Source organism: Rhinopithecus roxellana, chromosome 3 (genome assembly GCF_007565055.1).
Source record: "Rhinopithecus roxellana isolate Shanxi Qingling chromosome 3, ASM756505v1, whole genome shotgun sequence".
Lineage (NCBI taxonomy): Eukaryota > Metazoa > Chordata > Mammalia > Primates > Cercopithecidae > Rhinopithecus > Rhinopithecus roxellana.
The window spans coordinates 42,365,611-42,509,789 of NC_044551.1; the positions used below are offsets into that span (position 1 = coordinate 42,365,611).

The 144,179-nt window shown below is 42.0% G+C and overlaps 1 protein-coding gene, 1 long non-coding RNA gene and 1 other non-coding gene across 3 annotated transcripts; 2 read left to right on the plus strand and 1 right to left on the minus strand.

Annotated features, from left to right (window-relative positions):
* Positions 1-2,532: 2,532 nt before the first annotated feature.
* Positions 2,533-46,188, minus strand: LOC104680762. The gene is made up of 3 exons (XR_750498.1): positions 45,829-46,188; positions 45,148-45,261; positions 2,533-2,859 (listed from the first exon to the last, which is right to left on the minus strand). It is a non-coding gene; the product is annotated as an uncharacterized LOC104680762 (long non-coding RNA).
* Positions 46,189-46,380: 192 nt separating this feature from the next.
* SH3TC2 (SH3 domain and tetratricopeptide repeats 2) lies at positions 46,381-108,562 on the plus strand. The gene is made up of 17 exons (XM_010386842.2): positions 46,381-46,534; positions 57,284-57,382; positions 61,549-61,676; positions 64,917-65,022; positions 66,721-66,864; positions 67,931-68,132; positions 68,868-68,941; positions 71,087-71,282; positions 77,962-78,095; positions 80,919-80,960; positions 81,080-82,774; positions 82,882-83,062; positions 96,723-96,873; positions 99,068-99,190; positions 100,761-100,911; positions 102,830-103,026; positions 105,001-108,562. Exons 1-17 carry the CDS (start codon positions 46,483-46,485, stop codon positions 105,190-105,192), a joined length of 3,867 nt encoding a protein of 1,288 aa, XP_010385144.1. The 5' UTR covers positions 46,381-46,482; the 3' UTR covers positions 105,193-108,562.
* LOC115896601 lies at positions 51,899-52,005 on the plus strand. Its single transcript, XR_004056520.1, has one exon. It is a non-coding gene; the product is annotated as a U6 spliceosomal RNA (small nuclear RNA).
* Positions 108,563-144,179: the final 35,617 nt, after the last annotated feature.

Sequence of the window (144,179 nt, forward strand, 5' to 3'; positions counted from 1 at the left end):
TCTGAATGGGGTTCCTGGACAATGCACAGTACTTTCTCAAGGTGCAGGCCTGGGTGTTCAATTTTTCCTTAAAAGTCCTCTAATAGAGGCAAAGCTTCTTCAGGGTCTTCTCAGACTATCAAAGGAAGTTTTCCAATTCTTTTTTGACAGAACATCAACCCTTCCAGCCTGCAGGCTTTCTGCAGGGAGCAAATTTCCCACTCTCTGGCTTCACACAGGCTCAAGGTCATTGTTAACAGGTGGGGGCAACAGAAGGCCAGCCCCTAGCTCTGTGGAGCAGTGTAGGCTGACAAACTCCAGAATCTCCATGGCATCTATTTTCACCTTTCGACTGGGCTTTGATCACTGATTTCTGCTTCTGTTTCTGGTTCCCACGTCTTTCTCTCTCTCTTTCTCTTTCCTTCCTTCCTTCCTTCCTTCCTTCCTTCCTTCCTTCCTTCCTTCCTTCCTTCCTTCCTTCCTTCCTTCCTTCCTTCCTTCCTTCCTTCCTTCCTTCCTTCCTTCCTTCCTTCCTTCCTTCCTTCCTTCCTTCCTTTCTTTCTTTCTTTCTTTCTTTCTTTCTTTCTTTCTTTCTTTCTTTCTTTCTTTTCTTTCATCTCTCTCTCTCTCTTTCTCTTCTCTCTCTCTCCTTTTTCTCTTTTTTTTTCCCCTCAGAATCTTGCAGTGGCATGGTCACGGCTCACTGCAGCCTTCACTTCCTGGGCTCAAGTGATTCTCCCACCTCAGCTTCCCAAGCACCTGGGACTACAGGTGCACATTATCATGCCCAGCTAAGTTTTTGATTTTTTGTAGAGATGGGGTCTCCCTATGTTGCCTCGGCTGGTCTCAGACTCTTGGGGTCAAGCAATCCTCCCTGCCTCAGCCTCCCAAAGTGCTGGGATTACAGGCATGAGCCACTGTGCCCAGCCAACCTTTTTTTTCTTAAAGCTAAATACACATGAAAATATTCATGTTTGTCACACTTTATCCTGGCGTGACCTTAAGTAATTCTATTTCTTTTCTGTTTTTCTTATTAGTGGTTTTCAAACAGGGTCATCTGTACCGTGGGAAGGATCAGTGGCAGGACTGCAGACCCCTGCCCTCTCCTCTGCTTTAAACAGGGCAATTCTTCCTGTGTCCTGCTCTATGACAGACCAGCTGTGTGATCCTAGAAAACACTTCATCTCTTTATGCCTGTTTCTCCATCTGTAAAAAGGGGACGATGGTAGTGCCTGCCTCACAGGAATGTTATGAGGATTAAATGAGTAACACATAGAAAGCACTCAGATTAGTGCCTGGTTCAAAGTAATCACTCAGTAGGCGATCCTTGTGGTTATTGAGCTCCAAGTTGTATTATTTTTAAATAATTATTCTGAACGAAAAAACAATGTGTTTTTAGATCTAGAAATGGCTTTAAAAGCACTACACTTTCTACACTGGCTATTGTACTTTTAAAGGACATTCTGGTTTGAAAATTCTTCATTTCTATGTCAACTGTATAGTAGGAAAGTTAGTTTTAGCCAAGTCTGAAGCCTACCAGAGTGGGTATACATATCTCTATTGTTTATAATTATTTTTTTCCAGCCCCCTGACATTCTTTTGACCCCACTTTCCATCCTTTAGCAATTATACATTTTCTTAATGATTCACAGTGAATTTGTCCTAAGTCATGGAATCAAGTCTTAATGGTTATGCAAGCTTCTATCTGACCGAAGCCAGCCTTGCTTCTTTGTTCTTCAACTTTGTGTCCCCTGTGTTTACATGTTATGCTGAAATCACTTAACCATAAAGGAATCTTATTTAATGGTCCCTCTCTAACTTTTACATTTATGGCAACCTCTTCTACATTTCCCATGCAAGTGGGGTCTATGTTGTCTCACTGAAAGGGTAATAGTTGAGGGAAGGGCTTCGCTTTGTTCCATGAGAGAAGATGCTATTGGGAGAGGTATTTTTATTCCCATGCAGCAATAATTCAGCACAATTTTCCATTGATGAGCTGGTGGTAGCTCTTCTTATTTGAAAGTGCGACTGCAGTATGAGCTAGTGAGAGCATGAGTCGGGGTTTGGCGGTGAGCAGTGAACATTGAGGATCTCCCCAGGATTTTCACCACATCACAGTGTGATGTGCAGATGATGGAAGGTCTCAGGGCTTGTACCTTTATTTTTCCCCTTGGCCTTAATTCAGGTGCAGAAACTCTACATTTTCAGTGACTAAGTGAGATGCTCTCTTTGGATCATAGAAGTGACAAGAAGTCAGAGTGTGCCACCTACCTGGCATGATGCTCATGGACTGATACAACATCTGCCTACCAGCTGACGCTATATTCCTAATATCTTCTGGAGATCCAACCAAGCTCATCAAGATTAATCAAGTTTTCTAACTGGGAATAGGGTGGTTCAGTCTGGATTAGAGTTCAGGGCATCCATGAATTTGGGGTTATGGTCACTATTCAGCTTGATGACGTTCATAGTATTTGATTGGTATAAAAAATCCAGGATTATGTAAAGCATGTCTTATGTCCGGTGGAAGTAAGGAGAATAATAGGCCAGGCCTGCCCAATCTCTTAACTCTATTCAGGATTTGAGGATATAAGGTGCCTGAGAGTAGGACAGGGGTCACTAATAAAAAGAAGCCTGTGATTATTTTAGCTCAGGGAGACTGGTGATCACCTCGGCTTACTATAATGTTTTTCCACTTGCAGCATAATCCCTGCAGTCATCTTGACATTCCGTTACTTGGGAGAGGATGGTCAGGGCCAATCCTGGGATGTTATAAATATGTCAAGGGCAGGGCAACAGGGAAAATGTGTGCTCTTTTTTCCCAGTCCTTGTAAGGGACAAATGCTTGACACTTTCTTCGGAAAGCTGACATCTGTCTTCCTGTCAAAATAAATCGGGGCCTCATTAGTCAAACACAATGCTATGCTTCCATCACTGTGCACAAGGTGGCATGGGCGCTGGGTTGTCCATGATGAGATGATAACCACATTAGATAAGGTCCTCCTGTTGGTGCATAGGATCAACTCATGACTATCCAGGGTACCCATTAGACTGCTGCATTATTCCATGCAGCATGGTGCTCAAACTTTGGCTTGTATGAGTTTTATTAAGGTTGCTTCTTAGAAAGTCAGAATTCTGGGTTGCAATTGTAATAATTTGGATTCAGTCAGTCTCAGACAGGGCTAGGGTTTCTGATGTAATACTGATGCAGATGGGCGATGGTCACAGCAGTGTTCTGGAGCCAGCATGTACCCGCCCTTGAGATCTGATTAGTAAACACACAGGAATTTTGTGAGCTGGTTATTTAAACATTAGTAGCATGAAATTAACCATAGTGGTAGTATTTATACCATGGAAATTGGCAAATAGTACAAATCAGAGTCTTTTTTTTTTCTGGATTGCTGGTTTACTAGCACACCATTAATCATGACAACTATTTTAGGGCTGTGAGAACAGATCTGGACCGTGACTTTGGAGAAGAAAATGTTTGCTTTGGAAAGTCTTCTAATGTCCTTCGCCATCTTATGCAAGTCCATTTTCATCTCTGGGCTCAAGGTTTCCTTTATAAAATAAGAGCATTAGACTAGATCAGTTTTCAAACCTGGTTGCGCAATAGTCATTTGGAGCTCTCTGACCAAGACTGAAATCTGGGCCTCGCTCCCAGAGAGTCTGGAGCCTCAGACTAGCAAGGGATTTCAGCCGACTGCACATGTATGTATAACATAGCTTTGGGAGAGTATACCTGGCACCACGGTTGAGAACTATTAATCTAGATGATGTCCACTGTTCCTTGAAATTCTAGATTCTCAGCCTGTGCAATACTATGTTGCCTTATATTTCACTTTTGCATTAATCCCTGTCATGAAAGAAGAGTTCTTCTGCATAAGAGCATTTTACAGACAAGTAAAGAATACACTAATAAATATCAGTCTTTTTTTTTTTTTTTTTTGAGATGGAGTTTTACTCTTATTGCCCAGCCTGGAGTGTAGTAGCATGATCTCAACTCACAGTAACCTCCGCCTCCTGGGTTCAAGCAGTTCTCCTGCCTCAGCCTCCTGAGTAGCTGAAATTACAGGTATCCACCACCACGCCCGGCTAATTTTTTGTATTTTTAGTAGAGATGGGTTCTTTTTATTATTATTATTATACTTTAAGTTCTAGGTACATGTGCACAAAGTGCAGGTTTGTTACATATGTAGACATGTGCCATGTTGGTGTGCCGCACCCATTAGCTCATCATTTACATTAGGTTTATCTCCTAATGCTATCCCTCCCCGCTCCCCCTAACCCCATGACAGGCCCTGGTGTGTGGTGTTCCCCAACCTGTGTCCAAGTGTTCTCATTGTTCAATTCCCACCTATGAGTGAAAACGTGTGGTGTCTGGTTTTCTGTCCTTGAGATAGTTTGCTCAGAATGATGGTTTCCAGCTTCATCCATGTCTCTACAAAGGACATGAACTCATCCTTTTTTATGGCTGCATAGTATTCCATGGTGTATATATGCCACACTTTCTTAATCCAGTCTATCATTGATGGACATTTGGGTTGGTTCCAAGTCTTTGCTATTGTGAATAGCGCCACAATAAACCTAAGTGTACATGTGTCTTTATAGCAGCATGATTTATAATCCTTTGGGTGTATACCTAGTAGTGGGATCACTGGGTCAAATGGTATTTCTAGTTCTAGAACCTTGAGGAATTGCCACACTGTCTTTCACAATTGTTGAACTAGTTTACAGTCCCACCAACAGTGTAAAAGTATTCCTATTTCTCCACATCCTCTCCAGCACTGTTGTTTCCTGACTTTTTAATGATTGCCATTCTAACTGGTGTGAGACGGTATCTCATTGTAGTTTTGATTTGCATTTAGAGACAGGGTTTCACCTGTTGGCCAGGCTGGGCTTGAATTCCTGACCTCAGGTGATCCACCTGCCTCGGCCTCCCAAAGTGCTGGGATTACAGGTATGAGCTACCACGCCCAACCTAAATGCCGTTCTTTTAAAGCATTTGCTCTATTTATTTATTTTTTCTTGAGCAAAAGAATCAGAAGAAAATTTTGTTTTTTATGTTTTAGAGTCACCATTATGGATGAGCATTGTTCATTTATGTAACAAATATTTATTTGGCATCTATTGTATGCTAGGTGTCTACTATAGAAGTGACATAGAGAAGTAGAAAGATTGCTGGACTAGAGTTCAGGGCAAAATAATACTAATAATGGCTAATATTTATTAATATTATATTACATACAATTTACTGTCCTAAACATTGTAGTTTTACCACCTCATTTAATCCTCACTACAATCTTCTGAGGCAGGTAAAATTATATCCCTATTTTACAGATGAGGAAACCAATGCACAAAAAAGATCTTCACTTTCTCAAGGTCACACAAATGGTTGGGGCAGAGATAAGATTCAAACCAGGTCCTGATCTTTCTGTGTGATCTGCGACAAGATTGTTCCCTCCAAATCCTTGGTTTCCTGTTATGGTAGGTGATCTCTGAGGCTTCCTCAAGCCTCACAATTCTCAAGTCCACGTCCTCCCTCACCTGCATCGTGGAAAGCCTGTGTATCTTCATTGGCCCGGGGGAGAAAAACAAGGCTGCTGATGCCTGACTCAGGGATGAATTATGCAATTTAGTCACTAAAACTAGATTACAAAATTTATGCCCTGACGCACATGTTGACTAACATATTTCTTTTTTCAGTAAATAATGAGATACGTGGTATGGTTAAGCACTAAAGATTCACTGTTAAAAAGAGACCAGCTTACCATTCATTAAGTAAATGAATAAATAGATAATTGCAAAGTAAGACAGTGGAATGAAGGAAATGTACAAGAGGTGGGGACAAGTAATCTGAAGATAAAATATTTCAGTTATAAGACTGGAAGGATGAGTGAGACCCAGCTATGGAAAACCAGAAGTAAGAGCCAATCCAGATGTAGAAATAGCACATTCAAGGGTCCTGAGGCTGGAAAGCACATGGTGAGTTCAGGGAGGCCGGTGCAGCTGGAACATCAGGGCCAAGGAAAGGCTTGCACAAAATAAGTTGGAGAGGAGACTTTTGAACTGTAAAGCGTTTAATAATAAAATAACAGGTGCTGTTTTATTTGATACCAATCTGTTGACATAAATAGATTGGATGGAGCCATTGAACAGCAGAAAGTGTTCTAATACATAGAGTACACAGATCTCAAATGTATATCTCCATATTTCAACAACACAATCAAGATAGAGGACAGCTTTTATCACTGGAGAGTCCCCTTATGCCCTTTCCCAATGAATATCATCTCTTGTGTGCATCCCCACTCCAGAGGCAACCAAATATTAGTTCAGTCTGTTGGACTTCATACAAATGGACTCACATAGTATGTATTCTTTTGTGACTGGCTACTTCCCCTTTGCATAATATTTTTGAGATTTATCCATGTTGTTGGTTGTATTAGTAATTGATTTCTTTTTATCCATAGGCTACATGACATGTGATATCACAAATATTTGATTTCTACTCTTAACAGTTTTGGAAGGTATCTCGATGATCCAACCACAGAGCCTTGTGATTAACCCTCCTGCAGTATCCCACCTAGTATTCATGAATGGAAACACTTCCCTTGATGGAGGTGTTAGGGTCTCCCAAAGCCATTCATCCTGCTCTCTTTGCTTAACCCTTAAAATGAGGTCAACGCATAATCCATTGCCTCTAGGACACAAAATAGTTGGCCCTCCATATCTGGGGGTTCCACATCCACAGATTCAACCAACAGCAGATTGAGAATATTCAGGAAAAAAAGGGTGGTCAAGTCTATGCTGAATATGAATACAGACTTTCTTCTTGTCATTATTCCCTAAACAATACAGTGTAACAACTATTTACATGGCATTTACACTTATTAGGTATTATAGGTAACCTAGAGATGATTTAAAGCATACAGAAAGATGTGCATAGGTTTTATGTAAACACTACACCATTTTCTATCAGGGACTTGAGCATCTGTGGATTTTGGTATCTGTAGGGGTCCTGGAACCAACTCCCTACAGATACTGAGGTACAAGTGTACTTATACCCTCTGCTTATTTGAAAAAAAGATGTGAGCCTAGAATGGCTTACTATTCATGTTTTTAGTATTCAACATTATAGGCCATATTTACCTTAAAAAAATTTGAAAGTATTTTTCCTTGTTTCAGGAATACTCAGTGTTATGGTATTAACAAGCCTCGAGTTCCTCAGGATTCCAGAGAGATGAAGCCCAGAGCTGGTCACTTGTCCTCTTATTTCTTACTATTTGGGAAAATAGTTGACCACTGCTCATTTCTGTTCTCTCTGAGAGAGACAGGGGCTCCCAAGGTAGTGTTTTTCTGGCAAAATCGAGAAGCAACAGGCAAAGTACAGCCTACATGTGTCTGAATGCGTGCAGATAAAAACATGTGACGTGATCATTGACTAAAGAAAACCACAAGCAAGCTTTTAAAGAATTAAAATTTGTTTTATTTAGAAATCTTACCGAGGTCTATAGACTGAGGCACATATGCTGGGAGGAGGCTTTCAGAGAGGTTCTGTCAGACACCTCTAAGGCAGTGTTTAGTCCATTGCTTATACAGGTGTTGGGGATTTGGCACATGCAAAATCACATCAGATGAGTACAAGAGAACATCTGATTATAGTTTGCAGGGGCCTAATCCCTAACCTTGGCAGATGTTATCTTACGTGTAAGTAAAGACAAGGGCCAGAGTCATTTCTTTTTTAAGAAATACAGTGACTCAGGCAAGAGATGTGGAGGCAGTGTGTGTTCTATCCTGTTTTGTCTTCAAAGCATCTTCCGGAGAGCTGCATTTCATCACAGATAGGGGTTTAAGCAAAAATGAGCGAATATTACCTCTTATGTTTGCTGCTTTGCGTCAACACAGCATGATACGGTCTAAAGAATTTTGCTCTTTTCAAAGTTCTTTGGCTGCATGAGGCTGTCGCATTATGAAATACATATTTTGTATTGGTCCCCAAGTCCAGACATACTATTCCTAAACCCGTTGGGATCTCCAGAGTGATAAAAGTGTCTTAAGTCCCTAGATATTTTCAGGTGGGGGCTGGTTGGCAAAAGGACATGAAGGCATGACTAGAGGGTTGGGACTTTCAGCTCCAGCTCCCCACTTTTAGGGAGAAGTGAGGGGCAAAGGACTGAGAGTTGAGTTGATCACCAATGGCGATTTAATCAATTATGCTTATGTAATGAAGCTTTCATAAAAACCTAAAAGGACTAGGCTCAGGAGCTTCTGGATAGCTGAGCATGTGGAGGTTTCTAGAGGGTGGTATGCCTGGAGAGGACATGAAGGCTCCATGCCCCTTCCCACGTGCCTTGCCCTGTCTTTCATCTGTCCATTTATCTGTATCATTTATTATATGCTTTATTAATAAACTAGTAGACATAAGCAAAGGGTTTCCCTGAGTGCTGTGAGCCACTCTAGAAAATTAATGAAACCCAAGCAGGAGGTCCTAGGAAATGTGACTTGTGTCTGAAGTGGACAGTCTTGTGAAACTGAGCCTTTACCTTATGGGATCTGATACAATCTATGAGTAGATAGTGTCAGAATTAGATTGAATAAGAGGACACCTAGCTGAATAATCTGCTGGAAAATTGACTGGTTGCTGGTGGGAAGAAATCCCCACGCATATACCTGTTGGCCCTTTGTATGTCTTCTTTTGTGAAATGTCTATTCATGCCTTTTACCCACTTTCTAATGGGATTATTATTATAATTTTTAACTATTGAGTTGTTTGAATTCTTTGTGTATACTGGATAGCAGTCCCTAGTTAGATGAATAGTTTGCAAATATTTTCTCCCATTAACAGGTTGTCTCTTCACTCTGTTGATTGTTTTCTTTGCTGTGCAGAAACTTTTTAGTTTAATATAGTCCCATTTGATACATTTTGAGACAGTGACTCAAATGTCCTGCTCTGTCCCTTGTATAAGGGATTGAGTTATTTATTTGATTCTCAGCTTGGTTGCTGTTGGTGTATAGCAGTGCTACTGATTTGTGTACATTGATTTTATATCCCGATACTTTACTGAATTCATTTACCAGATCTAGAAGCTTTTTGGATGAGTACTTAGGGTTTTCTAGGTATACAATCATATAATTGGTGAACAGCGACAGTTTGGCTTCCTCTTTACCATGGTGTTATCATAGCTCACTGCAGCTTCCTCAGAGTTCCATGGTGCTATCATAGCTCACTGCAGCCTTGATCTCCTAGGCTCAAGCAATACTCCCACCTTAGCCTTTTGAGTAGCTAGAACTGCAAGTTCATGACACCAGCATGCCTGGCTAAATTAAATTTTTTTTTTTTTTTTTTTTTTTTTTTTTTTTGTAGAGATGGCACCTCTCTATGTTGGCCAGGTTGTTCTTGAACTTCTGCCCACAAGCAATCCTTTTTGGCTTCCCAAAGTGCGGAATTACAAGTGTGAACCACCATGCCTTGGTTTTATTTTACTTTTTGTGTAGCCATTGTAAGTGGAATTGCCTTCTTGATTTTATTCTCAAGTATTTCATTATTGGTGTGTAGAAAATGCTACTGATTTTTGTATGCTAATTTTGTATTCTGTAACTTCACAAAATTTATTTATATCTAAGAGTTTTTTGGTGGAGTCTTTAGGATATTTCTAGACATAAGATTGTATTATCTGCAAAGAGGAACAATTTGATTTCCTCTTTTGCAATTTGGATGTTTTTTCTTTCCCTTGTCTGATCGTTCTGAGCAGGACTTGTAGTACTATGTTGAATAGGAGTGGAAAAGTGGGCATTCTTGTTTTGTTCCAGTTCTTAGAAGAAAGGCTTTCAGCTTTTTCGCTCTTAGTATAATGTTAGCTGTGTGTTTGTTATATGTGGCCTTTATTATGTTGAGGAATGTTCCTTTAATGCCTGGTTTACTGAGAGTTTTTATAAGAAAGTTATGTTGAATTTTGTCAAATGCTTTTTCTGCATCTATGAAGACGACCGTATGAGTTTTGTTCTTCATTCTGTTAATGTGATGTATCACGTTTTTTGATTTATATATATTGAACCATCCTTGTATCCCTGGGACAAATCCCACTTGATTGTGGTGTTTATCTTTTTGATGTGTTGTTGGATTCAATTTGCTAGTATTTTGCTGAGGATTTTGCATCTATGATCATCAAGGGTATTGGCCTGTAGTTTTTGTTGTTGTTGTTGCATCCTTATCTGTTTTTGATATCAGGGTAATGCTGATCTCATAGAATGAGTTAGAAGGAGTCCCCTCCTCTTCAAGTTTTTGGAATAGTTTGAGGAGAATTGGTGTGAGTTCTCCTTTGAAAGTTTGGTAGTATTCAGCAGTGAAGCCATCATTCCTGAACTTTTCTTTGTTGGAAGATTTTTATTACTGATTCAATCTCATTACTTGTTATGGGTCTGTTCAAGTTTTTAATTTCTTTCTAATTTAATATTGGCAGGTTGTATGTGTCCAGAATTCATCCATTTCTTGTAGGTTTTCCAGTTTGTCAGCATATAGTTGTTCCTAACAGTCTCTGATGATCTTTTGTATCTCTTTGGTATCAGTTGTAATGTTTCCTTTCCATTCTGATTTTGTTTATTTGGGACTTCTGCTTTTTTTTTCTTGGTTAGTCTAGCTAGTGGTTTATTGAGTTTGTTTATCCTTCCAAAAAATAACTTTTGATATCATTAACTGTAGCTTTTTCACCTCTATTTCATTTAGTTCTGTTCTGTTCTGATTTTTATTTTTATTTTTTTACTTCTACTAATTTTTGGTTGGTTTATTCTTGCTTTTCTAATTCCTTGAGGTGCATCCGTTAGATTGCTTGTTTGGAATCTTTCTACTTTTTGATGTAGGCATTTATTGCTAGAAACTTCCCTCTTTGCACTACTTTTGCTGTGTTTCATAGGTTTTGGTATGTCGATTTTTGCTTTTCATTTGTTTCAAGGAATTTTCTTACTTCCTCGTTAACTTCATCCTTGACCCAGTGGTCATTCGGGAGCATGTTTTTAATTTTTACTTATTAATAGTTTCCCTAGTTCATTTTATTATTGATTTCTAGTTTTATTCCACTGTGGTCTTAGCAGCTGGTTGATATAATTTTAATTTAAAAAATTTTGGGGGACTTGTTTTGTGTCCTAATATATGGTCTCTCCTAGAGGATGTTCTGTGTGCTAATGAGAAGAATGTGTGTTTTGTAGCTGTGGGTGAAATATTCTGTAAATATCTGTGAGGAAAATTTGGTCAAATGTGCAGTTTAAATCCGATTTTTTTTGTTGTTAATTTTCTATCTGGATGATCTGTCTTATGATCTCTCATCTAGATGATGACAGTGGGGTGTTGAAGTCCTCAACTCTTGTTGTATTGGAGCTTATCTCTCCCTTTAGGTCTAATAGTATTTACCTGATATATGCTGGTGCTCTGGTGTTGGGTGAATATATGTTTAGAACTGTCATATCCTCTTGCTGGATTGATTCCTTTATCATTACATAATGACCTTCTTTGTCTCTTTCTACTGTTTTTGATTTAAACTCTGTTTTATCTAAGTATAGCTATTCCTGCTCATTTTTGGTTTCCATTTGCATGGAATATCATTTTCTGTCCCTTCACTTTCAGTCTATATGTCTTTACAGGTGAGATGATTTTGTTGTAGGAGCCAGTAGTTGGGTCATGTTTGTTAAAATCCATTCAGCCAGGCTATCTATTTTAAGTGGAAAGTTTAATCTGGATGTCTAATCTCTTGCTAGACTTGGACTGTTTTCAGCTACTGGTTTGTTAAATAGGTTTTCTAACCTTTCACTTTCTCTTTCCTCCAGGATACTGAAAATTTGAGTATTTAGTCATGTGACAGTGTTCTATATGTCACATAAGCTTTGTTCATTATTTTAAATTCTTTTTTTTCTGTATTTTTTTCGGCCCTGAAATTTTTTCTTCTGCCTGGTTACATCTAATGTTGAAGCTTTCAAATGTGTTTCATATTGCATTTAATGAATTCTTCAGTTCCAGAATTTACATTTGACTCTTTTTTATGCTATTTGGAAATTTCTCATTCATATCCTGAATTTATTTTGATTTTTTGTATTATTGTTCTGTATTCTCTTGTATCTCAATGAGCTTTTTAAACATCATTATTTTGTTGTTTAAATTAAAAAATAATTTTTTATTATTTCAATAGTTTTTTTGGGAATAGGTGATTTTTGGTTACACGGATAAGCTTGTTAGTAGTGATTTCTGTGATTTTGGTGCACCCATCACCCAAGCAGTGTACACCGTACCTGATGTGCAATCTTTTATCCTTCAACCACCCCCGGTCTTCCCCCTGTGTCCCCAGAGTCCATTGTATCATTGTTACGCCTTTGCATCCTTATAGCTTAGCTCCCACTTGTAAGTGAGAACATACAATGTTTGGTTTTCCATTCATAAGTTACTTCACTTAGAATAATGGTCTCTAATTCCATCCAGGTTGTGACAGATGCCATTATTTTATTCCTTTTTATGACTGAGTAGTATTTCACAGTCTATCTATCTATCTATCTATCTATCACATTTTCTTTATCCATTCATTGATTGATGGGCATTTGGGCTGATTCCATGTTTTCTGATTGCAAATTGTGCTGCTATAAACATGCATGTACAAGTATCATTTTCGTATAATGACTTCTTTCCCTCTGGGTAGATACCCAGTAGTGGGATTGCTGGATCCCACTTTTAGGATTGTTTTTCTAGTTTTTTGAAGAATGATGATAGTATTTTGATGACAATTGCATTGAATTTGTCAGTTGCTTTTGGCAGTATGTTTGTTTTCACAATATTGATTATATTATACTGATTATACCCATTCATGAGCATGGATGTGTTTCCATTTGTGTGTGTCACCTATGATTTCTTTCAGTAGTGTTTTGTAGTTTTCCTTGTAGAGGTCTTTCACCTCCTTGGTTAGGCGTATTCCGAAGTATTTCATTTATTTTTTGCAGCTCTTGTATAAGGGATTGAGTTATTTATTTGATTCTCAGCTTGGTTGCTGTTGGTGTATAGCAGTGCTACTGATTTGTGTACATTGATTTTATATCCCGATACTTTACTGAATTCATTTACCAGATCTAGAAGCTTTTTGGATGAGTACTTAGGGTTTTCTAGGTATACAATCATATAATTGGTGAACAGTGACAGTTTGACTTCCTCTTTACCAATTTGTATGCTCTTTATTTCTTTCTCTTGTCTGATTGCTTTGGCTAGGACTTCCAGTACTATGTTGAATAGAAGTGGTGAGAAGTGGGTATCCTTGACTTGTTCCTGTTCTTGGAAGGCTTTTAACTTTTCCCCAGTGAGTATAATGTTGGCTGTGGATTTGTCATAGATGGATTTTGTTACCTTAAGGTATGGCCCTTCCATGCCAATTTTGCTGAGGGGTTTAATCATAAAGGAATGCGGGATTTTGTCAAATGCTTTTTCTGCATCTATTGATATGATCATATGATTTCGTTTTTGATTCTTTTTATGTGACATATTGCATTTGTTGACTTGTGTATGCTAAATCATCCCTGCATCCCTGGTATGAAACCCACTTAATGATGGTGGATTATCTTTTTGATACGCTGTTGGATTCAGTTAGCTAGTATTTTGTAGAGAATTTTTGCATCTATATTTATCAGGCATATGGTCTGTAGTTTTCTTTTTTTTGTTAAGTCCTTTCCTGTTTTGGGAATTAAGGTGACACTGGCTTCATAGAATACTTTAGGGAGGAGTCTGTCTTTCTCTATCTTTTGGAATAGTTTCAGTAGGATTGGTAGTCATTTTTCTTTGAATGTCTTTTAGAATTCAGCTATGAATTATCTGGGACTGGACTTTTTTGTTGTTGTCCATTTAAAAATTTACCATTTCAATCTCACTGTTTGTTATTTGTCTGTTCAGAATTTCTATATTTTCCTGGTTTAATCTAGGAGGGTTCTATATTTCCAGGAATTTATCCATCTCCTCTAGAGTTTCTAGTTTTTATGCATAAAGGTGTTCATAGCAGCCTTGAGTGATCTTTGTATTTCTGTTGTATTGGTTGTAATATCTCACATTTCATTTGTAATTGAGCTTATTTGAATCTTTTCTGTTCTTTTTTTGTTAATCTTGCTAATGGTCTATCAATTTTGTTTATCTTTTCAAAGAACTGGCTTTTTATTTCATTTATCTTTTGTATTTTTTGTTTCAATTTTGTTTAGTCTGCTCTGATCTTTATTTCTTTTTTTCTGCTCGGTTTGGGTTTGGTTTGTTCTTGCTTCTCTCGTTCCTTCAGGTGTACTCTGAGATTGTCTACTTGTGCTCTTTCAGACTTTTCAATGTAGGCATTTAATGCTATGAGCTTTCCTCTTAGCACCACTTTTCCTGTATCCCAGAGGTTTTGATATGTTGTGTCACTGTTATCATTCAGTTCAAATAATTTTTAAATTTCTATCTTGATTTCATTGCTGACCAAACAATCATGCAAGAGCAGGTTATTACATTTCTATGTATTTGTATGGTTTTGAGAGTTTATTCTGGAGTTGATTTCCAGTTTTATTTCACTGTGGTCTGAGAGAGTATTTGATATAATTCCAATTTTTAAAAATTTATTGAGACTTGTTTTGTGGCCTATCATGTGGTCTATATTGGAGAATGTTCCATGCACTGATGAATAAAATGTATATTCTGCAGTAGTTGGATAGAATGCTCTGTAAATATCTGCTATGTCCATTTGTTCTAGGGTACAGTTTAAGTCCATTGTTTCTTTGTTGGCTGTCTGTCTTGATGACCTGTCTAGTGCTGTCAGTGGAGTATTGAAGTCCTCCATTATTATTTTATTGTCATCTATCTCATTTCTTAGGTCTAGTAGTAATTTTTTATAAATTTGGGAGTTCCAGTGTTAGGTGCATATATATTTAGGATTGTGATATTTTCCTGTTGAACTAGTCCTTTTATCATTACATAATGTTTCTCTTTAGTTTTCTTTCTTTTTTTTTAACTGTTGTTGCTTTAAAGTCTCTTTTGTCTGATATAAAAATAGTGACTCCTGCTAGCTTTTGGGTCCATTTGCATGGAGTATCTTTTTCTACCCCTTTACCTTAAGTTTATGTGAGTCCTTAGTGTTAGATGAGTCTCTTGAAGACAGCAGATACGTGGTTGGTGAATTCTTATCCATTCCACCATTTTGTATCTTTTAAGTGGAGCATTTAGGCCATTTATATTTAGCGTTAGTATTGAGATGTGAGGTACTATACTATTCATAGTGCTAACTATTGCCTGAATACATTTTTTCCCCATTGTGTTATTGTTTTATAGGCCCTGCAATGTTTATGCTTTAAGAAGGTTCTATTTTGGTGTGTTTTGAAGTTTTGTTTCACAATTTAGGACTCTGTTTAGCAGTTCTTGTAGTGCTGGCTTGGTAGTGGTGAATTATCTCAGGATTTGTTTGTCTGAAAAAGACTTTATCTTTCCTTCATTTATAAAGCTGAGTTTCACTGGATACAAAATTCTTGGTTGATAATTATTTTGTTTAAAGAGGCTAAAGATAGGACCCCAATCCCTTCTAGCTTGTAGGGTTTTTGCTGATAAATCTGTTGGTTATCTGATAGATTTTCCTTAATAGGTTACCTAATACTTTTGCCTCCTAGTTCTTAAGATTTGTTTTTTTTTTCTTGACTTCAGATAACCTGATGACTATGTGTTTAGGTGATAACCTTTATTATTATTATTATTATTGTTATTATTATTATTATTATTTTTGAAGACAGAATCTTACTTTGCCACCCAGGCTGGAGTGCAGTGGCATCATCTTGGCTCACTGCAACTTCTGCCTCCCAGGTTCAAGTGATTCTCATGCCTCAGTCTCCCTAGTAGCTAGGATTACAGATGTGCACCACCATGCCTGGCTGATTTTTGTATTTTTAATAGGGATGAGTTTTCACCATATTAGCCAGCCTAGTCTTGAACTCCTGAGCTCAGGTGATCCACCCGCCTGGGTCTCCCAAAGTGCTGGGATTACAGGTGTGAGCCACTGCCCCTGGCCTAGGTGATAATCCTTTTGTGATGAATTTTTTGAGTGTTCTTTGAGCTTCTTTTATTTAAATGTGTAGGTCTCCAACAAGGCCAGGGAAGTTTTCTTCAATTATTCCCTAAAATAAGTTTTCCAAACTTTTAGATTTCTCTTCTTCCTCAGGGAAACTAGTTATTCTTAAGTTTGGTCATTTCACATAATCCCCAACTTCTTGGAGGCTTTGTTCGTTTTTACTTATTCTTTTTTTCTTCGTCTTTGTTGGATTGGGTTAATTTGAAAGCCTTGTCTTTGAGCTGTGAAATTTTTTCTTCTACTTTTTCTAGTCTATTGTTGAAACTTTCCAATGTATTTTGTATTTCTCTAAGTGTGTCTTTCATTTCCAGAAGTTGTGATTGCTTTTTGTTTATGATGTCTATTTCTCTGAAGACATCGTGGTTCATATCCTGTATTATTTTAAAAATTTGCTTAAGTTGGTTTTCACTTTTTCTCTGGTGCCTACTTGAGTAACTTAATAATCAACCTTCTGAATTCTTTTTCTAGCAATTCAAAGATTTCTTCTTTGTTTGGATCCATTGCTGGTGAGCTAGTGTGATCTTTTGGGGGGTGTTAAAGAAACTGGTTTTGTCATGTTAACAGAATTGTTTTTCTGGTTCCTTTTCATTGGGGTGGACTGTGTCAGAGGAAAGATCTGGGGCTCAAGGTCTACTGTTCAGATTCTTTTGTCCCAGGGGGTGATGCCTTGATTTGGTGCTCTCCCACTTCCCTTAGGGATGGGGCTTCCTGAGAGCTGGACTGCAGTGACTGCTATTGCTTTTCTGGGTCTAGTCCAGGTCTCCCAGTCATGGAGACCAGCACCTGCTCTGGTGGTGGTAGTAGGGGAGTGAAGTGGATTCTGTGAGAGTCCTTGGTTGTACTTTTGTTTAGTGCACCGGTTTTTTTGGATGCTGGCTATGCTAGCAGTAAAGTTGTACTATGGACAGACTCAGGACCTCTGGTTAGCCAGGATGTTTTAGGTGGTGGAATTGGCTGTTGTCTTCTCCTTCCTTGGAGTATGGTTGTTCCGTTACGGGTTGCTTTAATGGTTTGAGTTGATTGGCTTCCGGTCAGGAGGTGGCACTTTCAACAGAGCACCAGCTGTGCTAGTAGAAGGAGGATACAAACTTGTCCTAAGGTCACTTGGATAAGTATTGGGTTTCTCTGGTGATGGTTGGGGCCATAGAGCTCCCATGACCTTATGTCTTTTGTCTTTGACTACCAGGGTGGGTAGAGAAGGACCATAAGGTTGGGGCAGGGTTAGGTGTGTCTGAGCTGAGACTGTCTTTGGGCAGGGCTTGCCATGGCCACTGAGGGGGATGGGAATGTGGTTTTCAGGCCAACGGAGTTATGTTCTAAGGAGGATTATGGCTGCCTCTGTTGCTTTATACAGTTGGCCAAGAAAGTGGGGGAAAGCTGGCAGTGACAGGTCTCACCCAGCTCCTGTACAGCCAGCAAAGCCAGTCTCACTCCTGCCGTACTCTCCATAAAGCTGAATTTATATCCAGGCCTCCAGTGTGCAAGGTTGAGATCTTGCCTCAGGCTACAAGCTTCCTTGCTGAGAAAGCAAGCAGTGCTTTCAAGCCTTGACCCTCCCTGCCTTCCATGACTTCTGTGCTCATCTCTACACTTTCCGTTCACCCTGGTAGCCCACAGATTCTGCCCACGAAAATTCGCACTTGGTTGGAATTATTACATAGTTCAGCTGGAAGCCTCCTGTAGCCTGTGGCCCTTCCCTAATTCCACTGGCTACCTTCCCCCAAGGACCCCTGTGAGATAAAGTCAGAAATGGCTTCCCTGGGGACTTAGAATGCCTACAGGTTCTTCCTGCTGCTTCTTCTACTTTTATATTTCACTTGGCTTGCTAAATTTGCTTCAGCTCTAGGTAAGGTTAAATCCTTCTTCAATTATCTGGGTTTTCACGTTCCCCAGTAAGGATGTGTGTTTGGAGGCAGATTTTCCCCACTCATAGTTTGCAGCAGCAAGCTGCTTCTTTCAAAGGGTCTGTGAATTCTTTTGGTTTCCCTCATATGTTCTTGTGGTGGTTCTTGGAGCAAACATTCACGGTGTGAGTCTCCACACACTGCTCTGTCCATCCAAGTGGAGCTGCAAGTTAGTCCTGCCTCCTAGGTGCCATTTTTCCTCCTACTCTAGCATCATTATTTTGAGTATTTTATGTGAGATTTCATGGATTTCCTTTTGACTGAACTCTTGCTGGAGAATTACTGTGTTCTCTTGGAGGTGTCATATTTTCTTGCTTTTTCATGTTTCATATGTTTTTACACTGATGTCTGTGCATCTGGTGTAACAGTTGTTTCTTTCAATTTTTGGAATTTGCTTTCATGGGGAGGATACTTTTTTGAAGATGTATCTATAGTGTTGGTTGGGTCGGGCACTTTGCCATTGATTTTGGATGTATGCAGTAGTGTGGTCTCCATATGATTTCTTCAGCTGTAAACATTGTCAGTGGTGTCTGTGACTTCCTGAGTGGCTTAGGGTGCAGTTGTTAGTGGAGTGGAGACTGTGGCAAAGTTTTATTGGATATAGCAATGCCAGGTGGTCCTATCTTCAGGCCTCTATGGTGGCAGTAGTGGGCTGAGCATGCCTGTCCTTGGGCTCCAGGGTGGGATATATTGGCACTGATTTTAGTGGTTCCAGGGAGTCCAATTCTTGGATCCCCAGGTGGCTTTCTCAGGTGCTGGTAGTGGCAGAGTTAGGCCAGGCAAATGGGTGGGTTTTCAGGCCTCTGGGCAATGGTCATGGCATGGGTGATTGTAGTAGTAGTAGATGGAGTAATCTCTGGATCCTACATGGTCTGTACTTGTGTTGACAGTGGCTGTAATGGGCTGGGTGGGCCAGTCCCTGGGCCTATAGGTGTGTGCCCACTGTGGTGGTAATGGCAGGTTGGGTGGGCTTGAACTCAAGCTTCCACGAGGAGTGCTCAGGTGCCAACAATGGTGGACTGGGCTGGGAGGCCCTGGGTCTCTGGACCACATGTTCTGGTGCTGGTGGTGGGGAAGCAGAGCAAGGCTGGGCAAATTGGTCCTTAGTCCTCCCAGGGGTACTTGCAGGTACTAGCTGTGGTAGGCAGAGGCAGGGTGAGCCTTAGACCCACTGGTAGCATGGGTGGGCGAGTGTCAACTGCAGTGGCAGTGGCAGGCCGAATGAGCCTCACCTCAGGCCCCTGGGAGAAGTGCTTAAGTGCCAATGGTGACGGACTGGACTAGGCAGTCTCCAGGTCCCTGCACTGTGTGCTCTGGCACCAGGAGGTTTGGGTGGTGGAGTGAGCCACGCAGTTCTGTCCTTCAGATCTGCTGGTGGGGCTTGCAGATGCTGGCTGTGGTCGGCAGCGGTGGGGTAATCTCCAGGCCAAGGCAGAATGTTCAGGTGGGGACTGCAGTGGCTGCACTGTAGGCCTGCTCAGGGGTTGTGGGAGTGGCAGGGTTGCTTTTAGTGGCAGGAGCCATATGCAGGTGGCTGGGGAGTATGCATTTTGCTCATGCTTGAATCCTGGCAGCGGCAGCCATAAGCAGTTGTTGAGGGTAGGGGGGTTTGTCATTGCGATGCATGAAAATGTGCAGTGGCTTCATTGTGGGGGGCAGTGGGGTTTTGCTAATGGCTTACTCTTCAGCCCTGGAGTCTGTGGTCTGTTGGAAGCTGGGCTCTCAATATGGCATTTTGCTGTCGCTGCTTAGGGTTTGGGGTGTGTGGGGCCCAGCATAAGCTCCCTTTCTGGAACAATGCCTTTGTGTGATCTTCAGGCAGCTTTTGATATTAGTCTTGAAGACTGCAAGGGTCTAGGGCTTTCCCATGCAGAGGATGCAGGAGTCTGTAGTGGAAATGTTGACCTCTGAGAGTCACTCACTTATCCTTTTCCTGCATTGTGGAGCCTCCCCAGGCTCCCAGCCAATCCTGGCCAAGCAGATTGCCTGACTTCCTTCTCCTTCCTTACTTTGGGTGCTTCCTGTCATTTCTCAGTTGAATGCCAGTGTTGTTTCTTAGACGATATATTCAAAGTGTTCTACTCTATTTTCGTTCTTCTTTGTGGAGGAGGCAAGCACCAGATGCCTTTAGTCAGCCATCTTGAAGCCTCTCAATTCACCTATTTAAATTGTATAGCTCAGTGATTTTTAGTATAATCGCATAGTTGCACAACCATCATCACAATCAATTTTAGAACATTTGTGACATGTCATAAAGAAACCCTGTGCCCTTTAGCTATTACTCTTCAATTCCCTCATACCCCCCAGCCCCAAGCAACTACTTTCTGTGTGTATAGATCTGCCTATTCTGGACATTTCAAAGAAATAGAATCATACATGCAGCATGTGGTCTTTTGTAATTGACTTCTTTCATTTAGCATAATGTTTTTAAGGTTTATCCGTGTTGTACCACGTATGGGTATTTGATTTATTTTTGTTGGGGAATAATATATTGTATGCATATACCACATTTGTATTCGTTCATCCATTACCAGGCATTTGGGTTGTTTCTACCTTTTGGTTATTATGAATAATGTTACCATAAACATTCATGTGCAAGTTTCTGTGTGAACATAAGTTTTCATTTTTCTTAGGGATACAAAACTAGCAGTAGAGTTGCTGGATCAAACAGTAAGTCTATGTTTAACATGATTGTATTAGTCCATTTTCATGCTGCTGACTGATAAAGGCATACTCGAGACAGGGAAGAAAAAGATATTTAATTGGACTTGCAGTTAAATATGGCTGGGAGGCTCAGAATCATGGTGGGAAGTGAAAGGTGGTTTTTACATGGTGGTGACAAGAGAAAATGAGGAAGATGTAAAAGTGGAAACCCCTGATAAACCCATCAGATCTTGTGAGACTGATTCACTACCATGAGAACAGTATGGGGGACTCCACCACTCTGATTCAAATTATCTCCCACCGGGTCCCTCCCACAACACATGGGAATTGTGGGAGTACAACTCAAGATGAGATTTGGGTGGGGACCACAGAGCCAAACCATATCATTCCACCCCTGGCCCTTCCAAATCTCATGTCTTCACATTTTAAAACTAATCATGCCTTCCCAACTGTCCCCCAAAGTCTTAACTCGTTTCAGCATTAACTCAAACGTCCACAGTTCAAAGTCCCATCTGAGACAAGGCAATCCCTTCTGCCAATGAGCCTGTAAAATCAAAACCAAGCTAGTTACTTCCTAGATACAACGTGGGTACAGGTATTAGGTAAATACAGCCATTCCAAATGAGATAAATGGGGCAAAACAAAGGAGTTACAGGGCCCAAGAAAGTCTGAAATCCAGCGAGGCAGTCAAATTTTAAAGCTCCAAAATGATCTCCTTTGAATTCAGGTCTCACATCCAGGTCACGCTGATATAAGAGGTGGGTTCCCATGGTCTTGAGCAGCTCCGCCCTTGTGGCTTTGCAGGGTACAGCCTCCCTCCCAGCTGCTTTCACGGGCTGGTGTTGAGTGTCTGTGGCTTTTCCAGGCACACGGTACAAGTTGTAGGTTGATCTACCATTCTAGGGTCGGGAGGATGGGGAGCCTTTTCTCACAGCTCCACTGGGCAGTACCCCAGTAGGGACTCTGTGTAGGGGGATCCAACCCCACATTTTGCTTCTGCACTGCCCTAACAAAGGTTCTTCATGAGAGCCCCATTTATGCAGCAAACTTCTGCCTAGGCATCCAGGCTTTCCATACATCTTCTGAAATCCAGGCAGAGGTTCCCAAACCACAGTTCTTGACTTCCGTGCACCCGCAGCCTCAACACCACGTGGCAGCTGCCAAGGCTTGGGGCTTGCACCCTCTGAATCCATGGCCTGAGCTCTATGTTTGCTCCTTTCAGTGGCTGGAACACAGAGCATAAAGTCCCTAGGCTGTACACAGCATGGGGACCCTGGGCCTGGCCCACAAAACCATTTTTTCTTCCTAGACCTGCAGATCTGTGATGGGAGAGGCTGTCACAAAGGTCTCTGACATGCCCTGGAGACATTTTCCCCATTGTCTTGAGGATTAACATTCAACTCCCTGTTACTTATGCAAATATCTGCAGCCAGCTTGAATTTCTCCTCAGAAAATGGGATTTTCTTTTCTATCACATTACTAGGCTGCAAATTTTCCAACTTTTTATGCTCTGCTTCCCTTTTAAAATTGAATGCTTTTAACAGCACCCAAGTCACCTCTTGAATGCTTTGCTGCTTAGAAATGTCTTCCACTAGATACCCTAAGACATCTCTCTCAAGTTCAAAGTTCCACAAATCTCTAGGGCAGGGACAAAATGCTACCAGTCTCTTTGCTAAAACATAACAGGAGTCACTTTTGCTCCAGTTCCTAACAAGTTCCTCATCTCCATCTGAGACCGCCTCAGCCTGGATTTCATTGTCCATATCATTATCAGTATTTTTGTCGAAGCCATTCAACAAGTTTCTAGGAAGTTCCAAACTGTCCCACATTTTCCTGTTTTCTTCTGAGCCCTCCAAACTGTTCCAACCTCTGCCTATTACCCAGTTCCAAAGTTGCTTCCACATTTTCAGGTATTTTTTCAGCAATGTCTCACTCTACTGTTACTAATTTACTGTATTACTCTGTTTCATGCTGCTGATAAAGACATACCAGAGACTGGGAAGATAAAGAGGTTTAATTGGACTTACAGCTCCGCATGGCTGGGGAGGCCTCAGAATTATGGCAGGAGATGAAAGGCATTTTTAATGTGGTGGTAGCAAGAGAAAATGAAGCAGATGCAAAAGCAGAAACCCCTGATAAAATTGTCAGATCTCGTGAGACTTATTCACTACCACAAGAACAGTATGGGAGAATCCACCACAATGATTCAAATTATCTCCCAGTGGGTCCCTCCCACAACACATGGGAATTATGGGAGCACAATTCAAGATGAGATTTGGGTGGGGACACAGAGTCAAACCATATCAATGATGAAGAACTAACAGACTGGTTTTTAAAAGTGGCTTCACCATTATACATCCCCATCACCATTGTATTAAGGTTCTGATTGCTCCACATTCTGGCCAGTGCTTGTTATTATCTGGCCTTTTGATTGTAGCCATCTTAGTGGGTATAAAGTGGTATCTCATTGTGGTTTTCCCTGAGGACTAATGGTGTCAATCATCTTTCCATGAGCTTATTGGCCATTTATATATCTTCTTTGGAGAAACATTCAGATCTTTTATTTATTTTTAAATTGGTCATTTTTACTTTGATTTTTAAGTTGTAAGAATTCTTTATATATTATAGATATGTGTGTTTATATATATTTATATATTCTATATTGTATCAGATATAAGATTTGCAAATATTGTCTTCCTGGGTGGTCTTTTCAATTTCTTTATGGTGCTCTTTGAAGCACAAAAGTTTTTCATTTTGATGATGTCCCCAGCATCTCAAAATTAACAAAATGCTTCCAAAAATACTTCTGAATTTCCTCTCACATCCACTCTGTAAAGCACACAGGGCAGAGGTTATGTTTCAATTTCATAATTGATGAATGCACCCTTGGATCAGCTGCTCAGCCTCTCAGCCTCGTTATGAGGCAGAGGGGCAGAATCAGGACTTAAATGTGGGCCTCTCACTGTCCTTTCTCTAGGATTCATTTTATCTCATCCAGCTGAATGGTGATCAATTCCAGTCTTAGGCAAGACCATTCAGTGAACCTCGGGTCATCGAAAGTCCCCAAATAACTTTTATCAGGAAAACAATCTTCTTTTCCCTGCATAATTATGAGAGCATAAATAAAGGGTGTAAAATGCTACACGCATAAGGATGTTCATAACAATTGGTGGCCACTGGCAAGGTGCAAGAGGAAGGCCTGGGGTGGGATTGTCTGTGGGGCTCGCCTGGAAAAGTAATCAGAAGAGTAGAATCTCGGCTCCTGCCTCTCAAGGGAATGGAGTTGAGAACCATGGAGCAGAGAGTCCCTTTGTTTAGGAGTTTGTTTTGAACTTGTTTAGATTACAGGAAAGGAGATACAACTCCCACCGGAAAGAGGAAAATACTCCTAGATGTTGGAAAACCATGTGCCAAAAACACTGAGACACAACTTTACTGCCTCTAGCAGGAGGAAAGAGAAAATCTTTCTGGGCCAGCTTTACCCATGGACCTCACCCTTCACAGGCTGCCATCTGGGCTGCCCTCAGTAAAGTTCTCTTTTCCATGAAGAGCTCCCATCTTTCTCACTTGAAAGACCCCGTGACAAGTCAAGTTAAACAGGCAAAGCCAGAGTTGCCATTTTCACAGCATGGGGCAATTCCAGTGAAATCAAGCATGAAGGGTGTGCAAATTAATATACATTATATAATATAATATATTATACTATAATGTAATTATATATTTGTAATTATATAATATGATATATAGTATGAATATATGGATATGTTTATTATGTGATTAATATTATCTTAAGGGTATGTGTATATATGTTATATAGCATATACATCATATATGTTATATATGATATATTTGATATATATGACATATATAACACACACATATATAATATATTTAATATTTCTTCCAGAAATGGGATCACATATGCATGTGTCTAGAATATAGAGCCAAAGATTTGGAAGGTCACTCCAAAATACCAGTGGTTGCCTTTAGATAGGGGGCTGAGCTTGGGATAGGGCTGAAGTTGTTTGAAAGGGGACTAGCTTTTTAATTCACTATGCACTATATATATATATAGTGTACATATATATTCACTATATATATATTGTGTGTGTGTATATATATATATAGTTTAAACTCTTTAATGCACATGCACCTACAGTAATAACATCATTTTAAGCAGAATACATTGGGTGGTTTTGGGACCTGACTCCTCTGCAGGATGGCACTTCCCTCATCACCCTCAGCAGGCACTAGGACCCCTTCTTACTCTCCAGCATTACAAACATGATCTCTGACGTTCCTCTCCGCACCATCCACTTTGTCTGCTCTCCTACTCTGTGTTAGGCTGTTCTTGAATTGCTGTAAAAATAATACCTGAGACTGGGTACTTTATAAAGAAAAGAAGTTTAATTGGCTCACAGTTCTGCAGGCTGTACAAGCATAGTGCTGGCATCTGCTCAGGTTCTGGGAGGGCCTCAGGAAGTTTTTACTTTTAGAAGAAGGTGAAGCACAAGCAGGCACATCACATGGTAAAAGCAGGAGCAAAAGAGAGAGAAAGGGGAGGTGCCACACTGTTTTTTTTTCTTTTTAGACAGAGTCTCGCTCTGTTGCCCAGGCTGGAGTACAGTAGCACAATCTCAGGTCACTGCCAACCTCCGCTGCCCGGGTTCAAGTGATTCTTGTGCCACAACCTCTTGAGTAGCTGGGACTACAGTCATGCACCACTATGTCTGGCTAATTGTTTTTTGTATTTTTTTTTTTTTTTTTTTTAGTAGAGACGGGGTTTCTCCATGTTAGCCAGACTAGTCTTGAACTTCTGACCTCAGGTGATCTGCCTGCCTCGGCCTCCCAAAGTGCTGGGATTACAAGTGTGAGCCACTGCGCCCGGCCCGTCACACACTTTTAAATGACCAGATCTCATGAGAATTCACTCACTACAACAAGGACAGCACCAAGGGGGTGACACTAAATAATTCATGAGAAATCCGTCCCCACGATCCAATCACTTCCCACTAGGCTCCACCTTCAACATTGGGGATTAAATTTCAATATGAGATTTGGATGGGGAGAATATACAAACTGACTCCTGAATCTGCTGGACAGTCTTCTGATGACTTTATGTCATGGACCATTCTTGCTCTCATTTCCCTTGCCACCCACCTTGACCTCCCCATCCAGCCTGACTCCAAGGTCACCTATTTCAGTGACTCTCTCACCAGCTCCCTGGATTCTGTCACCCCATTGTCCCCTGGCCACCTCAGAACCATCTGTTGTCCCTGCTGTGTTTCAAGACTGCTGGAGGGGAGCCATAAATTCCCATGACTGGGTCCCCTGAAAACTCCTGAGAGCCAGCCTGGCTTGCCCCCTCACTGCCCCAAGCAATCATCTTATTCCTTTCTGTTGATTTCTTATTACACTGCTCTCCCATGTAGACCTTTCCTCTCTGGTTTATATTGAGAACACTGAGACTTCCACCCATGAACTGCCCCAAATGCTCCCTTCCTTCCCTCAAACTCTTAACATTTTTGTGTATCACATTCTCCTTGTGGCCCATCTCAGAAGAACTCTGTCTCCGAGACAGGCTATTTGTATATACCCTCAAGTCCATCCTAGTTTCTTTTGGTGCTGTCCTCGTTATAGTGAGTGAATTCTTATGAGATCTGGTCATTTAAAAGTGTGTGTACAAGAACCTGCCTCCAGAAAAAACAAATAACAGTGTTTTTCTTCTCCTTTGCATCATTAGTCTATTTCTCTTTTGTTCATATCAGTGTGCCACACATCTCTATTCTGGACTTATTTAGTAGTTTCCTGCCACAAAATGGCTGAAAAAACAGGCATGCATACAGAATATTGTGGAGGCTGCCTACATTCCCACCACATCAGGATGGACCCCATTATCCCCTAGTTGCTGGAAGCTTTCAAGGTTGACAGCTCTCAGCTGAGTTCCTCTCTAGGGCTTGCCTAGAACTGAAGAGAACAATCTCCTGGGCATGGTCCCTTCTGAAGCAGCCTGACTCCAATGATAGATTGTTATAGGTGTGAACAGGTCGGACCCCTTGACCTCAATTCAGGAACTCTGAAGGGCCCACCCATTCTAGAGCACTCTGTAGGAACCAGCTGAGGCCTCTGTTGGATCTGTATTGCTGCCCAGCAACTCCTCCTGTCTGATCTTGTTTCTCTCGCTCTACCCACTGGTGTGGATCCCAAAAGCACATCCCCATAAATTTCCTGCCTGTCATTCTTCTTCTCAGAGTCTGCTTCTAGGAAACGAACCTACTACAGCAGGCTTTTTAAATCTGGGAAGAAATCTTGAACATGGATGGGAAGAATCAATACTCAAATTGATTTCATCTGCCAGAGCCCAGTCTGAGAAGATAAAGCTCCTTGGATTGATGTAAACTTTTGAATTATGTAGCTTAAAGAAAAATCCAGTTGTACAAATATAAGATGTAGGCTGGGTGTGGTGGCTCATGCCTGTAATCCCAGCACTTTGGGAGGCTGATGGAGGAGGATCACTTGAGTTCAGGAGTTTGAGACCAGACTGGGCAACACTGAGAGACCCCCATCTCTACAAAGAATGTAAAAAGTGTGGTGGTGTGCACCTGTGATTCTAGCTACTCTGGAGACTGAGGCAGGAGGATCGCTGGAGCCTGGGAGGCCGAGGCTGCAATGAACTGTGATCATGCCACTGTACTCCAACCTGGGCAACAGAGCAAGACCTTGTCTCAAAATAAAAACAAAACAAAAAACCAAATATAGGTTGTGAGAGATTTTGGCACACGTGTATTCGAAAAAAACCTAAGGGAACCCTTCAACCTTTCATCCACGTATTTATTTATTTATTTATTTATTTATTTATTTATTTATTTACATAGAAGTACATATTCTGTGCTAGGCACTTGCTGCACAGAGTGGGTGGGGGCAGAAATATGAGGAGGGGGAAAATAAATGAGCGAAAACCCAGATTTATGATTATCCTCCTTGAAGTAAATAAACAGAGGGCAACAAAAGGGAATAAAAGGGGTATCTCTTACGCGAGGTGACATTGAAAGCCTGGTAAAAGATCCATGCCAGTTTCAATGGGACAGATGGTCAGGCAGTCAAAGGAAAGGAACTATGGGCTCTGCAGGGTCCCTGATCCCATGCCATGCTAACTGGAGGTTCCAGTCATTGAAGAAAGGGCTGCAGGTGGAGTTGCCTGTGGTCTTGCTGCTCACAGTATGGTCTGCAGACCGGCGGAACAGGTACCACAGGCAAGCTCCCATTAGAAATGCAGATCTTCCAGCCCCTTCCCACCCGTCAGGATCAAAATCTGCACCTGACTGGTTCCCAGGTATATTAATTTCCCATGGCTGCTGTAATGAATTACCACAAACTTAGTGCTTAAAACAACACAAATTGTATTTTCTTAGAGTTACAGATGTTAGGAATCTGAAAGGAATCTTTCTGATTATCTTTGAGGACAGGTGGATGCAGTTTTGCTCAGTGGTATTTCTGGATATGCCTTCGGATTGAAACTGAGATTTTGTTTCTGTCATGACTGCTTGGCACATTCTGATCACCTGGATCCCCTTCCTCCCCATAGACCTATGTGTTCCAGATGCTTGAAGAACACACCTAAGACAAGTGGAACAGTGTTTGCATGTGTACGCCCATGCACACGAGCCTTGCACAAGTAAAAAATAAACCTGTTCAAATTCTCACCATTATTTAGTGAGGTATTACCTTTTTGCTATCTTTCTTTAATTAGTATTGTTATTGTTATTTACAAAGGGGGAAATATGCCAAAGAGCATACAACTCAAAACCGGTAGAGCCAGGATTTAATTCAAGTCTTCTGACCACAAATCTAATGCCCAAATTGACCACTGAGAGGTACAAACACATCCAAGTATTGGTAAGATTTCTGTTACCCTCTTGGATAGTAGCTTGTCTGGCTGATTTCTCCACCCGGGGGAAGACAAGCCCAAGGACCGGAAAGTGCTGTGGGGGAAGGGTGTGTTATTCCATGTAATCCATGTAACTCTTCAGTCTGCTCTCAGCTAGACTGGATGAAAAGAAGTGTGTCATCTTCAAGAAGAGAAGAGGCTTCCTCTGCTATTATGCAAGGCTCCCAGCAAGAATGGGGTCCCCTGAACAGATTGCTGGGTGAATGGAGGCACTTCATCAGGCAGGGGAGAGTGCAGAGGTCATACTTGGAGGATGGTCACATTCATGCAGATGGTGCAACTCCTGCATGACAGTCTGTTCTAGAAGAAGATACTGGTAGTATAAAGTTACTTTCCCCAGGGTGCTGTAATCAGCTACAGGCAGTGCTCTACGAAGGCCATCAAGAAACTGGGTTGTTGAGAGACCTTCAGTTACTGGAATATGCCTGTTACAGAAAATGCTTCTTGATTTTTCTTCTTCCTTCCGAGTTGCTATGGAGATTATGTTTGGCACTGAGATCTGGTATCTGCTGTGATGCTCAGTATGAGGGACCATCTCTCAAGTCAGGTCAAGAGTATAACAGCCTAGGAGGCACCTTGGACCTCTCTTCCAAGAGCACCCCGATACACCCTACTTACATTAGAATTTCTGCTCTTCTTTTTCTTTTGCCTTCTTCATCTCCTCTTTTTTCATATTTTTTAAAAAAATACATTTTATTGCATATATTTGAGGTTTACAGCATGATTTTATGGGATATATACAGATAGTAAAATGGTTACTATAGGCAGCTTAACATATCTATCATTTCATATAGTTATTCTTTGTGTATGTGTGATAAGAGCAGCTAAAATCTATTTAACAAAAAACCCAAATACAATATTACTTTTATTTTATTACTACAGTCATGTTGTACATGAGCTCTCTAGACTTGTTCATTCTGTACATCTGCTACTTTGTATCCTTTGACATCTCCCCATACCCCTCCCCATCATAACCACTGAGACCAAGGACAATGTTGATTCTTCAGGTCTGTATAGTTGGCCTTTTTTTTTTTTAGTTTCCACATATAAGTAATTCCACACAATTTTTTTCTTTATGTGTCTGGTTTATTTCACTTATCAAAATGTCCTCCTGATCCATCTATGTTGTGGCAAATAGCAGAATAATCCCTTCTTTCCCCAGACTGAATAATATTCATATACATATATATTTACATTTTCTATATCCATTTGTCATTGATGGACACTTAGGTTGTTTATCTGAGGTGCTGTGAATAAGGCTGCAATGAACATGTGGGTGTGAATATTTTTATGAGGTGGCTACTTCTTTTTTGTGTTTTCAGACAGCGTCTTGCTCTTTTGCCTAGGCTGGTGTGATCATAGCTCACTGCAGACTCAAACTCCTGGATTCAAGTTGATCCTTCTGCCTCAGCCTCCAGAATAGTTGGGACTACAAGAAGGCACCACCACACCTTATTTTTTATAGAGAAAGGGTCTTGTTATGTTGCCCAGGCTGGTTTTGAACTTCTGGGCTCAAGTGATCCTCCTGCCTTAGCCTCCCAAAATGTTAGGATTACAGACATGAGCTAACACACTCAGCAGTGGAAGTGGTAATTTCATTTTCTTTGCATATATACCCAGAAGAAGGGTGACTGAGTTATATGGAAATTTTATTTTTAATTTCTTTAGAAACCTCTATAGTGGGTTCCATAATGGCTCTACTAATCTACGTTCCCAACAATAGTATACTAGGCTTACCTTTTCTTGACACTCTTACCAACATTTATTATCTCTTATCTTTTTGGTAATAGCCATTCTAACAGGTGTGAGGCGGTATCTCATAGTGGTTTTAATTTGCATTTCCCTTATGGTTAGTGATGTTGAGTACCTCTTAATATACATTTTGGCCATTTTTATGTCTTCTTTAGAGAAATGTCTGTTCATACCCTTTGTCTATTTTTTAATCAAGTTATTTGTTTTTTGCTGTTTAGTTATAAGAGTTCTTCATAAATTTTGGATATTAACCCCTTATCAGGCATACAGTTTGCAAATATTTTTTCCCAGTCCATAGGTTGCCTTTTCATTTTGTTGATTGTTTCCTTCACTATAACGAAGCTTTTCAGTTTGATGTATTACAATTTATTTAGTTTTGCTTTTGTAGCCTGAGCTTTTGGTGTGATATCCAAAAATTCATTGCTAAGACCAATGTCAAGGGGCTTTTTCCGTGTGTTCTCTTCTAAGATTTTATGGTTTCAGATCTTACTTTTTGGTCTCTTACTCATTTTGAGTTGATTTTTATGTATGGTGTAAAATAAGGGTCCAATTCCATTTTTTTGCATGTTAAAGTTTGTTTTCCCATCACCATTTGTTGAAGAGACCATCCTTACCTCCTCGTGTCCTCTTGGTGCCCTTGTTAAAAATTAGTTGAAAGAGTTTAAGAGGTATCGACATTAATTCTTATCTGACTGTTAGGTAGAATTCAGCTGTGAAGCAATTTTGGTCCTAGGCTTTTCTTTGTTGAAAGGCTTTTAATGGCTTCTTCAATCAATTTATTTGTTATTAGTATGTTCAATCTCTCTATTTCTTCCTAATTCAATCTTGGTAGTTTATTTATTTCTAGGAATTTATTGATTTATTTTAAGTTAACCAATTTGTTGGCATATAACTGTTCATAATAGTTTCTGTGATCCTTTGAATTTCTGAGGCATTTGCTGTAATGTTTTTACTTTTCTTTTTCTAAGTCTTTTTTTTTTCTTAGTCTACTTAGGGGTTTATCAATTTTATCTATTTTTTTTAAAGAACCAACTCTTATGTTTTTTTTTCTATAATTTTTCTGTTCTTTATTTGACTTATTTCTATTCTGAACTTTATTATTAATTTTCCTTCAGCTAACTTTGATTTTAGTTTGTTTTTCTTTTCCTGGATAATTGAGGTATAATGTTAGGCTATTTATTTGAAATCTTTCTTCTTTTTTAATACAAGCATTTATTGCTAAACTTCCCTCTTAGAACTTCATCTGCTGCATTCCATAAGTTTTGATATGTTGTGTTCCCATTGTCATTTGTTAAAGACATTTTTGAATTTTCCTTTTGATTTTTTTCTTTGAACCTATGGTTGTTCAGGAGCATGTTGATTAGTTTCACATATTCGTGAATTTTCAAGACCCTTCCTGTTATTGATTTCTAGTTTCACACCATTTTGATCAGAAGCAGTACTAGATATAATTTTAATCATCCTAAATTTGTTAAGACTTATTCTGTGGCCTAGCATGTGGTCTATCCTGGAGAATGTTTCATGTGCACTAGAGAAGAATGTATATTCTCCTGTTGTTAGGATGGAAAGTTTTATATATGTCTATTAGGTCCATTTTGGTCTCATGTGCAGTTCAAGTGTAGTATTTTCTGGTTAATTTTCTGTCTGGTTGACTATCCATTATTGAAAGTGAGGTATTAAAGTTTCCTACTTTTATTGTATTGCTATCTATTTCTTTCTTCATGTCTATTAATATTTGCTTTATATATTTAGGTGTACCAATGGTAGGTGAATATATATTTATAATTGTTATGCCCTCTTGATGAATTGACTCCTTTCTCATTTAATAATGATCTTTGGTTTTTTGTAACAGTTTTTGACTTACAGTCTACTTTATCTGATATAAGCATAGCAAGCTCTCTCTCTTTTGGTTGCTATTTCCATGGAATATCTTCTGTCATTCCTTTACTTTCAGCCTATGCATGTCTCTACAGTTAAAATAGGTCTCTTGCAGACAGCATATAGTTGGATCTTTTTTTTTTTACCCACTCTATGTCGGCCACTCAATGTCTTATTTTTTTCTTGAGATGGGGGTCTTACTATGTTGTCCAGGCTGGTCTCAAGCTTCTGTGCTCAAGGAATCTTCTCACCTCACTCTCCTGAGTAGTTGGAATTAGGGATTTGTGCCACCACATCCAGCTTGTCTCTTTTGATTGCAATGTTTAATTTGTTTACATTCAAAGTTATTATTGATAAATAAGGACTTACTCCTGCCATTTTGTTAATTGTTTTCTGGTTGTTTTGTAGATCCTTTGTTTCTTTTTTCCTTTCTTATTGTCTGTCTTAGTGATTTGGTGATTTTCTGTAGTGTCAAGTTTTGATTTCTTTCTCTTTCTCATTTGTGTATCTATTGTGCCTTTTTGTTTTGTGGTTACCATGGATCTTACCTAAAACATCTTATAGTTGTGATAGACTATGTTAAACAGATAACAACTTAACTTTAGTTGCATATGAATACCCAAGACTTTTATAATTTTGCTGTCACAGTTTACATCTTTTTATATTGTATCTTCCTTTGTAATTTATTATAGCTATAGTTATTTTGACCATTTTAACTTTTAATCTTCATACTAGCAATTTGAAAGATTTACATAACATCATTACAGTAATGAAGTGGGGGAATATTGTATTTCTTTTTTTATTTCTGAGGGATAACTTTCTGGGTATAGTATTCCAGGCTGGCATTTTTTTCTTTCAGTACTTTGAATATATTATCCCATTTTTCTCCTGATTTTCAAAGTTTCTGCTAAGATATTCACTGATAGTCCAACGGGGATTCGCTTTATGTCACTTGCTGCTTTTCTCTTGTTGCTTTTAAGATTCTGCCTTTTATTTTGGCATTTTAATAAAAATGTGCCTTTGGAATAAATTTGTTTGGTGACTTTTGAGCTTCATGGATCTGAATGTCCATATCTCTCCCAAGACTTAAGAAGCTTTCAGCAGTTATTTCATTAAATAAACTCTGTGTATGTGTTTCTCTTTTCTTCCTTTGAAATTCATAATGTGAGCATTTGCTCATTTAATGGTGTCCCATAAATCCTGTAGGCTTTCTTCACTCTTTACAATTTTTTCCTTTTTTTCTTCTAACTAGGTTATTTCAAGAGACGTCTTCAAGTTCAGAGATGTTTTCTTCTGTTTGATCTATTCTGTTGAAGCCCTCACCTGTATTTTTTTAATTTCAAATCTTGGAGGTGAAGAATTCTGCACCTCCAAGATTTCTGTTTGATTCTTTTTACATGATATCTATCTTTTGGTTGAATTTATCAGTCAGATCATGAGTTGTTCTCCTGGTTTCATGAATTTTCTATCTGTATTCTATTGTATCTCACTGAGTTTCCCTAAGATCATTATTTTGATTATTTTTCAGGAAATTTGTGAAGTTTAATTTCTTTAGGGTCAGTTACTGGAGAATTATGTTGCTTTGGTGGTGTCATATTTTCTTATTTTCCATGCTGCTTGTGTCCCTGTGTTGATGTCTGTGCCTCTGATGAAATAGTCATCTCCAATTTTAGAGTAGCTTTCATAGGGAAAGATTTTCACTGGCATATGAGTCCTAGGTTGGTCAGAGTGTGTTGGCTCTGGTTCCAGGTGGGTGCAGTAGAGCAGTCTCCATGCAGTTTTTTCAGTTGTGATTGACATCATTGATAGCTGCAGCTGATTCAGTGGCTAAGGCTACAGGAGTTTCTAGCAGCAGTGGTGGCAGGGTAGGTTGTTAGAGCTCTCAGTGGAAAAGTCTTTAGGGGGGTCCTCTTGATTTTTTTTTCCCCACAGTGGGAAGAAGTAGCTGAGGGGATCCCTCTTGGTGTTGGGTCTGACACAGGCCACAGGCAGCCACAGTGGTGCTGTGTTTCAGAGTACAGCTGCTTGGAGTAGCTGTGGAGTTTGGGTTCTGGCTTCAATGTCTTGTTGTACTACTGTAGAACCAGTAATGTGGGTGCAGGTTCACTCTCTGTGACAAGTGAATGAAGCTCTCCCACTAAACAGAGGACTGTTACTCTGAAGCACTTCCCAATAGCTTGGGCCCAGGGGTCAGGTGTGTAGCTGTGACTCTGATGCTGGGAGCCAGGGCACAGCTCTGGTATGGCTCTGGGGAGGAAGGAGTGTTCCAGAAACTTGGGCCTAGAACCAACAGAGTACAGTGGCAACTCAGGCATCAGGAGAGGAAGTAGCACATCATGGTGACTCTAGACTCGGGAGAGGTGGAACACAACAGTGGCCTAGGGTATGTGAGTCCAGGTGCAGTGGCGGAGAATTCCTAGGAATGGAGGGGCACAGCTGTGGCTTGGGCTCTAGGAGGTGAGGTGCAGTGCAATGATAGCTCAACACCTTGGGGAGGTGCAGCACCTCAGCAGCTCAGACTCCAGAGGGCTGGTTCACATCCAAGAAGATGGAGCTCTGCAGTTGCTCAGCCCAAAGGGTAGGGTGAAATAACACAGCCAAGACTGTTTCCCTAGGGGATAGAGCACCATATCTGCTCAGGCACCAGGAGTGCAGCTGCTCTGGTGAAACAGTCTCCGGATCCACAAGGGGCTTGGTGATACATAGACTTGAATGCTGGAGTTGTGGCTACTCTCCTGGGCTGACACTCTGATTCTGAAGGGTGAGGTATGGGGTTGCTTAAGGCTCTGGGGGGTCAGGCATACTCTGCTGGCTCAGACATGATTTATCCCTCCCTTATCCAGCTACTGGAGGGCAATGATGTTAACTACCCTGCTCCCTGCTAGATGATTTCCTTATGGAGCACAAGGCCAGCACAAAGAGGGCACTCAATGCACAATTGTGGAATTATTAAATCCATTGAAATCATCAGGCAAGAGGATCTTCTTTCTACATACACACACAGACACACACATATGGTTGGGATGTTATTTCTTTTTCACAAATGGGATCATATTGTATACATTGTATTGCCAACGTTTTTTCTTCTCCTTCTTTGTGTGTAATATCTTAGGGATCTTTCTTTGACTCTATGAAGACCCACTTCATTCATTTTAACTGCTGGATAATCACTCCTGTATTGATGGGCATTTGAGTTCCTTCCACTCCTCACTATTTCTTGTGATGCTGCTGTAGCCTTCCTTGCATAGGCCTCTTGCTACACAGGTGTGTGTGTTTCTCCAGGAAAGACACCTGAGCAGGACTCACTGGATGGTGAGGGCTTCTCCTTCCTATCCCATTTACCGGGTCAGATGCCTAAAATCTAAATTTTCCTGAAAGACAAGCTGAGCTGAGAAGAAATTCCTTTCCCTGGGAGTGGTAGGGAGTGTCAGTCCTGGGCTTGTATTATGAACTTGGCACACACACACACACACACATGCATGCACACACACACATGATTCTATTCCAGCCTGCTCACCAGGAAACCTAATTTTAAAACAGGAGCTAATTCGTGTGTTTTTCAGCTCCATCAGGTCATTTATGTTCTTCTCTAAACTGGTTATTCTAGTTAGCGATTTGTCTAACCTTTTTTCAAAGTTCTTAGCTTCTTTGCATTGGGTTAGAACATGCTCCTTTACCTCAGAGGAGTTTGTTATTACCCACCTTCTGAAGCCTACTTCTGTCAATTCATCAAACTCATTCTCCATTCAGTTTTGTTCCCTTGCTGGTGAGGAGTTGTGATCATTTGGAGGAGAAGAGATGTTCTGGTTTTTGGAATTTTCAGCCTTTTTGCACTGACTTCTCCCTATCTTTGTGAATTTATCTACCTTTGGTCTTTGATGTTGGTGGCCTTCGGATGGGGCCTCTGAGTGGACGTCCTTTCTGTTGTTGATACTATTCCTTTCAAAACAGGAACTAATTCATGTTAGCATCTTTTGTGGAAGCACAGTGAACATGAAAGTCCTCATATTTGAGTTCTAGTATAGGATTTGTCACAAAACTTCCAAGAAAATGTAGGGCAAGGGACATAGCCTCTATGGTCCTAAATAGGTTTGAAGGAGGTAAGGAGTAGAGGAATAGACACGTTACTATTCAAGGGCACTTTCAGTGCTAACCTTCCAGGGTGATGCTTTGGTTTTCTGTCCTTGACCCCAGGTTTGCCTGTAGGAGACACAAAATGGGGAGTGGATGCTTTAAATGCCAGTCAGCTTTCCCAGGTGAGTCAGAGTCAGCAGCTTGGTAACCTAAACCCTGGTCAGCAGCCCTACCTTCTTTCCTGGAGCTACCACTCTAGCTCCTCAGCTGACCCCTGGAGAGGGCATGTTTCACATCTCATACAGAAGAAAGTCGGGAGAACGCCTTGCCCAAGACTTAGTAGTCTATATTTCCTTTTTTTTTTTTTTTTTTTGAGACAGAGTCTCGCTCTGTTGCCCAGGCTGGAATGCAGTGGCCGGATCTCAGCTCACTGCAAGCTCTGCCTCCTGGGTTCACGCCATTCTCCTGCCTCAGCCTCTGGAGTAGCTGGGACTACAGGTGCCCGCCACCTTGCCCGGCTAGTTTTTTTGTATTTTTTAGTAGAGACAGGGTTTCACCATGTTAGCCAGGATGGTCTTGATCTCCTGACCTTGTGATCCGCCCGTCTCGGCCTCCCAAAGTGCTGGGATTACAGGTTTGAGCCACCGCGCCCGGCCTAGTAGTGTATATTTCTGACAGCTGCCGGGCTCCACCACCACAGATATCTGGTTTGGTGTTTCTGACGAAGAAGTAGAGCTGAGTGGTAAGGCAAAGGTCCTGGGGTCACGCTGCCTTGGTTCCAATCCTGCCAGCAGACAGAGCTGGAGCAAATCACTCAGACTCTTACTTTCTTTAGTTTTAGTTGGGGGTGAATATTAAGTGAGGAATTTTCACATGAGCACATGATAAGGGCTCAGTACACGTTTATGACTGTTGTTGTTAATATCCACAACATACACAATTTTTAAGGTGACCAGTGGTGTCTGATGAATTCATAGATAGATGCATGAGTGTACAGGAAGTTATAAGGCTGATATTCTGCTCATATTTCTGCCACTGGCTCCCTCCAAAATCAGTCCTCTGCTCATTCAGACTGAAAAAGTGTTCCCTAAACTAGCCTCAATGAGAATCCTAGCATTGATAATGGCTCTTTCTTAATCTGGGATTGTCTTGCCACCTATTTCTATGAAAATCCCATCCTTCAAGGTCCCCAATCACATGCCACCTCCTCTAGAAAACTTTGCTTTTCCCATTGAGAAGTGCTAACTTCATTTTCATACCAAATATATATCTATTTACTGGTGATTCCCAAGTTTGTATTTTCCATAGAGATCTTTCCCCTAAACACCAGACTTGTGAACAGTTCCGCCTCACCTGCCCACTCAGCCAAGCCTGCTCTCCTGGCAGGCCTCCTCCTGACCCCCATATGAAATAGATCCAGTGCCAATTGTAACAATAGGAAAAACAAGCTGTTATTCCTACTGTCACACACGATACAACACTCAACACAGCGTATAGAATATTTTATTGCTTCTCACCAAAATGTATCTTTTTTTCCCCTCACATACCAAGCAATTCTCCAGCAGACACCAACTGGGTGTCCTATAATACAGTTCAGTTATGACACTATCTACCTAAAGATAGTGTCAGATCTCACAGTTTAGGAGCCCAGTCCCACAAAATTGCGCTCCACTTCAGGTGTCAGTCACAAGTCCCTGGTTGTGATCTGTACTTCTGACCAGTTAGCTGTAAATTAAGGGTTGCCATGATCCCTTCTTTGTGTTTGATTAATTTGTTAGAGCATCCCACCGAACTCAGACTAATACCTGACTTACATTTATCCATTTATTATAAAAGACATTACAAAGGATGTGGATGAATCCCAGATGGAAGAGAGGCATAATGTAAGGTATGTGGGAAGGGGCATAGAGTGCCACGCCCTCTGCAGGTGCGCCACCCTCCCAGCAGCTCTACTGATTCACCAGCCAGGAAGCTCTCTGAACCCTGTCCTTTTGGGGTTTTATAGAGACTTCATTATGTAGCATGACTGATGAAATCATTGACCATTGGTGATGAGCTCATCTTTAGCACCCCCTCTCTTCCCCAGAGGTCAGGGCAGGGGGGCTTGAAAGTTCTAATGTAATCACATGGTGAATTCCCCCGGCTACCAGCCCCCATCATGAGGCTATTAAGGAATCCACCAAGAGTGACCTTTAGAACAAAAGATGCTCCTGTCCTCCAGGAAATTCCAAAGGATTTAGGAGCTCTGCCTCAGGTGATCTTGTCACTTAGGAAATCATAAAAGTTTCAGGAGCTCTGTCTCAACAACCAGGGGCAGAGACCAAATATGTATTTCCTCTTCTTCTTCTTCTTTTTTTTTTTTTTGAGATGAGGTCTCACTATATTGACCAGGTTGGTCTCGAACTCCTGAGCTCAAGCAATGGTCCCGCATTGGTGGCCAAGGTGCTGAGATTACAGGCATGAGCCACCATGCCCACCATGTATTTCTTCTTATATCACACTATTACACAACCTCTGTCAGTTCATGGCACCCCCAATCCTTCTAGGTGCTCAGGCCTTCTCTCATACTCCACATCTCATGCAACAGTTAATTCTGCCTCAACCTACAAAATAAACCAGACTCTCACCACTTCTCATCACCTCCACTGCTTCTACTGTTAAAAGAAAAAACCTTTAGAAAAATTAAACTTAACAGCATTTAATTGAGCAAGGAATGATTCACAAATTGGGCACCCCCACCCTTGCCCACCCCCAGCAGAACAGGAACAGTTTCAGAGAGCTCCAGGCTGCAACTTGAGCAGGCAGCATTTACGGACAAAAAACAGAAGTGAGGTACAGGGGCTGCTTGATTGGTTACAGCTCAGTATTTGCCTTATTTGATCATGGTTTGATCAGTTGGCCACCTTTAATTGACTGAAGCTCTGCTGCTGTGATTGGCTGAGACTCAGCTTTTTGTTAGAAAAGTATACACCCAAGTTAGTTTCAGTTAGTTTATGTACTAAATTAAGTTATAATTTGTAACATAAGAAATCAAATATGGAGGCATCCTTAGGCCAAATTTAGTTTAACACTATTTTTAAGAAAAGAAAAATAGCTCAGGACAATCTGAGCTGTGAGAGATATGCAAAATTTATCAGGCTCAGAGACATGAGTGTGGGACTTCAGTAATGTCTCCTGCACCCACGCCCTGGGTCCATTATTAAAGGCATTTTATTCCTGACTAGCTGCCTCACCCATAATCTTCATTTTCCTGGAATTTAATAACAATGTATAGCCAATCAATAGCTTATGTTATTTTAATGTAAATTTTTGGTAAATAACTTAGGAACTGCTGCTTCTTTTCATTTAAAAACCCACCTGTAATTGTTGCTAATCCCAGCTCATATTCAGGGCAACTTGAATCTACAATTCTGGGTTGCAGTCCTCAAACTTGGCTCAAATAAACTCTCTACTTATATTAAGTTTGCCTCAGTTTTGTTTTCCTTTAGGCTGACTCCCTGGTCCAGACACACTTTTGCTTGCATTACTGCAATAGCCTCCTGCCAGTCTCCTTGCTTCACTCTAGTCCTTTTCCACGCAGTCTATTCTCAACACAGCAGCTGGAGTGATTCTTTCAAATCATAAGTCATATCACTCTTCCACCGAAAATTCTCCAGTGGTTGCCATTTCACTCAGATGAAAGCCACCATCCTTAAAATGATCTAGCAAGCTCTGCATACCCAGGCCCCTGTTACCTCTCTGACTTCATCTCCTGCAAATCTCCCTGTGCTGGCCAATCTTCAGTCATCCTTTGGAACCCACTCTGTATTCTTCTCTACCCTGTGCTGTGCCCCCAAAGCTCTCTTACTCTTTGGCTTCCAGTTATATTCAGTCATGGGAAGATGGAAGGTGAGAGAATGGAGTATTTATTCTGCTGGCCCCTTTCCATTCATGACCTTGGCTAGGCCATGGCTATGTTCCTCTATCAAAGACACAGCCACTGGCCTCGGGCCCTGGCTGCAGCAAGCTCTTGCTAGATTCCACTAGCTACCCCTCCTCTTGTGCTTTCAGGCCTAAGGTTGTTATGGTGGCCAAGGATTGGTGGCCTTTTTATTTCTAGCCCTGGAGTGCCTCATCATACTTGCTGATTTGCCTTAAGCCTGCCTTAAGATGGAATCTTGCTCTGTTACCCAGGCTGGAGTGCAGTGGTGCGATCTCAGCTCACTGCAAGCTCCGCCTCCCAGGTTCACGCCATTCTCCTGCCTCAGCCTCCTGAGCAACTGGGACTGCAGGTCCCTGCCACCATGCCCAGCTAACTTTTTTTGTATTTTTAGTAGAGACGGGGTTTTGCCGTGTTAGCCAGGATGGTCTTGATCCCCTGACCTCGTAATCCGCCTGCCTCGGCCTCCCAAAGTGCTGGGATTAGAGACGTGAGCCACTGTGCCTGGCCCACAGGTTTTTTTTTTATAAGTACGTTTTTTATAAGATCATATTGGATTAGGGACCCGCCCTACTCTAGTATAACCTCATCTTAAATAACTATATCTACCACAAGTCTATTTCTGAATAAAGTCAGATTCAGAGGGGGAGGACTTCAATCTATCTTTTTCAGGGGGACACAGTTCAACTGATAATGGGATATGTTCAGTTTTTCCCTGGAATTATAGTACCTAACTTATGATTGCTCCAAGTAGATTACACATTTTCTAAGGAAACAGTTCAATTTTATGTCTGAAATGGCAAATTGGTGGGTGGCCCTTGGGTTGGATTTTGTCTGCAGGCAAGTTTGTCTGCCCTGAGGTATTGGCCCATGTAGTGCTTTGAAAGATATTTGGAAATAATTTATAAACATTTATTTATTTATTTATTTATTTACTTTTAACATTTTCTTAGAGATAGGGTATTTATATGTTGCCCAGGCTGGTCTTGGACTCCTGGTTTCAAGTAATTCTCCTGCCTTAGCCTCCTATAACTTATAAACATTTAAATATTAGGAAGCCTCACTTACAAATCTGGATTTTTGGTTTCCATGACAAATGAGAATGTCTGGTTACACAGACCTGTCTTGCACCATGTTCCTCATTGCCCAAAGCCTAGCAGGGGTTTCTTCTTAGACAGAGCAGTGCCCTCCATGCCCCACAGGTACACCTCTCCCTGTTGTTGCCCCAACCTTGACGCCAGTGAAACTGCTTTTGCGAAGATTATGACAGTGAGAGAAGTTGAATGTGACTGATTTCGTCTTGCTTCTAGCCTCACAGGCTGGCTGTCTTTGCTCATCCCTAGGTGTAGGCCAAGCTAACCATATGAGGAATTTAGTTTATAGTTTAGCTTTGAAGCAAGGATGATAACAGTCCCTCCCTAAAACGAATTCCCTTGTTGTTTGGGGGCTGAAACTGCCTTTGTAAGACTAATGAAAAGCCCTAAGATTAAGATTATGGGAGGGACGTGAATTCTGCTAAAATGTAGGTATAGTTTCTATAATTCCTTATTGCTCAGGAGTCATGTGGTCAGAGGTCACAAGATTTGTGACTTCCCCAATTGCTTCTGTAGGTAACACCACTATTGTAGAACCTAAAATTGGTCTTTTGAGATGTCTTTCGGACTTTTACATTCTTGCAACTGACTGACACCACCCAGACTCATAACTTCACCTGTCCTGTGTTTTCCATCTAGAAACAAACTCAGTGCATGAGGACTATTTTCTACATTCCTGTGATTGCATCCACAAACAATCAGCAGCACCCACCCCTTCCCACCCTGCCCACCAAACTATCCTTGAAAAACCCTAAACTCTGAGTCTTCGGGGAGATTGACTGGAGCGATAACCCTGGTTGTTCTGCATGGCTGGCCTCACATTAATGAAAGGTTTTCTTTGCTGCAATACCAGTCTCAGTGAACTGGCTTTGTCTGTGCAGCAGGCAGAAAGAATCCATCAGGCAATTACAGTGGGATCAGCTGCCACTTGTTTCCTGGCCAGCTCACTCATTTCCATCAGTTGCCTGGCTCTTGTAGACATATGAGCTTGTAACCCCTGAACACCAAGCAAATATTAAGGAAACAAGAGGTATTCCATAATGATGGCAATGATGGTGATGGTGGTGAGTTGAAGGTGGGTTGGAGCTCCACTGTTTTTTTTTTTTTTTACTATATACTCTTGAAGCTTTCCCAATCTAGCTTTTATCTCCACTGCTCTACCAAGATGTCCAGTGGTAAATTCTCTGTGCACATCTCACTTCCTAGCAGCATTTGACATAGTTAATCACTTTCTGCTCTTGCAGGTGCTCTTCCTATACTTTCTTCATTTGAATTCTGTACCATCTTATGCTCTTGGTGCATATCCTCTCACTGGCCACTCTTTCTCTATCGCTTTTGCTGGTTTCTACTCCTTTCTTATTCATATAAAAATTAACGTGTTTGTAGGGCTGTTTCTTGATTTATCCTCTGTATTCTATCCTCCACTTTCTCCCTTAAGAGATCTTATTTGGTCTTCTAACTTTACATACCCTCTGCACAGTGACAACTCCCAAATACTTACCTTCAGCTTTTAACTTCTGCATGAACTCCAGATTACATTGTCTACATTTGCTTGGATGTACTAAAGGACTATTAAATATCACATATACAAAACCAAACTCCTGTTTTCAATTCACAAAGCTTCTTTTCTCCTAGCATTTAACATTTCAATAAGTATTAAATTATTTCAGTTGTTCAGGTAAAAAAAAAATCAGAACACCTCTAGAGTATATATTTTTTCCCTCTCATCCATTCTATATATCCATACATCCTCATGGCTCTCTGTGATTGTTAATTTCATGTGTTCACTTGCCTAGGTCATGGTGCCCAGTTGTTTGACCAAAGAACAAAATAGATGTTGAAGGTATTTTTTTAAAAAATATGTGATTAACATTGACATCAGTAGACAGTGAACAAAGCAGATTACCCTCTATAATGTGTGTGGGTCTTCCCACCAACTGATTGGGGGCCTTCCAATCAGTTGAAGGCCTTAAGACCAAAGACCGAAGTTTCCTGAAAAAGAAGAAATTCTTCTCAAGAATTCTTGACTGCAACATGGAAAACTTGTGTGAGCTTCTATCCTAGTCTGCTGCTCTGTGGAATTTGGTCTAAAGACTGCAATAGCAACTCTTACTTGAGTCTCCAGCCTGTTGGCCTGCCCTGTGGATTTCAGATTTGCCAACCCTCACAGGAGCTAATTAGTTAATTTTTTTTCCTCTTTCTTTATCTTTATCAACTTTTATTGGTTCTGTTTCTCTGGAGTACCTTGACTAATGCACCCTTATTTCAAAATATGTCTAATACCTAAACTCTTTTCATCACCTCTACCAGTAGCACTTTGGTCCAATCCATTATCATCTCTCTGCTGGATGTTACAATTGCTGCATATCTGGAGTTCCATCTATAGCCTGTAAGCCAGGCTGAGCCTTTAAAACCAGAAGTCATGCATGTTACTCTTCTTTTTAGTGTCCTCCATTGGCTCTTACCTCATTCAGAGTAAAAGCTGAAGTCCTTAGATGACCTCTAAGATGGCCAGGGATCCTTTCAGTAGTTGGTTTTGATCATTTATAGTCTGATTGTTGTTGTACCTGTGTAGGAGTGGTGTGCAGACCAGTGAAGGAGCAATGATAAGTCTGCACATCTGTCAGCATGTGTAAGTTAGAACATGGGACTTCTCGTCACTGTCTGATTTTCATGCGCATCCCAGTTTTAAGTGGTTGTTTTCTTTTCTTTTCTTTTTTTTTTTTTTGAGACGGAGTCTTGCTCTGTCGTCCAGGCTGGAGTGCAGTGGCCGGATCTCAGCTCACTGCAAGCTCTGCCTCCCGGGTTCCCGCCATTCTCCTGCCTCAGCCTCCCGAGTAGCGGGGACTACAGGCGCCCGCCACCTCGCCCGGCTAGATTTTTGTATTTTTTGGTAGAGATGGGGTTTCACCGTGTTAGCCAGGATGGTCTCGATCTCCTGACCTCGTGATCCGCCCGTCTCGGCCTCCCAAAGTGCTGGGATTACAGGCTTGAGCCACCGCGCCCGGCCTAAGTGGTTGTTTTCTAAAGAAACTCTTGTCCTTTCATTGTGGGCCCAAGAAAACATTCTAATTCATACTCAAAAACACTGTGCTTCGGTAAGGAAAACACATGAGAAACTGGGAAGTAGATACTTTAAATAGACCTGCACAGAGAAAACATCCTGCCCGGTGGCAATGTGATCAGAGACCCCATCCCTCCTGCACTCTACTCCCCGCCCCAGCTCTCATCTCTCTGCTGGATGTTACAATTGCTGCATATCTGCCTACCTGTTTATATCAAAGCCCAGGGGCTTTGCGTGAATGGTTAGCTGGCTGCAGAGATTTCACTCCTTCCTGGGCCTTTCTCATCGTGTGTCCTAGCAGTCATGGGAGAACCCACAATGTATCCCATGTATCAGAAACGTGATCCTTCTGGGCTGTGGAATCAACTAGACCTGGCTCAGTCTTGACTCTGACATTCATAAATGGTGGGAGAAGGGAGGGAGGTGGACAAGTTATACACTCCTCTTTATCTGTTTCCTTACTTACAAAGTAGAAATGATGCCTACATTATGGGCCTGTTACAGGATTTGAATAGAATAACATACAGTGAGAGCCTGGCCCACAGTAAACATTTGGAAACTGTGTCTCAGGATGAGTAAGCATGAAGATGACAGCGGTGCTTCAGAGACAGGCTCAAGACCCTGTCCTCTGGGGCTGGGCTGGTGTGTGAGGTGGATACTCCTGACCTCCGGTGGGACTGACCCATAGGCCATTCTTCACCTGGTTACCCAACTGCTCCTCTCAGAATATAAACTTGATTGGGATGCTGCCCTCCTTAAAATGTTGGTGATACTGACCTCAAGTTCAGCCTCCAAATAGCCTGCAACACAGGCCCGGCAGGACTCCACCTTCTCTTGGCTCACACCTCCTGTTCTTTGGGCCTTTCACTAGGGTCCTCTCACCACTTTGCTCTAGGCATGAAGGAAACATTGGGTAAGCAGTGCTCTTTGAGCTTGGTTGTTAGAGTAGTCATGCTTCCGTCCAGCCTTGCTGGCATTCAGCCATATTTTCTCCATCTCCTTTGCAAGATCTCATGGGAGGTTTTCTGAAATTTAGCCACAGTATCAACTGGATTCCCCTGCTCCACTGCCTATCTGAAACAGGAAAGAGGTTAGTCTGGTGGGACCAGTTTTGCATGCATACCTGTAGTCTTGCTGTGTTTTTTTTAATTTTATTTTTAATTGACATATAATAATTCTACACATTTATGGGCTAGAATATGATGTTTCAATGTATCTATATATTGTGTAATGATCAAATCAAGGTAATTAGCATATCCAGCATCTCAAACATCATTTTTTTTTGTGGTGAGAGCATTCAAAATCCTCTCTTCTATGTTGAAATATATGATACATTATTATAGTCCCCCTACTGTGCAATAGAACACTAGAACTTACTCCTCCTATGTAACTCTTACCTTTTACCTATTGACCAACCTCTCCCCATCCTTTAATGTATTTGGTTCTCCATCCCCTCACCTGTAAAATGCTGGGCTTCATCAGGTGATCTCCTGGATTCTTTTCCTGCACACCAGCAGCTGGGGGTTTGCGTGTTCACCAGTGAGGAGCTGGCTCATTGATGCTGCTAGGTCGAAGTGAAATGCTGCACCCACAGCTCCAACTTTATCAGAGAGCCAAGGGAGGCCTTTGCAGAGAGATACTGGGTGGAGATCACTGTAAAGGGGTGGCAGGCCAGTCAGTGTGGGTCAAGTCAGTCAGGGAGGGAGAAAGCCAACAGCAGTCTTGATCTCTGGGATGTTCTCTGCCCTCCTCCCCCGCCCTGGCTGCCCCCACAAGAACCAAACTGTGTATCTCAATCCTAGAATGCGAGGAATGTGCTGCAGGCTGATAGGCATGAGGCGATCTGCTGAGAGGCAGGGAGGAGCCCTGTTCTCCAGGCCTGACAGTGCAAGAGCTGTGGGCCTGCAGGCTGGGCTAGGCTGCCCCTCCCACCCTCCCTGGGCCTCCTGCTGTAGCCGGGATATCAAAGGCTGCATTGTGCATTGAGCAGGCCTCGGTCCCTCGTGTGCCAGGGAGGAGGCGGGAGGAGGGACACCGTTGGGAGGCTGTCCCTTGCAGCACTCTTCTGGCCGGTGTTCTCAAGGGCCTCGGCCAGGGTAGGATGGTATACACATGGGTGGCTGCTTCTGCATCCCCAGGGAGCGGAGTCTGACCCGGGGCCCAGGTGAGTTTCCCAGGGGGCCCTTGGCCTGTGGCTTGGCCAAAGTGGATGGTCCAGTGGAGGCTCAGGGACCTGCTGGGTTGGGGACACTTTTCTCTCAAAGATGGTGAGATGGTTGTGCTTTCTGGCTGCCTCTCCTTCCTCCCTGGGTATTTGTCATGCTGGCTCTGTAAAAAGGGAGTAAAGCCTGGAAGCATCTATTTTTTTCCTGAAGAAAGAGGCTTTGAGTTCGCTCTGTCAGAAGCTGAGCAGCACTGCTCCTGGCTGCCACTCCCAGGGTGTAACTAAGCCCTTCCTTCCTTTCTTCCCGAGATCCCCCAGGACAGGAAGAAAGTTCAGGCAGTGAGTTCCTCTGTGGCCTATAGGTGGTCATAAACTTGGCCTTAGTCATTCAAGCCTATTTTTGTCAGGGTTGCTGTTACTGGAGAAAAACAGGCAGTTTCCTGCCTCCACCTATTACAGTGTGATTTGTGTGTGAGTGTGGGCATCAAGTTGAGGAAATGGAGAGTTGTTGCTCTAAGAAATTGTCAAGTCGTGGGAGAGTGACTTAGGGTGACCAGCCATTATGGTTTGCCTGGGACTGAGGAATTTGCTGGGATATGTCAGTTCCAGGCCAACCAGGCTGGTTGGTTTCCCTGAAGCAACCTTCTTCTTTTTTTCAGAGGAGAATCAAGGTAGGGCACTGTGTTCTCTTGTGTGGTGTTTATCAGGATGAGTGGTGGGTTTGGGGAAATGTGGGGGTTGATTGGTGGGGGGAGGCTTGCTTGGGAGATAGGGGAACCTTGCTCCAAGCAATCATTCCTAGCCCTTGTTAGAACTGTGTGTCTTCCTGGGGCTCCACCATGGCTCCTGAGAGAAGGAGCTAAGGAGCATCCCCTAGCTGAGGGCTTTCTACTTTCTGACAGACAACTTTCTTCTGTAGTCTTATGACCTGGGCTTGTAGAAGGCACTCGAGGTCATTGAAGTGAACCCAGAACAACCATATTCTGCTTCCTCTGCTTGAAGTCTTCATCTAGGCACCTTGGCACCTACAGCAGGGAGTGTCTCCCAGAAAAAGGCAACCTGTGGACCTAAAACTATAAGCAAACAAACCCCAAATGATGCCCTTGGCACAAAAGGCACAACTTAATCTATGCACAATTTAGCTTCTCCAGATTTCTCAGATGTAAACACTTTTCAGTCCCTCCCACTAAGTCCTATTGTCATTGTGGCCCATGAGAGCAGAAACAGCATGGAGGGAGACATGCAGGACCGCTGGTCTGGAAGTCGGAGATTGGGGTCTAGATCTGACTTCCTCTAGCTCTAGTTAGGCAGGTGTCATCTTGGCTACTCACTTGGTCTTTGAGGCCAAAGTGTCTGGATTTGATCTTGGTTCTTTTACTTGCCTTGACAACTTATTTAATTTCTCTGTGTTTCAGTTTTCCTTATCTGTAGCTTTTATGACATGATAATGCCTTCTTCATAGAGCTGTGGTGGAGATTAAGTCTACATGTGAAATGGTGAAACAGCCTGGTGCAAAGTTAGTTGAACAAAATAAAATTAACCATTATTAATTGCATTTTGATGACTAGTATATCTCGTTCTCTCTCTGGGCCTCCATTTGGTCATCTATACAATTTTAGGGTTGTAAACTGCTGTGTAGAGGTGTCTCAGAGAGCTCTGCTCATGTTCCCTCATCCTTACCTAGAGCGGCTCTGCTTCTAGTTGACATCTGTCCTTCAGCCAAAGATTTCCTGTAGAACAGTTACACAGCTCAAAACAAATAAACAAACAAAACACAATATTGAAAAAGGTCAAAATCATAATAACACTATCATTCAACTACTTTATTCTTTCACCTTCTTTTTGCCATTGATTACTGACTGGCACCTCGGATTCACCTTTTCACCAAGAGTCAGCCTGCTATGTATCTCCCTCGAGACTTTTCATGCCATTCCCCCATATTATTCCCTGTTTGTGTCAGGGCCTTTCCCTAGCGAGGTTGATGTGGGTGTTGTAGGTCCAAGTCCAGTTGATCTGGATATTCCCATTCCAGATTCCCCTATTTATCCTAGAGAAAAGGGACAAAGTATGAGACCCATCCTGGAGCAACTTAATTGTTGTGTGACCTTGGACAAGTCCCTCATGTTTTTTGAACCTCAGTTTTCCTGGCTGTAAACTGTATCTAATGGTGGTACTTATCCCACGGAACTTTTGTGAGGATTAAATTGAATAATTACTCTCATGGACTTAGTACAGGGTCTGGCTTTTGATAACCCTTCGGTAACTACAGGCTGTTTTATCGTTAGCTAATATGGACCATTCTTACACCAGTTTCTGCTAATTCCATCCTGGCCTGGAGAAGTCTGTGCTCATGTTTCCTGGGGTGCTTCTGCCTCATGTCTGTTTAAGTGGGAGCTAGAGCAGACACCAAAACAGTGAGTCCTCAGGGCTAATGGACACAGGAAAGGAGAAGGCTCTTGATAGCACTGAGCACTGGACAGCTGCCAGACTGGTTTGCGTGGAGTGACGCAATAATGAACATTGACTCTGACTACTCCAGGCACCTGCATTCTTACGTGTGGACGCTGCCTACAGCATCTGTTCCCTGGGATGGCTCTCAATTGCTCACAGAAGTCCCCTAATCTGGAGGAATGCACATGGTGAGAGGATAGGTTCTGATCCGTTGCTATCATCTCTGACTTCCCCACCCTATCTATGAGTTGTTTCTTGCCATTGTTTCATAAGCTACAATTGCTCACTTTGCATCACAGAGAAAGCCATGTCAAAGTTTGTTGATCGAAAAGCTTCTAGCACTTCTCCCTTATTTTCAATGCCTGTTTGAAAAAATTTGGCAGATTTATGCCCTTAAACAGAAGATGTGGAAGAGATACATTCACCTCTGTTGATCACTGGTGCTTGTGACTTTCCTTTTAACCTTTTTGATAGATGCGAATCATCAGTATAATAACAAGAGATCAAGGGTGAATGCTGACAATAGTAAATGATGCTTCACTTTTGAATTTTAAAAGCCTTGTAAAGCATGTAAAACATATTGATAACAGAGGATATTAGAATAGTTAGCCCACCATCTAGCTATAACAAATTTTTGCATTATGTCATGTTATCTTCAGAACTTTACCTTTTTCTTTCTCTTACTTTTTGAAGAAATAAAACATCACAAACATACTTAGCAGCCCCTGGATATCTCTTTCCAATCTCATTCCCCTTCTCTCTCCACATAGTTAATAACTTTCATGAATTCAATGGTTATGTGCTTTCACTACATATTCATGAGCTCACAATCATTCCGAAGAATTGTTTTATAGACTTTAAAAGTTAAACAAAATGATATCATGATGCAACTTTTTTTTTTTTTTTTTTTTTTTTTTTTTTTTTTTTTTTTTTTGCTAAACATTGTAATCTAAGATATATTCATGTGGGTAGATGTAGCTGTACTTCTAACATGCTACTCATCCCAACAAGGAGAAAGTGGTTTCATCATAAAAACTGCTGATGGTAAGTTTGTTAAGTCAAAAAAGAAAAAAAAAAATGTGGGTACAGGAAAAAATAAAACATGCAGAGAAATGTTTGCTGTTTAGTCTTCTTTTTAACGTTGAGCATGATGGTGGGTGGGTAGGAGCACAGAGAGGCTGAGAGAGGAGAAATGAAGTTGAATTCTCATTTTCAGCAAGTTGTTGTGAGATGTTTCCGTGATCAGAGGCCCGAGACTTTAGAATTCTGAGGTCAGGTTAATGTAGTGAGAACGCAAGGTCCCTACCCATTGATTTAGATGGCCTCTGGCTCTCTTGCTAACTTGCTGTGCGATCTCAGTAAAATCACGACTCCTCTCTGGGCCTTTTGTTTCTCAACAGTAAAATTGAGAGTGGAACTAGGTGATCTTTTAAATCCCCTCCTTCATTCAGTTTCTGCAATTCTTGCCTCTTCCCCATCTTTACCCCTCATATTCAATATGTCAAGATGCCTTCTCTTTTCTTGTTTTAAATAGCCTCATTCACTCTATGCCCTCACTTCTCATTGCCAGGGCCACAGCCCACATTCTCACACTCACGTCCCTGGATTTTCACAGCACCTCTTCAGCTGGCTCCCTGCCTATTGTGCTTTTCTCTCCTTATCCTTCGCATGTTACCCAAGTAGAATTTTCACTTTTGTTATACCATTGCCATGTTCAAGAACATTTCACATCTCTCCATTGCTTACTGTATCCATTCTAAACACCCCTGCCTGCCTTAAAGTGCTCCCCATCTTGACCCTACCATACTTATCCATTTTAGTCCCACAACTACCCACCTCCCCAGCATGCGCCGGATGGCTTCTACCATCCCATGTGTGTACAAAGCTCATTCCCACGCTATCTTGCTTTCCTTCCACTTATGTACATCTGCCAAGAACATAAAAAGCAAGCTGTCAACTGGGGAGTAATATCAGAACAAGAATATTAAAAAAAAAAAAAAGGCTCTTACAACTCAGTAGCGATAAGATAAATAACCCAGTAACAATTGCAAAATGTTGGAATGGACACTTCAATATAAAAAATATGTGGATGACTAACAAGCATGTGAAAAAGTGATTAACATCATAAGTCATTAGCGAAATGCACATTGAAACAATCAGATAAAATGGCCTACCTACTTAGAATGGCCCAAATTAAAAAGACTGATAACATCAATTGTTAGTGAGGATGTGGAGCAACTAGAACTCTCACACACTGTTAGTGGAAATACAAAATATTACAGCCTCTTTGGATACCAGTTTGGCAGTTTACAAATAAATCTCAATGTTTTTCTGAACTGAGGTTTAGTAACTTTTTCTGATCAATAGTAATAAAAATAAAACTAGCTTATTCAAAAGCAATTTATTGATTAATAATTCAAAGTCTAGATTTTTTTTTCTTCAGATATTGCTAAATCAAGGTGTTCAGATGATGTTATCAGAAAACTCTCTTTCCTAAGCTCTGTTTTTATGGGTTGGACTCAATGTCAGGCAGGCTTTCTCCTTGTGGTGGGCACCACAGCTCCAGGCTGTCATATTCATAGCTTCCAGTGCAGTGAAAAGAAATGTCTTTGCTAAGTGTGCTGATGAGGGTCCTAGAACTAATTCTCACTGGCTTAACTTTGACCATGTGGCCATGGCACTGCATAACCCAGTTGGATTATGCCTGAATTATGTGCTCACTTTTGGAGCTAGGGAGAGAGTCAGCTCCACACAGACTACATAGACTGGGTTCACATGGGTCACATGATTAATGAAGAAGCCAGGGTTTGAGTCCAGGACTGTCTGATTGCCACTTGCTCTTAGCCACTTCTCTACCTGCCTTCAGTGTTAGAAAACAAATGCATGCCGATTACAGAATATTTGAAAAACAGAGAGCTTTCTTTGGCAGCACGTATGCTAAAATCAGAAAGATACAGAGAAGATTAGCATGGCCTCTGTGCAAGGATGACATGCAAATTTGTAAAGTGTTCCATATTTTTGAATAGATAATGAATGGATGCTGAGCTGAATATCTAGGTGATGGGATGATCTGTGCAGCAAATCACCATGGCACATGTTTATCTATATAACAAACCTGCACATGTACCCCTGAACTTAAAATAAAAGCTGAAGAAAAACTAAAAGAAGGGTGGAGGAGGGACTTTATCATTCAAAAATGTCAATGTCATTAGAGAAAAAAAAGTCATAAAAAATCATATGGAAATGTTCCCAATGAAAGGAGGCTAAAGACATTTGACAACTAAATGTAATACTTGACCCTAGACTGCGTTCTATACTGAAGAAGAAAAGATGATAAAAAGGATATTACTGACATTACCGGGTCAATTGACAAAGCTGGAATTGAAATAGTAGATTAAAGTATTAATATTAAAACAATATTAATCAGCAGCTTGTATTGTTAGCAGATTGTGTTGTTTATCATCTTTAATATACAAAACTTTTATTTTTCAAAAAATTAATATTTCAGTTAAATAATATTTTAATGTGCCTATAAAAAAGAAAAATTAGAATATTTGGAAAGTAGATGAAAGTATCAAAAAGATTGTTAAGATGACTCAGCGATAACTACTATAGACCTTCTGGTTTATTTTCTTTCAGTTATAAAAGTCATACTTTTTTTCCTAAGGTAATTTATTCTATATGACAGTTTTTTGTTGCCTTGAATCATCTCTGGTTCTTTTTCAAGGCCCAGATCAAGTTTTCAAACTTCTTCATGTTGAAATATAACACCATGTGTAAAAGAATTCTGTAAACAGACAATCCATGTGTAACTATTAGCTGTTTTTCCTATTATAGAATGCATTCTAATTTTCCAGCTTCCTCATTGTTTCTCAGAGAGGTGCCCTTCTGGCTCATGGGTTCCGAGGCCTCTGGTGAATTGGTTTGAGTATTCTCACGCTCTAGAAGACATCAGAAATACCCAAAGTGCTAATTAAAAACGCACACTTCAGGACTCTACTCCTAGATATTTCAAGGTAGAGTAGGTAGAGAGGGGCTCCAGGAATATTTTAAAATTCAACTTTTCATAAAAATGTACCATTAACATGTATATATCATAGAATACCATGCAGCCATAAGAAAGAATGAGAGCATGTCTTTTGTGAGATATAGATGGATCGGAGGCCATTATTCTTAGCAAACTAATGCAGGAACAGAAAACCAAATGCCACGTGTTCGCTCTTATAAGTGGAAGCTAAATGATAAGAATTTATAAACACAAAGAGGAAAACAACAGACACTGGGATCTACTTGAAGGTGGAGGTTGGGAAGAGGGAGAGAAGCAGAAAAGATAACTATTGGGTACTGAGCTTCATACCTGGTTGATGAAATAATCTGTATAACAAACCTCCATGATATAAGTTTACCTAAGAACCAAACCTTCACATGTACCCCAAAACCTAAAATAAAAGTTAAAAAAGAAAAAGAATGTTGAGGTCAGTAAAGGCTTTAAGAGGATTAAAAAAAATTTACCATTTATACAGAATTGTGCATGAAATCATGTGTACAGCGTGGTAACTTTTCACAAGTGAATATACTCATCGATATTGTTTTATACAGTTGTAATTCATTCATTCTTATTGTTGTATTGGATTTATTTATTTATTTAATTTTTGGGGGATGGGGCTTGCTATGTTGTCGAGGCTGGGCTTGAACTCCTGGGCTGAAACGATCCTCTAGCCTCAGCCTCCCAAATAGCTGAGATTGTAGGCATGTGCCACCGTGCCCGATTTGCTGGATTAAGGTTTAATTATATATTATATATACATCATTTACTTGTTCATTCTAGTGTAAATTGACATTTGAATTGTGGCCAAATTTGGGTTCTTATAAATAGTGCTGTTCTGAATATTTTAGTGGTTGTCTTTGGTCTTAGTGCATGCGTATTTTCAGCTTGAACTGACACTGTCAGTTTTCCAAAGATAGAACTTCTGTTTATTCTCACACTTGCAGTATATTCTAGTTGCAGTATATTCTAGGTATTCTAGTTGCTCTATATCCTCACAAACATTTGGCTTTATCTGTCTTTTTCATTTTAGCCAGTCTGTGTAGTTGTGTTCCCCTGTGGTTTTACTTTTCATTTCCCTGATGAGGTGAAACAAATTTTCATGTATTTATTAGCTGTTTGAACATTGCCTTTGGTGAAAAGTTTATTCAAGCCTTTTGCCCATTTTCCTGGTGGGCTGGCTACCTATTTCTCAAAGATTTTTGGCATTCCTTATATATTCTATGTTTGAATTATTTGATGACTATACATATGTATGATCAATATTTCTTGTACTCTGTCACTTGCTTTTCAGTCTCTTAATTGCATCTTTTGATTAATAGAAGTTTCTAATTTTAATGTATTACTATTTATCCTTTGTTCCTTTTGAGGGTAGCATTCTTTCCATCCTGTTTAGGAAATCACTGGCAACATCAAGTCATGCAGATATTCTTCTATATTTTCTGTAAGTTTTTTTGCATAGACATCTTCTTAAAAACAATTATCTAAAAAATTCTGATACAGACAGTTCACATATCACATTTTGCAAAACCTTGCAATTTTCTGCTCTAAGCCTCACAAATCCCTAAAAAGCTATGTACCCTTTCCCCAAGCCAGGTCCCCATCCTTGACTTCCCTTCTTCAAGGTGGGCTCACCTCACAAGCCCTCATTGTCAGGCTATTGTATTTTCTCGGAGAACTCTACAGCAGGGATACACTCGCAAACTTGCCAGGGCCGGGTGTAAATGAGTGACGGAATAGGGTGGGGACTATGGTGGCTGGAGAACAAATGTCCTGTAGAACGACAGCAACCACTCAGCCCCAGCTGACCTGGGCTACAGATCTTCCACGTTTCAAAACAAACCCAAGCATCTGGGTTATGTGGAACATTTCAATTTCTAAATGATGTCAAGCAGTTCAAATTAAAAATTCACTGTGTGGGCCAGAAAAAAATAAAGAAGATGTTTGTGGGTTTGCTGTAGTCTACAGTCAAACTCTGTCCCAGGAAAGCAGGCTGCCACTCCAAGTGTGGTCCTGGGAGCAGCAGGAGGAGTATCACCTGTGAAAACATCAGAAATGCAGAACCTCAGCTTTCAAATACTGAAGCAGAATCAGCATTTTATCAATATCCATAGGTGATTCATAGGTACAATAAGGTTTCAGAAGCGCCAATCTAGACATATGGTTCTCAACACTGGTTCAAATTAGAATCATTTGAAGAGGTTATCATTAAAAGAAAGATCTATGGCTGTACTATGGATCACAAAAATCTGAATCTCTAGGGATGAAGCAATATTTTTTATTTTTATTCTTTTATTCTTTTTAATTTTTGTGGGTACATATTAGGTGTATATATTTATGGAATACATGAGATATATTGATATAGGTGTATACAATGGGTAATAATCACATCAGGGTAAATCACATCGCCTCAAACATTTTTCCTTTCTTTTTGTTACAAACAATCCAATTATACTCTTTTAGTTATTTTTAAATGTACAATAAATTATTGTTAACTGTAGTCACCCTATTGTGTTATCAAACAACTAGATCTTATTTATTCTATCTAACTGCATTTTTGTACCCACTAACATCCCTACTTTCCCCCAACACACACACCCTTCCCTGCCTCTGGTAACCATCATTCTACTCTTTTTCTTCATGAGTCCAATTGTTTTAATTTTTTTTTAGCTGGGATGAAGCAATATTTTTAAAAGGCAACCTAGATGATTCAAATAGGCAGCTGGGGTTCAAAAGCACTAATTTAGATCAATCCTTCATTTGTAAGTGGGGAAAGTGAAAACTCACAAAGTGGACAGGTGAAGTGTCTTACCCAAGGTCATTGAACTCATGTATGGGAAGATTTGATTTGTGCTCATTCTCATTTCTCATTATTCCCAAGCCAGTGCCTTTTTGCTGCAGTTGCTTTTGCTTCCTTGGGGCAGAACTGAAAAATGATCCTGTTCGACTACAGCTCATTGCCGCCAGGTTTCCAGCTAAGCTGCTTAGCTTTCAGCACTGAACAGCTAACAAGATTTACTGGATGAAGAGCTGACAGGCCCCTGCTTCTGCCTATTCCAGCTGAAATCCACTTCATTCTTCATGTACATCACCCAAAACCGTGCTAACTGCTCCCACTGTGAAGAAATGGAAGGTCCTCAACTTGGGTGTCAAAATCCCCCTCCATAGACACAGAATGGAGACACAGGCTATTAGCAGCAATATGAGAATTTAGGTTCAACATTAACCAGAAGTGAGTGTGACTGCTCCACCCCTGTTGCATTCTTGAGCTGTATCATTAGAAGCACAGATCCAGTATGCAAAACTTGGTAGGCCTCTTTGGCTCTGATGCACAATTTTACAAGCAAATTCAACGAGTGACTCACAAATAGTGGTTGAGCCAAGGTTCTCTAACTCTGCTTTTCAGGACCAGGTAATACTTCTCACATTCCGACTCCATAGTACAGTTCTTGAACAGTTTTATGGAAAAAAGGACAGAATCCATCAACTAAAATTAATGTGTGAAGGACTTGAGTTTCCTTGTTGTATTTTGGGATGCCATAAAGGAGACCTATGTTCTACAGCAATGTTTTTGACATTTCCATCTGTATCTGCTTCACTATGCTTTATAGGTGCACCATCTTCTTTCTTTTCAACTCTCTGCCATCAAAGTTTCCTCCTCCCCAGCCCTAGCCTGTGTCTTGATCTTCTTTCTTCTTTTCACTCCACTTCTACTGTTGTGAAGACAGTAACTTTTCAGAGAGTTGGGAAGAAAGAGAGTCCTGACAGGACCCTATTTAATGGTCAGACAGAAGGACAGTTGGGGACAATTATACATTTCAGGGTCGTTACAACCACACCCCAATTGTCTCCCTAATGATGCCAATGTCTGTCTCCACTCCAGCCCTTCCATTATCTGCCCCTATTGAACCTTAAGCCTTGCTGTAGTCAGATCTGTGATGACTTGTGTAGGCTCAATGTATATTGAGCACCTTCAGTGTTCTAAGCCATGAGACTTAGTTTGATATGTGAATAGGGATCTGCTTTCTAATAACATGGGCACACCCAGGCTGATGCTGGATTGAGATGGCATGTATGACAGTTCTTTGATAATAGCTTAGATTATTACAAGGCAATGGTGATAACAATTAGAATTCTTCTATGACACTAATCCTGGAAAAAAGTTGTCACTTGACAAAAACTACAGCCTTGCTTATAACTTGCTTCCAACTTCCTTACACTCTTAAGATGACCTTTTATTTCATCTTCTCCAGGTAAAGAAACTCCTTCCAAGGATCCAACTATATCGAGTGAGTGTATAGCCTCATCTGAATACAAGGAAAAATGTTTTCTGCCGCAGAACATGAATCCAGGTATCCAAATCCCAAAGACAAGCCCTATTCTTCCATGCTGAATATTGCAGTAATCTCTTTATCTCTCCCATCTAAAGAGCCCCTCCCTCTTTCCCTCTTAATGAAAAGATTTTGACTATGCTATTTGCTTGCTCACAAATCTTCTGTTGCACTCCATTGCCTACAAAATTAATTTTAACTTTCTCAAGCTGTCACTCAAAGCTCTTCACAATCTGGCACTTATTAGGAGCTCCATACTTATTTGCTTTGTTAAAGAAAGTATATCATAACTTAAGATTTGAAGGTGTTGAGAGATAGGGATAATTAAAAATATTTATATTCAACATGGTACCTCAAACAGTTGTTCATACATTGTTGCTGCTCAGAAAATGTTTGATGAATAAATACATGGGCAGCATGTGGTGGCTCTTGCCTATAATCCCAGCACTTTGGTAGGCTGAGATGGGAGGATCACTTGAGCCCAGGAGTTGGGGCCTAGCCTGGGCAACAGAGTGAGTCCTCATCTCTAAAAAAAAAAAAAATCAGAAAATTAGCCAGACATAGTGGCATATGCTTGCAGTCCCAGCTACCTTGAAAGGCTGAGATGGGAGGACTGCCTGAGCCTGGGAGGTCGAGGCTGCAGTAAGCTGTAATTGCACCATTGTACTTCAGCCTGGGTAACAGAGTGAGACCCTTCCTCAAAATAAATAAGTAGATGAATACATGAATGGCTGAATGAATATGTGGAGGCCACTTTTACATTCTGTATGATACCCAACATAGTACTTTATATGTAGTAGGTTCTGAGTGAATATTTGTTAAATAAGTGAATAACTAAATGAATATATGAATTGAGATTGGCTTGAGCAGAAGGGCATCTGTATGAATCTTTCGGAAGCAGAAAAGTTTTGAAATTAACGTGAAAAAAATCTTATTCTTAATACACATCTCTCACAAAATCCCCTTTAAAAGACATTGATGAAGCCCGCAAAGAGAAAATTGTCACCGGAAGAAAGGTGCGTCTCAGCTGAACTCTGCACCAGAAACTCTGAGGACAAACCTGTAGAAGACTTGATTTCTGTTGTACAGTAGATGGGACCATTTTAGAGGGCAATTCGCATGCCAAGTGATCCTCACATGTTTTTCTCATTTTTGCTTGCCCATTGCTAGGTGGAAGCGCCCAAATCTCCATTTAGCTGATGGGAAACAGAGTGTCAGAGAGGGAAATAACTTCACCACGGCACACTTAACACATGATGAGGAAGGGCCTTGTTCAAAACCACGACGCTCCTTCACCCTCCAAAAATGTAACTCCCCCTCTAACACAAAATATAGGCTTGTGAAAAAGATTATAAATATTTAAAGGATCTAGACCATGTAAATACATATTATATACATGTCATACCAGGTTCTTTCTTTTCCCAAATTCAGACAAGATTGGGCGTATTCAGGGTGGTATAGCCATAGGCCCGATTTCAAATTCTGTCAAACTTCTTGGTTGACAATGAGAAAAACTTTGCCCTTTGTTTCTTGATATTGTGTCAGCCTGCTTATCTGTCTGTCAGCTTGGACCACCCCTGAAAAAACCTGAATTACCATCTGTTGTTTCACGAACTCTGTAGAGTCAGCATTTTGCCTTATCAATGCATGAAGGCTAGTGAACAAAGGGTATCTGTAGGTGAAACTGAACTGACCTCGGGCTGAACTTGTTCATCTTTCAGCATTTTCCACCCTGATGCTGTTTCCAGGAAGGTCACAGAGTAAGAAGGGGAGATGGCTGTAGCTGCCAACCTCTCCTTAATGCAGTGCAGTTGCAGACAGAATCAGTCAGACATATTATCACAATTACAGAACTGACTTTGAGAAGGATTAATCTGTGGCACCATCCACTTCATGAAAACAATATTGAGCTTGACTTCCTCCCTGCTCTAGTGATGCAGAGGGCACTGTAGGATCCCACTGTGGGCCCAGACGCTCTAGCCTAAGTATCGATTCTCACGGTCGAGATCTCAAGAGCCGTCTGCTTATTTAAGTCCAGGTCTTTTGAGTTCCATATACATGGATTCATGTGCATGGCAAGGAGATTCACACCAAAGGCCCTGACTGTCAGTCAGCAGGGGCTACTCTAAGAGATTTGAATGGGTATTTTGGATCAGATGTTGGAAGGATGGATGAGATGGGTTTAGTAGAAAGGAATCATAGAATCAGTTATTGCCAAGGTTAATAGTCATGATCATCTAAGGGCAGCCAGCCATGAGCAGTACTTGCTGGTGATGGGGAGGTGAGGAGGGCAACAGCTAATGCTTAATGTGTTTATTGAATATTTAATATGTACCAGGCACTGAGTAAAAAGATTTATATGCACAATGTTACTTAGGAAGAATTTTTTTTTCTCTTGAGACAGGGTCTTGTTCCGTTGCCCAGACTGGAGTGCAGTGGTGTGATGTTGACTCACTGTGACCTCAGCCTCCTGTGCTCAAGCCATCCTCCTATCTCAGCATCTGAGTAACTGGGCTACAGGCATGCACCACCATGCCCAGGCCACCATGTCTGGCTAATTTTTTTTTCCTTTTTTGTCAGAAGACAGGGTTTTGACATGTTGCCCAGGCTGGTCTTGAATTCCAGAGCTTAAGCTCTCCTCCTCTCTTGACCTCCCAAACTGCTGGGACTACAGGCATGAGTCACTGCGCCCAGTCTAGTAAACATCTTAAAACCCCTGTGGGATACGTACAATAAAAGCCATTTTGCTAAAGGGAAAAGCCATGCATAGAGAGGCAATTAATTGTTCAAGGTGGCACAGTTATTGAGGGGCAGAGCCAAGTCTTGAGCTGGAGCCTGCGTGACCCCTCCCTGGGCTTCATCTTTGCGCTGTACCTCCTCCTAAAGTTCAGCATGCCATGAGGCTACCAGATGGAGGCCTGGATGGATGGGGGGTGCTGAAGAAAAAGGGGTTGCATGAGATTGGAGGACAAGCCTAGGAGGAACTGAGTGGAACAAACACCCACGTGAAGTTTACATCAAAGTCAGGTCATTGGGAATGTCGTAGAAGAGCTCATTTGCAGCCACAGCATTTTCACGACTTCTAGGTTAAAGACAGGCCTTTTAAAGGTAGAAGTCCACGGCTGCCTTGTGGACTCGGGCCAGCATGATAGGGGTCATCTCTAATGTACTCAAGAATTTGAAACGGTCCTGGTAAGTTGAGGCTGAAAGTGAGACCTCTGTGATGATCTATTCCAATGCCTTCTCGGTGTATTGCGTTGAATAATTATTAACAGGATTGCTACTTACTGTCTAAAGAAGACACATTGCAAAGTGCAATTATACGATAAACCTTCTCAGTGTGGCTTTTCTCGACAACACTATCCAAAGGATTTCAAGCACTCCATCTCTCTGTCTCTTGACCCCATTAATTTTTTTTCGTAGCACTCTTCTCCATCTGAAAATATTGTTTTTGTGGAATTTCTTGCGTACTCACTTACCAAGAAGAATACAAGCTCCATCAGAACAGGGACTGCCTGTTTTGTTCTCTGCTGAGGAGCCCGTAAAGCAGCTTCTGGCTCATAGAAAGCTCTCAATGAGTATCTGTTAAATGAATTTGCATTTTGGAGAAATTAAAGGTAGACTTTAATACATTAACTAATTACCCTGACAAACATTAATAATTGCGGTATCAGAAAAAACAAGTTAGAGAAAATGCGTTTATGTGTAATGTGTTTATGTTTATGTGTATGTATTTATGTGTAATGCACAAAGTATATGTCTATTACATAAGATAATTTGACATATAAGTACATTTCCTTAAATATGGATAAAGTCCTATTGATTCTAAACTTTCACAAGTTATTCACAGGGAGTGATGTGTGTCCTAGCTGGTCCTGTGTCAGCACCATTTCATCAGTGCCAGGCAGTGTAGGAATAAACCCTGTACAAAGCAGAAATAACCAACGTGAGTGTATCAACTCCTGCGATTCCAGAGCCCTCCTGGGTTCAGTATGTGTTTTTCCTCTAGGGAGGACCATTTAAAGGGGTGCTCCGAGGAGTGTTAAGACCACTCTAATCTGTAACTAATGAGGACACCAGTTGAGGGTTCAGGTATACATGTAGGGGAAACACTGTGGATTTATCTAACTCTTTCTTCCTTTTTATTCTATTTCCAGCCTGATCCTTCTCTCTCTGTTCTCTTTAAGACCTGACACTCTCCTTCTGTGTAAAGAGCCGCTCCAGGAGGTGTGTAAACGGACCCCTGCAGGAAGCTGCTCGGAGGCGGCTCTGGGCGCTGGAGAATGAGGACCAGGAGGTGCGCATGCTGTTTAAGGTGAGCATGAAGGAAACAGGTGAATGCTGAGTGCTGACTGTGTCAGTCTGCTACAGGATCCCCAGCACCTAAGACAGCATCTGGAACAAAGTAGGCCCTCGGAAAAAACATCTAATAGGTAGACTGAATGAATGAAAGATTCCATGCACATTCTCTGCACAGGAGTGGAGAGGAATGGGCAGGAGCTCTGAATGGGGTAACTTGGAGTTGGTGAGTCAGAGAAAATTTGGTTTCAAATCTTCTGTTAGTTGTGTGATCTTTGACAAGTTACTTAACCTATATAGAATGGTAATTGTTATAATACCCACCTCATTAAGCATACTTTTTTTTTCTAATGTGGTAATTTCAAATTCTTTTTTTTACTGTGATACAATATACATAACATAAAATGTTCCATTTTAATCATTTTTCAAGTATGTAATTCACTATGGCACTAAGTACATTCACAACCTATCCACCTCCAGAACTTTTTCATCATCTCAAACTGAAACTCCACATCGATTAAACAATAACTCCCACTATCCCCATGTCTTAGCTCCTGGTAACCACTAAGTATATATTTTTAAAGTACCAAGATTGCCAGTTAAAAAGCAACACCTTATAAATACTTGGGTGAGAGGAAAAAAACAATAAAGTAAATAAACCAGTTTCTCATCTTTCATAGTAGGTAGGTAATATCTTCATTTGTTAAAACCAAGAAAGAAGGGTATGATCAAATTATTTACAGTTTAGGATGTACTAAGGAGGAGAACTAAAGTCAGAAATGGGAAAAAATGGTTTTGACTAGAGGTAGGGAAAGGATAATATTACTTTACATAATAAACTAATATGTTCTAGTTACTTTTTACAGTTTCTGCAGGAATCTGTTACAAACTGAAAGAGAAAAGTGGTCTAAATGTCACGCAGTAGAAAAAGATAGTGTTTGGTTTTTGAGGGGCAAAACATGAGATGGTATCAGTAGAGAGCCTGGCATTGTGTTTGGTGATATGTGTTCCATAAACAGTAGTTACGTTTTTTTGAATTTCTTTTTTTTTTTTTTAAATACTTGGATTTCAGGAACTGGGAGACATTGGCTGCTATTGGTACTGTAGATTTTCCTTTATTTTGAGTCTCATTTGGTATGGCAGGAGCAGGGTTGATTGAGAGAGCTGGTCTGCTGGGCTGAAGCTTGAGTCAGACAAACTTGTGGGCTAAAGTTGAGGTCTGGAGTCAGCTAGATCTGAAATCTAATCAAGGCTCTTCGCAACGTGCTCCCTGAAGGTGACCTTGGACAATTTACTTAACCTCTCTGTGCCTTGGCCCCCTTGAATATACAACAGGGATAATGCCATTTTTCATTAGATCTAAGATGCCACTGATTATAAAATGCACTGTTATTTTATGTACCTCTAAGAAAGAAAACAAATGCTTCTAATTATGGTTGATGACACATTTCCTTATCTTTTAGTTCAGAAGTGGTTAAATGTGATCAAAGCACATTTTGGAATGGACTAAATACTGTCACTGCGTTCTCTTCATAGGACTTTTGTGGGAGTTAAATGACATATTGCCCATAAAGCTCTAGGTGAAGTGCCAGGGATGTAGTAAATTCTCTGTAAGTTGATTTTTACCTAGGACCCCTTCCCTAATGATGGATCTGGGGCCTCCTGGAGTTTGGTAAGGCAGAAGGAACCCCAGAGTTCTGATTTTACTGAACTGGGGCTTTTCTTCTGGATTCTTCTATCTTCTTCTGCCTCTAAGTTTCCCTCCTGATAGGGCTCCTGGAGTTGGCACTGATGACAGCACCTGGCTTGGTGGAGGGATGTTCTGACCATTACTTGTTATAGTCAACTCCAGAGGCTTGAACAAACAACAGATGGAAGGGAAAACTAAGTCTGGGCAGTGATTCAGACCTGCTTTTTTTTTTAGGTATTTAAAAAAAACCCATGCTGGGCGCGGTGGCTCACCCCTGTAATCCCAACACTATGGGAGGCCAAGGTGGGTGGCTCATGAGGTTAGGAGATTGAGACCATCCTGGCCAACATGGTGAAACCCTGTCTCTACTAAAATACAAAAAATTAGCCGGGTGTGGTGGCGGGTGCCTGTAGTCCCAGAGGCTGAGGCAGGGGAATCGCTTGAACCCGGGGGGGCGGAGGTTGCAGTGAGCCAAGATTGCGCCACTGCACTTCACCCCAGCCTGGCAACAGAGCGAGATTCTAAGAAACAAACAAGCAAACAAACAAATAAACAAACAAACAAAAACAAACCCAAGAGACTTATAGTTCTCTCGCTCTCCTCATGAGCATGTAAGTTGGAATGCCTTCCTGGGGGACAGTTGGGTGACTGCATTTTAGGATTGAAAATGTGCATATCCTTGCATTTCCAATTGCACTTCTTAGAATTACTTGTGTTAAAACAATGAAGAATGTGCACAAAGATTTAGCTATAAAGATGTTTATCACAGTACCATTTAGGATTTTAAAGAATGCGAAACAATCCAAACGTGAAACCATAAGGAAATGATAATAATGCATTATCTTAATGCAACAATGGCATATGTAACCATTAAGAATGGTGTAAACTATGTGATGACATGGAAGATGCTCTGCAAAATATTGCTTAGCAGCAAAAGAAGATTGCAAAATAATTTATGCAATGTGATTCTATGTATGTGAAATAGTTGTATGGAAACTTGTGTGGGGAAAAAAGATTCAAAGTTATTACATGAAGGTGCCAACATTGATGATCTTTAGGGGTGAGGACTGGGATGATTATTTTTGTGTGTTTTGGTTTTTCTGTTTTCAGCTTTATATTAATAAAAATAATCATTAGTCATAGACTCACAATCAAACGTGCTTTCAAGATGCCTTCTATGAATCATCGTCCTTTATCCTCCCACATACACTTTTTTTTTTTTTTTTAACACAAAAAGTAGCATTCTCTGCACATAGTTCTATTCCCTGGCTTCTTTTTGCTGCTGCTGCTGTATAGCAGTATTATATCTGGAGCCTATATCAGTACACAAAGAGCTTCTTTCTTCTTTTCTGTGGCTTCATAATACAATATTTCACTTTATGGATAAATTTTACTCCATTTTAGCCAATCTCTTATTGATGAATATTTTAAGTTGTTTCCATTTTTTGGTGATGTAAAAATCAATGCCATAATGAAGAAGTTCATACAGAGTATTTGGTCTATATATGAGCTTGCTAATGGGACACTTCTGTCATCCCAGGCTGACTCGCTGTTTTCTTTACATAGGATCTCTCAGCAAGGTTGGTCAGTATCCAGTCTCAGAGGTCCCAGTTTCTCATCACCTTCAAGACCATGGAGGAAATCTGGAAGTTCTCCACCTACCTTAATTTAGGTATGATTCAAAGCCAACAGGTGGAGGATGACCTCTCCCACGGTTTAGCCAACTTGTAGGGCTTGACATTAAGGAATTGGTGTGGCTCTGGTAATTAAGAGAAATAGAGACTTAAAAAAGATGATTAACTTTTGAAATATCACAAAATGCCTCAAACTAAATCTAAAGCAAATATTAACTATTATTCTAAAATGCCATATGAAGAAGTTTGCTTTTTTGTGTCCAGGGAGATCCTTTTTTATTAGTTAACCAGTCAACTGGAAAACAGTTGTTGGTCATCTACTAAGTTCAAAGTACTGAAATAGATGTGAACCTGGTGCTAGTGTGTGTGTTTTAAAATATAGGGAATTAATCTTGAGTAAGATCAAAGTAGCTGCTCAACATAGTAAGTAGCAAATTTCCAGATGTGTTATCGCATGTATTTGGAAAAGAGTTAAAGAAAGAAATAGGGAAATTATCTGCTTATAGCATCCTAAGGCTGCAGGGTTTTCTAGAAGGTAAAGAAGGACATTGGGATGCAGCATCAGTTCCACTGTGGTGGGAAATGGTTCACCTGCCTTCTCCAGAGAGAGCAACTTATAATGGGGAAGTTAAAGAGAAGCCAAACAAAACAAGAGGCCGCCTAATTTGATGGATGTTTTATATCTCTCAGAAAATGCTGGGCTCCATGCCGACATACACAGGGACAGATTTTGTGCAGGGATGGAGGGTCAAGACGACTCATGACTGGAAGACATAGGGTATAACTTCTCCTCTTATGGTCTGGAGATGTGCTCTCCACACTACACAACTCTTTCCTGACAATCAGACATCCTCACTATTCAAACTGTGCTCCATAGACCGGCTGCATTGGCAGCACATGGGATCTGTTAAAAAAAAAAAAAAAAAAAAGGAGAAGCTCAACCCTATCTCAGACCTTCACTAAGCATCTGTAGTTTAATAAGATCCCCCCGTGATTTGTGTGCACATTAAAGTTCAAAAGTGCAATTATAGAAGATACATAAGGCCTAGATCAGCACAATGGACAATCAGGATGGAAACAGACAGGCTTTTGCATCTTAGGAAAAAGAAGAAGCCTCAAGAGAAGCAACATGAGTAGTCATGTTTATGGCCATGTTTAAAATACTATGTATAATTACTAGAGTTTTCTAATATACATAGTTTTTAGTCTGTGTTTACCAGAGAGATCTTCTGGGCATTGGAGGAGGGGCAGGGTCAGAGCTGGTGGGTGGAAGCAAATCCGGACTCCTGAAATTCACTGAGGGGGAACCATGTAGCACCTCCTCAGCCACTGCATCATCAGGGGCACAGTAGTTTGAACCTCAGGTCTGGAGAACTTTAAGGGGGCACTAGGAAGCCCCATAGTCGACACTGTAAACTTGGAGACCTCCATGGATATATTAGAAAAAGGCAGTTGGTTTTGGTCATCTCATTATGCATTTATGGAAACCCACAATATGTCGAAATGGTAAATAACATTTAGAAATGACTTGTATTTCCCAATAGATGTTGAGAAGACTCAGCTCATTCTAGAAAATGTCTAGTTTTCCCTCTTATGCTGTTTTAATTCCGGTTAAATGGCAGGTTGGGGCTTGTGGTCTGGGAATCAAGCTCAGGAGGGAATTTTCTCACTCTCTTCTGTGCTCAGCTATGTCAGAAATCATTTTGTTCAGAAATCCTGTTGGCTTGACTTCTTAGGCTACGTATCCGTGTGTCTGGAACATCTCCTCTTTGACCACAAGTACTGGCTCAACTGCATATTGGTGGAGGATACAGAGATCCAAGTGTCTGTAGATGATAAACACCTGGAAACAATATTCCTGGGACTCCTGATACAGGAAGGTGAGTGCAGCGTAAGGGTAGGGATGGGATCTTATTCAGATATTTGCTACCAGTGGCCCTGAAATAAGCAGGAGATGAAGGGAGGGAAAAATCATTGAAACATGGAATATTCATAAATGTACCCACTTGTTATAATAGTACTTCGAACATTCCTCTCAGTTAAACACTGACATTACATGAACAGCTGTGCTGGTTGGTCTCACTGATTGATATTAGAGCTGCTTGGAGAGTTTTACTAAGATACCCATGTCAGGGCTCCACTTAGGCCCATTAAATCTCTAAAGGTCAGGGCCCAGGCATTGGCATATTTTGGAAAGTTTTCCGCATAAATCTAATGTCTATCCAAAATCGAGAAACACTTTTCCAAACATGTGATAAAATTTGATTGTAAAATAAAGTTGCAAATGTTGCAAAACTTGAAGTTTTTTATGAGATTGAGGAACCTCTTGGAGCATCTCTTGATCTGTTTATAGGTGAGAGTCCCATCAAGGTTATCATCTACCAGTTAACAACTATGAGGTGGATAAGCCTGATGACATCACAGACACATGGAAAGAGCCAGATTTGCATATGATATTTTTGCAAAAAGGATTCTTCTTATGATTGCATTACACAAATATTGCATGAAGGAAAAAATTTAATATCATACTATTATAAAACTTATTGGAGTAATTATATTCACCTAAACTAATTTAATCAATTCCTTTTTGGTTCTAATTTTAATCATGAGGTTGCAACAATAAATGAAATTCTGTTAAATATAAACATATTTTCACAGGTTTTCATCTCTTTTTCAAGATAAAGTCCCAATTAAGCCTTTTTCTCATAGATTATTAGAAATGTCGGTGTCTGTTTTAACTGAATTCCCTCTCAATGGCTTTTTTCTTCCTGGTATCAGCTTTCCTGGGATCATAAGGCCTCTTTTACTGTCTCCCCCGTGAAATGTCTACTTTACTTCCAGGAAGAAAAGTACTCCAGCTCTGGATAGAAACATTACTTTGTGTGATAATCCCTTTTCACTTCCTGCTACTCCTTGGAAAACCATTGCTTTTCTCATTATCCACAGGCCACTTCTTCTGCAGAGCCCTGTGCTCTGTGACTCCACCAGCTGAGAAGGAAGGGGAGTGCTTGACGCTTTGCAAGAATGAGTTAATCTCAGTGAAGATGGCAGAAGCAGGGTCCGAGTTGGAAGGCGTGTCCTTGGTGACAGGTCAGCGGGGCCTGGTACTGGTGTCAGCCTTGGAGCCTCTGCTTCTCCCTTTCCACCAGTGAGTAGCCATCTGCCTCCTGGGAGCAAGTCCCAGAGCAGACTGAGGTCTGCACAGAACAGAGTAGGCATGCTTTCAGATATGGGCATCCACAGTGTGAAGGAGAGTACAGATTCTGGGTGGCTCTTTATCTTTCTGTCTTTTTCTTTTCTTTTTTAACAATCAAGGTTTGTACAATCTGATGAAATTGGAGACAACTCTAAATTTCAGATGGGCATTGTACTTAGGAGCAAATATACCACATGACTGCCAATGTAGTGTTTCTCTATGTATGGACTGGGGACCACTTGTCTGGGCCTCCTTAGACTCTCTTGGGGTTGAGTTTAGGAATCTGCATTTTAAATAAACTTCCCAGAAGATGTTTTTCACGCTAAAGTTTAAGAATTCCTGCTGGAGGATATGATAAACTTAAATATACAGATTGACAGTAAACATTACCTCATACCATGGACCTGTATGTGGCTCTGGCAGAAATCTGACAGTTCAAGTGTGAAGGGATTGTTTGTTAGTTATTTAACTGACAAACTACTTTCGGAGTCACAAAATATCCCAGGTTTGCTAACTTCTCACCTTTTCACATATCCTGGTAAAAAGTAAGTTCTCAATAAACGTTTGCTATCATTTAAATAAGAGAAAAAACAATACTCATCATCATCATTATTCTGATGGACTGTTCTGTTCCTTGTTGCAATTTTTTGAAATCCGTATTTGCAAACCCCATATTTTCGTTGGCAGGTGGTTCCTAAAGAATTATCCAGGAAGCTGTGGCCTTTCCAGGAAGAGGGATTGGACAGGCTCCTGTCAGATTGGTATGGCTGAGTCAAAAACACAGTATTGTTAGGGAGATAATGTTGTCCTGTCTCTCAATTTTATCTGCAGGTTTGGAGTCAGTTGATGTGAATTTCTGTCTTGTCTCTGCTAGGAACTGGATTTAGGGAAGCCAGTTTCTGTCTGTGCACATGGTTTTCCCTGCCTGTGAAATGAGAGGTCTCAATCCAGGGGGCAGCTACAAATGCCTGCAGGTGTGGGCAGGACACACAGATGCTAGGGGGCCTGGATGGAAGGTGTTAGGGAATGGCTGGAACAATTAGGGATTTTAAGATACATGAGTGAAAAAAGAGCCTGTTGTGGGCCAAATTAAATGTTTTATGAGCCAAATGCAGCCTGTGGGCTGCCTGTTTCAATCTCCGGTCAAAACATTCTCTAATTTCCCTTGGAGTTTTGTAAAATTAACTTTGAATTTAGGAAGAGTAGAAATGCCTGGCACATAAGTGTACTCAGTAAAAATTTGTTGAATAAATGAATTATACACACACACACACACACACACAATTTAAATAATCTCTGTATGTGTGTATACACACACGTATCTGTAAGTAGTGTAGATATGTATCTACTGGATAATGAAGTCCAATACTTTTTAGACATCTAGAACTACCTTCTGCTCATCTTCATCCATAGAACACCCCTTCACCCCCCTCCCACATATTCCTACCACAAAGTACAATTTTATAAGTGCTAAACCCAAATAACACAAAAAAAGAAATAGAAGGATTATGGAACCAAGACATCAGATCTAATCAGTTATTGATGATGAACCAGATTTTTGGCTTCCTAAAGCAGTTCAGACTTGTAGTTAGAATGCAAGGCTTTGAAGTCAGTTCTGAGTTCAAATTCTGGCTCCCCAACTTAAAACCAAGGTGGTCTTGGCCAATCCACCTGCCCTATGTTGCAACTTCCTCATTAGCAAAATGATACAATAAAACCGACTTCAATGTTGTTATGAGAACCAAGCAAAATGACATCCATAAATCACTCTATACAGTTTCTTATACAATGTAGATATTTAACATGTGGTACATCCCATCAACCCATAGAACAGTGGGAATTTCTGATCTTGAAAACACAATCTAGAAACTTGACCAAAAATGTCAGAAAAAATAGGCTAGTAGCTTTAGCAGAGAAGCTAAAGCAAATATCAAAACTAAGACACATAAAAGCCATTATCTCCACCAGGGCAGGATTAATAGACAGGCTAACCAGCAGTCGGAAGACTTAAGTTCTAGACCCAGTTTTGCCACGCATACAATCCTTAGACAAATCATGTACCCTCTCTCTCCCTCTGTAATCTGGGAAAAGGGGATTCTGATTGTTTCCTTGCCCTTTGAGGCTCTTGGGAAGACCTGAGAAAGTGAATGCAAATTGTACTTTGTAAACTGGACAGAAAAACATTTATCAAAAGGTCGTTGCTAGCTCCTAGTTAGGCAATTTGTCAGTTTGAGTAATTACCATAGTCAGAAAGGGAGTCTTTTAGATCCTTCTAAGTCATTAGCAGCTTTCTATTCCACCAGTGGTAATGAGGCTAATGTTCATTGAGGGTTGACCAAGTACCAGGCATTGTGCACTGTATCTCTTTGATTCTTTTTAATATTTATAAGCAGCAGGCATTCTTATGATCCCCGTTTTACAGTTGGGGAGACTGAGAGTCACAGAGGCCAAAGGAGCTGGAAGGACATGGAAAGCTTCTCTGGTCGAGTGGTTCTCACACACTGGTCTGTGGATTTGTGCTAACCATGACAAAGCGTTTACATGACAGTTGCAAAATCAGACAAACCAGGACAATACAGTGAGCTTTCCAGTTTCCCATAAGCTACGTTTATTCGTTTTTAAGGCATATCCATTATCTGAGAATATCTTTTTTTATGTTTGTTAAGACATCTTTTCTTTGGTGAAAGTGGATTGTAGTTCTTTTAAAAATATGTCCTAGATTGGCAAAATGAAAAGCCAATTGTGCTGAGTCATTCCTGCCAATTTTGGGGTGGGGAGGGGAGTGAAATGTTACTGGTCCTTGACATTCTAAAGTCTGAGAACCCCTCATTTTCTATTGCATTGGAAGGTGATGGGAGGCTCATGTGTTCACGTCTTCTGTAGCTGATCCGTGTTATTTTCCACAGGCAGAGGACGCTGTAAGGCCATGAAGAGTTACAAGCCAGAAGAAAAGGACGAACTGAGTTTCTACCAGGGAGAAAGCATTGAGATCATTGGCTATGTCATACCTGGGCTTCAGTGGTTCATTGGAAAGTCGACGAGTTCAGGACAAGTGGGCTTTGTCCCCACCAGGAACATAGATCCTGATTCTTATTCCCCAATGTGAGTATTGACAATGAGCATGTCCTGGAGCTGGGCTGCCTTTCCCAGGGTTCCCTCCTCTCTTTGAGCAGATTTGCAGTTGAGCTTCGAGGGTGCCCTGGTATCATGGAGCCAGAAAAGCACATTCTGACACCAAGGTTGACACAGAGACTGATAGAAAGGAGAGAATGCATCAGTTCAGTTTATTTTAATAGGTGGTCACTGAGGACTTCCTCTGTGCAAGGAGGGAAGCAAAACTCCAAGACAAAGGGCATGCTGTTAAGCATTGAGGGTGTGGTTTTGGTACTTGGATCCTGCTACCCACCCTGTCTAACCACAGGGCCCCTTCAGAGGAAGGGCACACACGGGGAGTAATAGATTGGCAGTGTACTGATCCCCTGTAAGGCTGGAAGGTAGGTCTCATATAGATCTTCACTCATTCAGCTTTCAAGCTGAATGCCAATGTGTGACTTCAGCATTGGCTAGGAGGGCAGCGTGCTTCTCTTACTCTTTTCTGCCTTGAACCCGGAAAGGCTGGTTCTGAGGAGCAGACACATTTGCCTGGCCAATCAGGAGAAGGTGGCCAGCCTGCTCCACCCACCCTGTCATGGAAGGACAGAGATATGGGGTATCGCCCCATCTTTTTGGAGTGGGCTTCCTACGTGGGGATAGGAAACAGTCGAAAGCCTGGGAGCAGGAGGTACATGGGGAAAGGGAGAGTTGGCTCCTAACATTGACACAACATAACTCCCCACACTGGGAAAATGTGGTCCAAGAAATGTCTAAGGATCTGAACAGAGACTGAAATTCTTTCTCTTGTGGGAAATAGCCAATGAAGAGAGCAGACCAAGGGGCAGAAGGTCCCTGTAAGCCCTGCCCTTCATGGGGAGAAGAGGAGACAGAGGGTTCTTTTCTCCATGTAGAAGAAAGAGGAGACAGAAGGTTATTTTCTCCATGTAAACAGAAGGTTATTTTCTCCATGTGGGAGTTCAAATAACTATAAACAAGGAAGACCACTCACTGAGCTCCTGGAGACGGATGGAGAACTATGGGGACTTGTAAGGAAGAAAAGGATATCAAGAGAACTTCGTGAAGAAGGTGACATGTGAATTAAGATTTGCACAATGTAAAATATTTCAACAGATGTTGATGGGAAAAGAGGTCATAGGCAGAAAAGTGAGTCAATGCTTGAAGAACGACTCATGTAGTTGGGAGGGAGTTACCAGAAGGGCACTAGGGCAGCAAAGGTGGGTCCATGCTCTGGAAATCTGGGAATGCCTGTGTCAGGGCCCTGTCCTTAACCTGGCGGAGAATGGGGAGCCACTGCATGTCTCTGAGCAAGAGTGACATATTGCGTGACTGGACCTTTTCTCTAGGAAATGAAACCTGGCTTCGGGGTAGGTGTGCATCATCAGGGGGAATCGGGAGGCAGGAGACCAGCGAGAAGCCCAGGGTGGCACTTAGAAAATGGTGAGAATGGAGAGGAGAGGCCACTGCTGAGGACCAGTGGACAGGAAGTCAAATATTCCAGGAGCTGTACACATATGGATACCTGTGTTCTCCCTCCAGAGGCTGTCATGTAACTAGTCTGGATGGGGCTGGGCAATGATATTGATAAAAGCTCCCCAGGTGGGGCTGGTGGGCAGCCAAGGTGAGAACATTGCTCTGAGCCACCCCTTCATGTTACCACAGGGGGAACTGAGGACCCCAGAGGTGAAGGGGCTGAACCCAAGGCCTTCCCTCTGGAACCTTAGAATCCTGACATTATATCCAGTGAACTCTGGTTAAATGTCCTGGTGATTTTAAATCCTGACATTAAATCCAATACATTCTGGTGAGAAGTCCCAGTGAAAGGGAGAAAGAATAAAGAGAATGGAAAATAGGAATGGGGGAAGAACACTGGAGGATGCCTCCATTTACAGAGCAGAGGAAGAGAGAACGCAGAGAGGAGACAGAGGAGCCACAGAGAGGAAGAAACAAGCTGCGGGGGAGGCGGGGCTGACACCTGTGCTGTCATCAGAGAGGCACAGCAGGGCCAAGTGAAGACAGGCCTTTGGGACTGGCCATTGGGAGGCCTTCCGGAAGCACAGTAGCTAAATGACTTACAGAGTTCTGGAGTCAGGCTGCCCAAAAGGCTTTCATGACCATGTGAGCGCAGCTTGTGCCTCCACTGGCTTACCAGCTCTGTGTCTTTGGACACATACATTTCTCTCTCCATGCCTCAGTTTTCTTATCTGTAAAATGTGTAGAATGTTAGCACTTGCCTAACAGGATTGCTGTGACTTTAAATGAGCTAATAATACACACAAATCCCTTAGAATGGTGCCTGGCACAGTGTGTGTGTGTGCATGATCCACAGACACTTGTTCTTATTGTTGTTTGTGTCATTACCATTGTTGTGGGTGGTGATCTGGAGAGGCAGTTTTAATAGGATATTGGGGACAGGTGTCATTTTCATAACTTATATTTGGACTTCTGGACCTCACGCTAATTTATCTTAAATGACAGTAAGTCAGCACTACTGAATTAATTCATTCATCACATTTTCACTGGCTTAGCTGTAAGGGGTCCTCTCACACTGAAGGGCAGTGTCCCCCGTGCTCTGTGAGGTGGACTACGACATTCTCCTGTGCCTGGTCAGTTGTGGGACCTAATGCGCCAGAGGTTGCACATTTGGTACAGAAGGGGAAAATGAGCCAGAAAACAGGGAGGGGTGGCACAAGAAGAGGAGGGGGAACCGGCTCCTTGCATATCCCCAAAAGCACTCTCCAGATATCAGAGCTCCTTGAATCACAGCAACCAAAAGATGGGTGTTGAGCTCAGAGGAATGACCCAACTTCACGCAAGTAAGCGGCTGAAGTCTCTGCACGCTGCCTTCCGACTGGCCACTGGGTGTCACTCTTTCTCTATGTTCGTTGGGCGTCAGGGTCTGAGAAGAAATTCAGCCTTTGCTGAAGTCTCCATCTTCTCCGTGTAGGTTCTCTTTTTGTGCTTGTATATTACTCCCTAAAGGATGTGTGTATACTTACGTGCCTAAATTAAAAAACTAAGTAAGATTGATAAATTAATGTACTCAAAACCAAAAAGAACGTTGGAAAAAAGCTAGTATTTGAGAGTATTACAGTTAGAAAACATTCTTTTGTTATGTCCCCCTCTTTTATTCTTCATATTGCCTGTGTCTTTATAATTCAGTTTCTTGTGGCATCTATTTTTGCTACTAATAATTTTGCCATTGGTCTCGTAGCCATTTCTTTGCATGACGTGTCTACGTGTAATATATTTTATTACATATTGACAGCAGGTTGTCCACTTCTTCTTCATAGAGTATCTATTTTAGTAGCTATTTCAGTGAAGATCTGTGGGTTATAAATACTTTCAGTCCTGAGTCTTGACCTGTCTTAAATATATATAATACTTAAAATATATTCTTGAATGATAATTTAGCTAGGTATAGCATAACATCTTCAAAGTTTGCAGGAAAAAATAACTTTAAATATAAAATTGCAAATCCATGTTGCCAGGGCCTTGTCCATTTTGTTAGTCTTTTCAGAGAATCATTTTTTCTTTTGTTGACCATCTTTATTGGTTTTTGTTTTTATAATGATACTTCATTAATGACAACATTTGCCTTGATCATTTTCTTCTACTTTCTTTGTTTTTATTTCATTAATTTATTATGTTGTCTTTTATATTTAATTCATTCATTCCATGAAATCGAACTGTCAATAGTAATTAAACCAAGAAAGGAGGCGTAGGAGAAATAGACAACTTCAAAAGACCTGTAAGCATAAAGACATGGACATCATTTTAAAAATGATATTATTTTTATTTATTTTGCTCAGGACTTGGTGGGTTTCTTCAATATGAAGATTCATGTCTTTCTTCAATTCTGGAAAATTTTCAGTCCTTCTTCCTTTGAATATTGCCTCTCTCTCATTCTTTTTAGTCTCTCTTCTGGAATTCCTATTAGAGGTACGTTGGACTTATTCTATCCTCATTCTTGCTTAATCAGTTTTTTTATTTTTTTATCTTTTTGTCACATCAGGCTAAATTCTGATTGGTTTTCTTGACATAATCTTCAGTTTCACTAATTCTCACCTCTGCTATGACTAAACTTGCTGTTTAACCCACCCACGTAGTTCTTTATTTCTGTGCCTTTATTTTCTATTTTCTAGGATTTGTATTTTGCTATTTTTCATATATAGCTGTTTCTTCTCACAGTGTTCCATCTTTTCATTGTAGCTTCTATTTTTTCTTATTATTTCACCTTTTTAATCACTCTTATAAATTCTTCAGATTATTGTCATTTCTAGTTTTTTTTAAGTGTTAATATAGTTATTTGTGCACTGCTGGCTCTCTTTGTGAATAGTTCATTTTATTGCATGGTTTATATTTTTTGTTACATGAACTAATTTTCAACATTTTAAAAGATGGGCTTTATATGGATCCTGGACTGAAGAAAACCTTGGTTTTGCATTTGCTTCTCCTGGAACCTTAGGGAGTAATGATCCAGGACTGATTTTTTACTATTAATTCCTGGAACGTGGTAGCAACACCAGGTAGTGGAAATTCAGATCCCACAGGTCCCAGTGGCATAAGCCTAGGTGTGGCATAAGCCTAGGTGTGGCATAAGCCTAGGTGTTTGATGTTTTCCAGGAACTCAGATAGATGAAAACTGTGTTCTCGGCAGGTAGGAAGAAATTTTCCAATCTGCTCTTTATAGCAGTTGAACCCTTTCAGACTGCAGGGAGTGTAATTTGGCTCCCTGCTTCAGGCAGGTCTGAGTCACATCTCCTGTTCTTGGGGTGGGCATTAGAAGGTCACCCCAGTTCTGAAGGCCAAAGTCCCAGCTGAAACCACCAGGGGCTCTGGGCCATCTGCTCTTACCTGCCAATCTGGGTTTGGTTTTTGCTTTTATTACTGGCTTCCAGTGATTTCCCTTCTTCCTTTAAAGAATATGCTAAAATAGTCATCTTTGTTACATTTTATGCAGGATTTTTCTGTAGATATGGGGGAGAGTGGCTCTTTTAGAGCCCTTCAACTTGCCATATTGCCAGAAGCTTTGCCATGTTCTTCTAACCCAGTTTTCATGTTTGGAAATCTCTAATGCAATTTGTTAAGCTTCTTGGCCTTTCTCTAAATTCTAAATTCTCTAAGTTGTCCTGGAACTCAGGACTTTAGCAGATGCTGTGAGGCAATGCACACAGAGGTAGAAGACCTCAGTTTTAGTTTCAGCTTTACCACTTTCTAGCCATGCAATTCTTAGCATGTCACTGAACCACTCTGAATCCTTTTCTTAATCTACAAACATGGATTTAAAAAACCTGCACCATAAAGTTGTTATCAACAGTAAATGAAATAGTAAATTTAGGAATACATTATAAAATTTAAGAGATCTGTAAAACTTCGGGATCAACTCATCCCGATTGAATCTGGTTGTAGATTTCAATTACATGCTGGTTTGAGATTAGAAGCTTCCGTGGTATTGGGGAGAATCTAGTGACCAGCCCAGGGAGATGGGGGCCCGGTAAGTGTGGTGCTATTATTAGTTTTCTCATCACGGGCTTTCAAACTACATTTACCTGAGTTATGGGGACAAATGGTAATGGCTGATTACAGTACCCCCGTCCCATCCCCTCCTTGAATACTACTTTAACTAGAGAAGTTCTTATGTCCTGCTCTACCACTCCCTAACCACTAACTTCATTTTGCTGTGCCTCAGTTTATTCACCTGTAAAAAGGATAAGGGTAGTACCTGCCTTGTATGGCAAATGTGTGGATTAAATAAAACAACAGTATCTGGTTTTTCATATTACTTCCTTCCAAAGTGTTAACTACTATCAACTCCTGGGTTTCCAAGTTAATTTTGTTTTAAAAATGGGTTCTGACATTAAAACATTCTCTTTTTAGAACTAAAAGTGGCCTAAAAAATTGTTCAGATAGATGCAATCCAATAGCTTCTAAGGCACTGCTAGTTTTTAAATTACTCAATTCTGTAACAAATCTCCAGTAAGAAAATTAGGCTTAACAGTTAGTTTACACAACAGCATGAGTATCAAGATCTCTATTGTTTATAATCATTTCTTTCAGCTCCCCTGATCTTCCTTTTACCCACTTCTTTCCCTTAGCGATTCCAATCCTCTTAATGTTGACTAGACTGTTGTTCTATGCCATGGAATCAGACCTTAAACAATGGTGAAAGATTCCTCTGACTATGGTCAGATTTTCTTCATTGTTCCTCTAGATTGTGTCACTTGTCCCTCACTTTTTATTGAAATAACCTAAGGACAAATAAACTTTTTAAATGGTCCCTTTTCAACACTTCCATTTAGGGCAATCAGTTCCTTTTTCTTCCATTAAAAATGGGTACCATGGGGTCTCAAAGAATGGGTAGAGGTTGAGAGAAGGGGCTTTGTTTTTCTTGGGAGATGGAGTTTTAAGAGGAGGGGTGTTTTCATCCCCACTTTGACCTACTGGACAACCATACCCCTCAGTTCTCCCAGCGTGATGTGCAATAGCTCTTCTTTTTTGGGGGTATAAATATAGTATGCAACGGTGAGATGAGGAATCCAATTTCATCTACGGGCAGATGGGTCGATGGCTTTTCTGCATCCTCCACTATATCCTAGTGTGGAGAGAAGAGGAGATGGAGTCTGAAGCCTTGCACTAATCTGTCTCTACGTTTTTTGCCCTGATGCAGGAGCAGGAACTTTGCCTTTCTCAGTGATGAGGAGAGATGCTCCCTGTTGGCCCTGGGAAGTGATAAGCAGACTGAGTGTTGCAGCTTCCTCCACACTCTTGCTCGTACTGACATCACATCTGTATACCGGCTCAGTGAGTGTTGGTCCTCAGACACCTTCAAAAGCCTGCGGTCCTCAAGAATAAGATAGTGTCCCTAACCAGAAGTATTCTAATCCTATTCATGAATTTGGGTGGCCATGACCACTATTCTGTTGATGACCTGCATCATATTTGATTAGCAGCATTTCACTTCAGATTTCAGGTAATTCTGGGGTTGCAGGGGAACTATGAGACATGATGAAACCAACTCACCTATATCATGGGTGGTCGGCTGTACTGGGTCTTCCCTCCTAATCTTGGGAAAGGAGAACTTCCTGAGTCCTGGCTGAGATAGCTTCTAGGACTTAAGTAGGCCCCCAGTGACACGGGTGGGGCTGTAAATGTTACCGCTGTAAAAAGGCCTTAAGGGATGATTGCTTGTCTCACATTACACATCGGGAAACAGGCCCCAAAGAATTAGTGCCTGAGCTAGGATGAGCACTGCTAGTCAGAGCAATCCACTTTACCACACTTCTCCCTACACAAAATGACATTGAAATGTTGGATGTGTTAGTCTTGGATGTTTTCTATGTCACAGAATCAGATCTCAACAATTGTGAAAGATTCCTCTGACAAACTGACTAGTTTTCAGCAGTGTCTGAAGGACTGACTGACTGATTGAATGATATGCATTTCCCTTACTTTGAGAGAGGCCTGCTGCCCTGTGTCAGGGAGTACATTTTCTCATTGATGGTGACCTGAGGAAGAATTTTTGTTTCTCCCATCTCTTTATTGAGGGTGACGTTGTGTCCGCTCCTGTGTAGCCAGATTAGATGATCCATATTTTATGGATACAGCCAGAGATTCTGCTGAAAAGGCCCTCGGGCCATCTCCCAGAAGTAGAGCAGGGAGTTGAGAGCTTTGTCCGTGCATAAAGAGCATTTGTGAAAGCACTTGCCTCAGTATCAGCACCCTGCCCTAGCAGAGCTTTCTTGCCACAAGCCACAAGCAGATCACACTGCCTTATGAGGTTGAGCAGGAAGCTAGAGTTGTAAGCACTGCCTAGTAGATGGGAGTCTGATGTCTGAAAATTGAGGTGTCCTAGCAGTGTTCCTTGGGGAGAAGGCCTGGGGGGCAGACTTGGATCATGATTTCTGCCAGCTGTTGGTCTAGTGGTGGGGAGGATGCAAGAGGAGGCCCCAGACAACACTTGCCTCTCACTCAAAGATCAGGAATGCAGCTCTGCGGTGTGCAGTCTGCACCTTAGGGTTGTGCAGGCTGCCCCAGCACCAAGGCAAGCAGCAGGAGAATATCTTGTTGGTAAATTGCAGCTTCCCCAAGGCTTACACCCTAGGGAAGGATGGCCCTCTGTAATTCTTCCTCCTAGAGAGGGGACACCACTTTGTAACTTGCGCATCACTCATGTTCCTGGTGTCCTGGTCAGGAGGGAAGAGGTGGCCCATGAGGGTCATGTGCCCCTGCACATCAGAGAGGCCAGGGGGCTTGAACAGCTCTCCTTAGCCAAGCTCTACAGCTCTCCATCTTGAGCTGCGGGGCTTTCTACCCTTTGGGGGTTGCAGGTCTGGAGTTTCTGCAGTGACAGTCTCTGGAGAAGCCCTCTCTGGAGAACAGCAGGAAATGGTTTGACTTGGTGAGGGGCTTGCTGGTCCTCAGAGTTCACTGGAGAACTCAGGGTGGTGGCACAGACAGTTGTTATTTCTCTGCTAAGAAGAGGTAGAATCTTCCCTCTAGCAGCTGCCATCCTGTGACGTGTGAAGCTAGCCTTCACTCCACAGTTCCACTGTGGTTGCTTTAGCTAACAGCGGTCACTTCTTCACTGCCAAACCCAAGGTGTCTTCTTGGTTCTTACCTAGTCCGGTTGCACTTGGTGGCATTAGGTGGCTATGTTTTAAGTCACCTTGGCCTCTGCAACCCCCTTTTCTCTCTAACTGTGCCTTTTCAGTCTCCCTCACTGGCCACTGGCTGCCAGTAGTTGCCCAGGCTTAGTAACAAACTCCCCCTCCCTCACTCCCCTACTACTTTTCTTTTCCCCCAAATGCCTCACCTGTGTGATCACATTTAGTCCTGGGACTCTGGCCAGCAATTTGTGACCTGCTGTGGGTCACAAACCTGTGTTTGCAAAGTCTCAGTTTTTCTCCTTGGCTCCAGACCTACATCATTATCTGCCTAGAGCTCCTGCAGCTACCTCAAACCCCAAATGTCTAAAACTGCACTCCAGATTCTCCCATCCCCTACTTCATCCTCAGATGCATCCTTGCTCCTTTTTATTCGCCCTTCACTCCTGGCCCCTCGCCCCTGCCACTTTTACAAACACAGTGTCCAGCCGAATGGATACATGGAACCAATGTCTGACAAGTGGATGAATGACGAATGAACGGAGGAGGGAAGAAGCAAGGATGTGATACATTTGGAAGTGGGAGGAAGCACCGTGTGCTCCCACATGCTCTGTGCTGGGGGTTGTGTCCTGGCTCCATCGTGAACTCGCTGAGAGATTTGGGAGCCGCATCTCTCTGATCTTCAGATTCGACCACGACCTCCACTGTCCCCACCCCCATCCCCTTACAGTACCCACACCTCTTGACATACAGCCTGTGTTTCCAGCTTTTCTTCTCGGATTCTGAGTTTCACGTATACCTTGGTTCCCAGCTGTAAAGTGCATGGGTTAAACAAGATGATTAGGCCCCTGCAGCTCTTAAGATGATGGTGAAAGGATAATTCTGCCCTGTTCCTTAATGATGACTGAAGGTCTTAAATGCCAAGTCTCCTAAGGGGCCGCTGGTCTGGGGTACACCTGGAGGCATGGGCCTGGTGGCCCATCCTGACCTAACACCAGATCTGTTCTTCATCTCTACTTAGGTGGGTTTGAATCCATCCAGAATCCTCCAAATGATCTGAGTGGTGAGTAGCGATCATGCTGAACCTGACATTCATCCTTGAGGACAGCACTTCTGTCCTCTTGCCAAGAGTGGCCACCTTAGGAGGTGCCCAAGGTTGCTCAACTTTGCCTGTCCTTACAGCATCCCAGCCCGAAGGCTTCAAGGAGGTCAGGCCTGGCAGAGCCTGGGAGGAGCATCAGGCTGTGGGCTCCAGACAGTCCAGCAGCTCTGAGGACTCCAGCCTGGAGGAGGAGCTCCTCTCGGCCACCTCAGACAGCTATCACCTGCCGGAGCCCGATGACCTTGATGACCCGGAACTGCTCATGGACCTAAGCACTGGTCAGGAGGAGGAGGCTGAGAACTTCACCCCCATATTGGCTTTTCTGGATCATGAGGGTTATGCCGACCACTTTAAAAGTCTCTATGACTTCTCCTTCTCTTTCCTCACTTCTTCCTTTTATAGCTTCTCTGAGGAGGATGAGTTTGTGGCCTACCTGGAGGCATCAAGAAAGTGGGCCAAGAAGAGCCACATGACCTGGGCCCATGCCCGGCTCTGCTTCCTCCTGGGCCGGCTGAGCGTCAGGAAGGTCAAACTCTCTCAGGCCAGGGTGTACTTTGAGGAGGCCATCCACATTCTCAATGGAGCATTTGAGGACCTGTCCTTGGTGGCTACTCTGTACATCAATTTGGCTGCCATCTACCTGAAGCAGAGGCTGAGACATAAAGGCTCCACCCTGTTGGAAAAGGCAGGTGCCCTGCTGGCCTGCCTGCCTGACCGTGAGTCTAGTGCCAAGCATGAACTTGACGTGGTGGCCTATGTGCTGCGCCAGGGGATTGTGGTAGGCAGCAGCCCGCTGGAGGCCAGGGCCTGCTTTCTGGCCATCCGCTTGCTCCTGAGCCTAGGCCGGCACGAGGAAGTCCTGCCCTTCGCCGAGCGCCTGCAGCTCCTCTCTGGACACCCTCCTGCCTCTGAGGCTGTGGCTAGTGTTCTGAGTTTTCTGTATGACAAGAAATATCTTCCACACCTTGCAGTGGCCTCTGTCCAGCAACATGGTATCCAGAGTGCCCAAGGGATGTCTCTTCCTATTTGGCAGGTCCACCTGGTCCTCCAGAACACAACCAAGCTCCTTGGCGTTCCCTCCCCAGGCTGGGGTGAAGTTTCTGCCTTGGCCTGCCCAATGCTCAGACAGGCCCTGGCTGCCTGTGAGGAACTAGCAGACCGGAGCACCCAGAGGGCCCTGTGTCTCATCCTTTCCAAAGTGTACCTCCAGCACAGGTCTCCTGACGGTGCCATCCACTACCTGAGCCAGGCCTTGGTGCTAGGGCAGCTGCTCGGTGAGCAGGAATCCTTTGAGTCTTCTCTCTGCCTGGCATGGGCCTATCTCTTAGCCAGCCAGGCCAAGAAGGCTTTGGATGTGCTTGAGCCACTGCTATGCTCCCTGAAGGAGACAGAGAGTCTCACTCAAAGGGGAGTCGTCTATAATCTCCTGGGACTTGCACTCCAAGGTGAAGGCCGGGTGAACAGGGCAGCCAAGAGCTATCTTCGGGCCTTGAACAGAGCCCAGGAGGTGGGAGATGTGCGTAACCAGGCAGTGGCTATGGCCAATCTTGGCCACCTGAGCCTTAAGTCCTGGGCTCAGCATCCAGCCAGAAACTATCTCCTGCAGACTGTACGACTCTATTGTGAACTTCAGGCCAGTAAGGAGACAGACATGGAATTAGTACAGGTGTTTCTCTGGTTGGCCCAAGTTCTGGTGTCTGGACACCAGCTGACCCATGGCCTTCTTTGTTATGAAACGGCATTGCTGTTTGGCTTAAGGCATCGACACCTAAAGAGTAAGTATGTCCCATGCTGCTGGGAAGCTATAGAGAAAACTGTTGGAGCAAGTTTTATCTGTTTCCTATCACAAGTCATCTCATTCATGTTCCTGCTTTGTGTTCAGGTCAGCTTCAGGCCACCAAATCCCTCTGCCATTTCTACAGCTCTGTGTCCCCAAATCCTGAGGCATGTATCACCTACCACGAGCACTGGCTGGCCCTGGCTCAGCAACTCAGGGACCGGGAGATGGAAGGGAGGCTGCTGGAGTCCCTAGGGCAGCTGTATCGGAACCTCAACACCGCCAGGTGAGTCAGGGCTCAGGAACTGTCCTCGAAGTAGCTTTCCTTCCTTAGGGAGAAGCAGTGTTCTTTCCCACAGGAAGCCAAGTCCAAATGTACACGGTATAGGAGGGACATTGTGCAAAAGAGCAAGGGCTCTGCAGCCACCACAGTGCATCCATCACTTAGTGGTGTGGCCTTGGGTAAACTGTTTAATTTCTCCGTGTCTCAGTTTCCTCATCAGCCAAAGGAGGATAATAATGGCATCTATCTTACAGTGTTATTGTGAAGAATAAATGAGTTAATGCTCATAGAACACTCATAATTGTGCCTGATACATAGGTAGGTCTCAGTAATCTTAACTATGCCACCATTACTTGTGTGTTTCTATAACCCTATCCCTATCACAGGATCATGGCTGAGGGTGCATAATTCAGAGAAGTGGCGGTTATACCAAGGACAGAGGAACCTTCAGGAGGTCTTCATTACCGAGGGCAATTGGTTTTAAAGAAAGGACACCCCACTGAAAGCAGGGGTGTAAAATGTCATGGTAAAAAAAACTTTTATTGGGAACTTACCTTTAAAATGAAATTGTAGATTATGAAATGAAGTGTGTTTTCACCTTTTAGTTAAGAATATTTGGATTATAATTTCAACTATGCATTAAGTCTTAGAATAAACATGGAATAAAAGGAGTGTTGACTTTTTGGCTTAATTGTGCTGATAAAATTATGTAACAGCACAATGGGGCATTCTTTGTTTTGTGATTGATTTTTTAGCACTACCTTAAAAATCCTCATTTTTAAAAAAATAAAACTTAACAGTTTAACCCAAATGCCTCCTTTAACCCTTTGGTATTCACATTATTATCACTTGCAGATTTTGCCATCTTTTGTTGATTTTCTCTTCATTGTTTCTTCACTGGTCTAATGCTGTTTCATCCTCATTTGCCAGTGGGCAGACTGAAGTTCTGCTTTGTAACAAGCCTTAAATTGATTCCATTAAATCCTGCATGGTTTGCAAGATCTTCAAGTTCACTTTGCAACAGATTTGCCTTGCAGGATTGCATTCATAATTATAAATGACTTCTAAAATACAGCATTCAGAATAGCTTGTAAATTCGCTACTGTTAAGCAGAGAGAGAGGTGGTTGAGGAGAAGATAATGAAATGAAATTTTTTTTTTTTTTTTTTTTTTGCATTTCTAAGCAACATGGTAACTGTGTGCACCTGGACAATCAGATAAGGAATAATCAGATAATGAATTCCACTCCCCCTTCTCTTTCTCCTCCAGTCTGTCTCCCTCTCACTCTCCTTCATTCTTTCCCTCTCTTACAAGAATCAGGTATCCTCCAAACCTCCTGCTGTCTTTGTCTTCAGTCCCAGGGAGGGAGCTTTGGATCCATGCAGCATGTGAGGAGTCAGGAGGCCCCAGCTCCACCCTGCTTTCATTCTAGGACACCCTAGGAGTCTGAATGCTTCTGGAGAAGATCCAGAAGGCAGGCTTGAATTAACTATTGAGATGACATAGTCATATGCTCATGGTGAGGTATTGTAGGACTGGGCTCCGGAAAAGTTGGATTCTAAGGAACAGGAACAAGAGTGCCAAATATGTGTCAGGCTATTGGCACCTCTGGCTACTGGGCAAACTCAGTCTTAAATATTCCCAGACATCACCTACCCCACTGCCATCCTTTACTCACCAGCTCCCCACTCCAAATGCCTAAACCCACTGAAATATTAAGGGGGAAGCCAGAGAGAAGGCCCTGGATGCTGTTAGCATGGACCACGGAGGCCTTAGTTAAGACAGGACGCAGAATCACTGTCCTGATGTGATGGGGGTGATGGAGAGGAGGTCAGGGATGGGTCTACAGATGGCCCAAGAAGTTACTGAAGGGAGTCAGAAGCCACAGAGCTGGCAGAAGAGCAACCAAAACTGGATTAGGGGCCAGAAAACCTGATCCTGCCATGACCTAATAACATGTCCTTAAATAAGTCACTTTTCTTCTTGGTCTCCTTCTGTCTGTAAAGATAAGTTGAATCAGGTACCTTCCAGCTGTAAAACGTTGAGTCTGGGACCAGCTAGTTATGGTATTCTTACACTGAATATTCATACTAGAATTCCTGCTGCTTCCAAAGTGTATTGAATTTTTGGTGCAGATTCTTAAAGTTGTGTGCTTTCTAGGGTGCCTTTGAAATCACAGACCTCAGCTTTTAGGGGTTGAAAGACTTTGTAGTATATTCAGAAGGTCTTGTGGGCAGACATTATGTCTAGCACAGAGCTTGGCACAGAAGAGACATACGGTGCATGTGTGTTTGGAGTAGCCAAGTCATTAGTGAGTAACTTAGTCCACTAGCTCACAGCCCTTGAGCTGAAGCTATATGCTGACATGGCTACTGATGATTATGATGGAGAATGGTGGAGCTTTGTGTGGGGGAGTCCATGGTTCTTTTGCTTAGGGCTCAGGTAAGGAAAGAAAGGTGTTTGCAGCTTGGAGGCAGGCTCTTTGGTCTTTAGTGACCAGCAAAGTAGTCACAGTGCCACGAGTGGAACCTCAGCTGCCCATTCCAACAGCCCTTTGAGAACACTGGCCTATATAGTATTAGCCACAGAACACGGTGTGTCTTTTCTTAGGGATTCTCCTCTGATAAAGAACCAAATTACATATAGTGAAGTAGAATATCAGAGATTTGATATTCGACTTCGTGAGGAACATAGTTTTTCTAAAATTATGTAGTTGCTTAAGGTTAAAAAGCATTACACCTTTTTAACCAGGCTGAGGCAGGTGGATCACTTGAGATCAGGAGTTCAAAACCAACCTGGTCAACATGGTGAAACCCTGTCTCTACTAAAAATACAAAAAAGTTAACCGGGCATGGTGGTGGGTGCCTGTAATCCCAGCTACTTGGGAGGCAGAGGCAGGAGAATTGCTTGAACCTGGGAGGCGGAGGTTGCAGCAAGCCGCGGTCACACCACAGCACTCCAGCCTGGGTGACAGAGCGAGACTGTGTCTCAAAAGAAAAAAAACAAAAAAAAAGATTACACTAGTATTGAAGGTTATAGGTGAAAAATAAAGGTTCCCTTCCAACTTCCCTTTCCTTGATACTTTCCTGAAGTAACTACTTAAAGATTTTTAAATACCCATGAAGGAATATTTCACACATATTAAAGATTATATATGATACATATTTTCTATCTTAAATAAATATTAGATATATTAAATATAATATGCACATGTTTTAGTTACATAAATGGAATCAAGATAAAATTTCTATTACATAATATACTCTTCTCTTACTTGCTTTTTTTCATTTAAAAATATCACTGTGAAATGTCAATCCAGCATTTTATCACACTATGGGAGCCCTTCCATTGTGTCAGGCACTGTGGCAGGTACTGGGGAATTCAGTGGTTAGAAAAAACAATCCAAATACCCACAAACAGAACAGTCTGCCCTATGTAAGAGTGAGCTTGTTGCCTTTACAAGTATTCAAAGGAGACCGACTATTCAAAAATTTTATAAAAGAGTTTCCTGAATTGAGCTGGATCTGGAACTACTTACTAATAGTTTTATTGAGGTTTAATTACACACCATAAAATTCAGCCTTTTGAAGTGTGCGATTTAGTTTTCAGTATATTCACACAGTTGTGAATATCACCACTATCTGATTTCAGAACATTTTCATGGCCCCTGAAAGAAAGCCTGTACCCATCAGCAGTCACCCCTCATTACCCAACCTTGCTCCAACCCTGGAAACCACTAATCTACTTTCTGTCTCTATGGATTTGCCTATTCTGGACATTTGATATAAATGGATCATACAGTATTTGTCCTTTTGTATCTGGCTTCTTTCACTTAGCATAGTGTTTTCAAGGTTCATCCATGCTGTCACATGTATCAATACTTCATTATTTTTTATGGCCAAATAATATTTTGTTGTACTGATATGCCACATTTGTTTATTCCTTCATCAGTTGATGGACATTTGAATTGTTTCTGCTTTGTGGCTATTATGAATAATGCTGTTGCGAACATTCATGAACAAATTTTTGTGTGAAGAAGTATTTTCATTTCTCTTGGGTAGACCTAGGAGCAAAATTACAGAGTCACACCATAATTCTATATTTAAACTTTTGGGGACCTGCTAGGTTGTTTTTAAAAGTGGCTGCACTATTTTTCATTCCCATTAGCAATGCATACGGGTTCCGATGTCTCCCATCTTCACCACCACTTGTTAGTGTCTGTCTTTTTAAATTTTAGTCATCCTAGTGGGAGTGAAATTGTATCTCATTGTGGTTTTGACTTACATTTTCCTAATGACTAAAGATATTGAGCATCATTTCATGTGCTTCTGGCCCTTTGCGTATCTTTGGAGAAATGTCTATTCACTTGTCCATTTTTTAAATTGGGTTGTTTGTCTTTTGATTTTTGAGTTGTAAAAATTCTTTATATATTCTGGATACGAGTCCCTTATCAGATATATGATTTACAAATTTTTTTCCCAGCCCATGGGTTGTCTTTTCACTTCTTGATCCCTCATAGAATGAGTTGGGAAATATTCCTTCCTTTTCAATTTCTTGAAAGAGTTTGTGAAGGATTGGTGTTAATTCTCCTTTAAACATTTGATGAAATTCACCAACGAAGACTTCTAAGTCTTGACTTACCTTTGTAAGGAGTTTGTTTGTTTTGTTTTTGAAAATTGCTAATTCAATATTGTTAGTTGTTATGGTTTGTTTAGATTTTCTATTTCTTCTGGAGCGGTTTTCATAGCTTTTGTCTTTCTTGGTATTTGTCCATTTCATCTAAATTAACTAATTTGTTGGTATACAATTGTTCATAGCATTCTTTTAGAATCTTTTTATAATTTCTATAAAGTTGGTAGTATTGTCCACTTTAATTCCTGAGACTCTTCTCTCTTTTTATTCTTGATCAGACTACCCAAAGTTCTGTCATTAAAAAATTTTTTTAAAATCCCAGCACTTTGGGAGGCCGAGATGGGTGGATCACGAGTTCAGGAGATCGAGACCATCCTGGCTAATCCGGTGAAACCCCGTCTCTACTAAAAAATACAAAAAACTACCCAGGCGAGGTGGCGGGCGCCTGTAGTCCTAGCTACATGGGAGGCTGAGGCATGAGAATAGCGTAAACCCAGGAGGCGGAGCTTGCAGTGAGCTGAGATTCGGCCACTGCACTCCAGCCTGGGCGACAGAGTGAGACTCCGCCTCAAAAAAAAAAAAAATTTTTTTTAAACAAATTAAATTTTGGCTTTATTGATTTTTTTCTATTCTCTGTATCACGTATTTTTGCTCTCATCTTTATTATTTCATTTCCTCTGTTTGCTTTGGGTTTACTTTGTTCTTTTTGTGTAGTGTCTTACGGTGGAATATTAGGTTATTGATTTGAGATCTTTTTCTCTTTTAATATAAGTATTTACAGCCATAAATGTTCCTCTGAGTTTTGTGCCTATGCCATCTTATATATTTCAGTATGCTGTGTTTATTGTCATTCATCAGAAAGTAGTTTCTAATATCCTTTGTGATTCTTCTTCAGGTCACTGGTTATTTAGGAGTATGTTGTTTAATTTTCACATATTTGTGAATTTTCCAAATTTCCTTCTGTTACTGATTTCTAATTTCATTTCATTGTGGTGGTAAAACAAACTTTGTATGATTTTATTCTTTTTACATTTGCTGAGATTTGTTTGGTGGCCCAACATATGATCTATTCTGAAGGATGTTCCATGTAAACTTGAGAAGAATGTATATTCTGTTGTTGCTTGGTGTAGTCTATAAATATCTTTTAGGTCTAATTAAATTTTTTAATTTCCTTGTTGTTCTTATGTCTAGTTCTTCTATCCATTATTGAAAGTGTGTTATTAAAATCTCTAATTATTGTTGAGTTGTCTATTTCTCCTTTCCATTCTGTCAGCTTTTTCTACATGTATTTTGGGGCATTGTTATTAGGTGCTGCATGTATGTTTATAATTATGCCTTTCTGATGGATTGAGTCTATTATCATTATAAAATGCCCTTCATTGTCTTTAATTACAATTTTGATCTTTTTATCTGATATTAGCGTAGCCACTCTAGCTCTCTTTGATTACTGTTAACATGGTCTATACTTTTAGTCTATTTGTGTCTTTGAATCTAAAGTATGTCTCTTGTAGGCAGCATATAGTAGAAACATTTTCTTTCCTCTCTATTCTTCAATGTTTGTCTTTTAACTAGAGTGCTTAATACATTTACATTTAATTACAGGTAAGACAGGATTTATGTCTGCAATTTTGCCATTTTTTCTCTATATTAATAGGTTATATCTTTTTGTTTTTCTATTTCTCCATTACTGCATTCTTTTATGTTAAATAGATTTTTTTCTTGTATATTATTTTAATTTCCTTGTTATTTCTTATCCTGTATTTCTTTCAGTTATTTTCTTAATGGTTACTCTGGGGTAATAATTAGCTTTTTTTAAAAAAATAAAAATCTTAGCCGTTTCCTGGTCATGCCCACAGCCCTGCACATGCATGTGGGTCTTCTAGATTCCCAGGAATATGTTAGAACTTTTAAAACTTTTTATGGACATCTCATTTCCCAACTGTTCCTCTCGTGTGTGTGTTGTTTTTTCTGACCTTTTCTTGTTTGCTCCAAATGTTTTCACCACCTAAGGCAGTGACCATATTAAACAATTGCTGCTGATTATTTTTGACATATGCCTCAGGGAAAAGGCTGTTCTTCGCTGAGTGAGCTCTGAGTGAGGTTAAATGAAAACAAGCCCTGTGAGCAGAGGCTTCCAGGGAACTTCCAAACAGATCAAACAGTAACAGTTCCCTGGGGATGGAACTTTGGGGGATTTCAAGCTCATTGTCTCCTTCAGTGGTTGCTAGGTTGCTGGTTTTTCCAGCTACCATTATTGTGAGGCTGTTGGTTTTTAAGTGTACCACAGAGCTAGGGACAAGCAAGATGTCTCTAAGGCAAGTTGAAAAGCAATGAAGCTCACTTTCACAACAAGATTCAGCCGTTTTCCTGAATAAACACTCCTTGCAAACCTTTGGTTAATATCCAGAGTTCTGAAAAATTTTATTTAGATAATTTTTGCCTGTTCTCATTGCTTTTATGGAGGAGTAAATTTTTGGAAATTTTTACTCCATTGTTCTGTACATTGATCTAAATTAGGATTTTTAATTTGAATAGTTTATAGTTTTAAACTCCAAGATTACTATTTGTACAATTGGGAGGAAATAAATATCCACTTTTGCTTTACCACTAATATGAGTGATACTGAATGGAAGATTGGGAAATACTTTAGGTGTTAGAGGAAACTCCTGTACACATAAGGTCATTGTCCCTTTGCAGAATGGCCAGTTCAACGAAGAAAACATGCTGTAATGCTGTATTTATTTAGCATGTGTAAATCACCTTCTCCTACAGAACACTTAAAAAAAATATAAAAGAACAAAGACCAACTACAGATGCAGATAAACGGGTGTTTCTATGCACCTGGGGGTGGTTACTGTAAATTAGCACTAAGCTTCCTGGTAGCTGAGTAAAAAGGGGAAAGCTGTATGAGGTTCTCACTGTCTGACAAAAGAACATAAACACATGTATCTGTTGGAGCAATTTTTTTCCTGGCACAGATTGCTTAGGAGGAATTTATTAAGTGGGTCTTGATGTAATGGACAGATTTCTTCAACTAAATTCCCCTCTAGGGATTTGCATTCTCACAAAGCTCAAAGCCACAGCAAGCAAAGGCAGGAAATGTTCATTGGAAGAAGCGGCAGGCTTGTGTAGGGGCAGGTTTGGAGGGAAAGGAGACAATGCTTTCAAGCAAAGGATGGGGGTGATCTGTCAGGGAAGACTTTATCAAGGTGGTAGCATTTGAGGAGGCCCTTGAAGGATAAGTAATATTTTGAAAAGTGGAGAAGGCTTAGGTTTTAGGTGGAGGGAATAGCAATAGGCATGGAGAGGTCAGGACACATTTGAAAGACATTCTGTAGATTTAACAGACAGGTTTTGGTGATCAGTTGGCTATGGGTAGTGACATGGTTTGGCTGTGTCCCCCACCCAAATCTTATCTTGAATTATTGCTCACATAATTCCCATGTGTTGTGGGAGGGACCTGGTGGGAGGTAATTGAGTCATGGTGTGGTTTCGCCCATACTCTTCTCGTGGTAGTGAATAAGTCTCATGAGATCTGATGATTTTATAACAGGAAACCCCTTTTGCTTGGCTTTCATTCTCTCTCTTGCCTTCTGCCATGTAAGACGTGTCTTTCACCTTCTGCCATGATTGTGAGGCCTTCCCAGACACATGGAACTGAGAGTCCATTAAACCTCTTTTTCTTTATCATTTACCCAGTCTTGGGTATGTCTTTATCAGCAGTGGGAAAATGGACTAACATAGGTGCAACGAAGACTCAACTTCTTCCCTAGAAGGAGATATGGAGGTTGGTGGGCATGGGGGCGGGGGGTTGCAGTGGGCATCCAGAATGTACAGTGAACATCTGTAGTGAAAATGATGGCCATAATAGCCTTCAGTGAGCATGCATTGTTTGCTAAGCCATACGTAAATCTCAGGACCACCCTGTGAGGTAGACAGAATTGTGGAAATTGAGAATTAAAGAAGCCAAACAACTTGCACGAGGCTTCTCAGCAGGCATTGATATCCAAACAGTGTGAATCTAGAGCAGGGTTAGCAAGCTTTTTAAATAAAGAATCATATAGTAAGTGTTTTAGGCCTTGTGGGCCATATGATCTCTGCCACAAGTACTCCACTCTGCAGTTGTAGTATGAAAATAGATAATACATAAATGAATAAATGCAGCTGTGTTCCAATAAAACTTTATTTACAAAAGCAGATTGAAAGCTGTATTTGGCTCATGGACCATAGTTTAACAACTCCTGGTCTAAAATGCATAGTCTTAAGCACTCTATGTATTCTGTCCACCCAGCCAATAATTTTTGCCTTAGACAAAAGAAATAGGTATTGAAGGCTATAGAGTGCAACCTTGTAGAATTGTATGGAGGGACTTCGTTTGTCATCAGTCTGTCCCCTGCCTGCCACAGAGGGTCCGGACAATTTCACCACTTGGTTTCATTGGTACTAGCTCAGATCCTTGACTTCTCAATTTTACGATCTCATGCTGCCTTTTTACTGATTTTAATTTCTCTTGTTTGAAAGATTTTCTCTAGGGTTTAGAAGTGGGTTATGGTGTGTGTGTGTTGGGGAGGGGGGTGGTTATGGGGAGGGCACAGGTAGATATTGAAAACTTTGTCCCAGCCTTCAGGTTTTTACTCTGGGACACTTTTCTCTCCCTTTGTGTAATATCTGCAGGATCATGCCTTCTCTGCCTTCCAGGGGACAACTGCAGAATTTAGTTTGATAAAGGTTTGCAATCTCTCAATGGGAGGGATCTTAGGGAGTCTTGTCTTCTGTCTTGAGGTGACACAACACAGACTGGCCATAGAACTGAGCCAGATGGGGTCCATGAGAACTCTGTGGCTCTATTAAATCTATTAAATCAATTCAACAAATATTTACTGAGCATTTACTATCGCCCAGGCACTGTGCTAAAAACTGAACAAGGGTGATAATCGTTCCTGAGCTCACAATAACAGAATAGTACAGAAAATAAATGTATAAATAGCCACTAAAGGTATCATATAAATTGTGGTAAGTGCCACAAAGGATGTGCATATTATTATTTTTAGAAAGAAGGGATGCCTTGTGTATAATAGGTCCTCTCAAAATAATGATTAATTCTGTGCATGTGAATACAACAGTAGCCTAGCAGCCATTGCTCCTGGCTTCTATTCTTATATTTATGCTTCTTATTTTTCTGGAACTGAAAAAAGTTCTGTGTTTTAAAAAATATAATTAATATGTTAATCCTTAACACAGAAGCAATTCTTTCCTCATTTTTGTTGTAAATAAGGAAACAATTGCTTTTCCTGAAATGTCCTCATTTGATCACAAGGCTATAATGTACACTACCACCCCAGTTTCACACATGAGGAAACTTTGTTCAAGGTTTAAAATAGCTTATGTCTTTTAAAACGTCAGGATTTTTAAAGTGGTAAATGAAACAAAAGTCTTCCCAAGTGCTGATATCTGAGCCAGAAATTAGGCCCTGCTTGAGGGTGTAAATGTAAGGGTCTGGTTCAGACTCAGAGTTAGATCCTGGTTTAAACAGGGTTTATTATTTGGTCCAAGATAGTTACTCTTACCAAGTCTTATTTTTTTTCTATTAGTAAAATGAATGTAATAATAGTACTGATCTCTTGGGGCTGTTGTGATGATTACATGAGATTTTGCATGTAAAGTACCTAGTACACACTAAGTGCTCAATAGATGTCCGGTAATAATACTGCCATTGTTACTATTAGAAGACAAAGCAGCTGAGAGCTCAAAATAAGGCTTTGGAAACGTGCAGGAAAACTTAGATACGTTTCAAAAGACAAATCAAAACAACAACATCCTACTGGATTTCTTTATTTGCAAAATTGACTAAGAATTCTAATGGCTTGGGGTTTCTGTGGGGATTAAATGAGAAAACGCCTACTGAAAGTATATACCCAACGCCTCACACAGAGTCAGCCCTCAGTTTTTGGCCATCTTTATCATAAAAACAGGACAAGACCAATTAGCAGAGGTTGGGCTTTGGACAGAGATCAGACAGACTCATCCAGGCAGGGCAGGGATCTGGGAAGCCCCAGCAGGGGGTGGTAAGAGGAAGTCTGGAAATGCAGGTGTATTGGGGTCACTTGGCCATGGGCTCGTGGCTGATGTTCAGGCAGGGAAGAAGAAACAAAGACTTAGCCCAGAGACTGAACTTGAGGACAGGAAAAATGAGAGAAAGAGATGAGTCAAGACTGGAAAGGAGAGGAGATAACATGCTGGAACACAGGCACAGGAGACCCAGAAGTACACAAGGCTGATGCAGTGCTGGCCCACCAGCAGTGCTCCTTGCTTCTTTGGCTTTGGAAGCCAAACCAAACCTAGAGTCTGTGGGTGGTGGCTGGAGGAATTGGCATGCTGGGCCATCTGGTGCTCAACTGGTAGGTGACACTGCTTGGCCACTGGCAGATGTAAAGTAACGGGGGTGAGTGGTGATAGGAAGGAACCAAGGAAGCCGGACTACTGCCCAGTTTTAGACCACAAAAGCACTTGTTTCTTACTGGAGATCATAGATCATGTGCAAGTCTTGGTGAGAGGCAGTGCCTTTGGAAAATCTTCCATTTGCAAGGAGTCTCAGTGGTGCTGTGTGAGCCACCAGGTCTCAGTAAGTCTCGCCTTCCCCTGATGGGGTGTTTCTTGGAAAGAAATAGAGATCTCCTCTCTTCCACAGTCATAATGAACTCAGAGGGAGAAAGTACAAGAAGCAAATGCTGGCTCTGTCAGTTGGCCTGTCTGTAATACCTAAATCTTGTTCCCTGAAGGTCTGGAGAAAACAACTATAGTAGCCCAAGGGCATCCCAGGACAGTAAATGGTAATATAAAAAAACAGAGCAGGAAATAGGATGAGGATGAGATTTATGGGTCTTATCCTCATCAACTGCTCCAGTGAGAGTGAGGAGAGCTGTGGAGGCCAGGCCTGCTGAATCTGAACCCGGCTTGAGTTTGCAGGGTACAAAGTGGGGAGTGAAAGGCAGGGCTTCCTATAGTGAAAGATGCCTGTGGTTACTGTAGCTGAGCTGAGGAGGTTGGTGATCACTGCAGCATGGTGTGGAGTTTTTCAGCTCCTTGCATTCTCAGAGGAAGTTTCACATTTTAAAACCTGTGAAAGGGTGGCCAGGGCCCATCTGGGATGTCAATAAATCTCATGTTAAGAGCAGGGCAGAAGAGAAAGTTTGAGTTTTTTCTTTCTATTTCTTACAAGGGCCAAATGCCTGGCACTCTCTCCAGAAGGCCAACAGCTGCCTCATTGCCAATAAGGATCTGGGCCTTAGGAGTTGAGGGCAATGCTTGTTTCCCTCATGGTGCACAAAGGGGCCTGGCGGCTGAGAGGTCTGTAATCAAGTGGTAACCACGTTTGTTGAGGACTTTCTACTTAAGTGTCCACAGACGTGGTTGATGATGATCAGTGTTTCTGGGAAGAGTTGCATGGCTTGCTGCAGTGGTTCTCAAACTTCGCTGTGCAGGAGTGTAACCTGGGTGTGTCTTAGGAATTCAGGTTCCTGGATTGCAACTGTAATGAATCTTTTTCAGTCAGTCTGAGGTAATTCTGGGGTGGGGGTTCTGTGCTTTGAATAAGGTCCCTAAGAAATGCTGATGCAGGTGGGCCACAAATCATGTTTTGGGAAATATGAGTGTTATGGGACGAGTCCTAGGCTGCTACTCAGAAGGGAGTTCTGGCCTTGGATCTTCCGCTAATGTGCTGTGCAAACATATGTAAGTTATTTCCAATTTCTGGGCTTGTTTCTTCTATAAAATAAGAATATTGGACTAGATTGGCAAGTCTCAAGCCAAACTGCACGACAGAATTACATGGAGAACTTAGACACAGTGCTTGTGCCTGAGCCCGGTGCTCATGCTATCACGATGTTGCAACACACTGGGAAAGAGTGTGGCAGTGTACAAGTTTAAAATGCTTCCAGGTGACTCTAGTTGTTGCTGGGACTGAGAACTACTATCTGGATGATGCACAGTGTTCTTTCCTTGTTTTTGAATACTGAATCGTCTATGAGAAAATATATTACCTATGTCTCATTTCTTCATTGGTCCCTCCATTGTCGTGGAGGGAGAGTTTTCTACAAAATATAATTTTCCAAATAATTAAAGGGCACCCGTTAAGCAGCAACCTGTTAAAACTTTCACCCTGCTTTGATTTTCTTTACAAACAAAACATCAAAATCTTTTTGATGACTTAAAGTTACCACTGTTGTCACTCATTCATGCATTCACTCAATAGGTATGCGTTTGGTGTCTACTTTGTGTTAGTAACTGTAATAGGTCATTCTCATACTGCTAATAAAGACATACCTGAGACTGGGTAATCTATAAAGGAAAGGATGTTTAATGGACTCACAGTTCCATATGGCTGGGGAGGTCTCACAATCATGACTGAAGGCAAAGGCAGAGCAAAGGCACATCTTAAATGGCAAGGGAACTGCCTTTTATACAACCTTCAGATCTCATGAGACTCACTATCATGAGAACAGCAGCATGGGGGTAATGCCCCATGATTCAATTACCTCCCACTGAGTCCCTCCTACAACACGTGGGGATTATGGGAGCTACAATTCAAGATGAGATTTGGGTGGGGACAGAGACAAACCATTGCAATAACATAACACCAAAAAAGGTTATAGAGTAGTCAAAGGGTTGATGGATCATGCGTCAGTAATAATAATAATTGTAAGTAATCTTTAAACATTCATCAGCTGCCAAGGACGTAATAGGCACTGTTCTAAGCACTCTAGTTTTATCTCATTTAATCCTCACAACAATCTGCTCAGGTGGGCACAATTATAGGCCTGTTTTACAGGTAAGCAAGCCAAAGCAGGAAGGATCCTGTACGTTCTCAAAGTCACACAGCTGATTGGGGTAGAGCTGGGATTCAGTCAGGCCCACCTCCCTGTGTGATGTGGGACATGGCTGTTCCCTCTCGGAGCTTCTGTTTCATTCTGTGCTGAGGGGACCTTGAGGGCCCTTTGAGCCCTAGCACCTCACAAGTTCATGTCTGTCCCCAGGTCTCTCAGGAGGTCACTCACATGCATCAAGGAGAGCCTGCGTATCTTCATTGACCTGGGGGAGAGAGACAAGGCTGCCGAGGCCTGGCTTGGGGCGGGGCGACTCCACTACCTCATGCAGGAAGACGAGCTGGTGGAGCTGTACCTGCAGGTAGGCCTCCTGCAGAGCTCTCTGGGAGTTGTTGACTTGGGTCATATGGGGAGGCAGCTGTACCCTCCAAATCGACCAGCTGGAACCAGAGAGGAATGATGTTCACCCTAAGCCCGTGGAGAGAGGGTCAGCACTGGGCTGCTCCCTGAACACATGGTGGAAACCAGGGTCATCCAGCAAGCTGAGTACAGGTAGCAAAGGGCCAGTCGCTGAGACCCATATATACATGTGCACCCTGGGAGATGTGAGGGGAGACTGACATATCACCTGTAACGCCACTTGTCCCATTAAGTATACCCGTCTTTCCAAAGCTCAACATACACCTTGACTTTAGGGTTTCGCTGCAGTTTGAGGCAAGGTTGGTGTGCATGTGGGGTATTAACAATATTATTCTCTTTTTTTTTGTTGGTTTGCATACTTTTAATATCAGAGATGTGGTACAGTGTAGTGGTTAAAAGCCTAGGCTTTGAAGAGAGAAAAGCCTAGAGTCAAATCTCAGGGCCATTACATATGGACTGACTGTGTGACTTTGGGCTTGCCATATGACATCTCTGGGATTCAGTTTCTTTATGGGGGAACTGAACGCTATCTTTTAGCATAAGGATTAGTAAAACAAAAATTTATATATCTCACTTGCATAGTAGTAAATGCATAGTAAGCATTTATTAAGTGCTCAGAACTTAGTAAATGTTTAATACATGATATTTTAGTGTTTTATTACTATCTGTACAATATTGACATTAAATACTGTGATGATATGTAAGATGTTTAATTCCGTCTACAAAAATGTACCAATTTATCTTTCTTTCCCATGTTTTGTTTTCTCTCTTTACTTCTCCTTATACTAGCACATAAACTTGCACAAATTCACTTCTACTGAGACTTAATAATGGCTGCATAACACTGATTGCATGCTTCCTATGTACGGGAGACTTTGCTAAACACCTCATTTGCATGATGTAGTTTAACCCTCATTATAAATGCAGTAGGAGTTTCCATTATAATTTCCATTTTACAGATGAAGCTCAGAGAGGCTGAGTAATTTGCCCAAGGTGATACAGCTGGTAAGTGGTGGAGCTGAGAACTGCACACAATGTGACCTAGAGCCTTCACTCTCAGCCTTTATGCCATCTGCCTTGCGATTTAAGGGCTGAAAGCGTTTCTGGAGAGCAGACAATTCAGTCTTTTCCTTTCATGTTGTGGGAGACTGAAGCCCAGAGGGCACTGTTCCGATTGTGCATTGTTTTAATGGTCCTGACTCCAGGATTCCATCTCACTGGCCCCCTCTCTCTCTGTAGCTGCCCATGCAATAACACAGCAACTGCAGCATCTTGCCCCAGCGATGAAATGTTCACTGGCCAGAATGGGTCCCAGGTCTCACCCAATCCCAGGCTGCCACCTAACTGATGTTGTGCAGGGTCATTTCCATGGAAGTGAATCATTCTGGACCTGAAGCTATTTGAGATCCTGTAACTGTGCTGCAGATGCAGCGGTATATTCTTTACTCTTCAACTTCCTTAGCACATTTGGTGTAGATGTAATCCAAAATAGCTTGCTAGAGATAAAGAAGCTCTGGAGACTAGGGTATTGGGATGGAAGACACCAACATTTGTTTGCCAGTGACTATTGGCATGAAACTGGCGAGGTTCTGTTTTCTTTCTGAGCCGCACTATCTCCATCTGGAAAGTGTAAGGTGTTGAACTGGATCATTATTTTTCCGTTTCAGTTATTTACATATTAAATTCATGGTTTTGCTATATACATGTGTCATCTATACCATTGTTTACTTCTTTGACTCAACATCAAATCAATGTAGCTTTTTGTACACTTACTTAGCCTTATTCTACACAATACTATCTAAAATTGCAGGTTGGATGCACTATTAGTTTTTCTTTTTTTCTAAAACACATTAAAATAAATACTTAACTAGTAAAACAAAATGTTTTTCTATATGCCATTAAAAATAATCTAGCACCACCAAAAGCAATCTCTCATACCAGGATGGGGAAATGCCAGACTGGAGAATCTCTAAAGTCCTCTTACCAGCCTTATGAGTGTGAAGACCAATTTAGGATTTGGGGGACTTTAGCAGAGGATTAATTGATTTAGGTGGTCTGCATCTTAGCTCTGCCAGTCCTGTGGAGGTCTGGAAGCCCTCCTCTCTGCCTTTAACAGCTGTCTCTGTCCCCACTAGGCAGCCATCCAGACAGCCCTGAAGTCAGAGGAGCCTTTGCTGGCTCTCAGACTTTATGAAGAAGCAGGTGATGTGTTCTTCAATGGGACCCGCCACAGGCATCATGCAGTAGAGTACTACAGAGTAAGTCCAAGCTGTGTAGTTTGCTGAGACAAGTCCTGGCACAGGCATGGGCAGGGTCAGGCTGGACTTTGGCCTGGGTCCCACTTCTCCTCTCTTGCTTGTATTTCATTTTTCTCTTTCTTGTCCAGTGCCCACCTACTTACCCTCTCTTCAATCTAGTGGGAGCTCAGGGAAGGTTCTGATAAACTTAGTCATTCTCAGGCTTGATAAGTTATCCTTCCTGGGATAATACATCAAAATAATTGAGTCCAGGAGTTCAAGACCATCTCGAACTCTTGGGTGCATGGTACTTTACAGTTTGCAGCACACTTTCGAGTTTACCAGTGTTTCCCACTTACTACTGGGAGTGCGGTGGGAGATTATTTAAAGGGTTATGTAGATGAGTGCTTTTGTTTGATCATATTTTTAATAAGCATGTATTAAAATTTTTTTTTTAGGCTGGGCGCAGTGGCTCACGCCTGTAATCCCAGTACTTTGGGAGGCCGAGGTGAGCGGATCACCTGAGGTCAGGAGTTCGAGACCAGCCTGACCAACATAGTGAAACCCTGTCTCTACTAAAAATACAAAAATTAGCTGGGCATGGTGGCACCTGCCTGTAATCCCAGCTACTTGGGAGACTGAGGCAGGAGAATCACTTGAACCCGGGAGGCGGAAGTTGCAGTGAGCCGAGATAGCACCATTGCACTCCAGCCTGGGCAACAAGGGCGAAACTCCATCTCAAAAAAAAAAATATTTTTTTAAATTAAAAACATAATATGAGCTCATTAAACCTATCACTTCACAGATAGTATTGCAAAGCATGAGGCAAGAAAAAGAGTTGATGTTAAGAATAACACAAATTAAATGAATGTCCAGATATTAAGCGGATATGTCAAAGATTGTGATTGTTTTTCATCACTGACGTTTAGGAATTCTCATTATCTAATTTGATCCTAAAATTTTATTCATTCAGCTATTCATTTATTTATTTGTTCAGTTGTTTATTCAGTCATCAAACGTTAGCAAACACCCAGTCTGTGCCAGGCACTGAGCTAGGGGTGGGGAAGAACAGGGAACGCATCTCTGACTATTGAGGGGCTTATTTTCATATGCATTTTGTAGATGAGAAAACTAAGTTTCAGAAAGATGAAGTGATTTGCCTAAAATTCTATCATAATAAAAACATAGAAATGACCACTTTTTGAGATATTCCCACACTATGTGTGTACTCAAGTGTGCTTCATAGATAGCGCCGTGGATGCTATCCACAGGGATGCACAGCTGAGAGCACACAGCTGAGAAGGGAACGACTTTCCAGTGACCTTGGGAAAAGCCACTTCCCTTTTCTGCTCCAGGTTTCCCCAATTTTAGGAGGCCTAATGCCCTCTACTTCTTTAAGATCTGGGCAAAACATCGTGAGCAAGGACCAGGAGAGAGTTGAGTAAAGGCACACAAGGAAACATGGCTGACCCCCGTTTGTTTTAGTCCACTGCCATTCCCCAAACCCTGCCTGTAGAAGAGAAGCCTCCTAGCTATGGTATGCACTGATGATTCCTAGCTAGACTAAGGTTCCTTGGGCCTCTGTTCTTAGGCTGGAGCTGTTCCTTTAGCAAGGAGGTTGAAGGCGGTGAGAACTGAGCTCCGGATTTTCAACAAGCTGACAGAGCTGCAGATCAGCCTCGAAGGCTTTGAGAAGGCTTTGGAATTTGCCACCTTGGCCGCCAGGCTCAGCACAGTCACAGGTTGGTGGTCTTCACTGTAGGGTGTGTTGAATGGGAGAGGTGACTAGTCAAGGATAGACAGCAAAGCAATAACAGCACAGGCTTTGGAGTCAGACTGTGTGGGTTCAAATCCCAGGGCCAACTGTCAGGGAGACCTTAGTTAAGTAAGCTGCCTAACTTCTGTAAGCTTCAAGCTTGTCGTCACCAAATCAGGATTAAAAATAGTGCCCACCTCATGGTAGTTGTTATGAAGACCAGTGATTATCCATGTAACGGCCACAGCACAATGCTGGGTACATGGTAAGTCCTTGGTAAGTGTTGCCTGTGCCACACTAATTATTATATTACAGTTGCTGTTGTTCCCCAAGTGTAAAGTAAATGGTATTTTATTCTCTGCGTAGGCTATGTTCCCATTGCAAAAGGACTGTGCCCTAAATTTTAAATTAGTTAATTTTTAGTCAAAAGTGCATTTTCCCATGAAGCCAAAATGTAAATGAAGGTCAGGTTCCCATTACCCTAACTCAGAACATAGCTGAATATCTTGTGTTTATGTCAAAAGCTAGTGGTAAACAATAAAAGTCATCAGAGGCCGGGTGTGGTGGCTCACGTCTGTAATTTCAGCACTTTGGGAGGCTGAGGCGGGCAGATCATGACGTCAGTAGATGGAGACCATTCTGGCTAACATGGTGAAACCCCGTCTCTACTAAAAGTACAAACAATTAGCTGGGCGTGGTGGCAGAATAAAAAAGATTTAAAAACCCCTCATCTTGAATGTTTGTGTTTGAAGAAAAGCAGGTTTGATTAGAGAAGCCTTGATTAGATGTAAGGGTAAATGGAATATTCTGTGATGATTCCAGGAGGGACTTCTGGGCATTTTCAAGGGCATCGGATGTGGATGATACTGGACTTTGTTGTGTCTAATTGCACTCTTGAGAGCTCCTTCTGTCTTTTCCCTACCTTTTTCCTTATTGCATAAAGTCTCATCTGAGTGACTGTGTGCTAATCTCAGGAAAGGCCTTGGAGGCCCCAGGCAGCTCCTCTGAGTACTCTTTATCTCTCACTGGATGGGAGCTGAAGGGAGGCTGCATGCATCCTTTCTATATGTACTTCCCCTGTGGTTGACTTTTCCATATCAGAGAATTTTCTCTCTCTAAGATTTTATCTTTTAATTTTGGCTTTTGGCTCTTTGAAGCTTAAAACTGATGTTTTTAGATGGTATCCAACAGTCACCTTGCAAATATTCCGAAGACGTGATTGTAAGCCTTTGTTCCCTGTAAAAGGTAGCTCTGTATTAAAACAAATCCACCAAACAACAAGTAATAGACCCATTAGAAACCAACATTCTAAAGCACGGTGTAAGGGTGAACAGGTGTTTATAGCTTATCTGAGACTGACAGTGGGTAATGGGGCCAAGGAGAGACTGCTACATGGTGGTACCCAAGATAGCTCTCTGAAGAGAGAAACTTTTGTGTGAGGAAGACATTTATTATACAAGCTATTCATTGCAATTCTTAGCTACTCCATCAAGCTAGACTTGTCACCATGTCCCATTAAAAGGGTTTAAGAAGAATTCTTTCCCAGAATCCTGCATTACAGTAGCATCTGCAATAAGGAGAAAATTTTCTTCCGAGAATCACCCCCAGGAAACCTTGACCGGCACCCATCCTCTACTAAGTCACTCTTATAGAGCCCTGCATTTTCTTTTGTAGCATTTATGACATGTGTAATGTTACATTTGTTTGTGGGATTATTTAAGGAATGTCTGTCATGTGAGACAATAAGCTTTATGAGTACAGGCACCTCTTCTGTCTTATTCGCTATGCCCTAGCACAGTCCCTGACATCTAGTAGACCTTCAAAAAGTTTTATGGAATGAATGAGTGAACAAATGATGCAAAGTGTTGGCTGCAGGGTATCTCTCTCAGTCTTCCAATTCTTAGGAGATCGGAGGCAGGAGCTGGTGGCCTTTCACCGCCTGGCTACAGTGTACTACTCCCTGCACATGTATGAGATGGCTGAGGACTGCTACCTGAAGACCCTGTCCCTCTGTCCACCCTGGCTGCAGAGTCCCAAGGAGGCCCTGTACTATGCCAAGGTATATTATCGCCTGGGCCGACTCACCTTCTGCCAGCTGAAGGTAAGAGCCAGACTTCCAAGATTTCTTGAGAGCCACACCCAACCATTCTCCTTCCTGACCGGAAGACAATGAGGAGCCTTTGGGGCGGAGCTGAGAAAACCAGAGTGCCAAGATGAGGAGTCTTGTTTCATAGGGTGAGGAGTGGCTTTACAGGGGACATGGAGGCTTTTTCCAGTTAGCCCAGCTGAAGACCTCAAAGGTGCTCCCATCTTCGCTGAGGAATAGACCATGGTTCCTCTTTCTCCTTGTCTTGCCACCATGTCTGTGGCTGCTTTATCTGTCAGGTACTATAGGCACATTGCCTGTGAGTCTCTCAAGGGCCTATGGAAATATACAAGACGCCAAAACAACTCTAAGGTCTAAAATGAAGATCAAAATGAATACTTAAGAGCATGTCCATAAAATGTTACAGACCAACTAGTCAACTGCAACTCATTTCTTATAAAGTAATATAAAAGTACATTTTATGAGAAATGTGAGTGCATATTAACATGTTTGAGATAACGAGGTATGGGGCCTTTAAACTAAGTATACTTAGATCTTAAGAGGGCTTTAGCTCTGCTTCTCTTGCTTGCTGAATCTAGAACTTCTTTTTTTGCTTGCTTTATTTTTTTGAGACAGGGTCTTGCTGTGTAGCCCAGGCTGGAGTAGCATGGCTCAGTCTTGGCTCACTACAGCCTCTGCATCTGGGACTCAAGCAATCCTTCTACTTCAGCCTCCTTAGAAGCTGGGACCACAGGTGCACACAACCACATCTGGCTAATTTTTGTATTTTTTGTAGAGATGGGGTTTCGTCATGTTGCCTAAGCTGGTCTCAAACTGCTGGACTCAAGCAATCTGCCAGCCTCAGCTTCCCAAAATGGTGGGATTACAGTTGCAGTAGGCCATCATGCCCATCCCAGAACTTCTTATTTTTTTGGTGTCTTCTAGAGTTGTGTTGGTTGCAAGTCTCTGTTACAACCCTGACCCTCAAACTATGTCCCTAGATTTGGCTTCCTTTTACCAGAGGTCCCTGTCCCCTGAAGCCCAACCCTTAATCTCTTAATATAGTGGTTTCTGAGTCAGTCCTGTGTTTGGCCCCCAGGGAACCCTCAGGGCAGCTCTGCTGTCCGTTTCTTATTTGCCAGGCTTTGCTTCTGGCCTGAATTAATTACTGATTTAAGAGGGTTAATGGAAACCAGGCAGCCTTTTTGAGTCTCACCCAAAGAAGCATCTGTTTCTCATCTTTACCAAGCAGGGAGGTCCAGGGGCTAGTGAGGGACCCTCAAGATGGTGAAGAACCATCTTGCCTCTGCCCCACAGCTCCCACGAAGTGGTTCGGGGACAAAATGTATGATCTGATCATGTCAACCAAGAACTCTATAGATTGCAAAGGGAAAAACTCAATTCAAACTTCCTTAAGTAAAAAAGGCAACTTACTGGCTCGAAGAATCTGAAAGCTGAGCTACAAATTTAACGGCAGATAGCTCTGGATCCTGTTTCTCAATTGTCATCAGGGATTTCCCTACCTCTCATTGTATTCCTTGACTCTGTATGTTTCTACTTTGCTTCCTTTCTTGGCCTTTTCCCCTTATAGCTACTGGAAGTTTAAGTCCACCTCTGAACCTGCCACTTCAGAGGGACCTTTTTCCTTATTGAGACACAGTGGAAAGTCCCAGGGAGTGGCAGATATAGGCCAAGTTTGGGTCATGTACACATCCCTGAAGCACTGTGCCCAGGGCAATGATGTTTCATGATTGGCTGAGCCTCAGTAAGGGACCACCTCTGTGCCTGGAGTGCAGGGCACTGTGATTAGCAATGCTCCAAGGACCACAGTGGAGGGAGAGAGGAGCTCCCCTAAGGACTCAGGAGATGGAGATGGGATATTGGGCAAAAAAAAAAAAAAAAAAGCTAGAGGGGCCAGCACAGCCTCCTCGCCTGTCCTGGAAGTGTTTGCTAATGCTGTCTTGTCTTTGCCCCACACCCTGGGGTTAGGATGCCCATGATGCCACTGAGTACTTCCTGCTGGCCCTGGCAGCAGCGGTCCTGCTGGGTGACGAGGAGCTTCAGGACACCATTAGGAGCAGGCTGGACAACATCTGCCAGAGCCCCCTGTGGCACAGCAGCCCCTCTGGGTGCTCCTCAGAGAGGGCACGGTGGCTGAGTGGCGGTGGCCTGGCCCTCTGAGAAAAGCTGTCCTGTCTCTGGACATTTGGCATGGACAGACTCTGACCCCACTGCCCTAGGCTCTTAAATACTCATTGGGAGGGTCTGAGTCACTACTTGGCCCAGCCCCCTCATTTTACAATGAGAAGAATGAAGTCTAGAAGGAGAGGGGCTCATTGCAGGTCACAGAAAGATTTGATGGTGCAGCGATGAGAATTCCTGGTTCCAAGCTTTGCATCTGGAGTCTTTACCAGTTGACTGTTGCCTTCCACACAAACAGCTTCTGAAAAGCACTTTCTCCATACATAATTCTGAAGAAGATGAGGAATCTTGCCCTCCAGGAACCTTCCTTCCTCCCCCAGTGAGGAAATCAGTCACTGCACTGGTGCAAAGGCAAGCCGATTGGAATTTGTGCTCTTCACCAATTTTCTCAGGGAAAGACCCCTTCCCCTTGCCAGCAGAGGAACCTGTAGTTTTTTCCATTTCTTTCTTCAGAACCAAAGTGTGTATCACTCCTCATGCTCACAGGGATGGGCAGGAGAGAATTCACCAGGCTCTTAGCTCAAAAGACACAGTCTCAGAATGGCCAGATGGATAGCACGAAACCCGACTGGGATTCACTATCTTCCTCCTGCCGTAAGGCTGTGCTCCCACATAACAAGCTCCAGGGAAGCTTTCTAAGAGCCAAGGCTTGGAAATTGAGTGTTAAGAAAATTATGGCATAAATTACATATAAATAGTATATATGATTAAATATTGTCCAGTTACATTTACACACACATTTTGTCTCATCCACAATGGGGACAGATGAGATGGAGGACTTGAAGGATGGGTGAGAATCCCAAGACATGTCATTTTTTTTTTTTTTTTTTTTTTTTTTTTTTTTTGAGACATTGTCTCCTCTGTTGCCCAGGTTGGAGTTCAGTGGTACAGTCAGGGCTCACTACAACCTTAGACTCCGGGGCTCAAGTGATCCTCCAGTGTCAACCTCCTGAGTAGCTGGAACTACAGGCACGTGCCACCACACCCAACTACAAGGCATCTTGTTGATTTCAGGGTAGCTGCTTTGCAAAGCATCTCTATTAATGACCTATCACTGCATAGCACACTGAGTGGACTGAAATGCTTATAATCTCATGGTTTCTGCAGGGCAGGAATCCAAGCATGACTTAGCTGAGCCCTCTGGCTTAAGGTGGTTCACAGGCTACAATCAGCCAGGGCTGCAGTTATCTCAACTTTAACTAGAGAAGGATGGGCTTCCAAGCTCACCCACACAGTTGTTGTTAGGAGTCAGTTTTTTTGCTAGCTGTTGGCCAGAGGCTTCCTGCAGCCACTTGCTACGTGGGCCTCTCTGCGGGGCAGTCACAACATGGCACCATGCTTCACTAGAGGGAGCAAGCAAGAGGAGCAAGAACCAGAGTGAGCAGGAGAGAAGGAAGTCACTGTCTTTCCATAACCTAATCACAGAAGTGACATCTCCTTAGTCTTACCTATTCAATTCATAATAAGTGAGTCACTAGGTCCAGCTCCCACAAGAGTGGGGTGTTTATCAACAGCTTGAATACCAAATGGTGAGGAATCATTGGGGATCATTTCAGAAGTGACCTACCACACAGTATCTGAGTTCTTTGATAATGAAATCAGGAATTCTCTAAGATAGCTAACTGAAAATATGGTCCACTAACCAGCAGCATCAGCATCACCTGTGAGATTGAACTGAAAATCTGCAGCCCCACCTATGGTCTCTGAATCAGAATCTCTGGATCCCAGAACCCTGACTCGTGCAAACTTTCCTGTGGTTTTAATGCACCCTGAAGTATGGGAAGCACCACTGCAGGGTAAGAACCCTCAGCTAGTGTGCATACCTATTACCTGGTAAGGTTGTTGAACATGAACTTCCTGGTTTCTATCTCTAATAATTCTGATTCAGTAGATCTGGGATATATCCCAGGAACATGCATTTTATCAAGCAACTCAAGCAAGCCTGATGCAGGTGGTTCACCCTTGCTCCTTGTGTGAACCACAAGGACACCAGCCATAATTCCCTGCGTCTGATGCCCATCAGCTTAGCTTTTATTATCAGACCATCTGCCCTTAATTTCTAGCTTCTTGGACTGACCAGATGGTTAGTTGTATGGCAGGATGAGATGGGAGTGGTGAGTTGAGCCACGACTGTATCTTCTAGTCATCAAGGTTGTCTACGCATTGGCACATATTTTCTCTTAGAGATGTGGTTCGTTGTCAAAAGGCTGTCTACTCTCTAGAGTATTCCCAGGAAGGAGAAGCTTCCAATTGTCTAATTAGTAAAATTATCTAATCCACTACCATGCAGAATAGACGCGGTTTTGCCCCCACCACAAGCTGTAAAAGCCCCAAGCTGGGAGGGATGTTGTGGTTGAGGCTATCCAGTCTAATCTCCCATGCATAGTCCTTTCAACAACATTCCTGGGAGACAGTCAGGGGCACACGCATTCCAGAACAGTTATGCATCGTATATTTGAAGAAGGCTCACACAGCTCTGGAAACCATGCCATTGGCCATTCCCCATCTGACTCAGGTTACAGATCCCCTCCCTTTTCCCACTGACCACTCACTCTCCTCTGGCCAGATTTGTTTCTGTTTCTCTGAAAGAGCGGTTCCCATACGTGCACCAGGCTTTTGACACTGGCTGGTGGGTGAAGAGTACAGAGGGATGTTACTATACTTAATTTGATTCTTCCTCTCCCCAGCAACCACATCTGTCCTTGGCCTCCATTGAGCTATATAATGAATTGAAACTTCTGTGTCTTCTGACTTGAACTTCTGTTTGGACAGATCTTTCTCAACTGCTGCAAATATACATATGCATTTGCATATGCATACACATACACACATATGTGAAGAGCATTGTATCTATTCATGTTACATTTCACTGGAGATTTTAGCTAAAATTCCCCGATTCTGTGCACTTTGATTTACCTGTAAATCTGATGAATTTACCTGTATCCAGGTCAGTTATCAAAATGTTTAGCATGTTTCCAAAGACAAGGGTAAGACTATTTTTTTTTTTAAATAAGAAAAACATTGTGTGATATCATTGCAATTACTACATTCTATATGTAAATCACTTGCTAAAACTCTTTTAAAAGGCGTTTAAAGATTTCATTTTTAAAATGTGGGCCAACTATTCCCTTTGGAAACATGTTGATGCTACCTTTTTTTCATGATCCGCAGAGAGTAAAGTGGTGATTGGATCTGGTCTCTACTTAAACATTGTGAAAAAATAAGTGTATCATAGCCAAAGATGATCTAGTTATCCTCTTTATTCTAATTGTTCCCTCAAAACTTATATGGGCTGTGTGGCTGCTGGCTCCTTACATCTAATCTAAATAAAGAACAAGGAGGGCATTGCAACATTGTGGAAAACCCTGTAACATGTTTTCTCAGCTTTCAGGTGTACTAGTTCCCTGTCCAACAGTATTAACACTTTGAAATCCAATATTGCTTTTGTCCTTTTCTTATTTACTTTTCCATTATTTTAAGATGCCTTTATATTGTGCATGTGTATATATATGTATGTGTGTGTTTTCATTTTCTTCCTCTTTGTAAATATAATGCACCTCATTTGGCAGAAGTTTATTTGAGGAAGGGAATATGCAGAAATGGAGCGTGTTAGGATGAGGGATCAGGAAGCCTGTCACTAAAGGGAACCTGGATTTTGGTCTTGATTTTGACATTAGATTGCAGTGTGACCTTGGGCAAGTCGCTTAACCTCTGCACATCTCAGATATTTGTCCTCTGATAAAAGAACCTCACCTCTGGGTTTTTCAGCAGGAGCTATTTTTATACTGTATGAACAGGATGAGAAATAGTATTGGAGAGATGAAATAATATATTTTTATAGCCCAATTATATTCTCTTCTTTTTACAGGTGAGTAAACTGAGGAACAGAAGGGTAACATTCTCCCAGACACATTGGTAGTTAGTGGCAAAGGCAACAGTAGTTGAGGCAGGGGTCTCATGATTCAAGGACTTAGTTGCACAAATGACAGGATTTCTGCTGTTTTGGGGTGCCTTCACAGTTGTATGTATATATGTACACGTGTGTGTATGTATGCATGCATTTATCATGATATGCACCAAAGAGCCTTTACAAAACATTTTCTAAATTGATTTACTTCTTTTACTCATATTAACTTATTTTATTATTATTTTTTTTGAGACAGAGTCTCACTCTGTTGCCCAGGCTGGAGTGCAGTGGCGCATCTCAGCTCACTGCAAGCTCTGCCTCCTGGGTTCACACCATCCTCCTGCCTCAGCCTCCAGATACAGGCACCTGCCACCACGCCCGGCTAATTTTTTTTGTATTTTTAGTAGAGACGGGGTTTCACCATGTTAGCCAGGGTGGTCTCGATCTCCTGACCTCGTGATCCGCCCACCTTGGCCTCCCAAAGTGCTGAGATTACAGGTGTGAGCCACCACGCCTGGCCATATTAACTTATTTTTATAAAGCATGACTAGTCTATATAGAAGAAAAACTTGTATTGTTTTCCATAAACAGAATTCTGTAAATAACGGCAAATACAATGAAAATAAAACAATGCATTAACTTCAAACTAGGTCATGTTGCTCATTGCAAGCACCCAGCCTAGGCCTTATCTGGCATTGTTTGAAAGCAGAGAGATTAATAAGTGGCAGAGAGTGTAGATGACAGACTAGCACCAACCACTTTTTCCTTGTGCACTCAGAGAAATGGAGTAAGCAGGGAGGAGGACTGAGCTCATTCCGATGAGGGTCAGTGTCATTCAATGCCAGGTTTGGGCACACACTGCGGGGAAGTGGGGATTCAGCTGGGTGACAGGAAAGGGGCAAATGATATATTATGTAATATGGTTCAGTATCAGAAGCACTGTGATTGGAGTTAATTACAGGATGTTACGGGCACTGAGGGGAAGGGATTTTACCCAGACAGGGTTACGGGCATCAGGAAGGGCTTTCTGGAGGACGTGACATCCAAACTGAGTTCTGAAAAGGATACCTACTTAATTCTAACTGCAGACCAGCAGGTTGCTATTGACAGACAGTGCACGTGTCAAGCAAAGCTCTAGAGGGTGGACAGGGCGTAATGTTTTCTGAGAACAGCAGTGAGTGCAGTGAGGCTGGAGCAGATTCAGGGAAGCAAAGAGGGTTTGGATTCTACCTGGAGGTTGAAGGGAATGTATAGAAGGGTTATAAGCAGTTGAACAAAACATGATCAGATTTGTGCTTTGGAAAGATGATTCTGGAAGCAGCATGAGACTGGATTAGGGCAGCAGTGGAGGTGGAAAACACATTAGGACTTGGCTATTGCAACAAAACACTCCAGCCTTGATTCAGATATCACCAGTTTTCCCCACTAATGTTCTCCTTCTGATCCCACGTTGGATTTAGTTGCCATATTTCCTTATGCATCTTTGGTCTATGACAGTTTCTGCCTTTCCTTGTTTTTCATGACTTTGACAGTTTTGGTCTCTTTTCCTCTTTTAATTGCTCCCATTGAGAGATGTGGACAGGGGCAAAGAAGGAAGAAATTCAAGGGAATGGGCTCTGCACTCACTCAGGTGGCAGCTCAGGTAGGGGCAATGGAATGTGTTTTGGAGTTGGGCATACTTGGGTTAGAATCTGTTTCTTACTAGCTGTGTGGCCTGCAAATTAACTAACTTCCCTGAGCCCAGTTCTGTCGGAATTACATCAGACTTATTTATGTCATAGACAAGGAAATGGCTAAAGCAAATTCATCTTTGGGGGCATGTAAGCCTTGACACTGAGAAGTGCAGCCAAACCTAGAGGTGTGGCCGGGCACCCTGATCCTACATTCAGGGACACTTGGGTCTGAAGCTCCTTCTCCTTTTCATCACTGAGTGACCTGAGCAATTTGCTTTACCTCTTTAAGCTTCAATTATTCCTCTGCTCAGACTTTTAATTGAGATGAGATGTATGGATGACTTGGTATGAATGCTCAGTTGGTGGTAGCTGTCATAATGAAGCAGAACTGAGTAGATTATTAGTGTGCACATCTATTCCTGGCTCCCACACCGTAAGTGGGAGGGTGTGTATGTTAGGGGCGCTCTTTGCTACTGGGCCTTTCACTTGGCAGTCTTCCCTCTTAGTGGGATGACATATATTTCCTGATATGTATCCCCTCACTCTCCCAACTCTGTCTGATTATTCCAGAACTCAGGGGACCTGAGGATGGAGGCTGCTGGAAGTGCTGGCTCTGGGAATGTGCACTTCGTTCACCCTCCTCTAAGGGGTGTTTCTCCTCAGAGAAGCAGAGACAAGTGGCTGCTTAGGGGGTGGGGATTCTCCCCAGCTGCCATGGTGCAGGATCAAGAATAACATGCGTGGCCAGAACTGCACAATGGGGCTGCTTGGCTTGGCTTCCCAGCAGATACTCTGTGAGGCAAGTGAGAGGGAAGGATGCTGTGCTTTCAAAACGATTTTAAAGGTGACAACCCAGCTGCCACTTCTAGTGCTGCCTTTGACTCCTTGTCCAGGGCATCACACTAGCTTGAGGGATGAGGCTCTTTGAGGTGAGCTTCCAGACAGGGTAAGTGAGAGGATGGTTGAGGTCACATGGATAATGAAAAGACAGGCTAATCAATTGCTGTCCTTTTCTGTGAGGAATCCAAGAGTTCCAGTAGGGGGCAGTGATGTCTTCCTAAATAGTATATCATTGGTAAAGAATGTGTTTAATATTAATAGTTCTGAATCAGACGAGGGTAGTGGCTTTCAAATCCTTTTTGGTTGTTATGTTGTTGTTGTTGTGGCCCACAGTAAGAAATGCATTTTATGTTATATCCTCGTGTGCATGTTTGCATATGCAGCAATATAGAGAAATGCACTGATACATTCTGTTCTGTTCGATTCTATTCATTTTTCTGTTCTATTCATTTTATTCTATTCTATTCATTAACATTCTATTCTAGTTAAAATTTATGACTCACCAAATGAATTTCTCATTCATTAACCTGTAGTTTGAAAAGTACTGACCTGGAGGGAGGTCTCTAAAAAAGTGCGGGAGGGCTCCAGCCTTCGTTCTTTTCTATGTATTATTTGATGGATATCTTACTTCTTTTTGAGACCACAGAATGTGTACATCTCAAAATAAAAATAATAGTTGAGGTTGAATGTGTGTTATGCATTAAGTCCTATGCGAAACCTTTGTCATGACTCTCATGTAATCAAACAACATTTTGGTGTAGTTACTATTATTTTTATCTCCACTGAGGTTTAGAGAATTGATGTGGCTTGTCTAAGTCCACAGTTAGTGGTGATTGAGGTGAGATTTGAACTCATGTCTCTCTGATGCTGGAGCTAGAAAAAGAAACCATTATATTATATTGTGTTTCTGTCAGGTGACACATCTCTGAGAGAAATGCTATCTCTAATATGATCATGAATAGGAGCGTTAGATTAAAACTTATTTAATCAGCCTGAAATACTGGGCTGAAATCAACACAGTGATTCTGGTGTAACTGAAGCAGTCAAAATTGGTTACTTTAGAACAGGATCGGAAAGAACTGACTTTCCAGGAGGTCTTGAAAAAAAAAAAAACAAAAAAAACTGATGTTATTGTTGACCACAGTCAGGTAACTTAGCCTAGAAAAAAGAGAGACTGTATTTCCCAAATGGAAAATAGGAGGAACAGAAAGCTTTGACCTATAGTAGTGATTGGTCAAAACAAATTATAAGATCTATAAGTTGTGTTTTGAAGAAGATTCCAGGTTGGGAGTAAGGTGAATGAGGGAAACTTGCAAGAGACTCCAGAGCCAATAATAGGAGACTATGGACATCTGAGGAAGGGAAGCAGCCAGGTGGAGTTTCGTGGGTCTCACCCATCAGGGTACCCATAGCTCCAGTGGTGGTAGCAGAAGGAAGATCACGGACATGAGAGAATAGCCTACTTTTGACATCATGGGAAAAGCTATTAGGAACATCCTTCTCCTCCAAATATGTGTTGCAAAACAAATAGCCTGGGAAGAGCCCATGTTCATTAGAGTTGCTTTATTTCTTATGCATAAATGTTGATAGTAGCACTTTTTTACTCACTCAGTATTCAGAAATGCTTAATTATCTACTTCCCTAACCTTCCATTTTACTGTATTTTTATTTAGGGTCGCACATTTTGCCATTATCTATGAAAAGGATTTTGAAAATAGATACTTCACTGCTGTCTTTTATTTCACCCTTTCAAATCTAGTGGACCATATTTAAACATGATCTGTATGATTCTCAACTACTTGATCTTCCTTGCCCAGACCAAATATGTGTGAAGGTGACTTTTTTTTGTTATTGAACTTTCGTGCACATAGAGAACTTCTGATGTTTGTTCATCTGGGGATATATCTGACATCTACTTCATAGAGACATTCATAGGAATGCCCCTGAATTCTTTGAATATTGTACCAGACAGCAAGCAGTGACAATGGCTATGTCTGCTTTCCTCCTCAGGGGAGTTGCCATGGGCTAAGCTGAAATAACAGCTGCATGATAATCCTGGTGACCAAAAAGCTACTTATTCATAAAACAAAACAAAACAAAACAAAACAAAAAACTTTTGTCTGTTCTAGAACATGTAGCTTTGGGCTGTAGTGGGTGGAAAGGATAGCAAACAGAAAGATTACTTGGAGGATTTTCATTTCCAGTTGTTTTAAAGGCCTAAGAGCTTATATAAACTGATATTCTGATCCTCTTCCAAGTCCTGTGGCATTGTTTTCTTTCTTTCAAAGCTGTGTAAAGTCCATCTGTCTGTTTCTCTCTGTCTCTGTCTCTGTCTCTGTCTTTGTCTCTCTCTGTCTCTCTCTCTCTCTCTCTCTCTCTCTCTCTCTCTCTCTCTCTCTCTCTCTCTGTCTCTCTCTCTCATTTAGGCAGGGTCTCACTCTGCTGGCCAGGCTGGAGTGCAGTGGTGTGGCCATGGTTCACTGCAGCCCCGACCTTCTAGACTCAGGTGCTCAGGTGATCCTCCCACTTCAGCCTCCCGAGTAGCTGGGACTATAGGCATGTACAGCCACGCCCAGCTAATTGTTTTTTGGTAGCTTTTATAGAGATGGGTTTTCACCATGTTGCCCATGCTAGTCTCAAACTCCTGGGCTCAAATCATCCACCCACCTCAACCTCCCAAAGTGCTGGGGTAACAGGTGTGAGCCATGGCACCTGGCCACTTTGTCTCTTTTTTCTTTTTCCTCATGTCTTTAGCATCTCTCTTTTGCTTGTGCTCATTTGTCCCTGTACTTTTCCTTCAAAGCGCTTATCATAGTTTAAAAGTATACTTTATGTGACTCAGTTTTTATTTTTATTTTTAAATAATCTATGTGCACCACCTAGATTGGGAGTTCCATGAAAGCAGGAATCTTATTTGGGCCACTCGGCTCTGTATTTCCAGAGCCCAGCCCAGTGTCTGATGCATGGGAGGCTCTCAATATAAGATTTGTTGAATGGATGAATAAAAAAAGGAATGAAATGTTGGGCTTGGGTTTTGACCTTTAGGGAGAAAGTTTTAAAACTATAATATAACTACTTATTGCTCACGAGTGATTGAGAAAACTATAATAGAACTACTTATTGCTCATGAGCGATTGAGAAATCAGGTGATAGGGTGGCTTACATGCATAGCAGGTATTCAGCAAAAGTTTATTGAGAATAATAAGCATCATTTTTGTTTGTTTAGAATAAGTTGCTATAGATGTGGTAGGTCTTTTCTTAATTTTCAGACAGATAGTAGTTTGACCAGGGATAATCATGGTCTTTTACTGAAGCTGTAATGGTCATTGTGCTAAGTAATTCACCCACAGTATAGGATTTGATCCTCCAAATGATCCCCAAAGAAGGTGACCTTATCTCCCCTTTTCAGGTGATGGAATCAAGGTTTAAAGTACTTCAGACGTTTGCAGAGATTCAAAACCAGTTTTGTCTGACCTGAAAAATCAGTGCTTTACATAATTATGTAATTCTGGTTACATGTTTTCAGAACTTAGAATCTTCAAGATAAATATTTCTCTTTTGAACATTTGAATGTTTCCCTTTGTCTTAAGGAGGAGGGAGATAGAAGATCTAGGGGGCAGGGACCTTGGCTTATATAATCAGTATTGCACCAAATACCACAGGAAATACCTTCAGTGATGAATGTTCTATGGAATAAAGAGCCAGGGGATAAGCAGTACCTTTAAGGTATTTTGAGGCCTGAGTGGTCCAGAGTATTGTTTCAAGTCTCTTTCCTTGGGGAAATCATAAGTTAATGGTATTGTGGGATGCACAATAAAAAGCTCATCCTTGCCTTTGAGTATCTGTCAGTCTGTTTTGGGGAGATTGGATGCATATGTGCAAAGCACTAGAAGGAAAAGTCTGAGTTTAGCTCCTTTGAGACAGAGGAGGCAGATGGTTATACATCTATTCATTCATCTATTCACCCACTCGTCCGTCCATCCATCCATCCATCCATCCATCCATCCATCCATCCACCCACCCATCCACCCACCCATCCTTCCATCTATCCATCCATTCATTTATCCAGCCAGCCAATTAACCAACCAACCGGCCAAGCAAGCAAGCAAGCATCTAACCACCCAACCACCCACATACCCAACCAACTAATCAACCAACCAACCAACCAATATTCAACACCTCTTATGTGCTAAACTCACAATCCAGTGAGCAAGATAATGACAGTCCCTGACTTCAGAAGTCCTATGGGCTCCAGGGCAGGTAAGAATCCTCTGATAAACTTACCTATTATTCTTACCATCACAGCTTAGATTTGAGCACTTATACCTCAAACACTGTACTAAAGGTTATACTCTTATTACATCATTGACTTCTCTTAATTTCTCCTGCCTGCAAGAAGTAATTGCATTATATAATTATTCACTTAACATGTGAAGAAATGAGTTCAAAGAGGTTAAGAGATAATTGTTACCCAAAGTCCTGTGGATAGAGAGTGGCAGCGTCAGGGCACCAGTCCAAGCCTTATCTATATTGCAAGTATTTCATAAAACCTCAGCTGAAATTTTGATAAATTTTATGGAACTTAAGCTAGAAAGATCTTGTTCACCTGAACATCCTGTCTGGGATGCATGGTGGTACCACTGAACAGCTCCACTGCTTATCAAATGTGTGACCTCAGGCAAGTTGTTAAGCTCTTGGTGCTTCACGTTCATCACTAGAAAATGGAGATGGTAATAGTACCTATCTCACGAGACTGTTGTGTGGATCAAATGTGTAAATACATGTAAAGTACCTGGCCCATGTTATATAAATGTTGGCTATTATTGTGTTGACAGACGTTTCGGAAGAGTACTTGTTTGGGCGAAGAAGTTAGTGAACATTTCTTTGTTGAACTTGTGGGGTTAAGGCATGCTTAGAGGAATGTAATCTGGGCTAGACACATGGCTGTTCAAGTGAACATGTGACAGTGATGGTCTCAGTCTGCCTCCCTTGTCAGAGCATCATCTGCAAATGATTGCCTCCATCACTTACCAAGCATAGGCACAGGAAGTTGTGACCTCCCTTTATTGGAGCTGTCATTTTGAACCTATGTTTAGTCTGGCAGATATTTTGACCTCTGTGATTTATTGCTGAGGGTGTTTTGACTCACGCTTATAAGTACAACATTAAAAACACCAATAATAGCCGAATTTTTCTCAAGAAAGTCTTTTCCTAATTAATGCTTGCTCAATCATTTTTACTCCAAGATAAATGTTCAATACAGAGCAGTTAAACAATTTCTACCTTTTTCTATCTTCTTTTTTATTTTATCAAAATCATTTTATGGAGATTAATTCTTTTGCATTTGAAATTTTACAATGATGGCTTGTAATTTATTGACAATAATTTATTTGGGTCAAATTTTGGCTTCTGCCACTGTGAATTTTCCATTGTAATTTTGTTTCTACTAAGTCAAATTTTCCTGGTTCATATTTGATTGATTTGAACTTCATTTGGATAATTTTATTCCCCTGTGAATGTTTACCCATTAACACATTCTTTTTTTTTTTTTTTTTTTTTTTTTGAGACGGAGTCTTGCTCTGTCGCCCGGGCTGGAGTGCAGTGGCCGGATCTCAGCTCACTGCAAGCTCCGCCTCCCAGGTTTACGCATTCTCCTGCCTCAGCCTCCCGAGTAGCTGGGACTACAGGCGCCCGCCACCTCGCCCGGCTAGTTTTTTGTATTTTTTAGTAGAGACGGGGTTTCACCGTGTTAGCCAGGATGGTCTCAAACTCCTGACCTCGTGATCCGCCCGTCTCGGCCTCCCAAAGTGCTGGGATTACATTCTTTATGTAGGTTAGCTGTTGTCAGTTTTATTTTGAACTGATTATTTCAACTAAAACAGTGAGGGACAAATGTCTAATCACGTTAAGCGTCTATGGAAGCCAGGAGTGAGGCCAGGTAAAGGCACACTAGACCAGATCGGAATGAAACACTGTGGGCTAAGTTTTCATTCACAGAAGATGGGCAGAGTGGCAGATCAGGGGTAACTGTATCAATGATACAAACTTCAAAGAAATGACGAGATACAGAGGCCCAAGGTTAAAGTCAATGATATATGTGAAGCATGATGATTTTCCAAACCATTCCCAAACCCTATGAGCTGTGCACATTATACCCAGCAGTTTAATCCTAGAAGACTCTTGGTGCATGTTGCAGGGATGAGTTAGCTCCATGTAATGCAGTCAAAGAGCAGTGGGATTGGGGTCAGGTGATCTGGGGTCTGAACCCAGTTCTGTCACTCCTTGTGTGTAATGGGACAAATCCATTTCCCACCTGAGGTCTCAGTTTTACCAACTGTCAAAAGATTGCTCTAGAAGTTCATAGACCCCTTCAAAAATCTAAAACACAAAAAACAAAACAAAACAAAAAAACAAAAAAAACCCTATGAAATCTCTTCTTGGAATTATGTATGCACACCCATATTTACACATACTTTCAAAGGGCTCATGGACCCTTTAATGCACGCCCAAGGATGATGAGTTAAAAACCTCAGCCTTTTTAATCTGTCAGGACCTGTCCAGGGTTGACATGCTAGGGCTTAGGTAGGTGTTATATATGTATCCTCCAGGTGATGCCTGAGAACTGACACACACACTGCTTATGGATAAAAATGGAGATATCCAGAAAAGTAGGATCTGGAACCCTGTGTATGCATTGTTGGTTTCTTAGTGTTTTCATTAATATTGTGAATGGTTAAGAGCATAAACCTTGGGATTATGCTACCTGGTAAAAATCCCCACTCTGTGCATGATCTTGGGCAAGGCACTTAACCATTCTGGGCCTCCATTTCTGCACCTGTAATATGGGAGTATTAATGATAACAACATCATATGGCTGTTGGATGAAACAGCTAAATGTTCAATTGTTACCTCTTATTACCTCATGATTGAATTCATGTTCTGATAACTTTATGTCATACAAAGTGGCAGCTGGTGGGCTTTGGAGACCCTCTAGCTCAGTCTCTGTTATTATATGAAAGGTGAACCAGAAAAGGGAAAGCCTTACCCACAGTCACCCAACACGTTAGGGTTGCTCTCTGACACTCCCCTTAGACACCAAGAAAGTTGAGCCACCATGACATCATCAACATACCAGCTTCCAGTGCAAGAGGAGGCTCACCTCCATGGATAAAGTCCCATGTGATGATCTGCCATATTTGTAGAGTTCTCTGACACCAGCTGTTTCTGTTGTGAGTATAGAGTGATTCAGGGCTGCTTGGACACCAGTGAGTATAATTTCTACAAAAGCAGTTTGCAAGAGCCTGTCATTCTACCTGGAAATTAGTCACACTGATTCTAATTACAAGGCTTTTGTGACCCCAGCTGACTGGCCACCCCTCCCAGAGTAAGCATTTCAACCACTCAGCTGCAATGTCTGGAGACTGCTTGATGTTACCACCACTAAAAGAACTGGAGATCCTGGGGGAAAACCTTCAGACATAACCGCTGTATTATCTGACAGAAAGCAAAAGCTAAGGTGGAAGCCCACTCAAGAAACTTCCAAAGACTTCTGGGTCCTGGGAAATACAGGATGAGCCCATATGGCTAAAGTTAGCTTTGTTGTCAAGGGAACTGTGGATTTTATTGCTGGTGGGATGGTTTGTGTTGCTACTCCCCATAAAGAAATTGACCCTCTTCTTCAGAGCACAGTAAGGGGTACACACTACCCTACTGAAAGCATCTTCTTTGCCCTGCTGGTTTCAGCTGCAGGAAGTACATTTTTACAGTATATTCACTCTCACACCCAATGTGGTGTATGGGTAAAAGCTTTTGTATGGAGAAGAAACAGTCCTCTACATATGTTAATTTCTACCCCATGTGTAGTTATTGGTCTTTTGCCGTGAATGTTCCTGGTGTTTTAAAGGGTGATATTAAAGGTTTTGGGGCTTCTGAGGGATTGGGGTTTTGAAAGTCCCCTGGAAAGTGTCAACAGATGTTCAACAAGTGATCTAATTCTGGGTTTTGGGAAATGAAGTTTGTGGACTTGGCTGGGACCTCAAAGCTTGGAGTCAGATAGCCTGGACTCTGACATTTGGCAGCTTTGGGGCCTTGGAGACATGACTTAACCTCTCTGGGTCTCAGTTTTCTCACCTGTCAAATGGGTTATCCTAGAACTTGCCTTACAAAGTTGCTCTGAAAATTAAAAGAGGTAATGTATTTAGAATAATTAACTCAGGGCCTTGCTTATTGCAAATATTTAATATATAATTGTGCTTATGTTTTGTATCCTGTGTACTCTATAATAAATAACACAGCTAATGTTTACTGAGCATTTATGGGATATAAAGTATTAGATTAAATTCTTTGAATGCAGGATTTCATTTTCTATGTTCACAACAACCTCAAGGGTGGTATTATTAGCATGCCCATTTTACAGGTGAGGAAACGAGGTCTTGGAGAATTCAGTAATTTGTATGAGGTCCAATAGCTTGTGAGTAGCAGGGGTAGAATTTGCATTCAGTTGATCTCATCCAAGGGCCCATGCTCTTTGCCACCAAGCTGCTCTGATCTCCTTTCGCTCCTGACTTGGCTTCATCAGCATGGTTGTCTTTAGGTTAACTTGGTCTTCCCCTCAAGTCCTCCCCTATGAACCACGTGGCAGCACAACATTGTGTGGGTATGTGTGTGTGTTGACAAAGGCCAGCTTGCTTATGATGGGAGGTGTGAACATACACAGATGAGGAAACGAAGGCTCAGAGAGCCATATATCTGCACTTCTAAAGGGGAACTGTTTGTCATCTTACTATGAATATATTTTAAATGACCAATGTCCTAGTAGGAGAAAGGAACTGCAAGTGCAAGCAGAGACAAGAATAAATCAGAGAACAAAACAGAGCAGCCCACCCCACCCCAGAGCATACCATGATGAAATCTACTTTGGAGCTCTCTCAGTTTCCCCAGGATGGTTCATCTACGAGAGAAAGCAGGGAAAACTGGCTTAAGGGAGCTACATTTTGAGTGAGAGGAGAGGTTGCTTGCAAATGACTCCTAGAAAAGAAGCAGCCCCTACCCCATCAAACACACACACACATATACACACAAATGTGCACACACATGTGTATCCCCACACCCCAAGAACTCATTCTTTTCCATTATGTATCTCATTTTTCCCCGGTGCAGATGGATTGATTCATAGGGACATTTCCCAAATGCCCTGGTTGCTATGTAGTTCTTCTCTTCCAGTTCATTCCAGCTGCTTCTGAGTTCCAGATTGTTGAAGCTCTTGGGTCTCTGTGACTCACTCTATCCTTTGTCACTCTCCAGATCCCCTTGAATGAGTGGTTCCAGTATTCATGTTCTGGAAGGATGGCATAAAATTTTATCAGACTGTCTTATTATCAGTGCAAACCGAACAATACAGAATTGTACCAACATCTGTAGCAATATACAGAGTTAGTCTGAAAATGTCAATACTTTGCAATCCCCAAAACTCACATGTAAGTCCTTCCTTCAGAGTGATTTTCAAAGGTACACAGTTCTGCTGAACTCCTTTTGCTCTCTGATCCAGGTATAGCTCCTGCCAAAGGACTCAACAACTACAATGTGATTTCTGGATGTGAATGAATTCAGATATTCCTCAGCCACATTTATGCTGGTTAAGGTAGACCTAGGTTCAAATCTTGTCTCAAAGTGCTTAGTATCTGTGTGGCATTGACGAATCGCTTTATGTTTCTGAGCCATGGATCTTTCAATTGTAAAATGGGGATAATAAATACCTATATTGCAAAGTTGTTGTAAAATTAATGAGTTAATATGTCTGAAGAAGTTAGCATGGTGACTGGAATGTAATAGGTTGTTAATATATTATGGCTATTTTTAAAACCATGACTTGAGCCTGTAATCTTGGAAAAAAGACTCAAAGAGGGAATTCAGTGACTCCAAAAGGAACTCAAAGAAATATGAAGAAAATAAGTTAAAAAACAATGACAATAGCAAATTTTTCCACAATCCAAGGCATTGTTTTGTGTGTGTTGTGTGTGTTATATGAGTGTGTGGTTGGTGTTTGTTTTTTTATTTCCCTCATGTTTGGGATCAGTAGGGCACAACTAGACCAGATAAAGGAAACATTTTGAATGAGAGAAAGAGTTGCTTGGAAATGACATCTCAAATCCAAAGAAGAAAGCAAAGCGATAACTCTTGAACATTAAAGTTATGGGGATCATGTTTTTGAAGCATAAGATGGAACAAGTGACATAACAAACCATCCCAAAAGTTTCTGACTTAAAACAGCTTATCATCTGTTCGTCTGATGGATTGGCTGGGCTCACCCAGGCAATTCTCACTTGGGTTCTCTCCTGTGGTTGCAGTCCCATAATGGCTGGAGCTAGAGTCATTGAAGGCTCCTTTGGGCTGGGCGTCAAAGATGGCTTCCTCACAGGGCTGGCAATTGATGCTTGCGGTTGGTTGGGAGCTCAGCTGGGGCTGTGATCAACTGGAGCCATGAGCCATGTCCACTCCATGTGGCTTGGCCTTCTACAGCATGGTGGTTGAGTTCCAAGAGAGTGCATTCCAAGAGCTAGCATTCCAGGAGATTAAACTGGGAGCTGCAAAGCTTCCTATGACCTGGCCTCAGAAGTCACACAGTGTCACATCTGCTACATTTTATTGGTTACACAAGGCCAGCCTAGAGCTGGTAGAGGAGGGGATTACTCAATGGCATGAGCACTGGGAAGCCTGGTTCACTTGAGGCTATCTTGGGGACTAGATAGTAAGGCAGCTTTACAAGACCGGATAACACTCCCATCTGGGGTAGGATTTTTGATAATGATTTTCATGTCCATGGGAAAAGGAGTAAAGATGCTTTGTTACCCACTTTTCAGAAAATCTATCTTGTTCTCTTGAATCTTCCACCACTCAACTTCTAGCCTGCGTGCATAGAGTTTTTACTACCCAGTGAGGCCAAAAGAACCCAGCCTTGTCCTTAAGATATGCAGGAAAGATATTAGGCAAGTCATCTTCTCTGTCCCCAAGTGGGCAGATGACGTGACTCTGTCCTTGGCCAGAGGAGGTGCAACAGTAGTATTCTCAGTACTTCCTTGTGGGCATCTGGAGAAGTGGCCAAAGTAGAGATGGCTCACCTTTGGGTGCACTCACTATGTAAGCTTACTCTGGGCCACAGAGTGGAGATTTTCAGATGAGAAGTTTCACGATCTATAGAACACACATGCGCGCACACACACATACACACACACACGGATTTTGAATGAGGCCTAGAGTGAGGACATGACTTGGTGAGCTTGCCACACTTGTTAAGTGGTGGGAGAATGACCACAGTTTTGTTCTTCTCAATCCTAATCTGATGATCATCACTGAATCACTCCACCACACTCATTATAAGGTTTCCCCTTGTTTCTGTAGTCATTCCTGGCACTTAGTTATTTCAGTGTTTGTACATAGTGAGCCTCTCTGAAAATGCTATAGGTGAGAAACCCAGCCAAATATGTGGAAGTCTTATGGAATACGCCCAAGACTATAGATGTAAAGACCACACGGGTCTGCTGTGGGATCAACTGTTAGCTGGAAGCTCAGCCTGATCTCTTCTGAATAAGGCCTGGGAGAGTTTCAACATCTTATCTTCTCAAATTTACTTATGTACTCAATAAATAGTTGTTAGATTCCTTCTATGTGCCTGGCAATAGATCAATGAACAAAACTCATAAAGTTCTTGTCCTCTTGGCACTTACAATCCAGTGAGAATATTCCTGAACATTCCCAATGGTGACAGATAGAACCAATCTTTGTTCAGAACAAAGACCATTGGCAAAAATGTGCTTTTTCTCCTCTCCCCACAGAGGGGTTACAGTGGTTAAAATATAATTTAAATCAAATTAAATTTAGAAGCATTTGATTTACACATTTCTTCTAAAGTGTGAGACTAATAAGATGATTTTGCAATGGATCTAAAATAAAGAATTTCAGATTAGAGAATTAAGCACAATGAACTACCATGAAATACATTAGCTGGGGAATTAATATTTCGTTTTCCAAAAATCATTTTAGAAACAATAGCTCCCTGGCATTGAACTGGAGTCTTTGAAAACTCTGCCTCTCCTTGGAATTCTTGATATGACCTCATATGATTGCATTGTTAAATAATCTCAACATTTTCTGGGTGTAACTGTTTTAACAAGTTAACACTTGATGCTGTTTATACAACGTGTCCCTTGGAGGAGCAAGACAGAACAGGACTGGGAGATTACAGCATGGGAATGGGATTTAGGCTCGTCACATTTGGTTGACTGAGCAATTCTTATGCTCTGATTTGGCTCATTATGATGCCTACAAGTCACCCTAACAAGTGGCTTAATAATTTGTCAAAAAAGGTATCTGTCATGTAGTCAAACCTGTTGAGTATGAATAATCTAATTGAAGTTCACTTTTAAAATGATAATTCAACAAGCGTTTATTAAGAACTTATTGTGTTCTAAGGAATGTGGTTGATATAGATTGCTACCCTGGCAGATCTTAACTCACAAAGGGTCAGAGAGACAGCAGAAAAATGTGTGCTATGATAAAAGTAAGACAAGGAGATGTAATAGGGAGTGAGTGGGGTTACTTTAAGTTGGGTGGTCATCAATCATAATGAGGACTGACCTGGTGTAATTGTTATGTCTGATTTTTGTTTAAACCAGCCTTTAGAAGGGGGCAGCACAGGATAATGAGAGACCTGAGCAGAGGGTCAGAAGTTCTGAATTCTCTAACTAGCTTTGCCATTAGTAACTTTGTCTGACCCTGGCTTTCCAGGGCCTCTGTTTTCTCACTAAGTCTATCATTAAGAGCTGGGACCTAATGGAAGATCTCTAAGGTTCTTTTAGTTCTAACATTTAGTAATTACATGATTTGTGCTATTAGGTTTTAAGAACACTCACTAGCAATGTCTGTTTTCTAATTAGCACAATGTTTAATTGCTTTCTGATTTCAGATACATTTTTTTCTCTTGTTCTTACAAAAACCGTGTAGAGATGAAGAAACTGTGGTTTAAGGCAGTTATGTAATATACCCAATTTCACATGGGCAGTAAAATAAGGCTATTAAGCAGGGCCTTAGTGAGTGATAATTGATTATAATTGGATCAAAACAGCCCTACTTAAAGATGTTAAACTAGTGAGTTCTAATTTCCTTTTAAACCACCAAGATTCTGCATTTATGTGTTTTTCAAAAATCACCCTAGGGATGATGCTCTGTAAGTCTCATGTCAGAAAAATGATCGAGTGATATCTATAGGTTACTTTGCTCCTAGCACAGACGTGAAGTCTTTTGAGCCCTAATGGAGATATGATAGTGTGCCAAATCTATATAAAATGACATTCTATACATTGAAAAATAAAAGTGGCTATTGCTGCTGGGAATGCAAAATGAAACAGCTGTTTTGGAAAATGCTTTGGCAGTTTCTTACAAATTAAACGTACACTTACAAAATGACTCAGAATTCCTACTCCTAGGTATTTATATCAAAGAAATGAAAACGTATGTATACAAAAGCCTATACACAAATGTTTAGAGTGGATTTATTCATAGTTGCCAAAAATTGGAACAATCCAATGTCTTCCAACCGGGAAATGGATAAACAAACTATGGTGTATTCATACAACGGAATACTACTCAGTAATTAAAAGAAATGAATACCCAATATATGCAACAACTTGGAGTTATATCAAATGCATTACGCTAATTAGAGGAAGTCAGACTTAAAATGCTGCATACTGTATATCATCCATATGGCATTTTAAAAACTATAGGATCAGCAAACAGATCTGTGCTGTGAGTCGGAGGAAGAATTGATGAAAAAAGACACAAGAAAATTGTTTGAAGTGATGGAGCTGTTCTATATCTTAATTATGGTTGTGATGGCACTGAATGCATTTGCCAAAACTTACAGAACGCTGTAACTAAAAGAGAATGAATTTTATTATATTTAAATTATACCTTCATAACAGGATACCCTCAAATGAGTAGTAATATATTTGTGTGTGTGTGTTTTGATTTTAAGTGCTTTGAGTGAATAGTTTTTTTTTTTTCCAGAAAAGTAGCTCATTATTATTCAGTGTTTATTTTCTGAGGATGTCAAGTGGGTCAGAACCAATAAACGTTCTTTCAAGAAGAGTCTCAGTTAACCAGATTAACTTGTCCAGATTGGTGGAACCATGAAAACCAGATTTAAAATAATGGGAGTAATCTTCCATTGCTTCGATCCCTAGGATTTGCTTCAGTCCCTAGGATTTGCTTCCTGTCCTATTTTATACACTTTGTAAATGGTACCTCTTTAATCCATTATGCTTTTTGGTGTCATTGCTCACTTTGACTATTTGCATATTACAAATTGTTTGAGGTCAAAGAAGTGAGTGGAGTACATACCCTTCAAGGTGATGTACAAGCAGATTTCTCCTTCCGAGTATAAGTTCTCTTAGGTCAGATACTAGTAACAAATTTGTTTACGTTATCAAGCACAGCTCTTTGAGGGCTAGAACGCCCACTAAACATCTAAGCAAATGTGGACATTTACCCTTCAGGGATACATGCTGACAAATTGCTTCCTATATGCCAACCTGAAAGACCAAGCCTGGGAGATATATGAAGCATTGCCCGGTCCAGAGTGAGACAGAAGACTGAGTCAGGGGTTTCGACTTAGTCAAGAAATGCTCAATTTTCACCTTTTCCCTCTTCCTGCATACCTTCCTCATGAGTCATGAGCCCAAACAAGGCCCCAGGGTTTTTCCCAATACAGTTATTCAGGAAGTCACTATAAGTCAAGTGGAGTTGCTATTTATATGGCATTTGTTCCTTTTAAAATTTATTTTTAATTGATAAATAACAATTGTATATATTTATAAGGTATAATGAATAAACTGAAAAATTCAATAGAAAGTTTCCACAGTAGGTTCAATTAAGCAGAAGAAAGAATAAGTGAACTAAAAGACAGGACACTTGAAATTATCCAGTTGAAGGAACAAAAAGAAAAAAGAATAAAAGAAGTCTATGGGATCTATGGGAAACCATGAAGAGAACTAATATTTACACATACAATTTCAGAAAGAGAAGAGAGAGATAAAGGGACACAAAGCCTATCTAAAGAAATAATAGCTAAAAACGTCCCAAATCTGTGAAGAGATATCAATATTCATGTATAAGAAGCTGTATGCAGGTTCTTTTTACTTTGAGAAACAGAAGGTGAAACTCATACTGGCTTAAGTAATTTAAAGAAAATATATTGGTTCAAATGACTTAAAAACCACACTGGTTCCAGGTGCAGGTTGATAGTACCTCAAAGATGTCACCATCTCTTGGATGTGCTTTCCCTGTTCATTCCTAAGCTTCGTGCAGTTTCAGGTGGTGACCAGGAGCTTACATCTCATCTTCCCTCTCTCCTGGGTTTGACTGGAACAGAAAAAAGAGTGTCTTATTCCCTAGCACTTTGGACAAAAGCTCTGGACACGATGGCCATTTGTGACAGGGAAGTAGAATACCATTGTTTGACCAGCCTGGGACATCTGAATTCAGGGATAGAGAACACAGACAGGAGCTAATGGGGGATGGGTGGGGGGAAGGAAACCCCAAAATAGGAAACAAGATTGCTGTTACTGGAAGGGGAATGTGCATTTCAGCAAGATGAAACTGATATGCAATTCAGCTCCCACATATGCAGAACTGTAAAAAAGGGAGCTGCATTTGGTTTCTTGGAACCTCCACCTGGATAAACTGAGTTCAGGGGTTCAGCATGCATCTAACAGGATGCTCCTATTCCCAGTAAATTTTTTCTTGGTGCTCCTTGCTATCTCCTTTTGAGCTGTTTTCATCCACTCAGAACCTGGTCTGTTCCTTCCTTTACTATATCTCAGGCCACAGGTGTATTCATGACACCCAAGTGCCCCTCTTTGGAGAGACAAGGTGGGAGCTTTTTAAAAGGAATTTGTACTAAAAATGGTAAGTGACAATTTGAAAAACAAACAAACAAATGAAGCAAAGTAACAAAAAATACAGCACTCAAAATGCTTTTAGCAGGACATATTTTATACAGCATGTGCTTTAAGCCAAATTAAGTAAACCCTAGCCACAGATTAGATCCCAGAAAGTGAGACTAGCAAGAGGTGTTTAAAATACCTGCTAGCTCTCCCTCTTTATCCATAGATGGGACACTGAGACCCAGGAAAGGGAACAACTTGACATCAGCATCCATGTCAATGCCAATGTCGGTTTCAGAGCTGGACCTGGGACCAACATCTTCTACTTCCAGATATGATGCCTCTGCGGCGTCAGTCTCCTAAAGTGATCTTTCACAGGGTCCACTGGTGTTAAAACAGCTCATTTTTTATTTTAAAAGTATTTTTAAGTAATCTATATGAACAAATAATGAATTCTCATGATTCCCAAATCAAAAATTAAACAGGGAATAGCATGCCTCCATTTCCCTACCATAGGCCACATTTAAAAAAATTAGTTTCTTGTGTATTCTTCCAGGGACATTTTGTGTGTATAAAAACAATTCAGTGATATACTCTCCTGCCGTTTTAAATATTATAGCATACTATACACTCTGCTTTGCACCTTGCTTATTTCAAAATGTATATCTTGGAAAATCTTTCATATGACTATACAAACAGTATCCTCATTCATTTTTACAGCTGTAAAGTATTTCCTTGCATGATGGGAATAACGGTTTGTTTAGCTGGTTCTCTAGTGGTGTCAGTTTGGTTATTTTTGATACTTTGCTACTATAAACAATGCTGCAGTCAATAACTTTATACCCATGTCATTTCATGTGATTGTGATTATATATGTAGGAAAAATTCCACAAAAGTGAAATAGCAGAATGTTAAGGGCATATGCATTTGTTATTTTGATAGATGCTGAATTGCCCTTCATGATGGTCTTGTCAATGTATTCTCCTACAATGCCTAGACTGCCTTTTTCCTCAGGCCCTCCCCAACACAGCCAGTTACCAATGTTGTCTTTGCATGTTTAATAGTAGTGAGATGGTATCTCAATGTTTTAAAATTTAAACTACAGAAATATAAAAATTTAATACCGGAATCCTGTTTCTAGAGTAATTTTTATTATCACTCAAATGATAGTAATATCCTCACACATTTCCACCTTTTTTTCACCCCAAATTCATTATTGACATAATTCAGAACATACAATAGCTATTTCCTGAGCATTTATCAGATTTTAGGCACTGGAGGTAAAGCCCTACCAAGAAAGACATATTCCCTCTCTTGTGGGGCTTAGAGTCTAGTTGGAAGGCATTTAAAAATAGACTATTAGCTTAAAGACTGTTAAGTGCTTTCAAGAGTACCACAGGGTGATGTAGCAGAGGGAACTCCTAAAGTGAGGTGGGGGCACGTTAGCCTGTCCTTGTGCTTCCTCCCCAAGATTCGTGATCTTTAGGAGCAAGTAGGATGAAGTGCAAAGTGAGCAGGGTGCTCTCACTAGCTTACTATTAATAGTAGTGATTTTTATTTATTATTTTTGGCCTGAACTGACCTGTAGCTTTGATATTATGTAGACGGAACTTTAAGATCACCATTAAGACCGCCCCAGAGATGTTCAGCTAGAGGCAGAAAAAGCCATTCCAGTTCCCCTAATGGGCTGGTGCTAAAACATAAATGTCAGTCTGGTTCCTGAGGACATGAGCCAGAACTCAGTTAAGAGTAAATTATCTTCTCCTTTTCACTAAGCACTCAATAAACAACTCATTGTCTAGTGCAGGCTTAGAAAATCCTATTTGGATTTGGAACATAGCCCAGTTTGCATCGCATGGGTTAGGTAGTGGGAATAACACAGCTCAAGGGATCAGGTAAAGGGAGCTGTGTTTCTGCTTCTTCCCTCTTGCTGTCTGGGCGACTTTGGACAAGCAGTAGTGGGAGACTTAAAGACTTGCGGGCAGGAAGCTTGATTAGAAGCGTAAATCAGCTTGCTGCAGTTCCTACTCTGACCTGATTTGTGGATCCCCACCATGGGCTTCAGTTCTGATTTAAGTCTCGTCTCTTTGTATTCAAGTCTCAGCGTCTTTGAGACTGGAAACTTGCTTACCTTTTACCCTTATCTCTCTCTTAGGCTCTGGACCTATTGCTCTCAGAACTCCCAGAAGCTTCATTTTTCTTGCTGAGGCCTCTGACCACTGTCAGTGACCAGGCATGCAGTTCCGTGTGCTCAAGAGCCAGGGAGTGCCTGTCTCTGTCCCATCTTGCTGGATCGCTGTCGGACTGCTCTCTCTTTCTCTGGTTGGCACTCCATCTGTGCATTTCCTTGGACACCATCTTCTGTTTCTCAGAATGTCGTTCCCCCATGCACATCTGGCTGGCTTCTCCTGACCCCATCTTGGAGGCACTGAGAGTTTCTACCTTCCCCAACTCTGGCCCATACCATGGCCAGACTTAGCAAGTAGCTTCCAACTCTTTCTTGAGCAATGGAACCTACTTTACATGTGAACTTTTCAGTGGAACTCCATAACAGAAAACGGTAAAACAACAACAACAACAAAACAACAACAAATAGCTTATTTAGGCCATTGAAATCTTCCTGGAAAGAAACACATCACTGTTTGCTGAACCTAGGAAGTGCTACGGAACCCCAAGACTCCTCAAAATTTAGTTGGAAACTCTAAATTAGACAATTCAGTCTGCCCATTTTTATTTTCTAGGCAGCTCAGACAATTAAGTACTTTACTGAAGTCACACACTGAGACTAATAGAATCCAGTTTCTAGAATGTGTTACCCCCAATACAATGTGAGCTCCTCAAAGGGCAGAGACCTTTCGTGCATGTGTCACTCCTGTATCCTCCCTGTGTAGCACAATGGCTGGCACACAGTAGGGGCATGAGCAACAGTGGCGAATGAATGAACAAGTCTTATGGGCTATGACCTAAGGAACAGTCAACAAATGTTTATTGAGGATGTTTTATGTGCCAGGCTCCCTGTCCTTGGCTCTGGGAATGGAATAGAAAAGGCTGATGAATGTGGTTTTTTCCCATTTAGACTTAGAGATAAGCATGGACCTGAAACAAATGATCACAAGTGGTTTATGAAATAATGGCAATGTGCCAAGCTCTGTAGAGCGGGAATATACGGGCACCCGAGAGGGCCTGGGACCTCATCTAGAGCATCTGAAAGGTTCCCTTGAGAAAGTGATGTGACTGGAAAGTGAAGAGGAGTCAGGGTTTCTAAGGCACAGCTGGAGAGAGAAAAAGAGCTCCACAGGGAGCAGGAAGCCAGGTGTGAAGGAGCACAGGTAAGAAGAGAGAGAGATAGTGAAAGGGAGAGACACAGGGAGACAGAGAGAGAGAGAGAGAGAAAGAAAGAGAGAACCACATGTTTGCAGAAGCCCTTAGAGATCCAGGTGCCTGGGTGGGAAAAACCAACGGGGCAATGAGAGGGGGCTGTAGACTGTAGAGGTGGGATTAGGCCAGATGGCAGACAGCACAGGGCATTTGGGGTCTCAAAAGTGGTAGGAGATCCATATATGAAAACATAAACCTCCCAGCTGTCTTAGTAAATAAAATCTTGTTGGAATCCCCATTTGCTTATGTCTTTTCTGTGGCAGGCTTCATGCCACAACAGCAGAGCTGAGTAGTTGCAAAAGAGACTATCTGACCCACAGTCCTGAAATATTTACCACCTGGCCTTTTACAGAAATTTTGCTGACCCTTGGATTAAAGGAACCATAGAGACAAGAGGGCAGAAGCCAGGTGGACCTCGGAGCTGCCTGCTAGAGTGAGGTGGGGAGTAGGATGGAGGTGGGTCCCGAGCCCCAGACCCACTTGTTCCTTCCTAATGCCTTGTCTGTCATCTAGGCTACGGGTGTGGCTGAGGCCTGGTGAGGAGAGGCTCTGACCTCAGCTGCTCAGTTGCAGGACTCCTGCCAGACTCTGTCACTCCTGCAGGGAGGGCTGTCTCTGCCTGGAGCCATGGGTTGGGCAGGAATGGGGCAAATTCTCAGCCTCCACCCGTCAGTTGTATGCACTGTTCCCTAAGCCCTCTGCACTTGCCAGCTTCTGAGCCTCTGTACAAACTGTTCTCTCTGCCTGGGGTGGCTGTTTCCACCTATCATTGTCTGTCAAAATCCTTTCCACCCTTCCAGGTGAAGTTTAAACACCACTTCTTTCAGAGAGCTGGCCCTGATTATCATCCGTCCTCCCCGCCCGTGCCTCATCCTCATCCAGGAGGAATGCTCGCTCCTCTTCTGGCCTTCCATAGCGCTCTATCTTCCCCTCCTTTGTTGTAATGACAGGAGCAAATTATGAGTTCCTGGAGGTGTGTTAGTCCATTAATCCATTCATTCCACAACTATTTATTGAGCACCTACTGTGGACCAGAGGTTGTGGACAGAGTCTCTGCTTTCATAAGAGTCAGAGAGAAAAAGCAACTACCAATAAGTAAATAAACAAATGAAATATTTTCAGGCTGATAAGGGCTAAGCAAAAAAAAAAAAGAAATCTCATGTTTGAGAGTTTTGGGGTGGGGTGTGGGTACATCAGGTTAGGCAGGTCAGTCAGGGACGGCCTCGCTGAGGAGTTGAAATTTGAGCTGAGGTGTGAATCAGCTATGGAAAGAGCTGGAGGGAGGGCATTCCAGGTCGAGGGGAGAGCAGGTGCCAAGACCCTGAGGCAGGAAAACACTTGGTGTGTTTGAGAAACAGAAAAAAGTCTGGTGTGGTGGGGCTTCAGTGGAGGAGGAGAGGTATGAAGGGGTCAGGGAGGCCAGTGGGGCAAGGTTGGGTCAGGCTTTGTGAGCTCTGGTGAGCAGTGTGGAGTTTTGTGTGTATAGGAAGCCACTGGACAGTGTTAAGCAGGGGAGTAATGCCCATTCTTTCAGTTAAGTGCTGAGAATGCAAGGAAGACTAGAGATGCTCCCTTCCCTCTAGACGTGTATGCCCTGGTGGAGGTGCCTTCCCCTGATGAAAGTCATCCAAGCACAAGGTCTGGTTTCCACCTTGCAGGTATTTGATTTGCCAGGTTCCTCTCACCCCTCATTATTGAGAGTGTAGTTCACAGCCCTCTGTGGCATCAGCTGGGAGCATGTGAGAAGCGCAGACTCTGGGGCCTCACCTCAGACCCCCTGGATGAGAATCTGCAGTTATCAACAGCCCCCATTGATTTGTATTCACGTTAAACTGTCCTAGAAGTAATCAAGGTAGAGAGTGATAGACTCTCACTAACCAAATTGAGAAGACAGTAATGAGTCAGATGCTAGCTCAACAATTTATAGTGGGGGCTAATAACCTTGCATCAGAGCTTCTCAAAACTTTAAAGTGCATATACATCACCTTTGAATCATGTTAAAATGCAGAGTTTGGGTCAGTGGTTTGGAATGAGACCCCAAATTCCACATCTGTAACAAGCTTGAAGGTGATGTCCATGCCGCTGATCCCAAAATCTAAGCCTCACGTGACACTCGTGCCATCAGTCCACTTGATTTTTATGCTTATCCTGTGATGAGTTGCTTTGTCTCATTATGTGACCCAGGAGACAGAGCCTTAGGAAGCTTATGTTTGAGCTGTGTGACCTTGGGCAGGCAGCCTGGCTCATTTCCTCATCTGTAAAATGGGGTTGGGGGTACTTCTGCCTGTATTAGAGGATTGCTGGGGAGAGCAAATGAACTAAAGCACATCCTGTGCTTAGCACAGCGCCTGGCACACAGCAGGGACTCAGTATTTGGTCATTTGTTTATTTTCTAGGACTTGATCTAGGTTTTCAGCCTCCAAATCTGGGGTTCTCTCCCCCAGGTTAGTAGAAACTAGGGGTCAGCTCAGCTAGAGGATGAGGTTAGGAATGAAAATACTTAGCAATAATTGAATATGGGGGCTGTCAGCTGGCAGAGTTTCCTCAGAAGTGTGATGAGTTCACGTCTCCAATTCTGAGGATATTTGTACTGGAGCTTTACCCATCAAAGCTTCTTCTTCCTCAGACTATGCTGGAGACACACAGGCATGTCTTTTGGTCTCTTCCTCTCCCCCTCTAGACCACATACTCCCACAGCTGTCTTGACAACAACCATGACCTCAGACCCATCAGAGTTCAATTGCAAAGACCACAGCACCTGTGCTATTCCAGGCATGGCTTCTGGAGGAGATGCCCAGATTTCCAGTTGGCCTCAGGTGACACAATGATGACTGAGTTTACAAGCTTCTGTGGCCATCTCCATTTAAACAAAGAGACAGCAAGTTGTGCCTCCATTCACTGTCCTCTCAGCTCGTTTTTGAGGCTGACATTCCTGAAAGTGCTCCAAATCCTGGAGATAGACTCAGTCTGTAGTTCCTTAATAGAAATAATCTGTACTGCACTTAATAATTTATTAAGCACTTAATTCTATTTCATGGCTTTCAAAAGGACATAGAGCAGATATTATCCAAATTGCAAATGAGAAAATTAAAGAGATTAAGTAATGCCCTCAATCACTCATGCAGTAACTGCCTTCCAACTGTGAGTTCATTTAATCAACTTATGTTTATTGAGCGCCAGTATGAAGAGGCCCTGTGCTGGGCCCTGGAGAGAGAATATTGAGGAAAAGCAGGCATGTCCTTGACTTCATGGAGCTCACATTCTAGTGGAGAAGACCCATGTTAAACAAATAATCACCCATGTAAATACAACAGTGCCTTTATGATAAGAGCCAAGGAAAAGAGGTGGTGTTGCCTTGACAGCCTCATAGAGGGGGGTTTGACATAAAAGAGAAGGCTTTCCTGAAGCTACTGAGCTGGGATTTGAAGGATGACCAGGCAGAGCCCTGACAAGGACTTTTGTTTTTACCCTAACAGTACTGTCCAGCCAACTGAGGGACTCGAAGATAGATGTTTTGCACAGAAATTCCCTTAGCACTAATCTTAGTTCACTTTTTTATCCTTGCCTCAGTCTCCTACTTCCCTGGGACATGCTTGAAGACAGAAATTAGGTCTTAAGTGGAGTGAGACCCAAAGAGATTAAATCTGAGCTGAGTAACTCAGTCAAGGCCCTGGTCACACATACCATCCTCAGTGAATGTCCAAAGAATGTAGGCAGCAGGGGATGGAGGGCAAAATGCCAGCATTCCGAACAGGCAGGAAGGTGAATGATTTATATCATGAACACACAGGTCAGTGCCTGAAAAGGAAGACGGCAAGGAATCTAGACTGTTCTATCTTGGGCACCCGTTCATGCAAAATCAGAAAGCCTTTTCCATTCCCAAGGAATAGAAGCTGGTAGGGTACAGACTTTGGTGTCTGAATGCCTGGGTTCAAATCCCAGCTCTTCTACTTAGCAGATTCTAAGCAAATCACTTCTCCTCTTTTCATCTTTATCTGCCAAGTGGGGAAGATAAGATCTCTTCTAAGGATGTAGTGAGGATTAAATAAGATGATGCCAGTGAAGTGCTGAAGACATGGTGAGTTTTAAGTAAGCAATCGTGATTGTATTATTAGGGGTGCTAGCAAAGAGCCTTGGCAATTTCACAGCGTGAGCCCCTAGTCCCTCACTTGCATGGGTGAAGACCCCCTGTGAAATATGGTTAGTTGCCTCCCCTTTAGGTTTAGTTGATGAGTGACCTTGTCACTGCCCTAGTGGAAAAAAAATAAAAACTCCTGAGATTGACATCCACAGATCGTCACCATGGGGGCCCTGCCTGATTATTCACCCTCCTTCGAGATCGCTTGCATGGCCTGCAGTACCTGCTGCTATTCCCCTAAAGCATCATGCCTTTCTATGGGAGATGCTCACCTGTATAACTGCTCACCTGGCTACCTCCTAAAGTCACATCCTTATGAATCCTTTCCCAGTTTCCCCACAGAAAGTATTATTCATTCAATCATCAAGTATTTACTGTTGGCACATCTAATGTGTGCCAAGTCTGTTGGAGGTATCAAGGACATAGTGATAAACACAGGTTCAAAATTCCTGCCCCTGTGGAGACTCCATTTTGTTTTGGAGAAACAGGCAATATGCAATATGCAAATAAATAAACAAGGTAGTGTCAGATACTGAAAGAATGCTTCCAGGGAGCAAACAAAGGTGACATGATACAGACTGCTGGGGTGCACGTGGAGAAGCTACAGGGGATGATGAGATGATTGGGGAAGACCTGTTTGAGGAGGATGCATAAACTGAGACTGACTCATGAGAAGGAGCTAGTCAAGTGAAGCGACAGGAAAAGATCGTTCCAGGCAGAGGGAAGAGCAGGGCAACCCAAAGCAGAATGAAGGGCAGTGGGACCAAGTAGAGTGAGGAGTAGAGTGAGGATGGTGAGGATGCTGTGAGCGCAGCTGGAGAGGCAGGCAGGGGACAGGTCACACCTCGCTCTGAGACTCCCCGTGTGCTTTGAGATAACTCTGTTGCAGTCTTTTCCACATTGGCATATAATGGGGGCATCAGGGATCAGGCTTTTTTTTTTTTTTATCTCTGTACCCCAAGCACAATGCCTGGTTCATAGTCAGGACTCACTAAATGTTGATCGAATAAGAGCCAATTTGAGACAGGGCCGGAAAGTCTGGAATGGATTTTGGGTGATGCAGCGTGTCTAAGAGAGTCTTTGCTGAATCAGCACCCTTGATACACTTCTCTCCAAGTAATTTTGGTAGTAACTGGGCATATGCCCAAAATTTGAAAACAGTCCCAAATTACAGATTTGGAAGACTTGCCTGTGATTGAGATAAGCATAAATCATCATCTCTTCCAGAAGGAGGCAGGGCCAGACAGGAGGTGTTCTGGAAACAAACATAAACTGTTGATCAAATTCTAATCAATTTCATAATAGAAATTGTAGCAGAGTATAAGTGACATAAAAGTTAAGACGGAGACTTGACCTCCCCAGAACTAGAATAGGCTGGTGGGACAATAAACACTGGCAAAAGAGGACCCTGGGAGAGGGAATCTGATGGCTGAGCGTGATAATTGGAAAACAGACTCAACCAGGATGAGACAGCAGCCAGGAGCAAGGGTCTGAGTCATCACTGAGGAAATATCGAGCCACCCGCAGCTTTTCCTACCCGCCTAGTGAAAACCGTTTGCTCAAATCCTGTTCTATTTCAGGAAGTGCCAGCTGCATCATAGGAAGTTCTGCTCTTTCCACTTTAGGAACAAGAGTCACTTCTCTTTGCTTTTGGGTGTTCACAGGGCACCAGCTCTGGAGGGCACAGGGTTTTTCTGCCACTCAAATAAGGTAGATGAGTACAGTCTAACCTGGGCAGTTAAGCAGGCTGCCTTCCCTCAGACAGAGAAAAACCGAGCTTGAATTACCTCCATAAAGGATGGTTTCCGGTCCTTCTGAGCAGTCCTAAAGTGTTCCCATGGCAGCTGAAAGGAAAGAGAAAAAGTGGCCAGATTTCATTCACTGTCATCTCCTCTTTTTCGGTTCTGGCCTTGGAGAGGAACATGGAAACCCTGGCCTCACATTCCCGGAGGGGACACCACGCGCAAAGACTCCAGAATGTGCCTCCTTTGCAGGCTGAGGCTTCTGTGTGTTCTCACAGCCAACTGTTTCCCGGGGACATTGCTGAAAGCTGCCTTTGAGGGGGATTAGGGGCAGGCAAATTGCAGATGGTCTTAGTGGGTGAGAGAGGGTTTCTCCTCATTTATCCCCAGGCCTGATTTAAAGAGTTACACTTGGTATGTGGTGAGATTCACCAAGTATGGGACACTCACACTGAGGATTTTATAGGACAAGGAGTTCTTGTCGGGTGGGGCTGGGGATTTTTTTCTTCCTGAATTCCATATTACAGCAGGTTATCTAAGGATTATATTTGAATTTTGGGGTGTTTGGATGTTTCCACAAAACTTTCTAGGTTCTATTTGAAATCTCAGCGTATTTCTGTTACAAGACCTATGACACATGGAAAATGAGTGGATAGATAAAACAGAAAAAAGGGCCGGGCGCGGTGGCTCACGCCTGTAATCCCAGCACTTTGGGAGGCCGAGACGGGCGAATCACAAGGCCAGGAGATCGAGACCATCCTGGCTAACACGGTGAAACCCCGTCTCTACTAAAAAATACAAAAAACTAGCCGGGCGAGGTGGCGGGTGCCTGTAGTCCCAGCTACTTGGGAGACTGAGGCAGGAGAATGGCGTGAACCTGGGAGGCGGAGCTTGCAGTGAGCCGAGATCGCGCCACTGCACTCCGGCCTGGGCAACAGAGCAAGACTCCGTCTCAAAAAAAAAAAAAAATGGGAAAAAAAGGAAAATTGAGAGGGATCTCCACATCTGTCACTTTGAGATGGATTACGTTGTTTTTCATCCCAAAGTAAAGTGGATCAAATCAGTCTTCAATTGTGGTAAGAACAAGTCCAAGAGTTTATTCAGATGTTAGTTTGCTCATCTGCAGTCTACTGTAGGAACACAGAGACTGGGTTTATTTTTTCTGCCATTCATTTGCTATGTGACCTTGGTCCAGTAGCTACCTGTCTTTGGGTTTTAGGGTTGGATTAGATAATGATTTCCTAAAAGCCATGACTGTATAACACAACATTAAAAACAATTAAATCATAGAAAGTTGTGCCTGATTGAATTCTCCTTTAATCTTCTTGATAAGGGAAAGAAGAAAGTCTCAGTGTAGAGTTAAAATATCTTCAACACCCTTTTAACTCTTACTGAGCTTGTGTTTTTACAAAATGAAAACAGGCTTCAGGTATCTTTCTAGGTGATAATTTTTTTTTTTTTTTTTGGAGACATTATTTTGCTCTTGTTGCCCAGACTGGAGTGCAATGGCGCAATCTCAGCTCACTGCAACCTCCGCCTCCTGGGTTCAAGCGATTCTCCCGCCTCAGCCTCCCGAGTACCTGGGATTACAGGCACCCGCCACTACGCCCAGCTAATTTTTGTATTTTTTGGTAGAGACGGGGTTTCATCATGTTGGCCAGGCTAGTCGTGAACTCCTGATCTCAGGTGATCCACCTGCCTCGGCCTCCCAAAGTGCTGGGATTACAGGCATGAGCCACCGTGCTCGGACGATAATTTAACCATATCGTTTTGTCTTTGTTTTATTTATTTTTATTGTTACCTTTTATTTTAGACAAGTGATTCCAGTTTTCCGTTTACAGCAGTGATAGAGGGTTTTCTCTTAAAATAGATGTGTTTATGTAGATGAGAACAGTTGAAAACTTATATGAAAGTGTTATTGACATAGGACAGAAACTGTGGGGTTCGTACCTGAATGGTTGGACTTTGGGAAACCCGGGTCTAGGTGACCTCTAAATGTTTTTCTGGCTAGGAGGGCTTATAAAGATGAATGCCCCAGTTTCAGCACAGGGCACACATTGCTGGCCTCCAAGATGTCTTAAATGTAAGCTTTGTGTGCACAGCAATTGTATGTGGCTTTTTGGCCACTGTATCCCAAATGTCTGATTCAGCGGGTGGCACGTGGATGGACTTCAATAAATGATTCTGAAGGAATAAATGCATGACTCAGGTGAAAATGAGATATGACATCCCTTTTATGTTTGGGAGCAAAAGAGAAGAAAACTCCTGCATTTCAGACCCTGTTGGACCTGAAACAAGAGTGTGGCCTCAGCAAGCACAAGTGCGCATCCATACACGTATCAGAGGACTTGGGGCACTCCTTATGTTACCATCCACTGCTGTGTGACTCTGGCAAGGGCCTTAACCTCTCTGAGCTTCAGTTTCCCCATCTGTTAAAACACACACACACGCACACACACACGTGTGCACACACACACAGGCACACACACACGTGTACACACACACACTCTTTGTGTTTTATATGTTTCCCCAAGTTGAATTTTTATGATATCATTGAAATTTACAGAACGTGTATAATACAGTTTTATTTTAAAAAACAATTTGGCCTTTGACATCTTAGATTCTCTCTGGAAAAAGGCAATGTTTAATAAATAAACAAGCACATATATAAATTAATATATTTCCCTTTCATTTTCATTTTCAATTTTTCTTGCTTTCAAATCTTATTGGCTCTTGGCTTGGAATATTTTTAAATTCACTGGCTGTTTGGTTCAAATGATGTTTTAAACAAGCTTTGGCGTGAGCTGCAGACCTATTGTGCTTGCTGGGTTGAAGTTTGGGTGTGCCACCAAATTGCCTTGGCTAAATGACAGTTTAAATACAGCCAAACAGTTGGTCCTGCTGGGAGACTCATTGGTGGGAAGGTTCCACAGAAACAATGTCCTGGCTCAGACATTCCTGCCCCTGCAGGGGGATCTGAGGGACCGGGTGGTCTCCTCAGGTACAAGGGAGATTGCCAGACTCAGTGGGAGCCATCACTGACCCTCATTCAGGTGAACCTGTGTTCTCTTTCCTTCTTCCCCTGGGGCCCTAGTTGGCTCTGATTTCCAGCGGTAGTTTGAAGCTGCTGCCTCTGAAACTGGAGATGGTGAAACACAGACAGAGACTGAACTTTCTCATCAGCCTCACTTCATATATCAGGTGAAGGCTTGTCCTTGGAAGGAGGCAGGAGAAGGGGTTTGAGACCATCTTTCAGACAAGGTCATCCCTGCTTCCTCCCTCCAACTCCAGCCATTTGGTTGAATTTGTTAGCCTTTTCTGAGGGCAAAGGACAAACACAAAAAGCAAAAAGGAAAGCAGAATTCTGTGCAATGCAATGAAAAACCTCCCAGTGATTCAAACAGCGTGAACAGTTATTACAGAAAGAGGAAAGTGACAGGGCCATTGTGATGATGAATTGAGACAATGTGGGTAAAACACTGGAAGCTGTGTTCCACCTGTAGGAGACACTCCATAAACCATAGCTATTATTATTTGACCCCTCACATGGCAACAGGCTTCTAGTGCGTCTTAGTGTGTTTGTTGATGAGCTCATGATGGGAGTGGCTGCCTTAGGGGGAGGGAGCTAGAGGACTCCAGGCTGAAGATGAGCACTGTCGAGCTATGATATTGATACTCCCATCTAACATCAGAATAGAGTTGGAAATAAGCTCAGAGACAATGCTGTAGCTCTGCCCCCATCAGGCCAGCTGATGACCTTCAGGGCAGGGTGGCATTGACTGGCTAGACAACGGCTGACTGACTTTCTATCTGCCCTCCCCTTTCTGCATAATTGATTTTTAACTTAGGATATGCCTCAGGCTAAGCAAACATGCCTTCAGACCCCAGATATTTGCAGCAGCCCTTTAATAGGGCCATAGTTGGAAATGGTGAAGCAAAAGACTGTCCCCCTATTTGGCACGCATTTTTAGAGTTTTTGAGGTTTGGCATGAGCATCCAAAAGCCTCCTCCTGACCTAGCAGAATATTAAGACAAAATATAAGGTCTCTGAGGCTGCATCGCCTTTATTTTCTCTCCTGACCTAAGAGTGTGTGTGAAGCTAAACTGCCAGCACCCAACACTTTACTCAGTTTAATGAACCTGGAGGGGGACACCACTTAGGTTATCGGAATAGGGAATGTATTCTCTATTCCAAGCAGAAAAGACCCCTTCCGTTGGGACTCAGAAAAAGGCTTTCCCTCCCTTATCCTCCCTTAGGATATTGGAATAGGGAAGTGAATACATTCCCGATGCCAATATCCTAAGGGAGGATATTGGAAGCCCAAGGGAGGATAAGGGAGGGAGAGTCTTTTTCTGAGTCCCAATGGAGGGAGTCTTTTTCTGAGCCAGGTTTGGTCCAAGATATTTACTGTTGGACCCTCAGTGTCATGGGCCGTCCACATGATGAGTAAAATCTCTTAAAGTTCTCCAAGCAAATGGCCTCCACATTCAGGGTAACTTAGGGGACGTGATTACAAAGGAGAAGGAGTCTCAGCGGCAATTGCTTCAACAGGTGTGCTCTAGAGGGGATCTAGCTCCCCACAGGAGCATGAGTTGTAAATGAAGGCACTCATGTTTGTGGAGGGCTTTTTTGTGTCCCATAGTATGCTAAGGCCATGGTTTGGAGCATTTCTGTCTTCTGAGCAACACTGTGGCAGGTGCATGATAGTAGATCTGCGTCGTTTATGGTTCCAGGTAGCCATTCCCGCCCCTGGCTTTCCTTTGGGAGCCTCACCCTTAGTGTTTACGGTTTAGCTGGCATGGTAAACCAAGATGTTTTCCCCTCCTATTATGATGCCTGAAACTTTCTTCAAACCTCCCTGGGGAGACAAGGGAAAAGACTGGAATCTTCTGCCCAGGACTTGGAATCCTGAACCCGTGTCAGAGCAGATGAAATGCTCAGGATGGATTGATTACAGCTCTGGTTCCTGGGCCAGTTTGCCTGGCAACTTCTGCTGCCTGCTTCGAGTTTGTTTTACACATTCACTTCCTTCTTGCGAGTTGTCCTCTAATAAATTTCCTTTCAGGTAGAGTCCTTGAGTGGTCTCAAGTTCAGGTCTACCTGACTCAAAGCCGGTGAACTTAACCATTATGCAATATTGGAGCCTCTCTGCTTTCTCCCGGGCCTGAGGTTCTAAAAGGCCCTGATTCTGAGAGTCTGATAATGCATAGCTCTAAAACGATATGATTAATTACTTTTCTATTCTTTTAGAGCTGGTCAGTGTTCACAACTGCAAATCTCCTTCCCCAATGAGCTGTCACTGCCTGAGCTGTCAGCTGAGGGTGTGTGAGGGCTTTTAGACTTTGAGCTCAGCTGACAGAGCACGACTCTTCCTGTATGTAGGCTCTGTATTGTTTGGCCACTGCTAGCCTAGTCTGCTCACTTGTTCATAAGACTCGTTGGGACTTACCAGCCCCTAGGAGACTTCTACAAACGACATGGGAGAAATATGAATTTGAACAATGAAGTGAAGAAAACAGGAGTTTGAGCACTGCTTTAAGAGGTTTTGCCCTGTTGACAATCCTCTGGAGGTGCCCCCAAGGGTCTATGCACTAAACAAGTGATGAGCAGGGCCTCATGATACTTCTGAGAAATGCTTCACTGTCTAAATTCAGAAGGAAAGATGAGAAATTTCCCCCATCTCACCACCGGGAAAATGGAAACAGATATTCATACTTAAGCATATAAAAAGTAATACTTCCTTGATGTTATTCTTCTTTTCAACAAAGCAGATAATTTAAATTGTGGGAACAGACACACCTAATGTGAGATTCAATAAGCTACTTTTCATTGTAAACAAAAATTTAGCTCAATACCTTCCCAATTGCCCTACGCCAAAAATATTGCCTACCTCAAGTTATCCTATAGGCCTCTTCAGTAAGGGAGCTTGCCTTGCTCCATCTGTACCTGGTCACAGTGGCTAACACAGAAATTGTAACATTTTTAGTGGTGGAATAAGTTTTTCAAATATAGTTTCATGCAGGACTATGGTATACAACACAGATCCAGTGGAGCTGCTCTGCTGAAGTCACCTCTGATCTGCAGGATCCCCCTTAACCCTCCTCCCTGGGTCCCTGAAAACCCTGAAAAGTCATAAGACTCGAGGAGCCATTGAGGAGCCATTAGAAAACTGCTGGCTCAGCACCTAATTTGAACAGAATAGGATTCAGTGGACATGGGATGAACATCATTTATAGTAGGAAGTTTGCATTGTTTCTCTCTCTCTCTCTCTTTTATCCCTGCCTTTCCCCCACCCCCAAATATAGCTGAGGGAATCAAAAGAGTGGTTTTCAGTGATCTTCAGAGACGAAGTGAGAGGGAATCTTTGTGACCCAAATGGGTGGCAGCTAGGTTGATGTCTTCACTAGCAAGTTATGGATGTGGGTGTAGAGTCCTTGGTAAGATAAGCAGACACTAAACTGGCTCCTCAAAAAGGGGAGGCCTTGCACAGGGTGAGCTGGAGCCTGATGCTGGTGGTCCCAGTGGAGCTGAGGGTCTGAAGATGGAGCATGTCCAGAGACACCAGAAAAGGCAGGTCAGCGCAACCTTTGAAGTGAAGGGCCTAGGCAAATAGGGCAGAAGGCAGGAAGGCGTAGAGCTGAACCAAGAGAGAGAGAAGCTCAAGGCAAATACTGAGGATGTGTAGATTTACAGGAACTGGAGGGAGAGGCAGAGAAGTCAGTGAACAGGTGAGAACACAGGCTGAAAGACAGCCAAGGACAGAATGTCACAAGCTGAGCTGTCTGCAGCCTGGGGCCTTTCAGTGGCACCTGGGCTTCCGCAGGGCAGCGGTGGACACAGCTTAAGGGCCTTTGTACCAGGAGGAAATCTGGCCGAGAGTCCTTTTGCTTTGTGTCTGTCCTGTTTGTCATGCTTCTTGGGTTTTTTGGATCTCTCTAAAGAATATACTCATTATTGGAGGATTTGAGTTCGTGTTTGAGGCTGGGGAAGCCAGAAACTAATCCAGTTGATGTCTGTGTGGTTTCATGGCTTGTTAAGTCCCTTTCATATGATCTCATTCCTTCTCTGAAGTATATCAGGAGGGTCCACACGATGCATATTACATAGCATCTGATGTCCCAGGGCTCTGATTATGCCAACACTGCTTATAGAAAGCAGAGGACTAGTGAGGCAGGGAGAGAATTACAGTCCAGACTTGGAGTGGCTGTGCACGTGCAGCTCATTGCAGTCGTGCATGCGAATGGCCTCCCATATGCCCGGCCACTGGGCAGGACGGCGGCAGTTGTGCATTCCATTAGCAATAGGTCAGACTGGCGTTGGCCTAAGTTTCCTGGATCATGCCACTCAAA

Coding starts and splice junctions, on each gene's coding strand:
- SH3TC2 (XM_010386842.2), top strand. CDS start 46,483: ATGGGTGGCTGCTTCTGCATCCCCAGGGAGCGGAGTCTGACCCGGGGC. Junction 57,383..61,548: donor GCCGCAGAACATGAATCCAG/GTATCCAAATCC, acceptor GTTCTCTTTAAG/ACCTGACACTCTCCTTCTGT. Junction 61,677..64,916: donor AGGTGCGCATGCTGTTTAAG/GTGAGCATGAAG, acceptor TTCTTTACATAG/GATCTCTCAGCAAGGTTGGT.